The 102,224-nt window shown below is 38.1% G+C and overlaps 1 protein-coding gene and 1 non-coding gene across 2 annotated transcripts; one reads left to right on the top strand and one right to left on the bottom strand.

Annotated features, from left to right (window-relative positions):
- The first annotated feature begins 7,282 nt into the window (after positions 1-7,282).
- Positions 7,283-7,354, top strand: TRNAW-CCA. The gene has a single exon. It is a non-coding gene; the product is annotated as a tRNA-Trp (tRNA).
- Positions 7,355-9,871: 2,517 nt separating this feature from the next.
- LOC111720987 (vitellogenin-1-like) lies at positions 9,872-100,239 on the bottom strand. Its single transcript, XM_031969301.1, has 30 exons — positions 100,093-100,239; positions 79,651-79,902; positions 75,801-75,962; positions 67,796-67,947; positions 65,966-66,116; positions 63,992-64,149; positions 63,740-63,905; positions 62,243-62,371; positions 60,172-60,390; positions 55,404-55,621; positions 54,968-55,071; positions 46,999-47,123; positions 46,807-46,905; positions 46,607-46,726; positions 44,579-44,765; positions 44,403-44,496; positions 44,118-44,303; positions 39,417-39,558; positions 36,875-37,073; positions 35,974-36,116; positions 32,970-33,170; positions 31,185-31,327; positions 30,942-31,080; positions 28,630-28,765; positions 25,436-25,619; positions 23,638-23,735; positions 19,485-19,579; positions 16,399-16,558; positions 13,563-13,718; positions 9,872-11,000 (listed from the first exon to the last, which is right to left on the bottom strand). Exons 1-30 carry the CDS (start codon positions 100,096-100,098, stop codon positions 10,876-10,878), a joined length of 4,449 nt encoding a protein of 1,482 aa, XP_031825161.1. The 5' UTR covers positions 100,099-100,239; the 3' UTR covers positions 9,872-10,875.
- Between the last annotated feature and the right edge of the window lie 1,985 nt (positions 100,240-102,224).

A 102,224-nucleotide genomic window follows, 5' to 3' on the forward strand; every position in this document is an offset into this window, starting at 1 on the left:
CCCTTTCTCCCTCCCCCACCCCCACCCCACCCCACCAAAAAAAAAAACCCTACTTCTTTTCTTAACTTAAAGGCATCTGGGCGGTTAAGTGAATGGAGTGCTGGGTCTGGAGTCAGGAAAACCTGCGTTCAAAGCCAGTCTCAGACACTTACTTGTCTGAGTCACTTAAGCCCTATCTGACTCAGTTTCCTCACCTGTAAAAATGAGCGTAATATAACAGTACCTCCTTCACAGGGTTGTAGTGAGGATCAAATGAGACCCTCTTTCTAAAAGCGCTTAGCCCGGTGCCTGGAACATAGTAAGCACTGTATAAATGCTTATTATTCCTACTTGCCTATTTTGTCATACAGGTGAACAACCCACCTGCTCTTCCTCCCATACAATCGGTTCCCCCTTCTTGTCCTTCTGTCTCTCTCCCATCTTTCCCATCCTTTCTCAAAACTACCCTCAAGCAGCCTCTCCCGTTAGATTGTCCTACCCCTGATTTTTTATTGTGGGCACGCCCATATCTCCTCAGAGCTGCCCAATGATCTTCCTCAAAGGCCTGATAAAGGAACCTTATCACAGGACCCTAGAGGTTTAGCTTTGGTGGGGACCTCAGTGAGACATGCAACTTCTGTCCCCTTCAAGGAAGGGTAATTGAGCACTTCCTCTGGCAGCCCACACCACTCTCAGCCCTGACTCAGCGAGTAATACAAGGCTTTTCCTGACATCAAACTGATTCAGCTGGATCCTGAAGCTTCCTCCTCCAGGTCTGAGGTCAAACTGAACCCTACCAGGACTTTTCAAGTATTTCAGCTTAGGTAACCTGTCTTTAGCCTCCCAACCGCACCCTAAATCTTCTCTTTCTCTCTCTCTCTCGTCTCTGTCTCTGTCTCTGTCTCTCTCTCTCTCTCTCTTTCTCTCTCTCTCTCTTTCTCTCTCTCTCTCTCTCTCTCTCTCTTTCTTTCTCTCTCTCTCTCCCAGGCAGTTGGGTTAAGTGACTTGCCCAGGGTCACACAGCTAGGAAGTGTTTAAGTGTCTGATGGCAGATTTGAATTTAGGTCCTCCTGACTTAGAGCTGGTGCTCTATCTACTGCACCACTTAACTCTCCCCCAAATCTCTTCTCCAAAATAAATGTACCCAATTCATTCAAAAGATTCTCAAATGTCATAGACTCCCTATCTAGATTTCTCTTCTTAGGCCTCTCTCAGGTTATCAGTCTTCTCTTAAACCATGGTGCCCAGAACTGACCACAGTGGATTAGATGAGATCTGCCCAGGGCAGAGGACCAGAAGATAAGGAAGAAAAAGAGGAGAGGGAGAGGAAGAAGGGGGAAGGAAGAGAAGGAAAAATGGAGATGAGGAAGAGGAGAAAAGAGGAAGAGAAGAGCAGGTTGAGAAGGATGAAATCAGGAGACAGTTAATGAGATTTAGGAAGAGACACCATGCTGGGCAGTCCTATGCTGAATCCTTCCCCAGACCAGATACAGTTGATTCCAAAGTTCTGCGTGTGTGTGTGTGTGTGTGTGTGTGTGTGTGTGTGTGTGTGCTGGTTGCAGGATGCAATCCTTGCCTATCATAGTTGGGTGAAGCCAATAATTTTTATGGCACCTTTTCTAGTTCTTTCCTCCCACCAGGAGATGAGTGCTATAATCCCACAAAGAGGCTTCTGAATTCTACAGCTGACTCAGTCCGATGAGAAGATGGCCCCAATACCCAGGATGCCTGTGTGCAAGATGGTGGCTACAGCTCCCAGTGTATCTGCATCTGCTACTTGGTCACGTGCCCGTCACCACAGGCTTTGAGATAGGCAAACATGACAAAATGGCAGGGCTGACACAAATTCGATTTAAGTTAGGCAGAGTTGTGGGGTTGGTATCATTCTCTCTTCCACACTTATTGAAGTCCAGTGGCAGGGTAAAAATCAGGCCAAATGGCAATGGCCTAGGATGAAGTGGATGACTTAATATCTAACCAGACTCTAAGTGTTTCACTACACCCACTTCAGTCACTTCGCAGCCACTGGAACAAATTGTTCTCATTCCTCCATCCTGCTAGGGCAAGTCTTCATATGCTTGGGATGGATTTCTCCCCAATTGACTGTACTACCTAGATGGGATAATCAATAGAGGGAAGGCAGAAGCTTTAAAGTGGGTCAAGAAAAGCTTCCTTCTACTTGAAGATGAAAGATGAGGAGAAAAAATATTCCAGGCAGTGAATATGTCCTGGGTCAGAGGATGGTATGTCTTATCTGAGGAACAATAAGGCAGCTAATGTCAATGGAGTGAAGAATATATGGAAAAGTGAGGTGTAAGAAGGCTGGAAATATAAGGAAGGTTATAAAGGTCATTGAGAATAAAACAGGATTCTCTTGATCCTGGAGGAAATTCAGAGCCATTGGGGCTTGTTGAGTATAGGCACGTAGTCAGACCTGTGTTTTAGGATAATTAATTTGATTCCTTAATAGGGAGATATTTGAGATAGGAACTGCCTCCTTCCCTCAGCAGATACTGAGGGTCACCTCTATTGCAATAGTGCGGATGTTAGGTGATGGTGGCCTGCACCAGGCTGGTGATGGTGTCAGAGGAGAAAAGCAGAAATATATGAGACATATTACAAAGGTAGAAATGACAGTATGTGGTCACTGATTGGATATGAGGAGGGAGGGAGGGAGGGAGAGAGAGAGAGGAGAGAGAGAGAGAAAGAAAAGAGGGAGGAAGACAGAGAGAAAGAAAAAGAGACAGTAACAGACAGACAGAGGCAAAGAGAGAACAGAGACAAAGAGAGACAGAGAGAGAGAGAGACAGAGACAGAGAGACAGAAAGAGAGAGAGATATAGAGAGAGACAGAGACAGAGACAGTAGAGAGAGAAGAAGATAAACCCTTGTTTTTGAGTCTGGTTTGAATGGGAGGATGGGAAGTTAGGAAGAGGAAAAGGTTTTTGGGGAAATATAGGTTTTGGACATACTGAGTTTAAGATGTCTACAGTAGTGATGTCAAAGTGAAACAAAAACTCTACCTACTTATTGACATAGAAAACCACGAATGATCATGAGCTATATTGTCTTGTATTTTTATCTATTTTGTTAAACATTTCCTAGTCATATTTTAATCTGGCTCTCTGGAGATTTAGCTGACTTCATGAGATCTGGTGGCCTCCATTTGATACTTCTGGCCTACAAGGTATGTATCCAATAAGCAGCTGGAGAAACAAGACTGAAGTCAGGGAAAAGGTTAAGGCTAGACGAATGATAAATCATCTGCATAGAGATGATAGTTGAGTCCTTGGAAACTAATGAGATCCTGCGTGAAGTAGAATCTAGGGAGAAAATGGCGGCAGACACAATCTAGGGAAACACACAGAGGATATTGAATTATCTCTTCTAGAGTGAGGTCAGAAAGAAACGCATTTCAGGGCATTTTATAATTTTTAATAACCTGGAATGTGGAGAGGTTATTTCTTAACAGGTTGCAATCTCCATCAATCAATCAACAAGTATGTCTAGCCACTAGGTGGCACTGATTAGTCACTTGCCAAAAACAGAAAGTCCCACATGCGCCCTAATATGGTGTTTGTGGTTACTCTTTCTACTGGGTGCTGCCGTAAGCATGTGAAAATTTGTGGATCTATGCATTAAAAATTAGCTCTGATCTCTAGCTACAGTTGCCACTTCTGACCTGCTGTATTTTCAATGCGCCCTAGTCAGGTAACTTTAACAGAAACGAGTCAGACACCCATGCTGGAACGTTACATATTTTTACTTCTAGCAGCAAGTTGTAAGGGTGATGTATTGGTTGAATTAATCGATCAAATCACCCAGCCCCATTTAAAGCACTTCCTTACATAACAGGTCTCCTTTTACAAAAGAATCCAAGTCCTACTGAACAAAATACATTTTGATTGGTTGAGTTTTCCAGTGCTTCTTCCAAATTGGCTAATGGCCTGAAATCTCATCATCAAGTAGTTTAGCTCAGCCTTGGATACTCGACACCTTTCTACCTCCCTCAGCATCCTCTCCACTCCATTTGGAAGACTGAGGGATGGAACACTAAAGTGTTCTCAAAGCTTTCCTTTATACCGGGCAGTATCTGGAATTTCCAGCCCATTGTCCACTTTCTAGCTGCAGCTGGGCTTGCTTTGAGCTCCATGGAATAAGATGTCCCCGTATTCTCTATTTTCCCTCTCCACCCTGGAACCAGATAGGTATACTTGAAAAATGTCATTTTTTTCCTGCTCCTACTCTCCAAAATGCTCTTGTATGCCAGCTGTGCCCAAAGCAGGAGGTGATGACCTGGGAGCCTTGGTGTCTGGGGTTGGGGGGAGCTTCAGGATGAAGCTGGAATGAGATCAGAGGCCAACTGTGGAAGGCAGAGACTTCACTCTTTGAGAAAGGTAGGAGAATGACAGGGAACTAGGAGGTGACATCAGAGAAAGTAAAGTGGACAATTTTGCAAACCTGGGCATCTGGGAATTATTTGTCCAGCAGAGGACCATGAGAATTAAATGGAATTTTCTGTTCAGTCAAAGAATGGCACTGTGAGAGTCCTAAAGACAAGGATCATAGACTTTGAGAGCTAGAAAGGACCCTCGAGAACCTCAACTCCAAAGGAGAGAAGAATCCAAAAGGCAGAAAGAGCTTTTCTAGTGAATTGGTTGGGTGCATTGCCCCAGTTCCAGGTTAAGTCAGTTATGAAGTAAATAAACAGGATTAAACTATGGGTTGATATTATGCAATACTACAAATATATCTTATCCATTTCTGAATTTCTAAACATCTTCGGTATCATCTGCAGACTTTTGCAACTCCCCACCCCCAAAACTCCCCACCCCCCAAAAAATTCTCATTTAATTTCTCATACTGACCTAGAGAAACCAGAAAGGCAAAAGTTGAGGTGTGGAAGGGATAACTGTATATTCCAAAAAGCAAAGGAATTCAAGCTGCAATGCAAAATGGCACACTTTACAAATTGAGCAGAATCATCACATCATCAATAAAGAAATACAGACATTCCAAAAAAGGAAGGAATCTGGGACATTTCTACTGGGGATGAGGGGTGGAAGGACAACAATCCTGAAGTGGAGCAGAATATTCAGCTTGCAAAAGTGACAAACAGGGTAAAGGACTATAATAAAGGAAAACACAATAAAATGATGTAATATAGCTTTAGGGGAGTCAGCAATGATTTTAAGGTCCCCTGATCTTAGGGGGACTTCTTTTCTGACAATAAATCAGTAATCCTAAATCTTCTGGCTTTGGAGTTTGCCTCAGGGACTTCCTACTCTAACTGACACTCCCAATCCAAGAACAACAATCTGCCTGATTCTGAATAGACCACTCCTCAATTCATTGCTGACAGTCAGATAATTTCTGGCTTCAGGATAGTCCCACTGATCAAACTTCTGAGACAATAGTGATTAATTTGTTGATCAGTGAGAAGCAAATTCTGGAGGCTACCCCTCCCCTCCCCTAGATGGCAGGTAATCCTATACATGTTAAAATATCTGTTAAATCCTATATATGTATACATATCCATAGTTATCTCTGCAAATATTCTATTGAGACACCTTGTGATACCTATGACCCCAAACTTTTAGGGTCCCCTTCCCAACCTCAACAGAAGGCTATTACCCCATATAATCAAAGCTGTTGTTGGGCATGTGTGTCCCTTCCTTCTTCTCCCCCCTCTCCCCCATACCTCTTTTCTTCTGAAGCTGCTAGAATCAAAGAGAGAGCTACAGGATCTTACAACGTATTCATATAGATCAAAGAGGGTGGAGCCAGGAAATTCATACGACATACGGCACAAGAAGAGTGTTAATAACAGAAAAACAAGTCTTCGGTTAGCACAGCTATTTACCCAAGGCCAAAAAAACAGAAAGTTCTTTATCTGATAAGATCAAGAGAACGGACTATACTTGTAAACCTTTTCTGAAGTATGTGTTACATAGACAAATTTTAGGCTACTTTCTCAAAGGAATTGCAAGCATAACCTCTGCTACATTGAAATGAAATTCTGAGGATATATCCCCCACACAAAGATACAAGTATCCTACTATTGATCCTTCAAGGACAGATTTTTTTTTTTTTTTTTTTTAATACTCGATACTCAAATCATTCCATGCTGCAAATACATTTCTAGTCTTCACTTGGCCATTGCAATAACTGAATAGAATTCTGCCAAATAGAGATAATTCTATAATTCTATCTCTTCTCCTATTATCAACAAGGAGATCTAAATAGATGAAATAAAACTCAGATTATGAGAGCTCAGAAATAATAAACATATCCCTAAATAATGTCGACAAATTTGCAAATCTTCCCATTCTCTTATCTTAGATCTAACACTTTTAACAATATCCTACCAAATACAGGCTTGGGGGTAGGGGGTTGGGGGCTGCATATTCTAACGTTTCCAACTTCTTTTAGCTTTCTTTATTTAAAGATCCAATCTACATCTCTCTTTCTCTCTCCACTCTGATCCAAAACTCCACTATCTCTGCCCCCTACATCTCAAAAGTATCTCAAACTGATTTTTCCAAAACTTGATTTCTTCAAACTTTCCTTCACAAATAAGCACTATACCAAAGTGAACGCAAACTGTTAACGTTGATGATTAAAAATGAAAACTCCTAAGAAATCTGGGAGCAATTTCAGCGTATTCTTAAATAAAGTCACACATGTTTATCTCGAAGGAAAACTTCACTATTTTAAGAGATCGTCTGTCTTACTTAGATTCTCTAATGAAATTAACTCAGAAGCCTCCTTATCCTACCTCCAATTTTTTTTCTTTTTTCCTCCCAGAAGCAAAACTTCATTCCAGGGTCCATTTTATCTTGTCGTTTACCGAGACAATTTCACTTTGTTAATTCATTTCCAGTGGTAAACCAAAAATGCTCCCCATAGAGTCACAGGTCGTATTCACTAGAGAATTACCATCGTTAGTATTTTCTATTCTCTGGAGAGTCCTCTAGAATATCTACAGGGAATAAAGAGAATGTGAATGAGAAGGTCCCATTTGCCCCTAAAATCCCGTTGGGATATTTCAGTACTTTGAAATCACATTTCATAAATAATTAATATAGGATAAACGAGTCTTTATAGAGTACTCTAGCAAAAGGATAATCCTATCGTATTGCCCGTCTCTCCTCTTAGCATTCTAGAATTAGAAGCACCAGGACTAGGGGGAAATCCCTGGTCGTTCTTGCGACTTGCGGAAACTTTATCCCTAATTTAAAGTCCTGGCCAGGACACAGTGGGAGTCCCTGTTTAAGAGGGAAGTAAGATCACTGGCCGACGGCGACCTCGTGGCGCAACGGTAGCGCGTCTGACTCCAGATCAGAAGGTTGCGTGTTCAAATCACGTCGGGGTCATAACTTCCTTTTAGAGGAAAAGTAGTGGATTCACACTCCAGTGGAGACTCGTTTTACTTTCTAGGTGTGTGTGACTCTAGGCAAATTTCGTCGTCGCTTTAATCCCATTTTCCTCTGTTTCATATCTGTCAAATCCGGAGAAGGATAAGATATACCCTCTTCTGTGTCTCTCTCCAGAAAATCCCATACGGTCTAGAAGGAAAGGATGGGATCGAGCAACGACGGAGGTCGTCATTAACATCTGCGAATCGTAGCGATGACCGACGAGCCCACGGATTTTAAATATTATGGGCCATCATTTAATTTATGGATTATCAAGATGTCAATGAGAGAATATCCCGAGATGGGGTGAGGAGTGGGGAAGTCAAGGAAGTTGTACTTCAGCCTTTTCATAGTTTTTTTCTCCTTTTCTCAGAATTTAATTAAGCCAGAGCTCCAAGATCAGAAGCAGATTCAATCAGGAGTAATAATAGTAACACCTGAATCCGCAGGTAATTGTCACACGTCAGAATTAGAAGGTATCTAAAAGAGATGGCTAGATAGACGGTCAAAAAACAACCCAAAGGGATAGCTTTAGAAGGGGTGAACTGAGCAGATCCCATATTGGGAGTTAATATACCCAGGGATAATCGATCGGACCCGAACTTGAGGGATCAAAAAATGATTTCTGCTCCAAATTACCAGCCTGGAATCACTACGATGTGAGAAAACCCTTTTAAAAAAACATTATTATTGACCAGAAAAATAAACATTTTAATGTCAATCCTAAACCAGACTTTAAAAAAAAATGTTTTCGATGTATGGTAACAACCGTACACCGACATGATCAGACAGTAACTTGCTAAAGAAAAATGTGCGACCTGCTCTTCTTTCCTCCTTCCCTCTCCCCTCCCCCTCCCCATTAATATTGAAGTTCACGTCAGAGTTGGGTTCTTGTAACTAAATCAAACCTAGGAGAGAGAACACTGACCTCTCAAATAAGAGCTTTCTGTCCGGGTTTTTGTTTTTTGTTGTTTGTTTGTTTGTTTTTAACTAGACCAGCGCCATAGGGATGGTAGACCAGACAGTACAATAATAGTAAACGCCAAACGGACCAGTTTCTTGCTCACTCGCCTGAGGGGAAATAAGGCGCAAGGGGATAGAATTTGAAAAAATACCACCTACCACCTGTTAAGACCTCAGAGTTTCTCAATTTAACCCTTGCTTTTAACTCCCACAACTTACAGTCATCAGGAAATCAGTACAGCTGTCAGCCTGAGCACTCTAGAATTCAACACTTTCTCTAATTAATTATTCAGGTGCAGGAGCCAGACAAAACAACACAGAGAAGCACACAGAACATGATTTTCTGTATCACTACAGTTTTCTAGAACTAGAAGATTTATCCTGTAGTCAAGTTTTTCAAGCTTCAAAGCTTCCCCAGGGAAATTTTACCTAGTGTGTGCTGACAGACTTCTGAACTCAAGGACTCTTTCCAACTTATTACTGTTTTTTTGTGGTCTGCCCCTTTGACGTCAGAATACCCAAGGATTGATTCATAGGTACTGCTGCCAATCATCCTTATAAACACACAGAAAAATTTTGTAACTGGATTTATTACATGATTGGAGCACAGACTCAGAGTTTCTAAGTGACCACTGAGCACCCAGTAAAATTGTAAATAAGATTTATATAGTCTCTTTTGTTCATTCATCTTTGTGTTCAATTCTTTGTAACCCTATTTAGGCTTTTTTGGCAAAGATACTAGAGTGGTTTGCTATTTCCTTCTCCAGTTCATTTTACAAATGAGGAAAGTGAGACACAGTGGCTTTCCCAGGGTACCACATCTAGTAAGTGTCTGAGGCCAGATTTGAGATCAAGAAAAGTCCTGACTCCAGGTAGGGTAACTATGCACTGCACTAACTAGCTGTCCCATATAGTCTCTAGTTTAATAAAAAATTCCAAAAGAGATACAATTGGATTTTATAAATGGCAAAAGGGAAAAGTAAATATTTACATTTCAACAATAAATGGCAAAAATTTAGAGAGAGGAAGATTATTTAGTGTCAAAGATGCATAAAAGGAAAAATTACATCAGTACAAGTTGTAAATTGATCAACAAACACAAAAAGGAATTACCTTAGAACTTATAACTAGCATAATAGCATAAAATTGAGCCAGAAATTTTTTTTTCATTCTAACCAATAAATCATTGGAGGTCTCAGCTAACGTCTATTATATTATAAGGAAAGTTGGCCTGTCATGTGGGTTTTTCTACAAATAGAATGACTATCCTGCAACTAAATAGAAATTTAAAAAAACAAAAATCACGGCACCATCAAATGGATACATTCCCTGTATGATCAGGTGTGAAACCAGGATACCCATTATCACCACTATTATTTAACATTGTATTAGAATTGCTTTTTTGTAAGTTGATTGTTGAGAGAGAGAGAGAGAGAGAGAGAGAGAGAGAGAGAGAGAGAGAGAGAGAGAAAAGAGAGAAAGAGAGAGAAAGCAGAATATATGTGCATACATATATACACACACATATATGAAGAGACAGAGAGAAAGTGACAAAAGTCAGCTTAAATCAGTTCTCAGAGTTCATCAGTTCTCTGTCTGAAAATGGAGAGCATTTTCCATCATGTGTCCTTTGGGATTTTCTTGGATCATTGTCTTGATCAGAGTAACAATCTTTCACAACTGATGGTTGTTACAATATTGCTTTTACTGCTTTAACTAACTTTTTTGGTCCAAGACTGTAATTACTTGTTTGTAAGGAACTCTTGGAATGGGAAGTTTATTTCACTGATACAGATCACTAGTTTACGTAAATTTAGTTTTAGAATGTTGTAACATTGAAAAGTGACTTGTCCATGGTTACACTGGATGTACATGTTAGAGGAAGCATTTGCACTCAGGTCTTCTTGATTCCAGGACAGTTTCCCAGCAGCTCCGATCTCATAATCCCTCCCACCCTCTAACGATTCAACTGTATTACGCTCTAAGATTTGCTCCAAAGTCATTGGTATAAAAAGCACGCTAATTCTCTCATTCTCGACAATTCTATGATCTTTTTCTTTGGTAAATATGAAAGAAAACACATGAGTATAACATTTTTATATACCTAAATAGGAACCATCTTGTACAAGGCATAATTAAAGCTAACTGAGGTTCTATATGCTTTCATCTTTCAACCAGGATCATTTCATGAGAGAAGGATGGGATTATTCATTTGAAGTACGAGGAACAAAAATGTGGACATTCATATGTTAAGGAAAAAAGAGCTTATGCATACATATTTAATAGCAATACAAACAAAGGGTTTTTGTCTTTTATTCCTAAAGAGGACCAGGACATCAGGGAGGTGACCATATAAAAATGACCATATACAATGCATTAGGTTCTATAGAAATACATTAACTTTTATGATTTTTTGAGAATATTTTAAAAATCATTTCCCAAACTTCTCCTATTCCCTTCATAGTCAGGACACCCTTTGAAGATGTTACGGCATCTGTCAGATGAAGTGTAAAGCATCACAGTGGGGGATGATCTCTCATACATGTGCAATTAATATCTGCATCTATGGCTTCCACTTTATCCTCTGTAAAGGCTTGCTTGTTTCTTGTGTTTACCCATTGGGTCAGACTCATTGACAAATCTGTAAGAGAAAAATGAAGTAATTGTGGGTTAATATCCAGAAAAATTTAAATCCTCTCAAAATCCCATTTATGGGGAGCAAGACCAAACTTTTCCACCAGATAGAACAGCATCAATTACATGGGTGTCTCAAGGCTTCTAAGCAGAGCTCAGGTGAGATGACTTTATAGTAAACACAGGCAGATAACGGGGTAATTGACCTTCATTACTCTGCACAAGTAGAACATTGGGGCCATTGTGTTCTATTTGGGATGTCATATTTTAGGAAGGGTTTTGAAAATCTGAGGAACGTCTGGAACCTGGCAAATAAGATGACAAAGGATGATGATAATACCATATGAGGATTGAATGAATTAAATGAATATATTACTCCCGGAAAGTCACATAACCTTGTTTGCTCCAATTTCTTCATCTGTAAAATGAACTGAAGAAGGAAATAGCAAGGGGCAGCTAGGTGGTACAGTGGACAGAGCGCTGATCCTGGAGTCAGAAGGACCTGAGTTCAAATGTGGCTTTAGACATTTGGCATTTACTAGTGACCCTGGACAAATCTCTTAATCCCAATTGTGGAAAAAGAAGAAAATGGCAAACCACTGGATGGAATTTCATACTTTCTGCCATTTGGAGTGTGTGATAACCTCCCATGAGGACCTCAGGAAACTGCCGGTATTTCTGGTCTTAAGAATAAGGCTATATTATAGAACTATACAGCTTTGGTTTTTCGTCCTTTAATCTCTATAAAACCTTTCTTCCCAGCTCCCATTCTCATTACATCTTGTTCTCCATAGAATATGTTTCCTTTATACAATTGTCCTTTCCCTCTCCCGCTGATCCTTCCTTTGTCTGGTAGAGTCCCTTTCTCAAACTTCCATACTGGGATGGGGGTGGATGCCCCTCTTCTTTACATCTTCCTGGATATTCATGATGGTCCTGTTCTTCCCCTGGGGCCCATCTTCCACCACAAGATCCAGACTCTACACTCTCCTGACCATTCTTCAGAGATAACTTCTTCACTGTTACCATTAGTAACTACTCTCCCTCCCAGTTCCTACTTTACTTCAATAACCAACTTTACTTGGATTAATTGTTATTGCTGTTTAGTTGTTTTTAAGTTGTATCTAGTTCTCTTTAACCCTATATAGGGTTTTCCTGGCTAGAGTGGCTTGCCATTTCCTATGTCAACTCCTTTTGTAGATAAGGAAATTGAAGTAAATAGGGTTAAATGGCTTGCCCAGGTTCTCATAGCTAATAAATGTGTGAGATTAGATTTGAATTCACAAAGATGATCCTCCTGACAGGCCCAATACTATCCACTGCATCATCTAACTGCTAGATTAATTGTACTTATGCCTAATCGTTACTATTTTTCCTTCTGTTTGATGGCTTAGTACAGTACTGGGCTAGCATTTCTCTGAGTTGTCATTATCTCTAGGACTGTCTTAAGGGATAAATTTGGTAATAACGCCTAAATGGTATCTCTGGATGATTTCTGGGAGTGAAAACTGTTCCAGAACCATTTCTGCACATCTGGTCATCAGGTTTGCAGAAACCTCACACGGTTACAATCCCAGGAACACTTAATGACTTTGGAGAATCTCAAATAAATTGTCATAAAGACTTTACTTTATAGGAAAGACACTCAGTTCCTCTTGAAAACCCCCTTATTTCTTAATTTAGCAATGCCTTTCTTGTTGATTTTTGAGGATTGTACCCAGAGAAGAACATTTAAAGCCATTATTTCATTTTGAAATATAAATATCTAGATGAAAGTTCTCATCCCCCAACAACTATCACAGCCATTTATTAAACATCTACTCATACTGGGGATAGAAAAATGAAAAAATATATAATCCGAGTCCTGAAAAGACTCATATTATAGTGGAGAGGTTAATATGATACAACCACTTGGAGATTCAATTGCCTCATTTGTGAAAGGAGGAGATGGACTAGATGGCTTCTCCAGCCTTTTATGGTTCAAATCTATGATCCTTTAACCTTAACTTTTAGAATATCAGGATTTGGTTCAATTAGAACCTTCAATTCAATAAAGATAATAGTTTGTATAAATATAATATCTATGGATACAAAACACTTTCACATTTTTCTCTTATTCAGCCATCCCAACAACTTTGAAAAGTATATCATACAAATATTACCCTTATTACCGAAAGGGGAGGCATGGTACTGAAAAAAAAAAAAAAAAAAAAAAGAACCCTGGTCTTGGGTTCTGAGTCTACATTCTGGCTTTGGAACTTTCCTGCTTTCTGCTGCTGGCAAGTCCCTCACTATCCATTTACGGTCTCTCTCCAAGGTACGGTACTGATAGATCCGCTCTTCCTTCTATTGCCCAGGCTGTTCAGAGGAGAGAACAGTACTTTGTAAAAAATTAAAGAACGGTTATATAAGTGCGAATTTTCCATCTTACAGGGGAAGAAAAAAGTCTTAGAGATTCAAAGCAACTTGCATGAATAGAAAAAAGTGTCTTTTAGGTCAGTGCCACTCATGCCAACATTCATTTGATTCTGACTTTTCTCTCCTCAAAGGAGCTAAAGAAAACCCATACCTCTAGGGAAGCAATGAAAGCCAACATCAAGCCTGGTGGTCTCGGCTGATCTGCAGCCTTTCCTACATTTCAGTACTGGCTCAGTAGAGAAACATGTGGATTCTTCTCCTTTCACCACAAGATCCAAGAACTCATACTTCCTTTGTATTTTGCATCCTAAAAGGGAATTTGGAGAGAAGATTTGAGAGACATTTGAAGACAAGTCAGTGGATTGTACAACACGATATTATTCATTGAAGTCTAATATTTGTTGTTGTTCAATTATTTACAGTCTATGTGACTCTTCATGACCCCATTTAGAGTTGTCTTGGCAAAAATACTAAAGTGGCTCAATTTTCTCAAAGTATACAATGGAATAATAATAACATCTGCATCACAGGATTGCTGTGAGGGTTTAGTGAGAGAATATCTACAAAAAGTGCTTAGCACTATTCCTGGCACCATGTAGGTGCAATACAAATGCTTATACCTTTCAATAATAATAATCATAACAATAATCTTAACAATAGCTAAGGCTTATGAAGAATTTTGACTATATCATCTTAAGATGTGTGGGGTGAGGGATACACATAGAAATAAGGTGATAAAACCTAAAAGTTATTGATAAAAAAATTTTTTTTAAAGAAAATGAATCTCTGTCAAAGTTCTCCTCAAAAAAATCATGATATGGAAGTGAATGGTCATGGGTTGGAGCATAACCAAGCATTTTTCTCTCTGTTGTAGACGGTTTACCGAATATTATCTGGTTATAATTTCTTTGCAAGTCAAGTGACAAGGAACCATCTTGGAACTTGTTTGTATCATGTCAGTTCTTTTCAGTGATTAGAAGCCGAATCCCTGATCTCCTTTAAAAACTCAGAGCTAACTTTTTGAGTCTTTAAAATTTTGAATGTTTTTGTCTAAGGGGTGTTTGCAGTACTTAGCTCATTCTCTGAAGAAAGAAGACTGAGCTTCTGTGACTGATGAATGACCAAGTCTGTCTTAATTCAAGTTCCCATTTCCTTGGGTTTGCTTTGGGGATTCATTTTCTTATTTATGTTTTACATAAGGATTTAATTGGGTGAACTGCCACATTACCTTGGAATTTGGGGATTTTGGATTCACTTGGTGACTGGTGGACTGGAATCCAATTACAATATCAAGGTGTCTCAAACACATAATAGCAATACATAAAGAACCTCCTGTGATATTATCAGTAAGTCAAAGTCCTTCTACTGACAGGTTATCACCTGAAATTCTCTTGAAAATGAAGTAAGTAGGGGCAGCTAGATAATCCAGTAGATAGAGCACTGGCCCTGAAGTCAGGAGACCTGAGTTCAAATGTGGCCTTAGACACTTAATGCTTCCTGGCTGTGTGACTTCAGGCAAGTCACTTAATTTCAATTGCCTCAGCAAAGAGAGAGAGAAAATGAAGTAATTAGAAGATAATGCAGAAGAAGTTATCAGAGAAATATAGATGTTATTTGGCAAAAGTAACATAGAGAAGAACAGGATGTGAATGCAGGTCTTTCTGACCACAAGCCCAGTACACTAAGTTGGGCTGCGTAGCAATGCTACATAGCAATAACAAATAATATTTCCACCAAAATCAGCAGAAACAACCTCCATTGGCTCTTGCCAGCCTTCCTCACCCATAACCGGCTCACTCTTGACCCTCCAGGACAAATTTTCCCCTTCTGTTCTCTTTTTCCCCTGCCAATATCCACTTTCCCCCCTTTATAATCTGCTCTCCCATTCTCTTTTACAGTGGAGTCTGCTCTAATGTAAGCTCTTGAGAGCAGGGACTATCTTCTTGCTTGTATTAGCATTCCATGTGTTTAGCATAGTGCTTGGCGCATAGTAAGTACTTAATAAATGGGAGGGGCAGTGGATAGAGCACGTGGCCTTGAATCAGGAAGACCTGGGTTCAGATCTGGCTTCAGACACTATGTGATCCCGGGCAAGTGAGTTAACTCTGTTTGCCTCCGTTTCCTCAATTGTAAAATGAGCTGGAGAAGGAAATGGAAAACTATTCTAGGACCTTTTCCAGGAAAACTCATCATGAAGAGTCATACATGACTGGAAAAACTGAATAACAATATTAAATGCTTAATCTAAGTGTAATTTCCTCATCCCTGAACTATGCTGGTTAATGATCACTTCAAGAGCAACATAAAAATCACATAATTGGGAACACTCAGTGAGAGATGTACATGATAAGAGATACTGAGAGAAAATAAAGGAACTAGTAAGATGAGCTAAAGAGACAGCCAGACATAGGGAGGATTCAGATAATAGAAAGCTTTAAGGGGCTTCCTTGATCTATACATAGACAAAGCCAAAACAAAGATGAAAGCAATAGTGTCAAGATCAAAATGGAAGGAAAGAAAATTGGATATTGAATTGTGCAAAGCATATAGAAAAAGAATATGGGGGAAGGGAAAGCTGCAGTAATTGAAGTGGTTGATAGCTAAGAGCTATGGATATCTTGGGGAAAGAAAAAGAAAGCAAGCCAAGAGTTTCCAAAACCCCACTGATTTTAGAGAAATGGTTAGATCAGAGGTGTCCCTCAAACAAAATTAGAAAAAATGAGAGCTGTTGCTCTTTCTTTCTGCACATCAAAAATATATTCTTTTTTTCTTTTCTTTTTTTAATGCTAAAAAATTCTTTTATGATGTGTTGAAATGGTCTGAGTACCTCTGGAAATTAGGACATTTTCTAAGTACATGAAGATCTGTCATTGCACATATAAAACATGGTGATATCTGCCTGAAAATTCGAATTAATATTCGATGTCATGTTAGTAGTCTTTGTTGTAAGTCTCCTGTGTGTGTAATTAATTTCAGAGTCCACTAACCTTTGTCACAGTTTTCTTTTACCAACAACCATGCATGAAAAAAAGCTGTGCAGTCACGAGCCTGCTTGTGATTGGGCATTTCCATTTCATCGTGAGTCTCCCAATTTGCTTTTCCACAAATTCCACAGGTCTTCCCTCTCATCCAAGAAGAGATGGTAACCTTTAAGGATAGAACAGATTTCATGTATATTCTATTCAATTCAATCAGCATTTAGTGGCCGCCTCTCATGTGTAAGGAACTGCACTAGGAACTAAAGACGTAAAGACAAATAAAAAAGATATCCTGCTCTCAAGGAGATGATATTCTTTTTTTAAGGCAATTGGGGTTAAGTGACTTGCCCAGGGTCACACATCTAGGAAGTGTTAAGTGTTTGAGGTCAGATTTGAATTCAGGTCCGAGGAGATTATATTCTACTGAAGAGATTCAACCTCAATGCTTGAAAGTGAGGACCATATACATAGAGGATGGAAAGAATATTAACAGCTGCTGGGATTGTTAAAAGATTCCAATAGGATGGGGCTCTGGAGGTGAGCCTAGTAGGAAGCTAAGATTCTGTGGGGCAGAGGGGAAGGGAAATACATTCAGGGTGTAGCATACCATTGGGTATGCATTTTGATGTACCTTCTCCTAGCCAAGGGGCCTCCTTCATTGGCTGCTGAGCTAATGAGCCAGGGACTTACAAAAAAGACCACCCTTACCCCAAAGGGCTCTCCTTCCTGCCAGCCAGGAAGGGCTAGGATGAGTCTCTGAGCTTTGGAAGACCACTGAGGGGTTGGGCTTTTTTCTGACCCAGCCAAATGAGTTAATGGCCTCCTAGTTCAACAGCCTGTTTCTAGGCGGGGTTTGCCTTCTCTTTCCTTTGATACTGGGACCTGTAACATCTCCAAAGGCAGCTAGCATCTTCCTTCTCCTCCATTACTGAGCTGTGGGTAATCAGCTTCTAGAACTGGTGTTACAGTGGTCACTCTATCTCCTAACTCCATGTCTCTGTTCCTTCTGACTCCCTTCTCCCATGCCCACCATGGGCTTTCTCATTACCTCTACCACCTGGCTTCTTTGGCTTCCTTCAAGACTCAGATCAAACTCCACCTTTTGCAAGAGGCTCTTCCTACTGCCCCCTCTCCCACTGAATTCTCTCTAGGGTTACTTTTCATTTCTCATATATAAAATGTGTATATGTGTGTGTGTGTGTGTGTGTGTGTGTGTGTGTGTGTGTGTAAATGTTGTGCCAAGATATAGAGATGAGTTGAAAAATATTAATTTTTAATTGGAGAATTTACTAAAGTTGACTTTGGCCACATGGGATCAGTATCCAAATCCCAAGGCCCTGAACAAAAGGATATAGGGCCTTGTATAGGGTCTAAAGAAACCAGCAAACAGGTTAGCCTGCTTCCTTCTCTGACATGTTTGCAACTGTTTGTTAAGGGGATATATCAAAGACAGGAGCAGGGAGACAGAAGTCTTGCATGAGATTTCTGTTCCTAATGTTATGCAGGAGAGAAGGAGATAAGGGTCTTTTAAGGTTTGCAAAAGGGATTCTGGGTCATTTTAAGTTCTCAAACCCAGTTTTCCTGGGGGTTGGGGCTATGGTTATAATATAATATATACAAGCACATGTATACTTCGTGTTTGTGTATTTATACACAATGTATAATTCATGTATGTGTCTATGTATTCATATATATGTGTGTATCTATTTGCATCTCTTTTCCTCACCCATATAGATAGATATCTACGTCTATATCTATATTTTGTTTGTACATAGCTCTTTACACATTGTCTCCCCCATCAGACTGAACTCCTTGAGACCAAACAGTCTTGAATTTGGAGGGTCTTTCTTTGTATTTCCAGCATTTAATGCACTGCCTGATACATGATGTATCCTTAATAAATGCTTGTAGTTTGATGGGAAGCACCAAGAGGAAGGATCATCCCAAGGAGAGAAAAGAGCCCCATGGAGATGACACTCATGTTGGGTAGCTAATGAGCAGACTTGTTGCAAAGTTCTAACAAAGGAGGCTTGGAAAGCCTCTTAACTAATTTGAATCATACTGTGATTTTTTAATTGCTTAATGTTTCCTTTCTGTGTAGAATTTTAAAAAAAGTCTGCTCCATATCTGAGTTGAGTTTGTATTCTGGGGACTTGTTTTTACTTTCTCCTTGTCTGCATCCTCATGGTGAAGGACCCATTAGACTAGAACCCCAAATAAAATTTTCCTTTGGGTGGTGGGATTGAAGTATTGGGAGTCCACTTTCTCCCATAAGGATGCAGGCAACTCCAGAACGATGAACTCAGGCCAAACCAGAAAGGCAAGTGAAGAATGGAGAATTGAGATGGTTACCAGATCTTAGGGCCCCAGTTCTCTGTGCTAGATAAGTATGGAGGGAAATTTGTACAATATCGTGGAGACAGGATACCCAATGCTGATTTCAGCAAAGAGGATATTGTGGCTAGAATATGAATACAAAGAAAGAATTAATGTGAAAAATTTGAAAATGTAAACTGGCCAGAGTATAAAAGGCTTTAAATGCCACCAAAGATGTATGAATAAGGCAGTTATTCGGTCAGAGTTGTATTTTGGCTAAAAAACTTTGAACTTCCCTTTGTAAGGATGGTTGAAGCAATTAGAAATTGGAATTAGGAGGCTATTTGGAACAGTCCATCACAGAGCAGATGAGGGTATGAACAGGGTTGTGGCCTTCTTGAATCAAGAGGAGACTGTTGGAAACATGGGCAGGTTGAATTGATAAGGTGAAGCAACTGATTAAATATGGAGTAAAGGGAACTGAAAGGGTAAAAAATGTCTCTGAAGTTGAAAAGTGGATGAATGGAAGAGTGCTTGTCCCCACCACAGAAAGATGGAAATTTGGAGGAAGAACATTTGGGAAAGATCATGAATCATCTGGAAAATGTTGAGTGTGAGTTGCCTATTGAGTCCAGAAGTCCAGAAGAAAACAGCCATTTGGCAGGTGGTGACAGACGACCAGATTTCAAGAGAGAGAGTTAGATAAGTAGATTAAAATGCATCAATCTATCTACATCATTAGGAGAGAGGATTCCAGTGGTATAATAAACATCCCCTACCTTAAGGATTTTGCCATCGTAAACTAATTCTTCTAATCCAAATTCAGATGCTAATATAATAATGCTTCCATTTTGTTGGTAAATATTTATGTAGTCTGTTAAAAAAAAAAAGAAAAAGAAAAACATTAAGTTTGTGGCTGCTTTGGGGAATTAATGTTAGCAGTCAGTGGGCTTTACTTTTCATAACATGACTTTTAAATGCATTTTATTTATTGATGCATAAACATTTCTACTAGTCATCTATACTCTTGATTTTTCCTCTCCTTCCTATTTTGATTATCTTTTAATGTGGAAATTTCCCAGTAAAATTTTTTGAAGAGGAATTTTTCATGTTTTAGGAAGAAATTATTTAGATTTGCTGTCATAATTTGACATTATAATCAAGTGCTGGCGTCTTACTATGTATCCATTTCTCACTTTTACACAAGTGGTCTTTCAGATCAGGAATTTGCTCCCTCCTTTTTCTTTTCAGAATACCCAACTTTTGAAGAATTTATGGCCAAAGAAGAACTAGAGAACATTATAAAATGCAAAATAGGTAATTTTGATTATTTTAAAAAACTTTTTAAAGGTTTTCTCCAAACAAAACCAATGCACCCAGAATTAGAGGGGAAGTGGAAAGCTGGGGAAAATTTTCATATCTAGTGTTTCTGATAAAGGCCTCATTTCTAAAATATATAAAGAATTGACTCAAATTTATAAGAATACAAACCATTCTCCAAATGATAAATGGTCAAAGGATATGAACAATTTTCAGATGAAGGAATTAAAATTATTTCTAGCCATATGAAAAAAATGCTCTAAATCACTTTTGATTAGAGAAATGCAAATTAAGACTACTCTTAGGTACCACTTCACACCTCTTAGATTGGCTAAGATGACAGAAAAAGAATGATAAATGTTGATGGGGATGTAGGAAAATTAGATCATTAGTACATTGTTGATGGATTTGGAAAATGATCTAACCATTCTAGACAGCATTTGAAACTATGCCCTTTAATCTAGTAGTATCTCTACTGGGTCTGGGTTCCAAAGAGATTATAAAAAAGGGAAAAGAACAAAATGTGCAAAAATGTTTGTAGCAGCACTTTTTGTAATGGCAAGGAACCGGAAACTGGGTGGATACTCATCAGCTGGGTAAGGGCTGAATAAGTTATGGTATATGAAATTTTTTTATTAAGGCCTTTTATTTTCAAAACATATGCATGGATAATTTTTCAGCATTAACCTTTGTAAAACCTTTTGTTTCAATTTTCCCCCTCCTTCCTCCCAGCCCCTCCCCAGATGGCAAGTAATCCAATATGTGTTAAACATGGTAAAATATATATATTAAATCCAATATATGCATACATATTTATACAATTATCATGCTGCACAAGAAAAATCAGATCAAAAAGGAAAAAAAAATGAGAAAGAAAATGAAATGCAAGCAAACAACAACAAAAAAGGTGAAAATGCTATGTTGTGATCCATACTTAGTTCCTTCAGTCCTCTTTCTAGGTGTAAATGGCTCTCTTCATCACAAGATCATTGGAAGTGGCCTGAATTATCTCATTGTTGAAAAAGAGCCATCAGAATTGATCATCATATAATGTTGTTTTTGTCATGTACAATGATCTCTTGGTTCTGCTCATTTCACTCAGCATCAGTTCATGTAAGTCCCTCCAGGCTTCTCTGAAATCCTCCTGCTGATCTTTTCTTATAGAACAATAATATTCCATAACATTCATATGTGATAACTTATTTAGCCATTCTCCAACTCATGTGCATTCACTCAGTTTCCAGTTTCTTGCCACTACAGTAAGGGCTGTCACAAACATCTTTGCACATGGAGGTCCCTTTCCCTCCTTTAAAAGATCTCTTTGGGATATAAGCCCAGTAGAAACACTGCTGGATCAAAGGGTATTCACATTTTGATAGTCCTTTGGGCATAGTTCCAAATTGCTCTCCAAAATGGTTGAATCAGCTCACAACTCCACCAACAATGTATCAGTGTCCCAGTTTTCCCAAATCCCCTCCAACATTCAGCATTATCTTTTTCTGTCATCTCAGCCAATCTGAGAGGTGTGTAGTGGTATCTCAGAGTTGTCTTAATATGCATTTCTCTGATCAATAGTGATTTAGAGCACCTTTTCATATGACTAGAAATGGTTTCAATTTGAAAATTGTCTGTTCATATCCTTTGACCATTTATCATTTGGAGAATGGTTGGCACCCTTATAAATTTGAGTCAATTTTCTATATATTTTAGAAATGAACCCTTTGTCAGAATCTTTGAATTAAAAATGTTTTCCCAGCCTTTTTAATCTTGTCTGCATTAGTTTTGTTTGTCCAAAAACTTTTTAACTTAATATAATCAAAATTATCTATTTTGTGTTCAGTAATGAACTCCACTTCTTTGGACACAAATTCTTTTTTCCTCCACAGATCTGAGAGGTAAACTATCCTTTGTTCTTCTAATTTGGCATATAAATTTAATGAAATATTATGTTCTATAAGAAATAATAAGCAGGCTAATTTCCAAAAAGCCTGGAAAGACTTGCATGAACTGATGCTAAGTGAAATGAGTAGAATCAAGAGAACATCGTAGATAGCAACAACAAAATTATGTGATGATCAACTGTGAGTTGACTCTTTTCAACAATGAGGTGATTCAAGGCAGTTCTAATAGACATATGATGAAAAGAGCCATCCACATCCAGAAAGAACTATCGAGACTGAATATAGATCAAGGCATGGTATTTTCACCTTTTTGTTGCTGTTGCTTGGTTTTTTCCCCACTTGATCTGATTTTTCTTGTGTAGCATGACAAATATGGAAACATGTTTAAAAGAATTGCATAGGTTTAAGCTATATTGGATTGGGGAAGGTAACGAGAGAGGGAGAAAAATTTGGAACACAAGCTTTTGCAAAGGTAAATGTTGAAAACTATCTTTGCATGTATAGGAAAAATATAAAAGCTATTATTAAATTTCTTACAATGATATTTACAAAAAAAAAATCCCTGACTTTTTCCAAAGCCTAACTCCGGTGTCACTTCTTACATGAAAGATTTCCCAATATCTCCAGCTAATTTTGTATCACTTCATGCATTCATTGCATTTTCTTTTTTGTCCATTTGAATATCTATTATATAGGCCCAATAGAATGTGGACTTTTTCCTAGAGAGCAAGGATTATTCATCATTATCTTTGTCTCATGAAAAATCAGCATAGTGCCTTGTACTGACATCTAATAAACGTCTTTTGAAGTTTAAAGAGGGGGCCTTCCTTTGTCCATTTCCCAGATTTAACCTTTGCTTGTATTAAAAAAGAGGGGAAAATCCAATTATTCCTAAGACTGGACTGCCGCAATCTGAGGTGACTAACATAAAAAAAACCATGATTGGACTAACTAAACCAATTACCATCATTTTCAATTCATACTGAGAACTCAACTCTCAGAAGGTTACATATATGTTATGACTAATGCTCAGAAATAAGCCAGGTCTGACATTGATCTGGACAAGATGACTCATTCTAACCAAAATGCCAACGAAATTCTAGAATGCCCATATTCTTTCTCCTTCCGAAGTAAACTTTTTAAATTAAAAAAGTCAGGGGAAAACCATTTATAAAGTCTAAAGAATTCTCATACTTCAAGTGAAAGTTTTCGGCTATTATAGGTCTAATTCACCAAAAGCAGCTATCAGTTCAACGGAAGAAGAAAACACACACTTACTAAGTATTTCCTGTGTGCCAGGAATTATATTAGGCACTTTACAAAATTCTCATTTATTTGTTCCTCACAAGAATCCTGGGAGGGAAAAGTCATTAATATCTCTACTTTACTGTAGAAGAAATTGAGGGAAGCAAAGGTTGTCACAACTAGTAGAGTTCAAGTCTTCCTAACACCAGACACAGTGTGCTATATCCACTAGATGCCTGTGTTAAATATTAGTGCAAAGCAGTAATGTCTTTCAAGATAAGCCTGTGAAGAACCTTTGGCCCATACTGTTAACTCTGTCACTGAAGATTTTAATAAACATTAATAAAATGAAACTAACCTAATGCACATTTTTAAGAGTTAAAATTTGTGGAAGGGTTTTAAAAATTGAGATTACATTAAGCTAAGTAAGTGTTGCCCCTTATAAATAAATCGTTTCATAATGTACCTTCTTTCTCCTCATATACAGCTTCATTTAATAATAGTGGGCTGCCATCCAAAGTTACATTGAGACTTGACGATGAAGATGGATAGATGGCTATTCTCCTTTAAAAGAAAATGAGACAATTTTAAAGATTTCACAAGTTGTGATTTTGTATCCTGCAACTTTGCTAAAATTGTTCATTATTTCCATTAGTTTTTTAGTTGATTCTCTGAGTATACCATCATATCATCTGCTTAGAGTGATAATTTTGTTTCCTCGTTGCTTATTCTAATTCCTTCCATTTCTTTTCCGGCTCTAACATTTGAAGTACAATATCGAATAATATGCAAGTTGTGATTCTGAAAATGTTAAATATGTCCAAGTATATGGTAAACAAACCAAAATGCCCCATTGTTGTGGACTCCTTGGAGTCAACGAATCTAAATTGTAGAGTCTGAACTCTTAGGGAAACCAGTCTTCTTTCATAATCTTCCTGGAGTGCCTTCAGAGAGGAGAGAACAAAATTGGATGCCTCTCATGTCTTGGTTGAATCCCAGAGTCTCAGATCTGAAGGTCTTGCAGTTCAGTTCCTTAGTTCAATTCTCACCTAATAACACTTCTCCAAGATTATATTTGATAAACCTTGGTAAATGTACACCATTTCCAGAGGCAGCCCTACTCCCAACTTGATTTAGCTCTAATAGTCAGAGATCTAGTCAGTCCACCAAGACTAAGTATGCCTTCCTGCCTGTTTCTGCCCATTCTTTCCACAGACTTCCACCCACTGGGACCAAGGAGAAACAGCTGAATCCTTCTACTTCACATTATAATCCACACCCTCCCTATTATATCAGATACCCGAGTAAAATGTAATTGTGTAATGTTTAACAAAATAATTAACACTATAATACAATCTAGATAATGGGGCACAATGAAGAGCTCTGGGCCTGGAGTCAGGGAGAACAGAGCTCAAATGTGGCCTCATGAGCTATGTGATCTTGGGCAAGTCACAGGGCCTCTTTTTGCCTCAGTTTCCTCATCTGTAAAATGGGAATAATAACATAAATACTTTTAACTTTTGTGAGGTTCGAATAAGACAACGTATATAAAGGATTTTACAAACTTTAAAGTGCTCCATGAAAATCAGCTAGTATTGTTATGATTTTTATGTTTGTAATAAAACAATGGATTTAATTTACACATTGTTGTGATCTTCCCACAAGATAATTGTAAAGGGTTTAGCACAGTGCCTGCCACAAAATAAGTACTTTATAAATATTAGCTATTGTTATTATTACAATGTTAATCTGTGGTTTTCTAAGTCAGTATATGGCTAACGGGGATCTCTTTCTATTAGAGTCTGACATTGTTCTATATGATAGCACTTTAACTTCTTAGAGTTTGCTATCATGTCCTATATGAGCCCCCATTTTTCTGGCTAAATATAGGTCATAGAACTAGAGCTCAAAGAGATGTTGGAAGCCATCTAGTCCAGTACACCCATTGACCTCTAGGAGATGAAATGACTTGTCAAAAATCACACAGACGAAGTAGATCTGAGATGGGAGTTGAATCCTCGTTCTCAGACTCCATCTCTAGTTTCTTCAACTAATCCTTGTATGAATTTTAGGCTCATTACCAACTCAGTTACCTTTTGAACTCCCCCAGATCCTTTTCTAATAATATAGCTTCTTTTTGCTACCCTATGTCCAAGAAACATTTAAATAGAGGAGTTAGTGGCAGATTACTGGGTCATTGTATAGAAAGACATGCCCAGGCAGCTCAAATTGTCTTTAATTCAATGTGAATGGAGCAGACTTACCTTTTCCCCAAAAATAGGGAAATCTCTCTTGTGGAATTAGCAAATTCTTTCTTTGTGAGAACTACAAATTTGGGGGCTATGTGGCAATCTTCAGCTACAACAAGCTCATGATCGTGAGGATGCAAACAATTGAACTCTATGCCATCAAATGTTTTCCAGGAAGTTTCAGTGACTTCGCACTGGGCTGCATGTTGATAACAAAGAAATAACAATAAACAATATACAATGAGGTTCAAAATGAACTTGGAGCAGGAATCACTGTATATCAAATCCTGCCTATGATGATCCTTCCTTATTAAACAACCATGGGCAATAGCTCTGTCCCTCTGTTTGCTCATCTGTATAATGAAATTTAAAACGTTTGTAACTTTTGTAAGGTTCAACAAGGACAATAAAGGGTTTTATAAATTTTGAAGCACTCAATGAAAATCAACCAGTAGTATTATGATTGCTATTATTATGATTTTAAAAATGGATTTAATTTGAATATCTAATAATTATAGAACTGGTGTGCCATAGTGGATAGAGCTCTAGTTCTAGAGCCAAAAAGACTAGCTGGCTGACCATGTAAAATCCGGTAACTCTCTGGTACTTTGGCCAGCTTCTAAAGAAGGCTGTAATTTACCAATTATTGCCAATCTGTACCACTGGAAGGAGTTTCCAGGACTGGAATTCCTCATAATTCTGAAACTATGGATTAGATAAGGGCTAGATAAGTAGGAGGAGAAGGAAAAGGAGGGAGAGAAAAGGTAAAATGGAATGATCAGCTGACCTGTCAAGAAGCCCTGGGTTAAAGTACTGGATTTAAACCATTACTGGCTGTACATGTAAATCTGGGTTAATCACTTAAACTCTCAGTGCCTAAGGAAATTCTCTGGCCAGCTGTTAATCAATCAACAAGTATTTTATTAAGTGTCTACTAAATACCAGGTATGGTGCTGGGTGGTAGAGATGCAAAAATGCAAATTTAATATTCATTGCCCTCAAGGAGATTCCTTTCTTTCATGAGATAGAAAATACCTGGGCAAGAAAGAGATAAAGTTTACTAGAATGATTAAATACTGGGTCTAGATGATCACCACAGCTATATCTGTTGTTACTACTATCACTTCCATTATCAGGAATTATCTTCACCATTATCACTACCATTTTCACCAGTCACCACCTCATGATCACCAATCAAAATCACCATTATCATCAATCTATCACCGGCATCATCAGCATCAGTAGTCACCACCTTTATTACCAATAGCCACCATTATCACTCCCATTTTCACCAGTCACCACCTTTTCCCCAATCATGACAACATTCTCACCAATTACCCGAACCATTATTTTCAATCACCAACCACCACTGCTTCTACTCCCATTGTAGTTCGAGTATATTGACTCAAAGCAGATCCCCTAATCAGGCCTTCTCTTCTTGCTGCTCTTTTCCTGGTTCAATAGTACAGAGCATTGCTGGAGGCTATACAAAGACTAAAAATGATTACCCAGAGTCAAGTAAATAAAAATAAAAATGATCACATTTTGAGTATCCACATGGGCCTTCCCTCAAAATGCCATCATACCTTTATTTGCCAGGTGAATGGTAGCAAAGTCAGGGGCAGAAATTGAATATCCTAGGTATCCATTGGTCCATTTAAATTTTTTTAAAAATTAAATTAGAATGCAAATGTAAGATTACATCTTTGTCTGTTTCTGTCATGTATATTACACTTTTTCAATTTCCAATAAATTTGAGATTGTGACAGATGTTGAGAAACATAATTCTATAACTGAATGTCTTCAGTTGCTTTAGTGGAGAATCTGGGTCTTTTTGGCCTGATTTTGATGGCTTTCTTCATCTCAGATGTTCATTTTGAGGAAGCACTCAAGCAGGCACTCACTTTCCCTCCTGTACTCTTGATTCATAGGATTTCTCTCCTTACTCAACCTAGAAAATCCTTTCATCCCTGTCTCCCTGACCACTGGTTCTTTCAGAACCTCCATTTGGAAGAAATGCTCAGGCTTTTATGCTCAGTTTTTCACTCTTCCACTCCTGATCCTCCAGATTTCTTCATATTTTTTCCCTTTCCTCCCTCCCCACATTTTAGCTCCATGTTGTACGATGTCCTTCCCCATTAGAATTTAAGTTCCTGTAAGGAACTGGATTTTAGCTTATATTTTTATTCCTAAAATTTAACAGAACTCCTGGAACAGAGAATCCATTTAATAAATACTTTTTGACTTGAAATCAGATGCTACATCATTTTTTTTTACATTTAATAAATACCTTTGGATTTGAAATCAAGTGATACTTTTTTTTTTTTTTTTTTTACAGTTTTCATTTAGGAAGATTTAGGTTTCCCAATACTCCTTTGACTCTCAATAGCCTACAACTGAGCCATAGCAACAACAGTTTAATTTCTTTTCCTTGTTGTTATTTGTTAATATCATTAACAAATAAAGATATTCCTTTGGGAAAACCTTATTTTGCTATTAAATAATGATAAAGTTTGTCCTCTGCTCAAAATGAAGGGAAGAAATGAGATGATTATTTTAATCATTAAAGCAAAAGAACCATTATATCCCACTTTCCATATCTTTATATTTCAGGCAAAACTGGATATCACAATTAGATCCCCAAAAACCCACTATCGGCAGACACCTAGTAGGCTTCCTTTCTTGTAGGTTTTCATGAAAACCAACATGGACCATAGCTGGAAATTTTATTCACAGGGGCCAAGTGTGACTAAGGATCTGAAAAGTGCTGGGTAATATGGGAGAGGGGATGATCCAACCCTAACCTTTTTGTTGATGAAAGCAGGAGCATCTAAGCCATGCATGAGGGGGAGAAATGATTGCAGGGAGGATTATGATCATGAATCTAAAACTATTAGGAATCTCAGAGGTCTTCTGGTTTAGTCCTCTTTTTTACATTTAAGGAAACCAGAGTTCTGAGAAGTGAAGAGTTAAGGTTGCATAGGTGATGAGCATCAAAGATTGGATTCAAATTCAGATCTTCCCATGGCAGAGCCAGCATATACTTCACTGCATGCTGCTGCTTCCCAAACATACTCCGATAGAAGTTGATCCCCAGAGAGAAAGCCCTCTTTGCCTTACCCTAGTTATGGCTCTCAAACCAAGACAGATTTCAATCAGACAACCCACCCATCAGGCACCACTCACTCCATTTGTTGGCAGTGACTTACCTTCATCCTCTTTCTTTATCCGGAGAGCTATTTCTGAAAAGAAATTCCAAACCGCCTCGGTACTAGTATTGATCATAGGCCATGATTCTATGGGCAAAGCGAATGGAACTGGAAGCGTTGAGTAATAAGTGTTTACCTAAAAAATAATAACAACAAATAAGATTTAGAACATTCTCCAAACTAGTTCAAAAGTGTTCTTCAAAATGACTAAATATTTCTGTGGCTAAGCCATTGGAACTCACACAATAATTTATGGATTGATGCTTGTCCCTCATTTTCAAAGAGAACAAATACTGGCAATGCTTGGAGTTGTATGTGTGTGTTGGACATGAGGAAGGCAGAGCTGCTCAGTGTTGTCAGCCTCACTCTCTCTTCCCTAGTCATCAAAGTCCAGTGGAAGGGCAAAAGTCAGGAGTACTGACCGTCTACTGACAATGGCCTAGGAGACAGTGGATGACCAGTGTCTTTTACAATTGACCAGGCTCTGAGTGCTCCACAATGCCTGCATCAGCCGCTTCCACAGTTATTGGAACAACTGCTCAAGACTTGGGGGAAGTCTTCACATGCTAGAGGGAAACCCTTCCCCTAACTTGCCAACAGGTTTGGCACCCATTGGTTAGCCTCAACCTGGTTTAGCTCATCTGGAGAGATGGTTTTATTGGTGTGTCGCACATGCTACAGCTTCTTGGAGCTATAGGTGAGAACTGGGAGTGAGGTAGAAAAGGGATCAGGAAGCCCTCACACCAAAGGAGCTAATCCTCCCAAACACCCTATGAACCCCAAATTATAGCCAACTTTCAGAAGCTAAAAGTTCCTTGTAGGACGGACTGTGACATTCTGTTTTATCCACTCATATTCTACAAAAGACCCATAGGATTTCTGGTCACTTGTTTAGCTTTGAAAAATAGAAACTGTCAGTGTGTGAATTACCTTTAATATTATCATGGATCTGCATTTAAATTTCTTGGTCATCTAGGGGGCAGAGTAGATAGAGTAGCAGACTTGGAGCCACAAGACTTGAATTCAAATCTCACCTCAGACACTTACTATCAATAAAATCCTAAGCAAGATATGTAACTCTCAGCCTTGTTTTCTCATATATAAAAAATGGGCATATTAATAGCCTCTACTTCACAGGGTTGTTATGAGGATTAAGTGAAGATACATATAGATGAATCTAGATTATATAATGCAATACAAATATTTAGAAGATAAGTATATGCTTCTACTTGTTAGATTACATATTTGTGCATATATATGCAGTCCATACATAAATATCGTGCTTATTTAACATTAAATCTTAGTTATTATTATTCCTATTACTATCTGTGATTGATAGAAAAATGGAGTTGTTACAAAACAGCCAAAACACCAGTTTCCATGATTAAATTCAGGAAGATTGTTCCTAGTAGTTAATAGTCAATACACATTCGTTAAGCACCTACTATGTTCCAGTAGGGCAGCGAGATAGCCTAGTGGATAGAGTGCAGGACCTAAAGAAGAAAGACTCATCTTCCCAAGTTCAAATCCGGCCTCAGACACAAGCTTGTGACCCTAAGCAAGATATTTACCTGTGTTTGCCTCGGTTTCCTCATCTGTAAAATGAGCTGGAGAAGGAAATATCAAACTATTCCAGTATCTTTGCCAAGAAAACCCTAAATGGGGTTATGAAAAGTTGGATGTGACTGAAAATGTTCCAGCCAAGCACTGGAGTATAAAAGAATTCCTGCTCTCAAGAACCTTATACTCTAATGAGAGAGGCAATTTATAAACAAATAGATACAAATAAGCTATACCCTATATAAGTAGGACATGAGAGAGGGAAGGTGCTGGATTTAAGAGGTGCTGGGAAAGGCTTCCTGTAGAAGATGACATTTTAGCTGAGATGTCAAGGAAGCCAGGGAGTCAGGAAGTAGACATAAGGAGACCCAAACTATGTGGTTCCAGAGAACTACAAGGGACTCAGTGGCAGGCTGGAACATAGAACTGAAAAATGCAAGATCCACTGACTGACAGGTTTTTCCCTAAGAAACTTCAGAATCAAATTGATTTTTTTCTACATATGCAGAAACTGGAATATCATTATGACCAAAGGCAAACAGTGCTGTTCACAAACCCATCAAAAATGACAACACTAGTAGCCCTGGAGTTAGGAGGATCAAGTTCAAATTCAGCCTCAGACACTTGACACTTATTAGCTGTGGGATCCTGGGCAAGTCCCTTAATCCTGATTGTCTCATCATCATCATCATCATCGTCATCATCATCACCATCAACATCATCATCATCATCATCACAATGTCATACTCTACCTCTGGAATTTTAATAACTGCATGGATTGTCCGAGAAGACGTTGCCATTGCCTGAAATATGGCTTGGTGAGATGGTTTTTCCCCCTGCGTTTCAGAAAAACCGGATTCCCCAGTTATCTCCGACAAATACTTTAAAATCCTATCAGGAAAGAAAAGGTTTCATGTTATTAGTGATTATATAGATTATTCCTTCCCAAAAAATCCCAAGAAAACAAAGTGTGATAAAATCATGTGGGCACTTACTTTTCAAATATTGTCTGAAGCAACTGTGGGAGGTTTTTCCAGTCTATTTTTATGTAGATGGCTGGTTTCTTGTTTAGCTGATCCACTGTGGCCTGAACTTCTATTTTGTAATTCTTACAATCCATGCCCCATCTTAAACTGCCCTAGGAGAGGAGGAAATATCATTCTCAGTTATGTTGGTAGGAATCTTCTTCATTCTCTATGATGCAGTAGGAGTCCAACCTCTCTGCCCTGGGACACTTCCTAGCTATGTGACCCTGGGCAAGTCACCTAATCTCCATCTGCTTCAGTTTCTTCATCAGTAAAATGAATACAATAATAGCACCCACCTCCCAGGGTTATTGATAGGATCAAAGGAGATAATAACTGTCCTTCATTTTCTAAAAGTCAATGATGTCATGGGCTGATGTCTTGACTTGCTCGGATATGAGATTTAAATGAGGCAGAGTTGCCCAAAGTCATCAACTTGACTGTTTTTTCTGGTCAGTATCTGGCCCGTCTCTTCAGAAGCTTTATTCTCCCAGAACTGAACCTTGTTTTTATCAATTCATCTTGGGGGCCTTTAGTTGCAAAGGGCAAATATTCCGGCCTCTCTGAGCCAAGGTGATCTCTTGTATCCAAAGGGTTTTTTTTTTCTTTCTTTCTATTATATTATTTTTTTTAAAAAGTTGATTGACTAGTGAATCTCTCCTCTCCTTATATTTCCAGCTACTTGTTCCAAGGAATCATAAAATTTTAGGTCACTAACAGAAAAAATGCTGTCACACTTTGAACTGTTCCAATATGAAATAACCGTGTTGAGAAGCAATGGCTTCCCCATTATGGAGATTTTTCAGCAGAAGTTGAATTAAATGATTTTTTAGGGATAATGGAGCTGTGTCAGGCAGAGGATAGCTAAGAGGGCCCCTGAGTAAGGTACCTTCTGAACCCAAGCTTCTAATGATCCCATGTGTGTCATTTGTGGAAGGATACTTCATCATGACAAGCAGCAGGGCATGGTGGCTAAAGGGAAGCTCTTGTAGTCAGGAGGACCCAAATGTGATTTCTGCCTCTGGCTAATTACAAAATTGGTCACAATTTAATTTCCTTGAACTTCATCATCTTTATAAATAATGTATATGAGATATCTTTCAAGTCTTAGTGTGCTATGGATATGCCTAATATGACGATTATTTTGGAGAAATCAGGGAAGATTTGTATGAATAGATGCAAAGTGAAATGAAGAGAACCATGAACATTCTTTATTACCAATGTTGTTTCTTTTCTTTTTTTTTCCTTTTCTTTTTTCTTTTTCTGCTGAGGCAATTGGGGTTAAGTGACTTGCCCAGGATCACACAGCCAGGAAGTGTTAAGTGTCTTGAGACAGGATTTGAACTCGGGTCCTCCTGACTTCAGGGCTGGTGCTCTATCCACTGCACCACCTAGCTGCCCCCAATGTTGTTTTCATAATAGAAATGCTTATCCATGTATTTGTTAGTGCTTATTAGGTTTCACAGAATCCCAGAATTTGAGAGATGGAAGGGCCTTAAGTGGCCATCTGGTCCAAACATACACAGGAAAGGAATCTCCCTTACATGCCCAATGCCCAATGAGTGATCCTGCAGCCTTTACTTGAAGATCTCCAAAGAGGAAGAGCCCAGCACCCATTGAGATTTCCTACTCGGGACCTTAGAAACCACCAGGAGGTCTCAAAATCACCACTTCTCCTCCTCTTTCTGACTCTGAGACTTCATTGTCAGCATCCTTGAGCCCTTGGGAAATCCCAAATCGCTATCATCACCTCACCTTGGTTTTTTGGGGTAGCACAATTGCATCAGCACAGACTTTCCACTTTTCACTGGTCAGCGGAACCATCACTAGCTGCAGGTTGTTTCTGTCAGAATTAACATAGCCGGTGACTTGAAAACCCTGCTTCTTGTTGTCGGTCCGAATTGCTCGGACTATCACTGTCATTATCGGGGGTACTGTGTCTCCAAGGAACGTGGGCTGGGAGAAAAGATAAAAATAATCATTAATCATGGACACATTTTACCTTGTCACCTTCATTACTGGGTACTAGACATTGCATTTCACATACAGAAAGATCAAAACATAGGATACATGTTGCAGTGTAGTGGACAGACACTAAGCCTTGAAATCAGAGCGACCCGAGTTCAAATCAGATCTTACTAACTGTGTGATATTGGACAAGTTATTTAGCATCACTGGGCCTCAGTTTATTCATCTGTAAAATGGAATACCAATCTTCAATACCAATATCAATGGAATACCAATAACAAGGCTTATTGTGATAATCAAAGGAGATAATTTATATGAAATGTTTTGCAATCCTGAGGGCATTTGTGTTAATCCCTCCCTCCACCAGCACCTCCCTCCTTTGATTTGCAATCTCTTCTGATAGGGGAGAAGCTCCTTGAGGATGGACAGCTCCTTTGGTGCTGATCCAGTGGATTCATTCCTCAGTTGATTGTTTTGTTTTGTGGTTTTATCTTTCTTTTGATTTAAAAGCACCAATGAAAAGTAGAGATGAAATCCTAGTTAATCTCCATATGATCATGACTGACCACTCAGCAGTTCCACCCTGGCTTATTTAAACAAACTATCAACCCCACCCCCACCGCACTCCCAAAAGGGGATGTGAAAAAGAGCAAATTCAGGGAATCTCATGTGACTCTGATGGTGCAGTAGGGAGAGGGAAGAAAGTGTTTCTGTGTGTGGGATGAGGTGGGAAAGATCTTGGTTGAAGAAAGGATAGAGAAGGACACACAAAAATAAAATGGATAGTTTTGAAGACAAAATATGAAAAAGCTTTGTCAAGACTATGAAGATAAGAGGAATAGTAGAATGGGAAACTAATTGCATTAAATCTTATTGATAAAAGTTTAATATATAAAACATTCAGAGAATTGATTCAAATATATATTATATGTATCACCAATAGTAATACCTCCAATTGGTAGTTAAATAATACAAATAAAAATTGTCAAAAGAATTGCAATATAATAATTACATGGAAATATTCTCCAGATTATTAATAATAAGAGAATGAGATGACATGTAAATTGCTTTGAAAATTTTAATGTATGGGGCAACTAGATAGTGCAGGGGATAGAGTACCAGCCCTGAAGTCAGGAGGACCTGAGTTCAAATCTGGCTTCAGACACTTAATGCTTCCTAGCTGTGGGACCCTGGGCAAGTCATTTGACCTCAATCACCTCAGAAAAAAAAAAAAAGAAAGGAAGGAAGGAAGGAAAAATTAATGTATTACATAAATGCTGGTTATTAATTTGAACATAGATAAAAGTAAAAATCCAAATGTTCTTATCCACAAGGAACATTGTGCTAACTGGGCCTTGGAATACTACTACCAAATGCTCCATGGAAATCCACTGCTATCTGCAAGAAAACATCCACACTAGAAAAATAAAGTGGGTGAAAAAATGCATTTTCTTCAGATTATTGGATACAATTGAACAGAATCTCATTGAATTAATACATTAATATATCTCTGAAAACCAACATGGGATGCCAGAGAGAGGGTGGCACTTAGAGGGATGCAGAGAGTGCAGGGGAAATAGAGGCTAGGAGAGAATAATGGTTATGGAAGGATAATTATGAGTTTATTATAGAAGAGGGGAAGGAAAAGTGCAGTCAGTCATGACTGGTGCTACCAGCACATGTCCTTAACCGAATGGAGGGATCCTTATGCAAGCAATCTGTGGAAAAGGGTGTTGGGTAGGTGGTTGGTGAAGCTGCCCTGCCCATAGTAGTGCTAAATCTCTGAAAAGAGGGCTTAATAGCCAAAGGATCCTGGGGACTAGTGCTGGGGAACCTTGAGGAAAAATCTCACACCTTAGGAAGTTAGGATGTGGGTCAGGGCCCACATGGCTCTGAGGTCATTCTGATTCTGCTCACTGAGAGAATTGGCAGATGCTACAGCACTGGTCCTAGAGTCAGGAGGACCTGAGTTGAAATCCAGCTCCATTTACTAACTGTGAGACTAGGTAAGTCACTTTATCTTGATTATCTCATCAAAAAAAAAATTTCATGGATGAGACTGCTAAGCCCCTGCCACTTATATTTGAAAGAACAGAAAAAACAAGAAAGATGACAGCCTTTAGAGAAGAGGACTGTTTTGAGGATCAAATGCGGGAGGTGTGTGTGGAAGGTGCTATTTGAATTTCAGTTCAATATTATTATCATCACCCAGATGTCAGGTGGAAAATGTTTCTTAAAGAAAAACAAAAATGATTTGGGCTTTTTGAAATACTCTGGGGTGTGTCTAGACACTTCACTTAGTGCTGGCACTGACAATCTACTTTAAAGAAACAAGCTTTCTGCCAGAAAATTCAGTTTGGGGAAGACGTGAAACATGCCAAAGAGTTAAGGATAAAAGGAATTCTCTGTCCTCCTGACTCGATGGTTGCTTCTGAGAGTGATCGCCATTGAAATTCAGACAGCCAGAGTATATTCTAAAGATATGGGAATGAAGGGTTCACAATTGTCTTAGGAGTTATTTAAGAAAGTTTGGTGGGATTCAGTAACCAATTAAATAGGCAGACTGCTGGAGGAGACTGGGTCAGACTGTGTAAGAGACAATAAAGACTGGACTCTATTCTTGTCCATTCTCATGGTGTCTGTCCTGCTGAGACCCTTCCGGAACACCTCCAGAAAGCCAGCCTGGACATTATACAAGGGAACTTATTTCCTCTTCTTAGAAATTCTGAGAAACCTCAAGCATTTCATTAAGCTCCTTAAATTATCCACAGATCCAAAAAGAAATACGTACCTTGTCTGTTTCCTCCATTACTTTAAATATGTCTCTTTCCTCTGATGATGAGTTCCCTGCTTCAAAATGAACTAACTGCACCACCTTTGCTCGAGCCTCGGGACCTGTCTGGATGGCCACTTGTACTTTCTGAATCGCTGGTTCTGTTGGCACAAAACTTACTGAAATTTATTCTTGTTGGGTTTAGTTTGTTAATGTTAAGATTTGATGAGGACAATGGGCAAAGAGACATGGGTCGTTGACTAAAAGTCCTAAGTCTCAGAATCTCAGAGTTGGAAGAGACCTTAGAAGCTGTCTAGTTTAACCTGTACCTGGATAAGAATGAAAGGAAATATATGACTCAACAGCTAGTGACACAGTGGTTAGAGTTTGGGACTTGGGAGTCAGGAGAATTTGATTTCAAATCCAGCCCCAGCACTTACTAACTATTAGATTGCAAGTCATTTAGCCTCACTCACTGTGTCTCAGTTTCCTCATTTGTAAAATGGGGAATATAATAATAATAGTACTATCCTTGAGGATCAAATGAGATAATATATGTAAAACACTTTTCAAACTTTAAAGAGGCTTTAAAAACACCATTACCATTATCATCTTCATCATCATCTCTTATGACAGTCAATTCTACTTTTGCATGGTTCTGAATTTTAAGAGATTTTCTCTTAACTTTAGCCAAACTCTGCCTCTTTTCAATTTCCACTTATTGTTCTGGGCTCTGCTTCCAGGCCACCTTGTCTTTCATATGACAGTCCTTTAGCCAGTTGAAGATAACAATAATAACTGCCCTCAATCTCTTCTCTCAGCCCCAGTTCTTTGCCCTTTGACCACCATTGAGATATGGTATTATTGAAAAAGGAGCTTTTGCCTTCTTGTTTTTGGGATGAGCTTATACCATGTTTACCTGGTTGAATAGTCACTATAATAAAATACTCCCCGACGACATAGTAGAGGGGAACTGGTTTGATGTATGCAGCTGAAAAGCTTGTGTACAGAAAGCAAAGTCGGAATCCCAAGGTGCTCATATTATAACACACCGTTTTAAAATCAGAGGCAACATCTCTGTCGGAGTTTTCTTCAGAAATATCTAAAGCTGGTGTCACCTGTTGAAGAAGAAGAAATTTTATTTTGGAGCTAGTAAGGATTTAGTATCCTAAACAGAGACCCAATTTTTCCCTGATTCAAAAGATACAAGTCTTGGACAAAGGCAGGAGCATCATCACAAGGAAGCATTTACGGGAGGAGCAGGGCCCTACAGAAGAGGAACAGTTATGGGTTCTAAAAACATAAGCATCTGGTGGTAAGACTTCTGAACTGAAGCGTATTTCCAACAAATGCAACATTCCCAACTAGCTCAGTCTCGTTATAACCATGTCTGATTAAATAAAATATTTTATAGTTGGAGGAGACGAGCTCTTATAGGCTAACTACTACTCAAAGTAAAACCCTCTCTATGAGATCCCTGACAAGTAGTGGCCAAGTCAAATGCCTCCAATAAAAAGGAACTGCTTTTTGAGGTAATTAGATGGTGCAATAGATAAAGTACCAGGTTTGGAGTCAGGAATTCCTGAGTTCCACTCTTGCCTCAGATACTTACTAGCTGTGACGCTGAGAAAGTCACTTAACCATGTTTGCCTCAGTCTCCTCATCTGTAAAATGAGCCAGAGAAGGAAATGGAAACCCCAAATAGGATCACAAAGAGTCAATCTTTTGACTGAACATAGTCTTTTGAGGGAGCCATTCTATTATTGGGCAGCTGGAATTATTGGGATATTATTCTTTATATTCAATTTAAGTGTCCCTTTCTGCAGTTGATACCTCTTGCTCCGAGTTCTGTCATTTGGACCAGTCAGAATGTTTTCTATCACCCACAGGATGCAGAACTGATAAGTGCTGGTAAATGTTTAAAACAAAATCATTGAACTGGTATTTCCTCAGATACACCGAGGTCTGGGAATGGTCTTAATTTAGAAAAGACAAAATCACCCCCTGCATCCCACACCATCACCAGTCATTCTGACTTTTGTTTTCCTACTGGATTTTGATGACTCTGGAGGAAAGAGTTGCCATCTTCCATGTCTGACCATGTCTAAGAAGTGCACCATCCCTGCTTCAGCCACTCTCATGGCCTTTGGATCAAATTATTTTCATCCTCCCATTCTACAGGGAAGGTGGGGAAAAGTCTTCATATGATCGAGGTAGACACCCCCCTGACTCACCTCTTCATGACCACTTACCAGGAAGCTATGGAGGGATTCCTTGTTCAGGTACAAGATGGATTCGGATTCATTGCTAATGAGTTCCCTTCCATCTACAAGAACCCATGGTGTTACTGATGGAGGGCCAGACCTGGATTGCAATCCCATTTCTTGATACATACTGTGTCTATGTGGCTCTAGACCAGTAATCCTCAAACTTTTGTTTTCTGTATCTTTATCCTATTAAAAATTATTGAGGATTTCTCCAAAGCGTTTTTGTTTATCTGGGTTATATTTATAGACATTTACCATATTGGAAATAAAAACTATTTTTGAATTTGTAGACCCTCTAAAAGGATTTCAGAGATCCCCAGGATTCTCTAGACCATACTTTGAGAACCACTGATCTAGACAAATAATTTAATCTTTCAGTACCATCTTCCCTCTTCCCTCAGGCTACTCCCAAAGACTCTCTGCCTTGGGTTGGAATTCTGCCTCAGATGATTATTAACTATGACCCTGGGCAAGTCACTTAACCTCATCACAGTCTCAGTTTCCTAATCTCTAAGATAAGGATAATAATAGTACCTAAACCCTATAGACTTTCCTCATGTAATCTTGTCTTTTTGCCACTTGTTTTCTCTTCTCTGTACATGATCATTCACCTCCTATCTCCATTTCTTTGTATAAGCCATCTTCATTCACTTTCTACTCCTGGTCTTAGAATTCTCTCTTTTCTCCTCCATCTCTTGGGACCCCAAGTTCCTCCAAAACTCAGTTCAATTGCTTATCCTCTTTGAGACCTTTCCCAATTTTCCCAGTTGTTAATGTTCTCCCTCCCACCCCTGTCCCAAATTATGACGTATTTATTTTGAACATTGTTGGTGTTGTCACTCATTTCAATCATGTCCAACTCTGTGACTCCATTTGGTATTTTCTTGAGATGCTGGAGGGGTCATTTCCTTCTCCAACTCATTTTAGAGATGAGGTAACTGAGGTCAACAGGGGACAGGTCATCCAGATGTAGCTCATTCCACTTTGGGATAACTCTTATGATTGGAAAATCAAAATTCAAAAATTTTCAATCATGTTTCCTTAGATCAAGGCTCTCTGCCTCTTTTTGCAGGGTCTATTTGCTTCTGGATGTTCCCTCTAGGTTTTGGGGACTCCTGGACACTGCACATTCTTGATTAAAAAACAAACAAACAAACAAAAATAACTTGGGACTTGTGCCCAATTGTGTGTTACCCTTCTTATCCCTTGGCCTTCTGATCCAGATGTGGAATTGAATAGATCTTGGTACGAGTCATGGAAATAAAATCTGACCACCGGAGTCATTTTAGCATCTGATGGAGCTTTGATATTTCTAGTGACTGCATATGTCTGATACCTACAGGGAGAATGACCTGGATCATTACAATTCTCTGGATAACATCAATTCATTCAGCTATTCAACACGCAAAGGGTGCCTACTATGTGCAAGGCACACAGTATGTCAAACCACACTTTTATGGGGATTTTTCCAGTGCTGTTCCCCACCCACCTGGGGTCACAACTATTGAATATGTCAAATGGTACTAAAAATTAAATCCCAGCACTAAAAGACACTAAAAAACAAACAAAACCCCTCAGGATACAAAAATACCACCAGTCAAATCATACCTAGGAAGGTATGATTGAAGAATATTCTACTATTCCTGTACTGCTGAGTTCTTATGAGGGTTATAATATAAAGGGCAGTAAGGAGATCAGGGAGTATTCTGGGAGGAACTATTGGTGTCCCCATTTGGTGTTTTTTCAGCAAAGATACTGGAGAGATTTGCCATTTCCCTTCTCCAGCTCATTTTTATTGATGAGATGGAGAAATGGAGGCAAAGTCACTTGCCCAGGGTCACATAGGTAAAAGCTGTTTGAAACCAGATTTAAACTCGTGAAGAGGAATCTTACGATTTCTCAGCATATACTTTATCCACTGTATGTATCACCTTCCTGCCCCCTGTTTCTGAGTAGATCTTGTCTCTAAATCTCTTCCTGGAACTGGAAACTTTACAGAAAGTACAATTTCCAGTTTCTAAAGACTTCACAGAAAGTGTGAAGTTTTTCATTTCTATGAGATCTGGGTCACACCTAACGGCTCACAAATACCATCATATTTAAGAGTTTGTCGAATACCGTAACTTTAATTTTCTTTTAAAGTTTCTTAAAAAAAAAAAAAAAAGAGAAAGCAGAAGGGCTAACACTCCATGCAGAGTACAGAGCAGAATGTTCCAGAGAAATCCTAACAAGATGAAGAAACTTAAATACAAAAACAATCATCCTTCATTTCAGATGGTTCATCTAGAAAGAAAAGATTCCACATAACTTTTATTTTGTAAAATCTTTAACTTAAATGAGGCCAGAATGATAGTTATCTAGTCCCCCAGCAGAAAGGGCTCGTATTTGTGGGTGGGTTTCTTGTTTTTTGGATAACTTTATATGCTTGTGGTCTACTTCTCCAAGACTTGTGGTCTAGCTAATGTGAGCCAACAATTGAGTCCTCCCTGTTGAGCTCTGAAAGCAGGCAAAATGTCGTCTCACAGGGGACACATATCAGTGCTTACAGACTTCTAGAGCACAAGAAAAATAGACAGCCATAGCCACCTCTGGTATTTTAACAAGAAAAACCATACAAAAATTGCTTTGGTGTGAAGGAAATTTCACTTTTTATGCTCCTCACACTAGATGGGAAATCACTTTCTATCTAACAGAGACAATGTTTTCCCCAGGAAAGTATGAAATCTGAGTATCCACAATGTTGAATAATAACATTGACATTTAGTATATTCAATACTAATGTGATATATATGTCTGTGTGTTTTAAAAGCAAAGTATATTTCATGGCATCTGCCCACATTTGTACTTTAATTCTAACAGCTTCATTTTCCCAAGGTTTATTTACATAAATCTATTCTCAGCAAATAGAGAACTTTTTAAATGGATGCCTGCTGACAAAAAAAAAAAAAAAAAATGGAGCAGTGAAGACAAAAGCAATGTGTGGAGAGTTTGAAAATGTGCAAGAAGTTTGGTCCTGTTTAATTTTGATGCCTGATTACATTGCAGCATGTTTTCTCTTTTCCATCTGGCATTATATGGGCAGTGAGCAATTTGTGCTGCAAGGGACCTAAGGGAGCAGTGTGTGTTACCTTACGGGGATGTTGGTCTAATGTACTCAGTCTGGCGTATTTTTGCCTGATTAAAATCTGCTAAATTCATTTTTCCATTTCCCTTGTAAGCAACTAGGCAGTGGGTACACCTGCGACTGCAGTCAGAAAACATCGATTCATAGCTAACCTCAGACCCTCCCTAGCTTGGGTGGTCAAGGGCAAGTTACATAACACTCTGTTTACCTCAATTTCCTCAACTATAAAAATGGGCATAATAACAGCACCTACTTCACAGGATTATTGTAGGGGTCAAATATGATGATAATTATAAAGCATTTATTATAGCGTCTGGTATATAGTGGGTGCTTCCTTTCCTTCCTTTCTACCCCCACCTTTCTATCAGCTTCTCTCTCAGGATAGCTCCTCACTTTTCCCTCCCTATTAGGAAGCTCTTGAAAACCCAGACAACTATTTGTGGTTTTGAGAGAGTTTAGCAATCAGTTAAGACAAGTGACTGAAAAGAAGGGCCAGTTGGTTGGGAAGAATTCAAGACTCTTCCAGAAAGTCTCCATTAAGTTAAAAACCATTCAGGCTTCATTTTTGCTCCTAATTCATAAGGATTTTGGAATTGTTTGATCTGACTCTCAATTATTTTTCAGTGTTTTGGTTCTATTTGATCTTCTACAAGTTAGCCCTTGCCGGCGTTGCCAAAATGAAATGGACACTAAAATAGACAATGTGAAATCTACACATATTGTGGTAATAGGGCATTATTAATATGGTCTATCTGATGAAAATCAATGGGTGTTTCCCCAAAAATGGATGTTATGGATATAGTTGTTTCAAGTTCCCTCTCCATTTTCTTGCAATAAGTTTAGGTGGATTTTGATTATTATCTCTAACAGTGTTTATCCATGAATGTTTATGGGTTAAGAAGCATTTATTAAGCATTTATTATAATACCAGGCATTGAATGCACTAAGAACAGAGGATACAAAGAAAGAATCAATTAAGAATACAAGAATCAGTCCTTGGGAGTTTCCATTCTCATCATGACAATAAGCAGAATCATAAAAGATAGATTCAATGTAAATGGGAGAGAATCTCCTAAGAAATGTACCAGCCAGGGAGGAGGGATGGAAAAGACCTTCTATAGAGAGTGGGGTTAAAGGGAAGCAAGGAGTCAGAGTGAGGGGGGAGCTTGCCAGGTGCGGGGCACAGCTGGTGCAATAGCATGGAGATGTGAGAGATGGAGTGTTGAAGGAGCAGCAAGGTAATAAAGTTAAATTGTACAGTGTGTGGAAAGATCCAAATTGTAAAAAGACCAGAATAGTAGGAAGCAACAAGATTGTGAAGGGCTTTGAACTTTTCATATTTAATCTTCAATGTGTTAAGGAGTTACAGAATTTAATTTGGGGAGATGGCAGGCAATTGGAGTTAAGTGACTTGCCTAGAGTCTAAAAGCTAATAAATGTTAAGTATCAGAGACCAGATGAGAATTCAGGTTCTCCTGAATCCAAGGTTGGTGCTCTATATCCAGCACCATCTAACTGCCCCAAGGGGTCAGAATTTATTGAGTATTATGGTAAAATGCTCACTAAAATGGAAGCCTGAGTTGGAATGACCAAGGAGGAGGTGATGTAACAGTACTGATTAGGTAGTGGGGAGATGGCTGTGTAAGTGGAGCCAACTTCATGAAGATAAGAATGACATGATTTAACATGAAACTGGACATCTAGGGTGAGTAAGAATAAAAAAGGTGAAGGGAATGTTGGGATTGTAAGCTTGGGTGACTGGGGAAGTGGTGAGGTCCTCAAGAGGAATATGAAAATTAGTAACAAAAAAGAGTTTTGGGGAAAGACAGTGAGTTCTGTTTTGAGTTTGAATTGCCTTTGAGACATCCAGTTTGAGATTTCTAACTGTCTAAAGGTGATGTGGGATCATAGGTCAGGAAGAATATTAAGGCTGAATATACAGAAGAAGAAATCATCTTTTTTGTGAAAATGCTTGAATTTATGGGAATTGCTGAGATCATTTAAGTGAGATTAAAAAGGGGGAAGAGGGCTCAGAACAGAGACTTGGAGGACATCCCCACTAAATACATTTGATTTTTTGATTGCCTGAGATGTCAATTATAAAGAAGAGGAATTTAAAATGTGACATCGTTGAGATAGAGTCTTCCATATTCAATTCCTTCTCCCAGGGCATTCCCACCCCATTCCAAGAAAAGCTCATCACTGGGGAACTGCATCCCCTTTGGTACTCTTGCCTCTGCCCCTCTGATCGTAAGAGAAAAAACTCCTCTCACAGCCTCCACTTAAGGAGGGCTCAGAAACCAAATCAATCCTTCATTTCCCCCACTTGTACTCCTTGGATTCAACTCCACAGTCATCAAGCCCTTCTTCCCACCTTCCCTTTCCACCTTCTTCTCTTTTTAGCTTCTTTTTGTGTGAGATTTCAATCTCCTTGATAGCAGGAACTGGCTTTTTTTTGGCTTATATTTGTAGCCCTGGCACATCACTCAGAGCCTGGCATGTAATAGATATTTAATAAATGCTTATTATATTTCATAACTCTCTGCAACCTAGAGAACTACCTAGAGAATTGAAAGATCATGTAACTTGCTCGGAGTCATGTAGTATGTGTTAGAAGCTCATGTCATGGACGTGAGCTCTTTTATTACCTCTCATATATCACAGATAGTTGTATATATAATTATATATAGAAAAAATATAAAGAAAAATATACAGTTATACACACATGTACATATATGTATATGTATACCAGTATATAAATATAAACCTACCTTACGTAGGCAGTTTTAGTGTTATGAATAAATGTTGGAAATTCAAATTTGAAAGATTGTGCTTTAAAATTAAGTGAAGAAGTCACATCCAAAGGGAGATCTGCCTGAATTTTCGCATAAACTTCGATGATAGCTTGTAAAAGATTTGTGTTGACTCCCATAACAGCAATAATATATTTTTCAATTCTAAGAAAGAGAATAGGATATTCAGGTCACAATATTGATTATGCCATGCTAAAGACTTCCAAGTTTGTGTCCAGTGAAAGGGGGGAATATGCTATTTACCCCAGGTTTGCTTGTAGATGTGTTTCAATATTCATATTGAATAAGTCCATTAATCTAAAATTTTCAGATGGCTCTGGTGAGATCTGAGATTGAACTGTTATAAAGAAAGAGAAAGCAGTGACTCATTACCAGTTGAGACCCCTATGTACATGTGTAATTTTTTCCTTTGGCCTTACCATCTCCAGAGAGACTCCATACAGATATGAAATAGAAGCTCCTTTCTATGGGTAGCCCAAAGGAAGTTGGCAAGATGGTACGGATTTCTGAGAAAAGTAGTGGTTTTACCCAGCAGTAGTACCCATTTTGAAGACCGTCAAGGATTTTTTTGATTAACTGGAATCTTCCTTCAGATTGTTGAAGCGTCTATAATCATAAAAATGGTCTGTCTAAAATAAGTCAGTCTGGAATAATAAACCCTCATCATGAATCACATCAAGAGGAATCATGGCCAGTGGTTCTAAAAGTCACCATCAATCCCAAATGAAGAGAAGTGATAGACCCAGTGTACATAATGAGACACATTTTTGGACATGGCCATCATGGAAATTTATTTTGCTTGACTATTCATATTTGTCACAGAGGATTTTTTCTTTCAGTGAAGGAGTAGTAGAAGAGAAAATGTAGTTTTCTTCATTGTAAAAAGTTAAATTAAATTTTAAAAAAAGAACTATATGTATTACATTTTGTAACATGAGCCTAGCCTATATTGTTGTTTACAAAAGGATAGAATGCAGATTTATAATCTCATTGACATAAGCAAAGACTTGGTGAGGAAACTTTCTGTCAATGTGATTCATCTCCTTCTCTTCTACTTCTATTCCTCAAAAGCTGCCCAGAGCACTGATAGGGTTAAGTCACATGGTCAAGCCAGTTCTCTAAGATTATACTATCATAGCACATATATAATGTATATCAAATTGCTTACCATTTTAGGAAGAGGGAAGGGGAGGGAAGGACAGAATTTGAAATTTAACATTTTATTGAAATGAATGTTAAGGTCTTCATATATAATTGGAAAAAATTAAATACTATTAAATAAAAAGAATAATATCATAGATGATCCAGATTAAGAACTAGAAGGGACTTTATAAATCATCTATTCCTTTCCCCTTTTATAATAGGAGTTTATTTTATAGAGGACTTTATTTTTTTTCACAGTAAATATATATAATTGATGATTTTGTATAATTTTTTAAAAGCATATTTCTTTCTTCTTTTTAATTTGAAGAAATTTTGTTTTAATGAATAGCACCTATGTTAGGACCAAGATGGTGGTGCCTTTTGCAAAACTCCAGTAATAGATTAGCTGATTATCCACATTGGTAGATAGATTTTGCTTATTCTAGTGAAAAAAGGCCCTTGAACACCCCCTTGGTCTGTTCCTGCTCATCTCTTTCCAAACTCCAACATCTGATTATTCTCACTTCTTTCCACCTTTTTTCCCTCATGAGAGAGCCCTACTAAATGCTGCTAGAGGAAACCACACAACATGGACTTAAATCCATTACATATTTACACCATCATATCTTAACCGGGGTCTTACTGTTGCATGGAAATTCCTTATAGAGCATTTTAAAGTTTATAAAGAACTCTATATATTATTCCACTTCCATTTGTACAACTGAAATTCTATTTACTCATCCAGTTGAAAAGCAATGATTAGGTTGTTATCACTCAATAAACTAACATCTAGATAGTGATACTCTTGATCCTCTCATATTTTATATAAATTTTCCTGTCTATGGCCAACTCCTTACAATATGTTTTGTATCAATGCACACCAACACATGTGAATATACACTCACAAGTCTGCTAAAGAAAACCAATGCCATCTGATGTTGGAGAGAAAAATATTTATATTCCTTGATTTGGGAGAGGCCATGGTACATACAGAGCAATGTTTCTCAAATGTTTTAATCTTAGGATCCCTTTACATTCTTAAAAAAATATTGAGCCCACCCCCAAGAATTTTACTTATGTACTTATATCTATTGGCATTTGCCATATTAGAAACAAAAACATAATTGGTATTATTATGAAAATAATTTTGATTTCATAGACCCTGAAATTATTTCAGAGATCCCCCTAAGAGTCCCCCAAAACACTTTGAAAACCACTGATAGAGAAGATAAGAAAGAGTGCAGTAACCCACTACATCCTGAGATAGCTCATTCTACTTTGTTTGTCAGTCGTAGTATTTATACCTGAATTGCTGTCCAGATAGCTTGTTTATCAAATTCAAGCCAAAAAATCTCTTGTCCGAATAACTTCACATATAGAGAAATAAGTGATTTATCAGAAGGAATTGCCTTCCAGTCTGGAAGCTATGAAATAAGAAGAGGCCAGTAAGAATAGCATTCCTAAAATATGAACCAAACCAAACAAAATGACCCAGGCCTTTTACCATTTTTATGAAATCCTTGATATCTACTCTATATGAGTCACTTCTAGACAGATTTTTTTTCAGGATTGTAGCCAGCATTTCTTCAGTGTGCATTTCAAACTGTAACCAGAAGGGGAAAAACACATTTACCAAAAACTCAAATAATTCAACCTACCTTAAAAATCTAAGATCAAATAGGGATAAATTATTTACCTCCAAGATATCTGCAGTGTTCCCAAGGAAGCTTGACTTCAATGCAAAAATAATCTCAGGGGGTATTGTGCTGCCTGCCTTATTTAATGAATAGTATTTTAAGGCAAATCCAGCCATTAGCAATTCTGGAGAAGAGAATCATACAGTTCAGTTAGGTTCAGTTAGATACCACATGGATCTATCAGCTAATTGCAGAATATGATGGATGGAGCATAAAATGAGAAATGCCAGAAATCCCACACTCACTAAATCTGACACCATTAAGCCATCAGAGGAAGAACAGCCCCCATGTCTGTCCCACTGATGAACAAAGTTACAAACCCTTCATTCACTATCTGTCAGTTTTCATATTTTTCCAGTACTACCACCTAGATTATTTACATGCTGACTGGTAAGTTACATTAATGAAATACCAGGCAATTGGGGGGGAGGGGGAAAGGGAACAAGAGGAGAAAAAGGCAATCAAGACTAAACGACTTCTCTTTTGTTATCAATTTAGGGTAAACTGAGGTATCGGTCATGCAGTAGGATTCCAAAAGCACTGTTGTATCAGAGCCTGAATTGGATTGAGGTAGAGTCACAAAGTCTTGTAAATGAGATGGACATAAAATGCCCACATCTCAGAGACACTTCCATGTTTGGCATTATGCCTTCAGTGAATATATCCTTTGCCTTTCCCTTCTTCATTTGATCTAATGCTTAAAGCCTTCAAATTTTGAAATGAGCTTTGTGGAATCTCTGTCAAGATCCATAGCAGAGTGGGCAGAGTCAAGATGGCAGAGAGAACACCCGCATCTTCCTAAACTCTCATTTTCCTTCAATCTATTTTAACGAAATTCAGCCTTGGGATTAGTGCTTGACTATCAGAACTCAGGAATAGTGGGAGTACAACACATTACCAGCAGAAGATATTCTCGAAATTCGCCAGAAAAGGTCTGTTTTGCTCATGCTCAGACGGAATTCAGTTAGGCACAGGAAGGCAGTGACAACACTGGAAACAGCTCCCACTGAGCAGACCAGAGGTGGGGCAGAATGTGGTCTCTACTGGTAGAAAATTTGCGGGGAGGGAAGGGGGCAGAAGAGGGGGGACCTTCCATAGTGTGATATACTTTGCCCTGGAAGCAAGCCAGTAGATCAGCAGAGAAGATATAAACCCAGGGGGTAAAAACTGTTAACTGCCTTCCCACTGCTGCTGATTTCAACACAACTGCTAATCTCACTGCAACCAACGGGTACTGTCCCACTGCCCCTTCATGGCCACTTCCTGTTGTCTGTAGAGGCAGCTTGGAAATAACCCACTGCCCCTGAGGAGCAGACCGTAGGTTTGTTTGTTTGTTTTCCAAAATAAGCAAAAAAACCAAAGTGGGCTCTAATTATTGATTAAAAATTATTAATTATATAATATAATAATATATATAATTAATTAAAAACTATTGATTAAAAGCTTTTATATGGAAAGAGAGCAAACTTCAAATCCCGAGGAGACTAAAAACAGTTTGTCTCTAGATCCAAAGGTGGATATGATCTGGTCTGCATCACACAAAGCTCGTATAGAAGAAATTTAAAAGGATCTTAAAAGAGAGCTACATGATGTGCCAAATGTTTATGGCAGCCCTGTTTGTAGTGGCCAGAAACTGGAAAATGAATGGCTGCCCATCAATTGGAGAATGGTTGGGTAAATTGTGGTATATGAATGTTATGGAATATTATTGTTCTGTAAGAAATGACCAGGAGGATGAATATACAGAAAGGCTTGGAGAGACTTACAGGAACTGGTACTGAGTGAAATGAGCAGGACCAGGAGATCATTATATACCTCAACAACGATACTGTTTGAGGACATATTCTGATGGAAGTGGATTTCTTTGACAAAAAGACCTAACTCAGTTTCAATTGATCAATGATGGAAAGAAGCAGCTACACCCAAAGAAAGAACACTGGGAAATGAATGTAAACTGTTGGCATTTTTGTTTTTCTTCCTGGGTTATTTCTACCTTCTGAATCCAATTTTCCCTGTGCAACAAGAGAACTGTTCGGTTCTGCACACATATATTGTATCTAGGATATACTGTGACATATTTAACATATATAGGACTGCTTGCTATCTAGGGGAGGGGGTGGAGGGAGAGAGGGGAAAAGTCAGAACAGAAGTGAGTGTAAGGGATAATGTTGTAAAAAAATTACCCTGGCATGGGTTCTGTCAATAAAAAGTTATTATAATTTTTTTAAAAAAGGAGAGAGAGAGAGAGAGAGAGCTACATGAAAAATGGGGAAAGGAAAGGAAAGCTTTGCAAGAAGGTCAGGATAAGGCATTAAAAGATAGAATGGATAAAGAAATCAACTCCCTGAAAAACAAAATTTGCAAATTGGAAAAGATAAACAACTCCCAAGAAAACAGAATTTGTGAATTGGAAAGGTAAACAATTCCAAGGAAAACAGAATTTGTGAATTGGAAAAAGAAAATAATTCTTTTAAAAAAATGGCAAAATGGGAAAAAATTCCATAGAACAAAACAACTCATTTAAAACTCAATTGGAAAAAATACAAAAAGAAATAAAAAATTAAATGAAGAAAATAATTCATTAAAAATCAGACTTGAACAAATGAAAATGAATGACTTGAGGACACACCAAGAATCAGTCAAGCAAAACAAATAAACAAAAAAAAATAGAAAAAAGTTAAATACCTACTTGGGAAACAACAGACCTGGAAAATAGATCTAGGAGAGATAATCTAAGGATTGTTGAACTCCCTGAAAATCATGATGAAAAAAAAAGAGCCTAGACACTATTTTTCAGGAAATCATCAAAGAGAACTGCCCAGATGTTATAGAAACAGAAGGCAAAATAGACATTGAAAGAATTCATCTATCACCTACTGAAAGAGATCCTAAAATCAAAACTCCAAGAAATATTGTGGCTAAATTCCAGAACTATCTGACCAAGGAAAAAATACTACAAGCAGCTAGAAAAAAAAAAAAAATCAAATACGGAGGAGCCACAATAAGGATCACTCACAATCTAGCAGCATCCACATTAAAGGAATGAAGGGCTGGAATCTGATATTCTGAAAGGCAAAAGAACTTGATATGCAGCCAAGAATAATTTATCCAGCCAAAATGAGCATTTTCTTCCAAAGAAGAAGATGGACATAAAATGAAATGTGTGAATTCCATTTATTCCTGACCAAAAAACCAGAGCTAAACAAAAAGTTTGACCTCCAAATATAGGATTCAAGAGAAGCATAAAAAGGTAAAAAGAACTCTTGAGAACTTATTTCTCTTATGGGTATACATAAAGAGTACATATATAATTTGGTTTTATTGTTATAATATAAAAAAGGAACTAGAGGTGGAAAGGAAATTGTACCAGAAAAAGGGAAAAGTGGAGGTAAAAAGAGGGAAACTACATCTCACAAAGAAGCAAAGGAAAACTATTATATCTGAGGGAATGAAGGGAGGAGGGTGAACATAGTATGAATCTTACTCTCATCAGATTTGGTTCAAAGAGAAAATATTAGACATATTTGGTTTACATAGAAACTTCTCCCACCTCATTGAAAAGTGGGAGGGGAAAAGCGAAAAGGGAAGGGATAGTGTAAATAGAAAGGAATACAGAAATAGTAAGAAAAGAGGAGGGACTTCAAGGGGAAGGGAGGGTTTCTAAAGAGGGAGGGCTGCATGAGGCAAGTGGTGTTCATAAGTCTAGAGGGACTTAAGGGAGAAAGGAAAGAGAAAAGCATAATTTGGGGATAATAAGATGGCAGGAAATACAGAGTTAATAGTTTTAATCATAAACATGAATGGTGTAAACTCCCCCATAAAGCAGAGACGGATAGCAGACTGGATTAAAAGCCAGAATCCTACAATATCTGTTTACAGGAAACACACTTGAAGCAGGGTGATACATACAGAAAAAAGGTAAAAGGCTGGAGCAGAATCTACTATGCTTCAGGTGAAGTCAAAAAAGTAGGAGTAGCCATCCTGATCTCAGATCAAGCAAAGCAAAAATTAATCTAATTAAAGTAACTACTGATAGTATAAAATAAAAATTGCCCTGCCAAGGGAAAGTCAGGAACTATATGAGCAAAACTACAAAACACTTTCCACACAAATAAAGTCAGATCTAACCAATTGGAAAAAATATTAAATGCTCTTGGATAGGGCAAGCAAATATAATAAAGATGACACTACCTAAACTAATCTATTTATTTAGTGCTATACCAATCAGACTCCCCCCCAAAAATTTTAATGACCTAGAAAAAATAACAACAAAGTTCACATGGAAAAACAAAAGGTCAAGAATTTCAAGGGAACTAATAAAAAAAAAATCAAATGAAGGTTGGTCTAGCTGTACCTGATCTAAAACTATATTATAAAGCAATAGTCACCAAAACCATTTGGTATTGGCTAAGAAATAGACTAGTTGATCAGTGGAATAGATTAGGTTCACAATTCAAAATAGTCAATAACTATAGCAATCTCATGTTTGACAAACCCAAACACCCCAGCTTTTGGGATAAGAAATCATTATTTGACAAAAATTACTGTGAAAATTGGAAATTAGTATGGCAGAAACTAGGCCTTGACCCATACTTAACACCATACACTAAGATAAGATCAAAATGGGTTCATGATCTAGCCATAAAGAATGAGATTATAAATAAATTATAAGAACATAGGATAGTTTACCTCTCAGACCTGTGGAGGAGGAAAGAATTTGTGACCAAAGAAGAACTAGAAATCATTTTTGATCACAAAATAGAAAATTTCGATTATATTAAGTTAAAAAGCTTTTGTACAAATAAAACTAATCCAGACAGGATTAGAAGGAAAGCAATAAACTGGGAAAACATTTTTACAGCTAAAGGTTCTGATAAAGGCCTCATTTCCAAAATACATAGAGAATTGACTCTAATTTATAAGAAATCAAGCCATTCTCCAATTGATAAATGGTCAAAGATAATTTTAGATGAAGAAATTGAAACTATTTCTAGTCATATGAAAATGTGATCTAAATCATTATTGATCAGAGAAATACAAATTAAGACAACTCTGAGATACTACTACACACCTGTCAGATTGGCTAAGATGACAGGAAAAAATGACGAATGTTGGAGGGGATGTGGGAAAACTGGAACACTGATGCATTGTTGGCGGAGCTGTGAATGAATCCAACCATTCTGGAGAACAATTTGGAACTATACTCAAAAAGTTATCAAACTGTTCATACCCTTTGATCCAACAATGTTACTACGGGGCTTATATCTCAAAGAGATATTAAAGAAGGGAAAGGGACCCACCCGTATGTACAAAAATGTTTGTGACAGTCCTTTTTGTAGTAGCTAGAAACTGGAAACTGATTGGATGCCCATCAATTGGAGATGGCTGAATAAATTGTGTTATATGAATGTTATGGAATATTATTGTTCTATAAGAAATGAGCAGCAGGATGAATGCAGAGAGGCTTGGAGAGACTTACATAAACTGATGTTAAGTGAATGAGCAGAACCAGGAGATCATTACACACTTCAACAACAAGACTATATGAGGATCAATTCTGATGGACATGGCCCTCTTCAACAATGAGAGGATCCAAATCAGTTCCAACTGATCTGTAATGAACAGAACCAGCTATATCCAAAGAAAGAACACTGGGAAATGAGTATGGACCACAACATAACATTTCCACTCTTTGTTATTGTTTGCTTGCATTTTTGTTTTTTCTTCTCAGGTTAATTTTACCTTCTTTCTAAATCTGATCTTTCTCATGCAACAAGATAACTGTATAAATATGTATACATGAATTGTATTTAACATATTTAACATGTTTGAGACTACTGCCATCTAGAGGAGGGGTTGGATGGAAGGAGGGCAAAAGTTGAAACAGAAGTTTTTGCAAGGGTCAGTGTTGAAAAATTACCCATGCATGTGTTTTATATATAAAAAGCTATATTAAAAAAAAAGATTCATAGCAGAGAGCCAGTTTGCTGGTTTGATGTTCTATAATTATACATTCATTCTGCAGCAATAGAATGTGGATAGAAGGTGGCATATGGGAAACTGCACTTCCCAGGATGAATGAATCCACATGAATGTTTCCCCCTAGAACCAATTCCATTGAGTGTCTGGAATGCTGTATGATTCCTCTCCATCCCTGTGGGGCAATGTTTACCTAAAGTTTAAGCAGCTAAAGAGAAGCATGGTTTTGGAAATGCTCATTGAAGTTCTCTAGAAATCCATTTTACAAATGAATTAGTAGAAGGAGTCACACAGAATTTTTTAGGTTAAGACAAGGGAACAGATTGACTAATTTTTTCCCACCCTTTTCCCTGCCATTTCTTCCTCCAGATTCTTCTATAGATGAGGAAACTACTGAAATAAACTTCAGTGATTTACCCGGGATCACTCAGCTAAGTAAGAGTTTGGAGCTGGATTTAAACTTGTGAAAAATGAATCTCTCCGATTCCAGACCCAACTCTATTCACTGTGGCGCCATCTAGTGCCTATGAAGTTAACATAACATGAGAGTACAAGCTTTGGGGCTCCTTAACACTGTTTTGTCCCCTTTTTTCCTTTATTTTTCCTCCCACCTTCATTCACTTCCACACTTGATGGTTTCCAGCTCTGTCAGCCTCTGCTCACTAGCAGAAATTTGTAAAAGCCATTTTCTCTTCCTTTAGAATGAAACACTCTAAAGTTTTCCTTCTGAGAACTGGTGCAGAATCCAATGCATTCTGGCAACAACCATTATGGGGGTAACATACAAGGAATTCTCTAATATTGAACGTAAATCCACCCACGAACAAATGCTTTTACATAGTACTTCAAGGTTAAAATATTACTATTTTTAATCTTTACAACAACCATGGGAGGTAGGCACTATTATTATTCCCATTTTAAAGGTGAGGAAACTGAGGCAGACAGGATTAAGTGACTTGCCCAGAGACACACAGTGTCTAAGGCAAGATTTGAATTGAGGTCTTCCTGATTCCAGACCAAGTGCTCTATCCATTATACTGTCTAGCTCAAAATTTCAGCTCAATTCCTTCTGTCACTCCAGTATCTTTGTCAAGAACACCCCAAATAGGGTCATGAAGAGTTGGGCAAGAACAACAGCAAAGGAACTAAGCTAAACTCTGAGCCTAATGAGACTAAAGTGGTAAAGGGGAGAGATGCCTTTCTCAAGAGTAAGAAGAAATGTTTATATGATTTTTCTTGCTTCAATATCTCTTTGTAAAAGTTAATCTAATGTTAAATAGTTAAATAGAACTGGGTGCTAGTCATTTGACTCCTAAGAATGGGTGACACATGGATGGAAGCTTGAGCTTGAGCCAATGGCAGGGAAGAAACACTCCCTGACCCCCTCAAGCTTACAGAGAACTCGGAGTGGGGTAGCCTGGGAGTGAAGTAATATGAAATTAATACGGCCCTGAAGGAATGGGGTCAGAACCACTGTGCAACACTTTTATACATACATGCTGTGTCCCCTCGTTAGAACAGAAACTCCCTGCATTCAGGGACTATTTCCCATTTGCCACCATAGCAATCCCCAGAGCCAGCACCAAATGGGCACAAAGTAGCCCCCCTTGATAAAGGCTCGCTCAGCAACCCGCCAAATTCTTATGGGCGAGGAAGGATTTCCAGTTGAGTGACTGCACCTAACAATGTTATTATCTTGACGCATTTTAAAACAAAAAGAGCGGCAAAACTAACAGTGGTGGTAACCCTCTACAAGTTACTTAATCACTTGTTAAACCACATTTCCTTTGGAACAACCCTTCAAGAGAAGGTACTAAGAGTTTGATCACATCAGAAGTTTTATGGAGAGCATCCCACAGAGGCGGCGAGAAATTTCTTCCCAAATGAGTCAAATGCAATTTTTAGTGCTTTCCCACTCAACATCCCCAACCCCCGGTCCCCACTTCCACCCCCAGGATAGTTTAATTGGGAGCACAGAGGGGCTCTCACCTGAGAAGCTGTCCCAGCAATAGCTTCTACTGAGTTTAACGTTAAAGTCAGTTTGGTAAGCTGTGGGTTTCAGCATTTTAAGAGCAAGTCTACAGGCCAAAGCCCTGAGGGGGAAAAAACAGGGAAAAATCAAAGATCTATGATTGCTCTTCCATAAAATCTTTTCTCCTTGAAAGATAATTTCACCACAAAGCTCTAGCTGTCTTCTCACTTTGCCTAGTGGAGCCCCCTCCTCTCAAAGACCTGTGCTTTGGGGCACCTTATCCTGCAGCCCTATTCAGCAATACTCTGTCACTAGAACATAATGTTCCTTGAGCAAAGGAACTGTCTCCATTTGCTTCCATTTGTATTCCCTGGACTTATCACACATAGAAAACCCTTAATAAATGTTTGTTGATTTGTAGACTCGATCAACCCATTCGAAGAAATCTCTTACAGTGACCGATGTTCTGGAGCTGAGCTTCTCCCCAAAGCCTTCATTTGGGAGTAAACAAAGCTGGCCACTTGCAAGCTGCGTTCCTTAAGCATGACGTTGGCCATGGTTGCCAAAACAGGGATCCCTGGGATTGTTTCAAATATCACCAGGGAAAGAACAATTTTAACTTGGGGAGGGACATTGGGTGTGAGGAAGGCATAAATGGCAATTTCTTGAACCTGTGAAAAGAGAAAAAATTTATAGAGCCTCTAAGTTTTTAATGTTTCTTTGCTACTCCATTTTTATGGATGGCCTTGCCCCTCTTCTGTGAGCTGGGCTTTTGTTAAAGGCGAAATAACCTTAGCATATGGTTACATCAGAATTGATGGCTCTTCATCTTTCCTGCTGTATGGAGTGGAGGAGAGATAAAGTGAAGAACTTCCAAGAATGTTGAAATTCCTCTTCTGTATTTCAGTTTCTCTAGGTCTCTGTGACCTGCATAAGTATGTTGAGTAGTAGCCAATCTGTACTTAGATTTTAGATATATGTATTTAACCTAAAATGATGACATTTGTTGCTGTTGAAGTTATCAATGTTTAGACAACTAGTTGCCTGATGTATGGTTCCTCCAGGAACCAGGAAATCTGCTGTTTGGGGCACAAATAACATCCAATTAAGGGGGGGGAGGTACCTATCTCTCAATGTTCCCCCAACCCATGATGTAATCCTTTGTAACTAAAACCTATAAAAACTATATATCTTCTCCTAGTTCTTTAGCCCTTCTACAGTGAGCTAGCTCTCTCTTTCCCTCCTCATGGTGGAATTGCTTATTCTCATGAGCATTAATTAAATAAACAAATTTTCTGCTTTTTACTTCCAGAGGTCTCTGAGTAGTCATTTTTGGATAAGATTTTCTGTCCCTCACACTGCTCACATGAAAACATTGCCATGGTTTTTTTCTCCAACAATGGTAGTAAAAGAAATAACTTGAGTGTCTTTAATAAATTGAGAATCTACATATTCAACATAATATAACATTCAACATATTCAACAAATATATATTATATTATATATGACAATCTAACAAATATATGTATGTATAATATATTTATGTTATATTTGTATATATAGTATATATATATAGTTGTTTTCAATGAGAATCAATGACATATATACAAATTATATATTTTTTTTCTAGATTTTTTTTTCAGAGAACCAATGATATCACAAGGTGATATTTTGACTTTCATGGGAATTGGATTTAAATGAAACAGGGCTACACAAATTATCATCAGCATCAGTGTTTCTTTTAGCTGCCTTCATGTCTGTTGGAACAAATTGTCCTTATTCACCCATCCCACCAGGCAAAGTCCATATGTTTGGGTAGACCCCTCACTAACTCACCCATGAATTTAAGACCTGTCAATTACTCTCATCCTGGTTTAGCCCATCTGCCAAGGTGGTTTTCTGGGATGTGGCTGCTGTGATGCTACAGCTTCTTGGAGATGCAGATGAAAATTGGGTCAGTGGTGGACACCAAAAAGTGGATGAGCTGACTTGAAAAGAGCTAGTTCTCCATGAATACCCCATACATCCCATCATATAGAATATGCTATATGTGTATACATGTATACATACATACATACATATGTGTGTACACACACGCACACATACATACACTGAGCCCCCTAGACTCTGGAGCAGTGGTTCTCAAAGTGTGGTGCAGTGAATCCTGGAGGGTCTCTGAAATCCTTTCAGAGGGTCTACAAATTCAAAATTAGTTTTTTTTCTATTTATGATAAATATCTATTATGTAACCCATATAAACAAAAACTCTTTGGACATATTCTCAATAATTGTTAATATCATAAAGATACTGAGAAAAAGAGTTTGAGAACCACTGCATATGGAGGAAACGATAAGGACTGGACCTGCTGTCTCACTCATAGAGAGAATTTCCCAGGTGGGGAAATTCCTTCTGCCAATAAAAGTAGTCACCTTCTCTTGCAGCCCTGCACAGTCTCAGCGATTTGCCTACAGCACAAAGAGTTTAAATGACTTACTTTGAGCCCAGGGTCATCCCTCCAAATAAACAAAGCTCTGGGGAAACTAAAATAATCTCAAGCAAAAACAAATTCACTGCTGGACATACAAAAAGAGATAGCTCCTGCCCTCGAGGAGTTTACCATCTAATGAGAAAGGCTAAATATAAATACAAGCAAACAAGCTATCTATAGGATAAATGTGAAATCATTAATAGAGGGAAGGCACTGGAATTAAGAGGAATTGGGGAAGGCTTCCTATACAATAAAAGATGGATACAGGGGATGAAGGGCTTTAAAAGTTTGTATTGATCTTAGAAGCAGGAGGGCTCTTGGCAAACTTTCCCATTTGACTGTGGAGAACTCCCAGGAAACTTGAACTTCAGTGACTGGGATGTTCCTCTCCTCCTAAGATTAATCAAAGGTGCATTTAAGCTTGAAATCATGAGAAAACGTAAGGTCCTGGCACAATTACTGGGGCATTGTGAACTTTACACAAAATTGAGTCTCTAGAAACTAACAGGTTTCAGAGAGCTAGATCATAAAAAACAGAAAGTGGGTCACAGAACAATGCCTTTCATAATAACATACAGTTTTTAAGCTATAGAAGCAACATGCTTTCTCTTAATAAACAGCTCTGTTGAATTATCAGCAGTCTCATCTCCTTATTTTCAACCGTCCATCTGTTGTGCTGGTCACAACATTTGACTAAAAATCACATTTCTAAGACAGAAACTGACATTGTGAAAGTTGACATTCATTTTTAACCATGCTTTGGTCAACTGACAGCAAGCCTATGTTTTGAAAAGAATATCTGTTATATAGAAAGCTGGGTTTCCATTTTTCTTATTTGGAGGTTGGTTTATTCCTATAAAATGTTTGTTCAAAATGTTCCAAATCGATGTTTCATGTTAGTGAGGGGAGTTTTCTACATAGAAACCCACTTGATAGGTGGCTATAGCCTATATCTGATTAGGCCTTTATTAGCTCTTGTATTCTTTGTGTACATAAATATCAGGTAGAGAAGTGGGGAGTAGAGATTCCCTTGGAACCAAGCTATACAAGATGAAAAAATGCCGGTCTCATGAATTAGAGCCATAAAGCAAATAGTCCACTGGAATTGTGATCTCATCAGGGCAGATGTTGTCTCCAGGTTTGCTGATCACAACCCACTCTTGCCCACCCAACTTTTCATGTCTCTTTGTCCATGTCCTCCCATAAGTCCTCTACAGGGACTCTAATCCAAAGCATTGAGGCTCTTCCTCACTTTATCTAGATGTTGGCAGGACACTAGTGAAACAAACTGGTTGTCTAACTCTTGTTTTCCCTATAAATGCAGCCCATTTCCTTTTTCCATTTTCTATTCCTCTAATAAATGAAGTAAGGCAGTAGAGTAGATAGAGCTGGCCTCTGTGCTGCAAAGCTTGAGGTTCAGCTCCCACCTTTGGCTCATTTAAATCCAATTCACACACACGTCAAGATATCACCCATGATGTCATGGGTCCTCTTCAAAAATGAAGTATGAACAATATCAGACAACAGCTGAATGAGCAATGGATTCCCTGAGGGAAATAGAAGTCACAGAAGCATTCGGCAAAACTAAAGCTGCCTGCGAGCCTTCCTAGAAGAATCTTTGGGTCCCCTTTTGCTTTCTGGCAGTTCCCACCGCCAGATCAGGGGTGCTAGAAGACAACTGATGCTTCCTGTGTCTTATGTTCAAGTGTTCATACGTTCAAGAAGTGTTCATACGTCAAGAAGCTCTCTCATGTGTCCCAGTTCCTCATGGGAGACCCAATGGTTCCAGAAGCAAATTCTATCCATTCAATTGCTCCATGAGAATAATCATATCACCACAACATAGGAAAGGGAAATATTCCTCTGTATTTTGAGAATGAGCAATCCACTACAGAGGGACATCTCATTGTCACATTATGCTGCCTTAAGAGAGAAATCATTTCCAGAAATACAGAGATAACATAGTTGTTGTCCTGCTCAGACTCCATGTGAAGAGGGTCCAGTTTGTCCTACATACACAATTGTCTTAATACTGATTTAATAGATTATCTGGTGGATCCTCAAAGAGCCTGCAAGGAAGGGGCTTCAATAGGATCACACCCATTTTACAGATGAAGAAATGAAGATAGCAAATGTAATGGCCAAGATGAGAACTCAGATTATCCATCTCCAGGTCCAGTACACTTTCACTACAAGATAAACAACACAGCAAAAGAAGAGTTTCCAGCTAATTATTAGGAACTGGTTGTATATAGCCTTGTGGACCCTCTTCTACCTTCCTCTCATTCACTAACAGATCTTAAAGCATTATGAATGCTCCTGTTATTGTGTGCAAGTGGTTCTCCTTTCCTAACAAAAACCATGAATGAGCTCATTTCTTATGATTTAAGACACTCAGACTGCTCAGCCACAAGTGAGAGAGAGATCTTGGCTGTGTAACTTTTTTCATCTATCTTTTTCCCATCCAAGTTCCCAGATCCCCTGAAATTTACTTCAGTCTTGCATGTCTGTGGGTCCCAGGTTAAAAGCCCTGCTCTATCCACTATACCAAGATGCCTCTTTCCTTGCATACAGTAGGCATGAAATAAATGTTTGTTAAATTGAATTGGTATCTCAGGTGATGAAAGATTGCATGTGTATACATATATTTCTAAAGATCGATACAAAGGAGAAACTGATATTCCTCATGGCATCTTACATGATCATTTTTAGAGACATTCCCCTTTGCTTACCTCTTTGGGGTTTCTCTTGCCTATGTTTCTCAGGGAGAGAGCTGCTGCAATCAGAATTTGGATAGGAAGATCAGAAGCACCAGATGAAAACCCAGGCAGGAATTTCTTGATCTGTTTTAGACTGGCTGGATGGCCTGCATTCCCTATGGATTTCAGGGCCAGAATGATTTCCTCTTCATCACCCTTGTATGCTGCCTCAGTTAACAAATCATGAAGGGGCTGGGGAAAGAGAATTAAAAGACCAGAAAGCTGAATAATGGTGCTGTAATCCTATCACTCCAAGAACGAGGTTCTAGATTGGTTAATATCTGCTCCATTTTTCAACTCGAAACCAGGAAGATGAATAGGATGACCAAAAAATAATGGTGGGTTCATTGCAAAGTAAATAATACAATGACAGTTGTAAAATAAAGAAATCTATAATTTCTTTACGGAATTTAAGTGCATGGTTAGAAATTTCTTTTTTGTAGTTGTTAATTTTTTTATTTGTATTTTCAATACCAAATTTCCTCTCTTCCACTACTCCTCCCTCACCCATTAAGAAGGCAAGAAATACATGCTCATTAGACATAAGAAAATTCTATCTTCTTCTGCCAAGGAACTAGAAACAGCTGGCAAGCCATAAAGGAGTAAGAAAAAAAGAAAACTATCTGGAAAATAACAGTTGTCTTCAATGGCTAAGTAGGAACTTGTGTGTCTATGTCAGTGATACAAAGAACATCACTTGTTCAGAATGGGGATGAAAGAGGACTATGAGGGGAGGGAAAGGCTGCTGTTGGGGGGTGAGGTAGAGTGCAATATGGTTAGAACAAGATAAGGGAAGATGAAGGGACAAGATAAGGGAGGGCAAGAGAAATGTCAACGAGGTTTAGCACAGCTAACCATTTGTTTGCTCTCTATTTTAGCTAACTTTTCTTGCTAACTAGTTTGAAGTGTCCTCTAAATTTCATACTCCAAAGCAAAGCCCCAGTTGCCACAACCCAGTTAGAATCTTACTTCATGGAAGTTGGGTGACCCAATGTATGGAGGGAGGCAATCAAAAAAGACCTGAGTTAAAATCCTGCCTGAGATCCATATTGAGTGACCCTGATCCCTTGATCCTTCTGAGACTTAATTTCCTCATCTCTAAAGTGGGGATAATTAACTATGTCATTCTGGACAAATCAGCCTCGACTGTCCTTAGTTTCTTTTTTTGTAAAATGAGGTTAGATTTTATGATGTCCAAGGTCTCTTTTCTTTCTCAATCTATGATCTTAAGACCTAACCTAATGTGACCAATTCATTCAAACAATTAACTAATTCAATGGTTAAATATCAGACCAGATTCTTGAATAGAATGCCAGGCTAAACAAAATGGCTCTCTAGTGACCTCATGAGTATATGCTATATTAAATAAGATCATAATTTCCAAGTGCTTAGCTACTGGCACATAGTAGGTGTTATATAAATGTTGGTGATCATCATCATCATTATTATTATTTAGGAGAATCCTTATAAACATCCCACAACATTCCATTGATAATATGGAAGAAATAACAAAATTTATTCTGACTTAATTGAGGTAGTTTTTATTTCTTATGTTGACAAGGGGAAGAGCTGGACTATCAAAATGCAACAAAGTCTAACACAAATGTTCTCCAGCCAAGCAGAATGTGTTAACCAATTTATTCTCTTTTCTCTGGGTTAAAAAAGATTTTTTTTAAAGGATAAACTGGAATTGGTACAGAGTTGAAAGAAAAATGGGGAGGGAAAAGGAAAATGGCCAGAAGAGGGAACACAAATTTAGGAGACTCATCTAGTTAGCAGGGTACAGAGATGAAATTGTGATGGGCCCTTTCCAGGAATAAATATTGTAAGTTAGGTAAATGCTTTGCATTATCCTATTTAGAGAGAGCAATCATTCCCATGAAGATGTATTTCCAAAGTTTCTTCCTAGTCTACCCAGAGGCCTTTGGGGAAAGGTAGGAACTGGATACCAAGGCACACACAAAAAAGACAAGTTTGGGGTTAGCTCCACAGCTGCATGTGGGGAGCTTAAATGAGACTTTTGAATAGAGTGCTAGACACTTACCTGGAGAGATGATTCTGAGCAGTTCATTGCTAAGTTAGCACAATGCCTATAAACCAAGGACCCATAAGCAAGAAACCCGGTGATGTGGAGAAGATACTGCGGGTTTGACCGGGTGTTTTCCAGGATCAACTAGAAAGAAAATATATCATTTCGGGCAGTGTTGATCCCAATGAAAGGAAACAAAAAACAATCCAACTGTGTGATTTGAATGGAAAAAAGGAGAAGTCTTATTGGTATAATGGAAATCTGATCTTAGGAAATCTAACTTCCTTCCAATCTTTTACTTTGGGATTTTGCATCACTGAATTCTATGTCGTTCTCAGCAGACTATTTCTTGTCAAGAAGTTTTTAAAACAGTTTGATTCTTCTGTATGTGTCATGGGCATTTCAAAATAGGATTGTGGCTTTTATTTCGTTTGGAAGACAGCTTTTCCTAATCTCATTTCCAGGAGATCTAATATTGAAAGTCAAATCCAAGTGGTAAGAAATTTTTCTCATAAGAGGATTGAATTGTAAATTCTTTAGAGGCAGAGACTATGTTTTATTTTTTTTTGGGGGGGGGGAGTATGGTTTGGAGAGAGAGTTGTATAGTTGTATTTTTTCCAGTAAGACTTAGCACAAAAAAAAAAATAAATAAATAAAATTTAAAAATAAATAAATAAAAAGACTTAGCACAGTGCCTGGCATATAGTAAGCTCTTAATGAATATTTATTTATTGACTATTCTATTTTATTCACTATTCTATCACTTTTCACTAAGTGTAAGAGGACAGAGTTCTGGAGTCAGGGAGGCCTGAGTTCAAATCAGACACTTATTAATTACATGACCTTGCACAAATCACTTAAACTACTTGCCTCAGTTTCCTCTTCTGTAAAATGAGATGGAGAAGGAAATTTCAAAGCACTCCAATATCTTTGCCAAGAAAACCCCAAATGGGGTTTCTTTCAGCAAGAGTCAAATTTAACAGCAACATTTCAATAAAATTATGCCTTCCCTTAACTGACTTAAAAGATAAAGATTTAACTTAATTTAAAAGGAGGTGTCAGGCCTGGTCTTAAAGACATCTAGAAGTATTATGAAAGTAACTAATGCAAAGGTGATCTTTATCAGGAGTAAGTGACTATACGAGGGGACATTTTGGTTTTTCTAATTTTTTTTCCAGAAATGGGGCTCAGATCAGCTTATTGAGTCTTAGAGAGAAGGGTAAGAAATTCAAGCACTTTGGGGTCTTATCTGAGAACAGGAGAAATTTTTGAGCTTTTCCCAAACATTTGGAATCTTTCTTTCTTTCTTTCTTTTTTTTGCAAGGCAATTGCAGTTATGTGACTTGCCCAGGGTCACACAGCTAGTAATATTAAGTGTCTGAAGCTAGATTTGAACTCAGGTTCTTCTGACTTTAAGGTTGGTGCTCTCTCCATTGCATCATCTAGCTGCCCCTGGAATCTTTCTAAAGGAAAGGGACATAGAAATGGGACAGAGGAAGATAAAAGCAATACCTTGGCTTCTTCCATAACTTCCTGGGTTGCAGTGCAGAAATGCAGACTCACAAGCACAGCCTGCAAAGTCTCCCAAAGACTGAGTTCCCGCTGTTCAAGTTTAAGCCTTAGAAACTTCACAGATTTTATATTGGCCACAGCAGGAATTACATCTAAAAATAATCTCCTAAAAGAGATCCAAAAGAAAATGTTCAAGTTCTCAATGAAAAATAGAACTTTCTAAAAAATGAAAGAAACTCCTAGTTTTGCTACCTGTGAATACTTTTTCCAGCACATTTCTTCCACACTGACTCCATGATGGTGACATCAGCCACTCGGAAGAGCTGGACTAGTTGAAGAAATTTTGAGGGCACTTCACCAGGACCCAATTTTTTCATGTGGCCCACCAAATTTTCCATTATGTCTACTATCTTCAAAACAAGGAGAACATTCACTGTGATGAGTCATTTCAACTTGATGCAATTAAACATTTACAATAAGCAATGGGTCATCAGTGATTAAGCACCTACTACACTGGGAATACAGAGAAAGGTAAGACTGTTTCTGTTCTCGAGTTGCATACAGATTCATAAGGGAGATAACCATGCAGACACCTCTATATGAACAAGATATGGAGAAAATAAATGAGACATAACTAAGAGAAGGAAAGCTGAATTGAAGAGGATGAGGAAAGGCTTTTAATAGAGAATAGAATTTTAGCTAGGACTTGAAAGAAGGAAGAGAATGAAGAGATGAGGAAAAAGGATTAGGCATGGAAGAAAGTCACTGAAAATGCACGAGTAGGGAGATGGAATGTCTTGGATGAGTAACTACAAGGAGGCTGGTGTCCCTGGATTACAGAATTGGGAATGGGGGAAGGGGATTTAGGGGTATGAAGGCTGGAAAGGTAGGGAAATTCCAGGCTGTAAAAGACTTTAAACACTACAGAAAATTCTCTATTTGATGCTGGAGATGACAGGAACATACTGGAATTTGTTGAATGAGGATGTGATATAGTCTGAACTGTGGGTCATTTAGGATGGACTGCAGTGCAGAGAGACTTGGAGCAGGGTGAGCTACCAGCAACTATTGCAATAGTCTGGGCATAGATGCCCACACGGGGCAGGGGGGAGGATGGGCATTGAATAGGGAAATCAGGGAACCTATGTGAGAAATATTACAAAAATAAACTTGACGGATCTTGGCAACAGATTGGGTATAAGGGATAGAAGGGATTGATGAATCAAAGAGTCTAGGTTATTGTTCTGGGTAACTGAGAGGATAGTGTTATCCATAGTGATACGGAAGTTAAGAGGGAAGAGTTTGAGGAGAAAAACAATTAATTCTGTTTTGGACATATTGAAGGAGAGGAAGAAAGGGGTAGGAAGAGAGAGGAGAGAATGTGTGTGTGAGTGTGTGTGTGTGTGTGTGTGTGAGAGAGAGAGAGAGAGAGAGAGAGAGAGAGAGAGACTTACTGTAGAGAGGAGAGCTATGGGATGATAGGTACTGTGTATAGATGGATCAAATGAGAGTTTTATGAGGAGAGGAGAGACAAGGGCATGTTTGTAAGGTAGCAGGGGAAACAGGGAGTGTATAGGGATGGTAGAAGAGATGAGATGGGATAGAATCATTTGGATACGTAGAAGGGTTTGCCTTGGCAAGGAGAAGAGTCCTCTTCTGTGAAAAAAAGTTTGATAAAGGAATGGAGGAAGATAATAAGCACAAACCATTTGGGTAATGTGAGCTGAGAAGAGAACATCTGTGAACCAAGCACTCAATTCAATGGGGAAATAGGAAAGAAGAAAGAAAGAAAGGAAGGGAGGAAGGGAGGAAGGGAGGAAGGGAGGAAGGGAGGAAGGGAGGAAGGGAGGAAGGAAGGAAGTGAAACAAGATTTGCACAGGCTCACATGGCTAGCACAAGATCAGATTTGAACTCACATCCTCAGGCCCAGCATTCTATCCACTGAACCATGTAGCTCCTTCCCTTTTCTATCTCTAAGATTTACATCAGTGAGCCCTGAGTTCAGAAGAACATCCAGAAAATTCTTATTCAGGGTCCCTCACTAAAAGTCAGTCCTTCTAAATTCTAATCTAAACTAACCCAATCCACTTCACTTCTAAACAAAGCAATGAACATCAATTAAATGTCTACTGTGTGTCCTAAGGCAATGGATCAGATAGTAAGGATAGAAAGACTGGAGGAACCAAGCCACATCCAGAGGACATTGGGCACAAGTTTTTCTTTACCTGTCTCTCTATATTGTGAATTTTGAAGAGGTGAACAGGCATTTGAATCAATTCACTGCCAAAACGGTAAAAGAGGTTACCCCGATTCTGAAATGTAATTACTTGGTTTTCTGAGGAAGCTTTCTGCACATTAATTAGTTCTAGCTTCTTCCTGTAAAGGGTTCCAATGAATAAGAATTTTAAAATTCACCAAGCAAAAAAAAAAGAAAGTTTCAGAATAGCTTGTCGGGAGAGGCAATGCGACAGAGAAGGAAAAGCATGTGGACTCGAATAAAAAGGCTGGTGTTTCCACAGAATTTATATGGGTTATAAGAAAATGTCATTGTTTGACTTTACTCTCAGCTTTGTGAAAACAGTGTCCTGATCTGTACATGTGAAGGAACACAGCTGTAGATGGAAATCAAACTCCATGGGTAAGAAATCCCATTATTGGGATTAGTGGCATCGTGGCTAGAGCTTTGATCTTGGAGTTCCAAAGATCTGAATTCAAATTTTTCCACAAATACTAGCTGTGTGCACTTCAGCAAGTTGCTTATTTACCCTTTCTCTGTCTTCCACATCTATCATATAGAGATAACAATAGCACCTTCCTCATGAAGTTGCTTTGAAGATCAAATAAAATCTCAACATGCTGTGTTTGTCATTTAATAGTTTTTCAATCATGTGCAATAATTTGTGACCTCCCTTTCCCAGTCTCAACAATATCAAATTGATTGATACTGATTGGAATAGAGTGGGGGTCCAAATGAATTATTTCTTTTGGAGTTTCCTTGGTAAAGATAATGGAGCTGTTTGTCATTTCCTTCTCCAGCTCATTTTTACAGATGAAGAAACTGAGGCAAACAGTATTAAGTGATTTGCTTAGTGTCACATAGGTAAGAAGTGTCTGAGACCAGATTTGAACTTGAGTTTTCTCATTTGAGACCCTGTATTCGAGCCACTAGGCCACCTAGCTACTTAACATGCTATTTAAGTGCTGGCTATTATTACTGTTGTTGTTGTTGTTATAATTTTCATTAAGTTAATTAAATTCAACAAGCATTTATTAAGTACCTACTATGTGCTTAGAACTTCCTGAGGTATTCAGCATAGGGATATGGATATGAATAAGGAAAGGAACAGGGTTAGGGACAGAGACTGGGCACTTAGTTGGCACAATGGCTGAATTCTGAGTCAAATCTGGCCTCAGTCTATCCCTGTATTTGAGCCACGTGTATATATGTCATTGAGAACTCACATTGTTTGCTGGATTCTTGGAGACTATAGTCTCATTCAGCCCTGGGACCAAACCATGGATCATTTGGTCCCAGTAAATCTCTCCCTTTCAAGTAAAATATTAAAAACTCTCTAATCTCTATCTTGCCTCAGTTTCTCCGGCATTACATGAATTGCCCTTGTTTCTTACTCTATCTTTTGAAGTGATGATCCTTCTGTCTTTGGATGTAGAAGAAGGTGCCTAGATTGAAACAAGACAATAAGCTCTGGCTCCTGCATTCACAGGGATATGTCTAGTGAAAAGTGAGACAGAAACACAGATAACACAGGATCACCTCCTACCTGGAGCCTTTACATATCCCACAAATGATACTTTTCTCTCATTTTGTTTTACATATATGCATCACTACATGTCATTGGTCCTCTTCCAAAATAAAGGACGAACAAAAACATGCATACTTTACACAACATATAGCAAATATTTACTAAGCTATACTATCATAATGGGAACTCTCATTGATGGAGTGCTATTTTTTTTTTTTTCCAAAGCGGTCATCAAAATAAACCTAAATAAATATTACACAGTGATTTTAAAAAGAATCTAGAACATCATACCGTATTTCAGTCACTGCTCCCCCTCCAGTCAGCTCGTTAAAAGGGGTAAATTGATGCTGTTCCATTATCTCAGCAGAAATAATCAAAGGCTGCCCTTTGGAAATTTTTATCTTGTAACTAGTAGTAGAGGTAGACCGGGAGTTTCTTTTGGGCTGCAACAAGAGGACAATGAGGAAAATGTCAGTGCTGAATTAATTTTTGTTATCTAAACACAATCAGTTGGGCGGATCATATTATTTTTCTGTTTAATCTCTGACATTATACAGAAGTATTCATGACATCATTTTGTGAGAAATAATTCAACTGGACCCCCACTCTATTCCAATCAGTATCGATCAATTTGATACTGTTGAGGTTGGGAAAGGGAGACCCTAAAAGTTTGGGGTCCCAGACCAGTGTCACAAGGTGTCTCAAAAGGATTTGTAGGCTTGAACCCATCTCCTAGTCAAGGGGCAAAGTTTTATTTCAATATTAATTATAACCCATTACAACAAGCGAGGCTGGAATTCTAAGGGAATTTCAGCAGAGAAACAGAAGCAAGGAGATACATTTATCCAGCTTTCAATCACAGACATGCTCATTCTATGGCTCATAGGTAGGAAGGAGTGGTTCTCTGTTATTATTATTATTGTTCTCAGATTATTACTAAGATGACCAGTCAGCAATGAATCAAGGAGTGGTCTTATTCACTGTTGTTTCAGGAGTTTGATCTGTGGGTGTTTCCCGAGGTCAGAAGCTTATTTGACTAAGGAGTGGTCAGACATTGGGTGTGGAGGTTTCCTAAAATCTAGAATCACTGACTTATTGCTAGAACAGAAGCCCCCCTAAAATCAGGGGAACCACAAAATCATATTACATCAATGACTCCAAAGGGATTGTGAGTATAATTTCTGTATTTTAGGCCCCAGAGCTGTGAGCTGCAGATTCCAAATTCACTCAAACACAGGAAGTTAACTAGAGGCCCTCCACCCTTGCTTTCCTTGTCATGGTGATCAAGCCCAGTGTGACAGAGGTGACTCAATTATATGGAAAGTCTTCCAATTTGTTTTTGTACTTTGGGACTATTCCCTCTTGCCCAACATGAGCAGGTGACCATCTTATCGCCACCTTGGGGCCACCTAGCCAGTGGAGATATTCTTTGCTTCACCCAATTTGTGACCCTGCTAACTTAACATTTTCACTTATGCATCATATGTCAACCAATAAGTTTCTGTATTTCACAATGTGTCTTTTACACATTTGGGGATCAAAATTTATAAACACAAACTTTATATATAAATATAACTACAAATCAATGTCCCCCTAGAAGAAGGGGGCATCTCACTGTGAAGATGGGAGGTCCCTTTCATTAGAGGGGACCATGGACCCTTTAATAAAGTACCAGTGGCTCAGTGTTCTACTTCAGTCTCTTTTATTGTAGGGTAGACAATTTTAATCTCCACAATTTCTATTCTTTAATATATGAAAGATGATCCTTTGACTGCTATTCCCCATGATGATGTCTCCTTGGGTCTCAAAGAAGCAACATCCAGGCAACAGTAATCTTTCTGAGTGACTGAAAAAACTTCCTAGTGATTGATATGGATTAATTTTAAATTCATAATGATATAATTAAAATCTTTAATTAAGTTTTAATTAAAATTTAATTATTTTGTGACTTTAATTAGTTGTTTAGTTTATTTAGTTGGTTTCAATTCCTGGATCAGTCAGGAAGACTAATAAGAAAGAACCAATGAGACATCTGCTGGCAGCACAAGGGAGATTGAGGAGTGAGGAAGACCAGAGTTCAAATCTAGTTTGAGACACTTCCAATCTATATGATGCTGAGCAAATCATTTTGTCTTTCTCAGGCTCACTTTGCCTGTCTATAAAGTGAAAATAAGAAGAGCACTTTCAGCCCAGGGCTGTTGTGAGGCTGGAATAAATTAAGTTTATAAAGTACTTTGCAAATCTTAAGACACCAGATAAAGGATAGCTATTGTTATGTGGACAACCTTGGCCAGGAACTAGGAGATCACTAAGTGATAAAGCTCAGAATGAGCCGAGTCTAGTAAGGAAAACTTAGAGCAACAAACCAATGTTTGTTTGGGAGTTTAGCCATATTGATGAAAAGAGAAAAGATCAGTTAAGGGAAAGGATTACTTCTTGAACTGGATGTAACAATGGGAATGAACAATAAACTGAAAGCTTGAGTAGCTTAGCTTTTTTAAATTTTTCTCCTGTTCTTTCAGCCAAAGAGAATAATCTCTAGTTTGGCAAAGAACAGAACAAAAACAGTTAAACCCAAGCTAAATTGAGGGATAACAACGAATACTCAACTGACTCTGCTGAGTCCAGATCATGTGGCTTATGTGAATTATCACCTAACATTTCCAAAGGGCTAGAGACTGATTGCCAAGTCAGTGTCAATGATCTTTGAAAGACTCTGGAGAAGAGGTACTATTGATGTAATGTGATTTTGGGGTCCCCTGACCTTGGGGGGCTTCTGTTCTAATGGATCAGTGGTCCTGGGTCTTCTGGCTTTGTAATCTGAGCATATCCAATCTATCTGATTCTGACCACTCCTTAGCCAGATAGCTTCTGGCTTCAGGAAACTCCCACAGATCAGATTCCTTGGGGAGTCCTGATGACCTATCTTCACTACTGACTGCTGATTTTGTCAGTGATAATCTGATCAATCGAGAACCACTCCTTCCAGAGACCACTTCTTCCTACCTTGAGCCATAGAATTAACATATCTATGATTGAAAGCTGTATAAGTCTATCTCTTTGCTTCACTTTCTTTACTGGATTCCCTTAGAAGTCAGTCCACTTTGTAATAGCGTTTTATTACTTTCTTTCTTTCTTTTTTTTTTTTTTGCTGAGGCAATTAGGGTTAAGTGACTTGCCCAGGGTCACACAGCTAGGAAGTCTTAAGTGTCTGAGGCCAGATTTGAACTCAGGTCCTCCTGACTTCAGGGCTGGTATTCTAACCACTGTGCCGCCTACTGCCTTTGTTATACGACTTTTTTTTTAAGCTGCCAGGCTAATTCAAATTTTATTATAAAATTCAAATTTGGTGTTTATAAAACATGACAATTGTCCTAGAGAATGGTTATGTTTCACTTTACACAAACACTTTTTAACAATACATAATGTGTAGAATTTCCATTACATATTTTACTTTTTTGACTAGTCATTTTTGAGCCAACTAAAACAAAAATATGTTAATGATGCCAAAAGTTGTATCATTCATATGAAGTGTCTTAAATTTGAATTTCAGATGTCTAGAAACTAAAAATAAAATTTCCTAAGTGTTTATAAACAAAACATTTATACATAAATTAATGTAATAACATTACCTTTTCAGAAAACTCTCTAAGATGGCAAAACTATGTGCAATTTATACAATCAACGTGGTCTTTTTATTAACACACTCAAGTTAAATTTTTTGATTTGTCAGAAACTTCAATAATACTCCTTTGTACATAAAGGAATAAATTGTCACACAATGATTCCCCACCAAAAACATTTTTTAAATGTACACATCACACACACACACACACACATCTTTTGCCACATGGTTTTTTGCCAAAACTACACTGCTTGCTGGGAGCCCACATATATTTGTTTTCAGAAGAACAAATATGTTCTAAGCCTTCTGGTTTTACAGTAGATACGTTATCTGGAATGAACAATGGAGGTTTACCCAGAAAAAAACTTTTACTACTTCTTCTTTGGCGTGGCTGAAGGTTCTTCTCATCTTTTTTTACTTTAAATTTATCCTCCTCTTTGATATGTTCTAAACCTAGTCTATCTCTTCCTTTACCTGACTATAAGTTTTCATTGTTGCTGATAACTGCTGTTGCTTATGGATTTGTTTCTGGTTGGAATATTGCAAATGTCTAGGATAGGTTGAAGTCATATAGTAAGATCCTTTAGAACAACCTGGGGGGCCATGCATTTTGTCACTCAAAGAATGAGCCAATAGTTTAGGAGTCTGGACTAAGTTTTGAGCCTGTAACCCTTTTTTCAATGCTGTATGAGTTGGATTTTTCACAGATTTGATATTTGGACCGCTACTTTGTGATTTCATATTTTCATCAACTTGTTTTTTTCTTACTTTAACTGGCTTATGAAATTTTTGCTGAGATTCCTCAGCATTCCTTTTCATACTTTTAACTCCAACTCTAGTTTTGCTACGAATTTCTTGTTTTGCTGAAACAAATTTTTTCTGAGTATTTGTGGCTATGTTTTTCTTGGACTGGATCAGAGAAGGAGTATTCTTGGACTTAACATTCTTACAATCTAATGAAGAAGTATTACTAGATTGACTATTTCTGTCATCTTGAATTTCTGCAATTTCACGAGATACTCTTTTAATATTTTCAGCATGCTGTTGTAGACTTTGGTCAGGAGGATCACAGATACTGTTTTCGAAAACGCTACTTTCTGATTCGTTAGCAGTAACATTTTCACTCTTTAAATCAGTTTCATTAAATTCTATAGAATCTGAGTGTTCATCAGATACTTTAGTATCTGCTCCTTTAAGACTCAAAAGGTTTGTAGTTTCTTAAAGTAAGTTTCTACAACATCCTGCAATTCTGTTTTACGTTCAGCAATCTCATCCACAGAATCGGATTGAACTACATTGTTCTTTTCTATATTGTTTGGAGTTGAACAAGTAGTAACATCAGATGAGGGAGGAACGGTCTCTGCTATCTCCATTTGGTCAACCTCTCTGCAAAACCTTAAGGTTTCCTTTGGTGTATGATCAATACTTCCATTAAAATCCTTTCCTTCAAGATCAATTTCATCTGTTTTACTGGGAAGAGGATTCTTATGTTCATGTTCTTCTTTATCTAAAAGCTTTAAAAAATACTGCACTGCCACTCATGGTCTTCTCTTCTTTTTCTTCAGGGCTACAAGTCCCTGCTAGATGAGAAGCAGTTAGTGACTGGGGTGGTGCAGCTGCTTCTCCCTTGTGACATTTATGTTTAAGGCTTCATCCTTAAGTTCATGACAAGGTGACGCTGCTGAATGACTTGAAGAAACTGTTAACACTTCAGGTACCTCTTCTGTTGCCCCAGTATGTCAACTGCTTCTTCTAACCTCGGCTTTGGCTGTTGTATAACCACCTTCTTCCTTGTTTTGGCACCCGCCCAGCTGTCTGATGCTTGTTTTTTGTGCAGCTGCATTCTTCACAGCTGCTCCCTTTGAATTAGTCAAAGGTGTGGTATTTGAACGCTTGGCTATTGTGTTTTGTCGCAAACTTCATATTTGTTCTCGTGCTGTTAAAGGAGGCGATTTTCTTGGTAAGCTGTTTGGCAAAATAAGTCCTTCCTCAATGGTATCATTACCGCTTTCTTTAACAGCTCCTTCATCCATAACATCAAAATCATGTGGAAAATACTCCAAATCACTAATAATCCAAGAAATGCAAATTAAAGCAACTTTGTAATTCTACTTCACACCTATCAGATTGGCACAAATGATGAAAAAAGATATGACAAATTTTGGAAGGCTGTGGGATAACAAGTATATTCAGGCACTGTTAATGGAGCTGCAAATTATTCCAAACTTTCTTTTTTAAAAAATGGTAAAAATATACGTAAATCAAATATAGGCATATATATTTATACAATTATTTTGCTGCACAAGAAAAATCTGATCAAAAAGGAAGAAAAATGAGAAAGAAAATAAAATTCAAGCAAACAACAACAAAAGAATTGAAAATGCTATGTTGTGATCCACACTCAGTTCCCACAGTCTCTCTCTGGGTGTAGATCTCTTCATCAAAAGATCATTGGAACTGGCCTGAATCATCTCATTATTGAGAAAAGCCACATTCCAGATTTTAAAGACAATTTGAAACTATATCCAGACAGTTATCAAACAAAGAGTACCCTCTATCCCTATTATTTCACTAATAGACCTGGACTAAACCTACCACCAAAAAATTAAAGAAGAAAAGGATCTATTAGTACAAAAATATTTATGGCACCTCTTATTGTGGTAACCAAATTGGAAACAAAGGAAGTGTTTTACCATTGGGAAAGAGCTACAAAAATTGCAGCATATAATTGTAACAGAATATTATTGTGTCGTAAAAGTGGTGAAAGGTGAGTTTCTAAGGAAACTGGAAAAATTCTATGAATTGATGCAGAGCAAAGTAGATCTATTTCCCAAGGTGATTAGGGGAAAAAAAGGAAAAGAACCTATATGTTCTAAAATATTTATAGGATCTCTCTTTGTGGTAATGAAGAACTAGAAATTGAGGGGATGTCCATCAACTGGGAAATGGCTAAGTTGTAGTATATGATTTGGATGGAATACTGCTGCACTGTAAGAAAGAATTTGCAGGTGGGTTTAGAAAAATTTGGAAAGATTTACATAAATTAATGAAGAGTGAAATGAGCAGAACCAAGAGTACAGTAACACCAATATTATTCCAAGAGTAAATGACTAAGTAAATGACTAAGCTATTCTGAGTAATATAAATATTCAAATTAGCTACAAAGGATCTATGTAAGAAGATTCTATCCACTACCAGAGAAAGAATTGATATGTGAAGGAATGTGTTACATGATTTCATACATATTTGTGTGTGTGAAACAGTGACCTTCTCTAGTTGAGAGAGAGAACTTCCAGAACTCAAAATGTGAGAGAAAAAAAAAAAAAGAAGAAGAAATATATTTTTAAAATTTCTTAGTAGGGAAAAAAAGACTTTTTAAAAACTTTTTTTAAAATGACATTCTAAAGACCTAAAAAGAAACTTTTCAAATGGAGTCAAAAGTAGAATGGTTGAAGAGATCAATTACTAGAAAAGGATCTTCCTAAGCAACTTAAATTGAACATGAGTAGTAACAGGGGATGAATATGTGTGTTCTGGTCTTCCAAAAATAATGTCAGAAGAAATTTCCCTAGTAGGGTATAAACTCCTTCACAGCAGGGGCTATTTCACTTTTGTCTTCGTATCTCTTTGAATTCCCATAATTCTTGGTATACAGTGGGCACTTCACAAATGTTTGCTGATTACATGAGGTTGATTGACTATGGCAGTAAAAAGATTGGTCTAATAAAAATAAGTGGCTCCAGTTATGGCAGGATCATGAAAGCCAAAAATTGAATTTATTTGAAGAAATTTATTTAGGTTATAATTGTACAAGAAAAGGAAATACTGTATAATTACTTCTTGATTTGTATTACTATAGGTAGAAAATCTGATGATTCAGTCCCCTAAACCTGTTTTTCCTTTACTAATTCCACTTACTTTCCTATTTGCTGTAACGAAATGTGTAATGGTAGAAGTAACAACTAATTCAGGAAATTATATTTTTAATATAGCCTACCTATTTTAATGGTCTCAAGGTCTTTTATGGAGAATTGGTGAAAAAAAAATACTTACTATGCTGTGGTCAATACTATATATGAACTTGGTCTAGATATTGCCTAAATAAATATATTAGAAAGCATGTAACTCTGAAAAATTTGATTGCCTTAATTGTTGCATATTCTATTTCATATCATGAAGCAAGACTAATTTTTCTAGATCTTGATCTATTCAAGTCAGTTGATATTAATTAGGCTCCAACTATGTACTAGGTGACAACTATTAAACACTAGTCTGGCATTTGAGAACTTTACAGATGAGATAGTATAGAGAAAATGATTTGCAAACTTCAAAATAATATATAAATGTGAACTATTATTATTATTAAATATTATTTTATTGGGAGGATAATGGTTATTTTGTTCTGCATCTGTGATAGGCTATAAAACCAGGATGACTGAATTTCTCATCCCTAGACCATTTCCTTGTAATCAGATAGCAAGACTCTGTGTTACATCTTTCCTATTGGTCATATCTAACTATTTGCCCCTGGTCCTGGGAAGTGGTAAAGATCGATTAGAAACTTAATCATGAATTCATAGAATTAGACTTGAAAGAGACCTTAAAAGAAATATTTCATCCAACTCTGCCCTTTTATACACGAGGAACATGATGGGACAAACTTCCTCTTACCGGTTTGCATTCCTTGCAGTAGACAGCATAAGCAAACCCAGTATTCTTGTTGATACTTTCCTTGCAGTCATTCAAGTCTGTTGACTTAGTAATGTGAATCAAGTTGTATTTTTTGTCTTCTTTAATAAAGTACGTGGTATTACAGAGACCACTCATTCCGATCTGCCAGAATGAGAAAAATGGAAAAGATGGTCAGCTTTAACCAAACATGCAATAAAGATTTAGAATTGGAAGAAACTTTAGAAATCACACAATCACTCGTTCACCCAATAAGCATTTAGTAAGCACCTACTGTGTGCCAAACATTGTGCAAAAGCCTGGGGATACAAAGAAAGACAGAAATGCAGTGCCTTCATTGAAGGAGCTCATATTCTAAAGAGGGAGGAAAATACAAATAATTATGGATATAAGATCTTAACAAATAATAAATGGGAATATCATCTCAGCAAGAAGGCACTAGCATAGGGAAAGAAGGGAGACCAGGAAAGACCCGCAGAAGGCAGGTTGGACTCATTCTTGAAGAATCCAACTGAAGTCACTATACTCATTGTGACAAGTAGGTGGTACCATAGTATACACAACTCTGATTTGGAATCCAAAAGACTCAATTTCAGGAGTTCAAATCCAGACTCAGACACTTAATAACTATGACTCTGGGCAAGTCACTTATTTCTGTTTGCCTCAGTTTCCTCATCTGGAAAAATGATATGGCAAAGCACTCCAGTGTTATGGGCCAGAACTGTGTACTTAAAACAAGGATTCTCACAAAGTGTTAACTCAGTGGAATTGATAAAGACAATGGTTATCCCATTACATTGAATTCCCAATCCCTATATTTATGCACACCTGCATTTTTGATTTCCTTCACAAGCTAATTGTACAATATTTCAGAGTCTGATTCTTTTTGTACAAGAAAATAACGTTTTGGTCATGTATGCTTATTGTGTATCTAATTTATATTTTAATATATTTAACATCTACTGGTCATCCTGCCATCTAGGGGAGGGAGTGCGGGGGGTAAGAGGTGAAAAATTGGAACAAGAGGTTTGGCAATTGTTAATGCTGTAAAGTTACCCATGCATATATCCTGTAAATAAAAGGCTATTAAAAAAAAAAAAAAAAGACATTATCTAGTTCAAAATAAACATGTGACAAATTCTCAAAAAAAAAAAAAAAAAGACAATGGTTATCTAGTTTAGCACAGTGGATAATAGTTCAGTCCATGTACTTAGTACTTAATATAGTTCCACAAGATCCACACCTATGATGATGTAATTATAACAGCCAGCAGGGACTGAGAAAATGGCTGAAGACCGGAGTACAAGCCCTCAGATGAAGAGCCAGATTCATTCACTTCATCTCACACACAACGTGGCCTCCTGCCTCCCCCCACTGAGACCAAGGCCCATCTGAAAGGCTCTCCAGAAAGCCGGCCTGGGCCCAGGCAAGGAAACTGTGAAGGAGATAATAAAGGATTTGGACTTTGACACCTGGCTATTCTTGTGGTGATTCCTGAACTGAAACGAAGGCTGCTCCGAGATCTCCAGAAAACCAACAAGAACACTACACTCCAGTATGTTTCTCAAGAAAACACCATATGGGCTCATGAAGAGTCGAATGTAATGATTGAACTGAAATGAATGAACAAAGTCGAGCATGAATGACTATTCAGTTGTAGTACGGTTTCTTTTCAAGCTTGGGTTAAAACATCCCTGAGGCCACTGAGGTCCTTTTCATCTCTCAAATTCTCAGATTCTGTTGGAGGCAGGATTAGAAGAACAGGGTTCTAAGCTTTAAGCCAATGACTTAATAAATGTATTGCTGCTTTTGTGAAATCAGAAAAGGTCTCTTATTTCAGAAAATTATAAAATAAAAATTATTTTTAAAAATTATAAAATAAAAATAAAATAAAGACTTAGAGCTAGAAATCATCTTAAAAGTCACGAGCCTCAAATCTTTTTTTTCTCTTTTTCAGTTTCATTTTTTATTCTGAACACGTAAAAAAGAGCATTTCAATTTATACAGCTGACCACAAAACAGGAGTTTGTATGAAACACAGAACCCCACTAATCTCAAGATGAAACCAAGCTAATGAATCATCATCCCTTATTATATGCTTTTGTTCAAAAGTATTTAATAAATTCTACAAGCTATTTTAAAAGCTGTCCTGCTTATCTGAACTTCTTTTTTTCTCTTGTGAATTTTTAAAAATGCTTAAAAAATGTTCCCCCATACATACCATAGTCTTTTTTTTTTTTTGTATTATTTCTGCTTCTAATAGATTGGGGAAATTTCCATTTATAATTTATATAATTCATAATTTCTTAAAATATAATCCCCAGGTTTTCCAGAAGCCTAGTAACTCTTAAATTATCTCTCCCTGACTCTGTTTCCTAGATCCATTTTTAAAAGATTGACTACCTAACATTTTCTTCTATGTTTTTCACACTTCTGATTTTATTCTGATATATCTTGCTTTCTCAGGGAATCATTCATTTCAGTTTATCTATTCAAATTTTCAGGGCAGTTAGTGACCCAGTGGAAAAGTGTCTGGAATCCAGAAGAGCTGAGTTCAAATATAGCCATAGATATTACTAGCTGTGTGACCCTAGCCAAATCACTTAATTCTCCTTGCCTCAGTTTCTTCATCTGTAAAATGAGCTGGGGAAGGAAATGACAGATCTCTCCAGTATCTTGGTCAAGAAAATCCCTTTGCCCCTCAAAAACATTTGGTCACAAAGAGTAGTTTTCCAGAAGTCTTATACTCAGATAAGGCTTTGTTTTCTAAATTATTTATTCTCCTTCCAGTTCTTTCCTCTAGGGCTTTTATTTCATTTTTCTCTCATCTTTCATTTCTTCTAGGGTTTCTAGAAGAAAATTTCTGGTTTTCTACCAGAAAACCTACTTTAGAAAATGTACTTTGTTTTTCCTTGGAGTCTCTTTTGGAAGTTGCTATGGAGTTATCCTTACTGGCTTTTGTGCACAGAGTCACACAGTAAATTTCAGAGGTGGAATTTGAGCTCCAGTTTTTTTGACACCAATTCAAGACCTTATCCACTATGTCATGATATTTTTCAATTAAGAAATGGCATAATTTTAATTGCTTCCAAGCAGAAGTATTGATATTATTTAAAAGTAAAAGAATAACACTATGTTAGGAAATCAGTTGGGATTTCAGAGGCTCATTATGTGCTACAACTGTTGCTGACATGGTAGAAAAGGAGATGAAGTGAACTTCTGGCCATTTCCAGGGAAAAGAAGGAACAAGGACCCTTGTTTTTGTAATTAAGTCCCTGATTCATCTTAATGTCTGGCAAAGTCATTAAGATCTGGCGACCTGGTGACAGATAACATTGTTATATTTTCTGGAAATTATAATAGCCTGCATTTACAATAGTGATCTGAGCTGAAAAAGCACTTTGAATGTATCATTTCATTTAATCCTCATGACAACCCAATGATTTCACTGATCAATCCAGTGACCAATATAACTCCAGAGGATCAGTGATGCTAACTATTCCCAGCACAGAAAGGTGCTGGGCTCACGGAGAAAACTAGATCTACATTTTAGAATATGAGGAAGGTCAGACTTGCTTGCTGTTTGTTAACAGACTTGCTGCTGTTAACAGATTATGCATATCTGTTTAAAAGAGTTTTATTTTTCTCAAAATGGGGAGAAGGAGAGAAGACAGGTTTTTCTCAATTGGAAGAAATTTAATTTAAAAATATTTGTCACAAGGACTGGATCTCTGGGAGGGGAGAGGATTAGTGGGAAGTTGCTGCAATATAAAAACCAAAATAAAACACGTAATATACATATATATATATATATATATATATATATACTCACCTCCAGCAAATTGTAGGTAGTCTGTGGCTTTTTGATGGTCACTTCAAATATGTTCATGATACCTTTATAGAGGTTCAAAGCGTCCTCTGACATGGATTGTGGAGCATAAATATCTCCAATGTGGCCATTCTTGTACAGGAACTGGATAGGGTAGCTAAGTTGGGATTCCAGAATCTGTGTGAGCTCTGGGGACTCAATAAATGAATCACTTGGCCATCTACCATTATAGTCAGCCGCAGTAACTGAGTAAATCTGGAAAATAGAGTGAATTTGTAGGATTACTTTTCCTGGGAAGATTTTAGAACATCAGAACATTTGCACAAGGTGTTTGTTCACATTCTATCTCCTTCCTCACTCACCCTTTTTTTAAAAAAAGAATTTATCTTCTTCTCTCATTCAGGATGGAAGTACAGGGGCTGCTTCACTGACTATCTCTCTTTAATCTGTACAGGATCTTTGACCTGTTCTGTTTCAGAGCTGGACTGGTTTGTCTCTCCTTGGGCAAAAGGTAGCATCCCATCCTTTCCCCATTCAACATGCTGAACTTAACATAAATTTAACCTAAGAATTTGGCATCAGAACTCCCCAGATCAGGAAATTCATCAGCCTCAACCTTCCCAGCATTAAGGGTAACAAGCCTAAGTCACTATGCCTGACTTATATTCTACTTCTGCTATTTGGATATTGGTAAAAATGAAAAGGAAGAAAGGGAGGGAAAGGGGAAGGAAGAAAGGGAGGGAAGGAGGAAGGAAAGAAGGAAGGAAAAAGGAAGGAAGGAGTATGGAAGGAAGGAAAGAAGGAGGGAAGGAAGGAGGGAGGGAGGGAAGGAAAGAAGGAGGGAGGGAAGGAGGGAAGGAAGGAGGGAAAGAAGGAAGGAAGGAGGGAAGGAGAGAAAGAAGGAGGGAGGGAGGGAAGAAAAAGAGACAAATATAAAGGGAGTGACAGAGGAAAAAAAGTGAGGGAGAAAGGGAGGAAGGGAGGAAGGGGAGGAAAAGAAGGAGGAAAAGAGAGATGGAGGGAGGAACTTATTAGACAAAAGATGTGATCACCACCCTGTGACCAGCAGAAGATGCTCTAGTTTTAGCCTGAGCATCATCATCACCATAGAAAAGCCAAGTATTTTAGAACCCCACCTGCCAAAACTATTGGCAGGTTTGGACTAGTTCATTAACAACATCCCCCCCAAAAAACAAAACAAAACAAAAAAACAGAAGATTGTCCTGACTTTCTGGGAGGTGGAAAAATCAAAATGGCCTGAATTTTTACCCATCAGTTTCTGAAATTAATTGTCCATTTACTCAAAATGGACCTTAACATCTCACCATCCTGCCTTCTTTATTCTTCCCTCCTGACCTCATTATGCAAAGATGCTTCAAGATTATATGTCCAATATTAGTCATTTTGTATAAGAAGACAATAAAATGTAATGCCAGAGAAACTGAGGCAGGAGAGAGATTAGAGAGTTTTCAATAGTTTATTAATTGGAGAGTATAATTGACTGGACAGGACTCTCGTCTCAAATTATCCAGTCAGACAGAGATAAAGATATACTGGGACCAAGGAATCCATGTTGGTCCCAGGGCTGTCATCTCAAAGAATGAAGCAGCCCCGAATAAGAGCGGCCTCTTCCTTTAAATAACCCTAGAGACAAAGAAGGTAAAAAGGCGCGAAGGCTTCTGTCAGGTTGGGGGGAGACCATAACTCCTAAAAGCCCAGAGACAGGATGTCTGAATACCCAGAGATAAAGAGGGCAGTGAGGTATCTTGGAATATTTTAGAGGGGTATTATAAATTCTTGAGGACAGGGGAGGGTCAGGAGTTCTGCTCTCTTGTTTATCTTGCTAGCAATATATAACCTTAGAGTAAACGGTCCCCAGTCTTAATGGACTAGAGTGGGTTTTTACGACTAAGGAAACACTCTCTCTCCTAAATATTCGAATCTTTGAATATTAGCACCTTCCTCTAGCTACCCAGGGGGTCTTAGCACCCAAAATAAAACTAGAAAAATATAAGGACTCATATAGCAAGAGCAAGTCTCTCCCTGATAACCCCAGAGTTAACAGCTGTACAAAGGCTCCCTTGTTACAAGCATGTCAGGTCCTCTACAATTCTGGAGCACCATCTCAGCCAGAGAATCCAGTTTGAGATGGACAGTTAGGTCTGTGGTCATTTGTGCACTTAACTAGAACAGAGCTCAAGGCAGTTGTTGCCCATTCAGAGGGGCAGCCCTCTCTCTTGGGGAAGGGGAAGGCTTGGAGTAGCTTCACCTGTCCCCGACCAGAGGAACAAACAGGGCTGTAGAAAGGATCAGATATCTGAGCAGATTATGCACAGTTAGACCATCAAGGCAGGCAAACTCCAAACTTTTAGGTGCCTCATGCCAAACTTCAAGGTCCTTTGAAATGCCGAAATAATTAATTGGGGTTACAGGAATGGAAGAACACAAATCAGAGAGACTGCCAGTCCTAAGTCAGGTGTCTGATTTCTAAAACTTTTCAAAAAAAAATAAGGGATTCCGAAGCTAAAGTAACCAAATTGAATCTGAACTAGTGAGATGGGGGTGGGGCTGAAATCCCTAAAGCAAAGTGAATAGGACCTAGGGTTTCCCATTCTTTCAGATATTTTGAAAAAAATATACCAGTTTCCAAATACCAGTTTCCCAAATGTTCTATCTCTTCCTCCCCCTTTTTTTTTCTCACGGAAAAGAATTATCAAATGACCATTCCCCATATAAATCCCAAAAGTGAATCAAAATCCCTATACATAACAGACTAGTACAGTAACAATTCCTAAAAATCCCTCAAACATAACAGCAATAATTAACAAATCCCATCCCAAACCTTAAACACACAGTGATAGATGATCCAGGCAAGGTTTAACAGTCAGTCATCAACCATTCCCAAAGTCCCTCATATCAGTCCAAAGTACAGTAGATGCAGGGTCCAGTCCATGGTCTCACTTTAAAAACTGCTGCTTCAGGCTGTGAAGTGGTAGGAGACTTCTCATTCCATGCAGGGGGTGGGTGTGCCATGCTGACAGTCAAAGCTGATCCAACCTGATCTAGGTTCCAGAAGCAAACCAATATCTGTAATTTGACTAAAATCTAGAGCAAAACCTCAAATCTAACAAATAAAGATTACTTCAGTCTCAGATAGAAAGACTCAGTTCACCAGACTGCTGCAAAATATGAGAAGTGTAATGGGCTGAGGTTTGAGTTGATGCACTGAGGTCCCAAGTACGTGAGGCTAAATAGTAATTGGGCTATACTCTATTAATATACATGATTGGATAAAGAATGGTCCCTGCCCACTCTCTGTGCAAGTCCTGATGTGTTGTATAGGAAATGGTGATTTTGGTGGGTGGAGGCAGAGAGGGAGACAGGAAGAGAAGCTGGGAGAGATTGGGCCTGGGTTCGAGACTCCGAGCTGCTGGTTGTGTGGCTGCTGGTCTAGCTAGCTTCTTGACTCAGCTGCACACATTGCTATTGCCCATTCTCTTCCACCTCCGATCCTTCTTCACTGAGAATAAAGACTGACGATTCTCCCCTAACCTGAATTCCTGACTTCTGCTGATTTAAAAATACGCGATCTTCACAGAGAAGGCCAAAATAAATTGTTTCCTATGTGAAGAAATGAGTTTGCTTTCCAGGCCAGGCAAAGGGCTGCAGTCCTACAAACCCCTGTTAATTGTCCTCTTAACATGTAAAAACCTTAAAGAAACAGAACACAAATATCCAGTAACAGAGAGATGACCAGGCCAAATACTTAGTTGCCCAAGCATTTAGGATACAATGATTACATATAACCAGACTGAAAATAGCAAGATATGACGTAATTGAATTGCATTAACAATTCTATTGACCATTGCTCTGATCACAGAGATCAGTTACAGAAGGAAAAATGCAAGAACATAAGTATAACATAGCATAAGCAGTCAAAATTCAATCTTCAGCACATACAGCATAAAATAGCCTTAACCCAATATTATTCCAATCAACTGTCCCAGTAACTGTAAGAGGGTGGAGCTTTAAAACTCCCAAATAGCATTAACTAATTAACTATAAGCCCAAGAAATTTTTACCTCCAATAACAAATTCCATTAATCAATTTTCAGATAACTCTTAAACAATTATTTATCATAACCTTATAGTAATAACAGAAAGAAATTTTGTCTCAGTAAGTTCATAACTTAGAACAATTATCTTATCTAGGTAGATGTTACATAAGTGAACATTATACATACAAATCATTTTGCCTTTAAAATACCCAATACATAGAAAAATATCCCAAATTGTATTGTCTATAACTGAAACATTTCCAAAAGGAGAAAGAAAAAACTATTATTTTCAGAGGTCCTTTAAATAACCTCAGGACGGCCCAATACAATCAATTTAAACTTATACAAAAGACCTAGTTCCACATAAAAGAATTCAAGAAGTTTCTTTTAACATAGCAATTAAACTTTTAGAAATAATCCTACCAAAGTATGGATCACATTTATGACCATATTCCTCAACCAAGAAAACCTTTTTATCAAAGAAACAAATATTCAGGCAATTAACCTAAAAGTAACATGCTTACTTTAAAGCACAGTTTGCTGCCCACCGTGATCAGATAAGAAAAACGGCAGAAACACATTTAGGGGGAAGAGGGGAGGAGAGAATTCCATATGGCCGCCCTTCCCCCACTCCAGCCCCCTAGAAAAAACTTCCCTCAGGTTCCCCACACAATTTCCTACATGGGGATCCTTTTCAAGATTTAGCCCATCAGTTTCCCAAAATTAGGTTTCTTCCCAAATCCATCCATTTCCAACTTCCTCTTTCTTTCTAGCTACATAAACAACCTCCTTAAAGAATTTACCCAACCTAGTAGCAGAAGGCAGTGGGGGTAGGTGGCTCCCTCCTCCACTTCTTCATCTACTCCCCAAAGTCTTTCTTACACCTTCCTAAAACCATGCACACCTCTAATTTCCCTTACAAATCAGTCCTTCCTAAATCACCTGCATTCCTCTTTCCTTTTTCCTTCGAAAACCTGAATAGCCCAAACCTCCACAAAACCCACACATGTCCAGCAGAGCTGGATTTAAAGTACAACTTATGTTAACAAATAATATATTTCAGAAGATAACAAACTCTGAACCAAACGAATACAGCTTTTTTTTTTTTTTTTTAATAGCCTTTTATTTACAGGATATATACATGGGTAACTTTACAGCATTAACAATTGCCAAACCTCTTGTTCCAATTTTCACCTCACCCCCCCACCCCTCCCTAGATGGCAGGATGACCAGTAGATTTAAATATATTAAAATACAAATTAGATACAAATAAGTATACATGACCAAAACGTTATTTTGCTGTGAAAAAGAATCAGACTCTGAAATATTGTACAATTAGCTTGTGAAGGAAATCAAAAATGCAGGTGGGCATAAATATAGGGATTGGGAATTCAATGTAATGGTTTTTAGTCATCTCCCAGAGTTCTTTTTCTGGTCTATTGGCTGGGTCAAGGGAGATCCGAGGGACTAGCCCTCCTAAAAATTGCTTTGGTGGACTGCTACTGACCCAATGGTAAAGGACTTTCTAAGGAGGCCCCTCTCGGGTGACTGCAGGCGTGAGGGTAACGAAGGACCTCCGCTGACAATTTGGTTTGAAACCAAGGTGTAAAATGGGGCAGAAGCAGTCCAAAGATCTATGTCAGGACGTTAGCTAGGAAATTCAAGAAAAATAGAGCTCTGGGTCTGTCTGTCTGTGTGTGTATGTTTGTCTGCCCTGCATTCTGTTCTGTGTTAAAAGTTAGCGAGCGCACAAGAGATAAGAATCCAGCCTCTGTGTTGCAGGCAGTGGGTTAGGTAAGAAAAGGAGTTTGAAAATCTTTTTTCTCTCTCCCTCTCCCTCTAGCTAACAGCTTCAGCTTTGTGGGGAGAAGGCTTACTAAAGGAAAGAAGATTGAATGGAATATCTAGGTAGATTTCAGGAAATCTCATGAACTAAAGTATGGGTGAATTTTAAAATAATTTTAAATTGGTATGTTGGAAACAAGAAACTGCAGGTATTGGAAGGGAGAGCTAAAAATAGATTATGAGAGGTAAAGTAGCTGAACATGGGCCTCTGACTTTGGACTTGGGAAAACTAAGCGTTTCTAAAAATTGTCCAGGAGAAGAAAGAAAAATCATTAGTAGCAAGTTTGTTTTCATGAAATTAGAACAGAGATTTAAGAAGACTAAACTGGTAATTGTTTGACTGCAACATTTGATTAAGAGTTTGAATTTACTATATTTTAAAGAAATACTTATAATTTTGAAATTGAAATAAAACTGAAATTGGGGAAAATAATTTTACTGTGGCCTTGCACATGTTAGATTTATTCTGGGTAAAAGTTTTAAGAACTGTTTGAATATTGTGGCCTTTACAACTGAAAGAAAAACTTTTTTTTATTTGGTTGGACTTCAAATTGAAATTCAAAAGTATTGTTATTAAAACAAAAATATGCCAGTAGTTTACCTTGGGGAGCTGGTTTGATTCTCCCTTTAAATGGTTAATTGTTTTTTAAAAGTATTGGGTAATTTGAAAACTATATTATGAGTTTTATGGAAATTTGGTTCAAAAATTAATTTTGAATCTTAAAGTTTAAAGTTAAAAAAGGTGATTTAAAGACAAGGGAAAAGAGATTGACTTTATAAAAGCAATTAATAGTTTAAAATGGAGCATCTAGTCAAATCACAGAGGAGAGGCCGTGAGACAGGATGTGGTTTTTGTAGGGGGAGAGGAAAAGCTGAGCTTTATTTTTATTGAAACTGATTTAAAGGGGAAAAAATTGCTCTTCAAGATGTTAATTGATTGAACATTATAAGGTTTTTGTGTTTAAAGAATATAACTTGGAAAAGGTAATACTTTGAAAGGGTTATTTCAAAAAGGTTTAAGATGTTTTAAAAGAACTTTTCAGATAATTTTTATGTAAAAATAGGAAGGGTTTATTTAATTAACTGTATTGATGCCAGTTATTTTAAAAGGGACCCTAAATAGTTTTTGGCCTTCTTGTCCTTTTGGTAATGTTTTAGTTATGGACAATATGTAGTTTTGGGATTTTCTTTGTGTATTGGGTATTTTAAAAGCAAAATGATTGGTATAATTATTAAATTTTTATGAAACATCCACTTGGTATGTAAAAATTGTGGAACATTCTGGGGATAAATTTTATTGTTAAAAGTCTTACAAATTAGATGATCCTCTTTGAGCAGGGAAAAAGAGTGGCCTTTCCAAGTTCCATCAGTTTGTTAAATTATTTAGGAATAAGGGAATGAGAATTTTTCAAGACCAATTGAATTTGTGAAACGGAGGTAAAAACATTTAGTTCATTGCATATGAAAAAAAAAGAAAGAAAGAAAGAAATTAGATCCTGTAAATTATTTGAGGGAAAGAAAGGAAACAGTAAAGATAAGGGATTTTAAAGCCCTTAATTAAAATTTATGTTATGTTACCCAAGAACAGAAAGTGATTCCCTGCAGGGGCACCAAAGAGGAATTCATTTGAGACAAGGGAAACTGGTTTTATGGATAGGAGGGGAAACGGCCGGAGAAGAGGAATCCGTGGGCAAGGGAGATGATGGTGCTAATTTGGCATTCCTACTCCAAGCCTCCACCCTTCCCACCCAGAAGAGAAGCAGGAAATCTAAAGCCTTGACAACCAGGGAGGATAAAGAGGGTGGGCTCCTCCCTGACGGGAGAAAATTTCTGGACCACAAGGTAATGAGAAGTATTCCACATTTCCATCAGGGTAGCCTGAAGTGTCCAAGACCTGTGTGATGGGTGTTGGTTGGTGGCAACCCATTTGGTACACAATAGAGGAAATAGGTCAGCGGGTGTCCTGGTTTTCAGAAGGACAAAAGGGGGCCCAAGACAAGTCCAGAAAGGAGGAAGGCCCCCTTATCAGGCCCTGCCAAAGCATTCGGTGGACTTTACTTGAGCTGCCATTAGTGGGGCGCCTCAAATAATTTTGTTGGTCGTAGTGGACCATCTGATTCATGGATGGAGGCCTCCCCTTGTCTGGGCAAACTGCCTCAGCAGTCATAAAAGTCCTCCCTTGAGCATATCATTCTGAGGTGGGGATGGAGCAGGTAGATTCGGACCAAGGCAACCTGACCAGCCAAGATCCTCCCATCTGTGGCCCAAGCTCTAGAAATATCCTGGGACTTAATACCCTGTGGCATCTGCCCCTCATCAGGTAAAGTGGGAAAGGGATGGAAAGGAAATTAAAATAAACTGACTAATTGGCATTAGAGACACAATTGCCCTGGACCAAGTGCCTCCCCTTGCCTTCTTAAAATTAGGAGCAAAACCCCCGGGGATGTAGGATTACCTTTATGAATTATTGTATGGTCACCCCTTATCCAAAAAGGGGATTCAAAAATTTTCCTTTGGATCCAAATTTGAGACCAAGGATTTGTTTTTTTTAAAGGAATGTTTCTGTCTTTACCATAACATCTGAAAACTTTTACAAACTGAAAGGACTTATTGCCTCAGACCCTCCCTTAGATTCTAAGTGGTATTCCCAGCTTAAAGACTGGAGTCCCTTTTGGAAAAAGGAGGGCAAGCTGGACCCTGAGCTGGGAAGGACCACCCAGATCCTGTTGGACTTCAGAACGGGGACACGGCACCAAGAGAGAGGGTTGGACACATCACATTGAGTCAAAGGTCCTGGATGCCCTCAAGAAGTGGGCAGTAGAGACTGATCCAGGGCATTGAAAGTGCCTGATGAATTGTGCATTAAAATCTTTTTGACTTTGTCTCATCTTGGGGAACTCCTCTTGGGACTTTTCTTGTTTGAAAGTATTTTTTATTGAACTGTATTGGGTTAGGGATTAGGGGTATTATATTAAATCAGGAAGAATGGGATGGAACCAAACCCAAGGGGTTGAGGACTGTGTCTTGTATATGCATGTTGATTTTAATAGATACACCTTTTGTACTTTGGACCCTTGGAGAGCAGGGGATATGAAAATATCTTTCAAACCCTGATCCAAAAATAGCCACTAGTTTTAATTGACTGACTTGTTTGGATATGTAGGGGACCCAACGACCTCCACATAATTTGTCCCTATTTCCAGCCTGATATTGAGTTAATTATTATTGTATTATTATTATTGTTTCATGATGGACAGGATTTTGGTCAGATAGGAGGAACATCAGTGTAGACTGACTAATGCTGTCCCAAGAGGGAAATTATTTAAATCAAAAAAACAGGGCCCTTGGATGGGAGAAAGTAATGTTAAGGATTTTTACCTTGGAGGCCAGAAAAAGATAGATAATGATTGTGGTAAATATAAAAAAAGGGGATAAAACAAGTATTGTTTTTGATGATGGGTCATGATTAAATATACCATCAACATGCAATAGAGGGGGGTTAAGTTTTGAGGGAATTTGGTTAAAACCAACCTTGTCAAACACCTGAGATTTATGGAGATATTTAAGGTTAAATAGTAAAAAGCGGTAATGCTAGTATTATAATGAGATGGAAGTGGGAAAAAGGTAATGGAACTTATTAGAAAAATGTTTGGCAACTTTTTGGAATTAATATAGATTTGATTTTGGGGGAAATGATTTAAATTGAATTGGATGTCTGAAAAGGCAATTTGGAGGTTAAAACTAAAAACCATGAAAGGGGGATTTACCTATGGGGATGTTATATATTTCCCACCTCAAAGGAGTTTTTATCTTTCTGGCATGAGGAAAACCCGGCTTTATGGGACATTTTATTGGATTTTGGCCGATGGATATATACCCTCCCAAGAAATTGGACTGGAGGAAAGTACAATAAGACCCAAGCCCCTTCCAGAAGATAGTGAAAACAATTAGGAATAACAATTGGGATAGATACTTCCTCCGGATCCAAACAGGTGATGGTTTAAATGGATGGGGAATACATGATCCCAGAAAGAATTGGTTCAAAGAGTATGGGCCAGTACCCAAGATTTGGGGTTATAGGACACCAATATATAATTAAATAGGCTAATTAGGTTTCCAAGCAGTTCCTTGGAGATAACAACCAAATCAAAACTGCTCCAAGTTTTGATTTGCTAGCTGATCAAGGTTAAAAACTGGAGAAGCTTTGGTTTTTTACAGCACCTACTCGCCTTAGATTATTTGCTAGCAGAGGAAGGAGGGGTCTGTGGAAAGAAATTTTGTCTAATTGTTGTATGCAAATTGATGAAATGGGCGAGTAGTAAAGGAAATTAAAAAAGGCATTCACAAAATAGTTCATGTGCCTGCCCAAGAGGGAAATCCCTTTTCTAATTAGTTGGTGGTCCTGGTTTGATGGTAGCTGGTGGAAACAACTTTTATGGAAGGGACTAATTCGGAATTAGTGGGATATTAATTTTACCATTATGTTTGCCCCTGGTATAATCACATTAATAACCAGGAATAGTTTAACGGTCCCTTATCGAAATTTTTGAAATCCAGAGGAGCCAAAATGATGATTCTCAAAAAAAAGAGGAAGGAGGGGGGTTAGAAGAAGATGATTCTGATAGTGAATTTGAAAAAAATGTGTAAGTCTGTTAACTGACTTTTGAACAATTTGTGTAAGTTCTTTTCAAATAAGATAAAACAATATAAGAAGGGGGAGCTTTTGTGTGTGTGTATAACTGAAGAACTTCCAACAGCAGCCCATAGTAAAGAAATAAAGCATTTCCAAGCCTATAGTAAAGATAAAGGTAAAGCATTTTGAAAGCATCCTGCCAAATAAAGATCATCTGCTTTATTGCTGCCCAAACCAGGGATGTTTAAACAAATGGTTGCTTGATTGTGGTCCTCCTTTAACCAGGAGTTCTGTTTTGGTAAGAAATAACATCCAAAAAAAGGGGGGGCACCTACCTCTTAAAATGTTTCCTCAAACTCAAGGATGTAATCTAAAAGACCCTATAAAGACTGTCACCATCCCTTCTTTCCCTTCTAATGTACCCTTCCCTCGCGGTGGAACCGCTCATTCCTCCGGAGAATTAATTAAATAAAACAACTTTTCTGCTTTTTACTTTGAGAGGTCCTTGAGTAATCATTTTGAAGGGATTTCCAAATCCCCCAAAGGATCAATTGGCTAACAATCCCTTTATATAATATCCGCTCAATAACTGATGCATTTTCTTTTCCCCAAATGAGGGAAATCATGGCAAGTCCCTTCTTCACCAAAGCATTCGCTAGATAGGAACAGGGGGAGGGGAGAGATTGCCGGAAAGAAAGGAAGAAGTGGGGAGGAGGTGGCAGCCTCCGAGCCGCCGCATCCCCCACCCGATTTCCCACCCTTCCATTGTTTCAACCAGATTTGAGCTGAAATGAATACGCAAACAGAGCGTAACCAGATAGAATTTAGTAAGAAAGTATCCCCTTTACCCCTTTTTTCCCTCGAGTCCAGGCCCCTTTCTTTGTAAGAGAGGTATTTAGAGCCGTTGAAAGGAAATGGACTGTCAGTGTAAATATTAGCTGATTTATCCTTTGCAAAGCGCAGGCCTGGAGTCAATGCTCAATCCTCCGCCTGGGCAGAAGATCCAGGGGAGGAAGGAAGAACCATAGGGAGAGAGGGCTAGTTTACCACCGCCCAGAAAAGGGGTGTCCCCCACAACAAAAACTGTTCCCATCTGTAAAAAAGAATTTCAGGGTTTTCACCGAATGTCAGAAAGGTCAGGCCCTTGGACTGGGACCCTCGGAGCCAAGCAGTCATGCAGGAGTCGGATCAGAACCAGGATCCGGGGACAAGGCAGGGTTCAGGGCGGAGATTTGGAGAAAGTGAGGGAGGATGATCTAAAAAGCAGGGGCCCCGATAGTGGGTAATGGGAGCATTGGAGAGCCAACCTTCGGGGCAGACCTGGAGCAGAGCCTCAACAAGAGGAGGGGCAGAGAAGAGAGAGACTGGCCCAAGGAAAGTTTGTCAGCCCCTTTACCAAAGAGAGTTGCGGCCATGGCCCCTAGACAGGGGGCCAATTCCAGCTGCTACCAAACCCAAGGCTTGGAGAGATATGCAACAGGCCGGACCAATCCCCGGCCCGCCACAAAAGGGGGCCGGGGCCCCGGGGAGGGCTCCTAGACGATCAAAGGCAGATTTTCAGCCAACCCCACAAAGGGAGACCCTGACCGGCCGGGTGGAATAAAGGGGTTTTGCTATCCCAGCAAAAGAGGGAACCCAACCAGGTTATCCATTGTTCCCAAGAATTCCTTTGAACCTGCCCTTTTTAGTAGTGGGGAGTTTTAAACCCGGGTGGCACCTAGTCCAAGTAAGGTCCCTGAGAATTCCCCCTGGGGATCTATCCATTGAAAAGCAAAAGAGGAACAAATTCCATCTTACTTACGAAATTTAAGTACATCAGGGTCAAAAGTTTTAAAATCACAAGCAGATTTTCAAACAGCCAATTCCTTCCCTTAACCATTGTTCTTAAACTTAACAAAGCTCTTTAAACCAGGAAACAGACTAGGGGCTGTTTCCAGACCTCCGCCCCCAGAGAGAAGTTTTGGTTTCACCTTGAATTTTTCTTTTTCCCTTCCAGAATCCAAAGGGTGTCTCTGACATAGGGTACTGCTTTAACAGAAACAGGAGAGGCAGTGGCTGGATTTTTCTGCCCACACCTGAGGAAAATCTGTTTTCAGCTGGAGAGAAGAAGAGGGCAGGGAGGGAGGGGAGAAGGCGAAGGGAAGCTACCAAGACAATAGGGGCGGAGAAGGCCGGGCAAAGCACCCCAGTGCTAGCCGTACCTAGCCCCCCGGGAGAAAGATTTTCAAGCTTCTTGATGTTTTCTAAGCCTAAAACACAGGCTGAAACCCCATCCCCTTACAAGCTTGCTAATTTTTTAACATAGACACACACAATGTAAAACAAACAGAACACACACAGACCACACGGGGAGCCCAATTTACTTTAACACAGTTGCAACTTTGTTCTTAAAAAAAAAACTTTTAATTAAAAATAAAAAGACAAATCACACAGAACATAGAAACAACAGTTTTATTAAACCCAGAAGAAATATTTTTTCCAGGTCCTGGAAAACATCCGGTCTAGAAATTTTTTTAACCCGGCAATATTCTGAGACCAGGTTGCTAGCAACAGCCCAGACAGAACCAGATGGTACCCAAAGAGTACCCAGACAGAACCAGATGGTACCCCAAAGAGTACCCAGTACCCCAAAGGATACCCAGACAGAACCAGATGGTACCCCAAAGAGTACCCAGTACCCCAAAGGATACCCAGACAGAACCAGATGGTACCCCAAAGAGGTACCCTGGGTAAATTTGGTGGACTTAAACCCCCAAATGCCAATGATTCCATTGTCCACTTGTAGGCGGACTGGAGGCTGCTTCCCTTTTCCGGAGGCCTGGAGGTATAGAGGCTGATCTTTTTCCTAAGGAATAATTTAGATCCCTGGAGCCCCTCAGGCCCTAGGTGGAGATCAAAAAATTCTTAATTGCCAATCCATGACTCAGTTTCCCTTTATATCCTTCGGGCTAAATTTAAAGAGGAGAAACTGAGTAGAGAGAGATTAGAGAGTTTTCAATAGTTTATTAATTGGAGAGTATAATTGACTGGACAGGACTCTCGTCTCAAATTATCCAGTCAGACAGAGATAAAGATATACTGGGACCAAGGAATCCATGTTGGTCCCAGGGCTGTCATCTCAAAGAATGAAGCAGCCCCGAATAAGAGCGGCCTCTTCCTTTAAATAACCCTAGAGACAAAGACCTCCCCCCCAAAAAGCGGGAAGGCTTCTGTCAGGTTGGGGGGAGACCATAACTCCTAAAAGCCCAGAGACAGGATGTCTGAATACCCAGAGATAAAGATGTCAGTGAGGTATCTTGGAATATTTTAGAGGGGTATTATAAATTCTTGAGGACAGGGGAGGGTCAGGAGTTCTGCTCTCTTGTTTATCTTGCTAGCAATATATAACCTTAGAGTAAACGGTCCCCAGTCTTAATGGACTAGAGTGGGTTTTTACGACTAAGGGCATTTAACAGAACAGCTAAGGAAACTGAGACAAAGGAAACTAGTTCAGGGGAAACCAAGTCAGAACAGTTAAAGAGAACTGTGGCATAACAAAAAGTATGGGAGAAGATTCTAGGAAGAGGGCAGTGTAGGTTGGTAAATTTCAAGCTCTCCAGATTTTCCCCACAAATAAAGCAAATTTGCACCTCAGGGAACACATAAACTGGTGAAAAATCTAGAAGACTTGGGACAGAAGTAGGGTCCTGTAGGTACAAACTGAGAAGATCTGAAGAAGACCCCAGGGTGGGGATTAAGCCATGTGAAGTGCCAACACCTCCAGGCTAGCTCCACAGAAACAGCCATTGGTCACCCTGGGGCTAGGTGGGTGTGGCTGGAGCCTCAGCAGCAACCACAGAAACTTTCACCTCCTAGACAGTCTTGGTGGGGGAAAACTGAATGAGCCTCACTGATTAGGAACCCAGGCCACCTGTTCTGCAGAGATTCTGCTGGGGTGAGAAGGAATCAGCACACCAGGAGTGCAAGGGCAGTGGGCAGGGACGCTGCTAGCTGTGGGCACTTGCTGGAAGATGGAGCTCTTGGTTTGGCATTCCCACTCAAATGAAGCTTACAGACACTATCTCCCACCCCACAATTAGAGCTGCTTACATTAATACCTCTTATGTAAAAAAAAAATAAAATAAAATAAAAATGAACCGACAAAGAAAAACCCCACCACAGAAACTTATTATAGGAACAGGAACAGAGGAGAGCACTGAAGTAAAAAAAAGTTTCTACTCCAAAAGTTACTACTTTTAAGGCATAGTGACTTAGGCTTGTTACCCTTAATGCCAGGAAGGTTAAGGCTGATGAATTTCCTGAGCTCAGGAGTTCTGAGGCTAAATTCTTAGGTTAAATTTATGTTAAGTTCATAAAAGGCTCCCTGTTTAGAGAGAATTTATAGAAGAACTCAAAAAAGAATTTAAAAATCAAATGAAAGACATTGAGGAAAAAGTAAAAAAAAAAAAAAAAATTTAAATTAAAACCATTCAAGAAAAACAAGATATTTATGAAAAAAAATTTTAACCAACTAGAAAAGGAGATACAGAGTCTCAAAGATGAAAATAACTCTTTGAAAATTATAACTGGATAAGGGGAAGCCAGTGAAGCTATGAAAGACCAAGAAATGACAAAACAGATTCTAAAGAATGAAGAAATAGAACAAAATGTGAAACATCTTATAAGAAAAATAACAGATTTGGAGAACAGATCAAGAAGAAATAATATAAATTTGTGACCAATAAAAGAACCTTGACAATAATGAAAGAAATAATCCTAGAAAATTGTCCTGGAGTGATAAAACATGAGAAGAAAGTAGAAATAGAAAAAAATTCACTGAACACCACCTCAATGAGATACTTTGTGGAAAATACATAGGAATATTACTGCCAAATTTCAAAATTCCCAGATCAAAGAGAAAATTTTGCAAGAAATAATAAAAAAAAATTCAATACGCTGGACTTACAATTAGAATCGTACAGGACTTATCAGTAGCCACAACAAAAGACCACAAGTCTTGGAATTATATGTACTGACAATCAAAAGAATTAGGCCTGCAGGCAAAAATATATCCAGCAAAATTATCTATAACATTAAATGAGAAAAAATGGACATTCAATGAACTTGCAGATTTTCAGGACTTTCTATCAACCAAACCTGAACTTAATGGAAAATTTAACACATAAGAGCCAATAACAAAGATCATTTTCAAGGAACTCAACATGGACAAATTGTTTATGTTTTATTTTTTTTTTTAACATGGAAATTGTATACCATAAAAATCCTCTGGCCTAGGAATATAATAATATTTCTTCCCTTAGACTTTAGGGAAGATATATTAAGTGATCCTGAGATTGTTGTTCTAACAATGTCTATCAATAATTTTAAGTCTACTAGCTTTAGAACAGTCCTATAAACATTACTATCTGTTGGTCAATGATAACCAAATTCTTGAGACCACTCCTTGGTTCTTCCTCTAGTCTACAAAATTAGTAGATCTATAGCATGAAGAACTAGATAAATATTCTTCTTGCTTCTGTTTCTTTGCTAAATTCTCTTGAACTTTAACTCACTTCAACTGACATTACAATTACAGTAAACTTTGCCCCTTGACTTGGATATAGATTTAAGCCTGCAAATTCTTTTGAGACACCTCACTACATTGATCTGTGATCCCCAACCTTTTGGGGTCTCTTCCCTATCTCATTCTCATGAGGTGCTCCCTTTCTGCTGGGCAATTGTGAGTTTCACTGAGGAACTTGTCTTTCTTATGCTCTCCCACTCTTTCATATTTACCATTCCCGGTATTTATTGTCTCTCTTCATTTTGTCTATAACCCATTCCCCTAAGTAAATCTACCTTTTGTCAAAGAGAATGTCATTGTGAATTTGTCACATGACTGAACTCCAACTTTTAGTGTCTACCCTCATCTGATGTCTACATCATCCACATCACCATAGCTGATAGGGATATGTTTTACATGATTGAATATGTATCACCTATATCTGATTACTTATTGTCTCAGGGAGAGGGGAGGGGAAAGAAGGACAGAGAGAGTTTGGAACTCAAAACTTTTTTTTTAAGTACAAAAATTGTTATAACATGTAATTGGGAAAAAATAAAATATTATATATGTTTTTAAAAGAAATCAATATATTTAAGACATTTTAACTAAATTTTAAACATGCCCCTGAAAAGACTAAAAAAAATTGGATATCCCTGACAAAGATATAATTGGAAACAATCACAACTATAAAAACCAAACTGAACATTGTAATCTTACTAAAGGTCAAGTTTAGCTAACCCATAGAGGAGTTGTGAAAATCTGTTGCTTTTCTTGTCAGAAGTAGGAAGCACTGGTGTGGAAAATTACATATACAATCAGGCTAATAAATCATTGGTTAGTTTAGCCAAAATGCAGAGGTGGAGACTAAGAGGAAAGTTCCTCTGACCTTGGAGTGCTATTGTTCTGACAATCTGTCTGTCAATGACTAAAAGTCTTCTGGCCTGGGAATATAATAGTATTTCTTCCCTTAGATTTTAGGGAAGATATATTAGTGCTCCTGAGGCCCTCTGACCTTAGAATGCTATTGTTCTAACAAACTGTCTGTCAACAAACATTACTGATTGACAGATAATCTGCTGGTCAGTGATAACCAAGTTCCTGAGATTGTAGTGAATAGACCACTCCTCAATTTTATCTTTGGGTCATAAAATTAGCATATCAGTGACTGGAAGAACTGAATAAATTTGTCTTCTTTCTCTTGGTTCTTTCTAAATTCTTTTGGAACTTAGCCCACTTCAATTGGCCTTACAATTACTGTTGTGCCACAGTTCCCTTTTAATGTCCTGACCCAGTTTCCCTAATTGTCCTATTCAGTTACTCTGCCTCAGGCTATAATCATTCCCTCTTAGTGTTGGATGGGATAAAGGTCTTTATCCATTTTAGACATCATTAGAATATCAGGAGCCTCTCCAGTACCTCCCTCCATTACGTCATCCTAGGTGCAGCTCCCCATTAGGTTTTTCCCATCCAGGTACCTCCTCCCATTATGTCATCGTTCTTGTTATCCTTTAAAAAATCTTGTATCTGACATTCACTGCTGGATTCTTGGAGACTATAGTCTCATTCAGCCCTGGGACCAAACCATGGATCCATTTGATCCCAGTAAATCTCTCCCTTTTAAATAAATTATTAAATTATTCTCTAATCTCTATCCTGCCTCAGTTTCTCTGGCATTACATTACCATAAACTTTGCCCCTTGATTTGGATATGGCTTCAAACCAGAAAATTCTTTTGACACCTCACAATACTGGTCTGCAACCCCAGCCTTTTGGGATCCCTTCTGAGCCTCAACATTTCCTTTCCTTCCTCCCTCCCTTCCTTTCCTTTCCTTCCTCCCTTCCTCCCTTCCTTCCTCCCTTCCTTCCTTCCTTCCTTCTTTCTTTCTTTTCTTCCTTCCTTCCTTCCTTCTTTCCTTTCTTCCTTCCTTCCTTCTTTCTTTTCTTCCTTCCTTCCTTCCTCTCTTCCTTCCTCCTTTCCCTCCCTCTCTTCTTTCCTTGTGGGGCAGATGCTCGACCCCCTTAACCAAAATGACTACTCAGAGCCATCTTCAGATACAAACAGGAAGCATTTATTCAGTCCTTGCAAGGAGAGGTCCAAACGCCCCAGCTGAGCAGACACAAAGCCTCTCAGCTCCAATCTCCCAGCATGATGTGAGATGTCAGGCCCACAAACAGGAAATCAATTATATAGCAAAAGACTTGGGTTCATTGGATGGACTGAAAAGACAGTAATCATTGACCAGTGAAAGTCTACACGTAACTTCCTGAAGCTTGGACTGAAGGTCTGACCTTTTCTGCCCTACAGCCCTCTGAGAAAAGGGATCACATGCCTTCCTGAAACTTAGGCCTAGGGTCTGACCCACTCCATCTCATAGACTTTTTGAGAAATCTTCACCTGGTCCCATTTACTTCCTTCCTTTCTCCCTCTCTCCCTCCTCTTCTTTCCTCCTTCCTTCCCTCTGTCCATATAAGGTATCATAACCTTACCTACAGATGCTCTTAAAAGCTTTTTTTTGGTCTTTTGTACTCTGAACCTTCCCAAGATATCTTGGGATTTATTGCATCCTGGGAATGTGACTGAAAGTACTGAGTTAGACATTCCCATTTAATCTCTTTTCTGAGTCATTCATAGAGAACTAAGATAGGTCTGGTCTCTGAACTAATGGCCACATCACCCTAAAACAAGGGTTCATGGATCCACAAGGGGTCAATGGATGGATTTCAGGGGAATCTATAAAATTTCAAAAGGGAAAAAACGGTGTCTTTATCTACTAATCACGAACTGAAATGCAGTTTTCTTCCTAGGTTTTACCAGAATGACAGAAAAAGTTAGAATCCCCCCACGTCAAGGAGACAGAACAGAATGTTCCAAGTTCACATTCCTATCACACTCCTCAAACCCTTTTCTATCTCTTTCCTTGCGTGTAAAATTATTAAGCACTTGAGAAGACTGAAATTGGATGGTTACACTTTGCCCTGCTCACAGTCTTATGTGTCGCAAACAGGATTTGAACTCAGTATTTCTACTATATAACTTCTCCTAAAGTATATGTATATGTATATATGTGTGTATGTATGTATATATATATATATATATATATACACACACACTTATTTGTGTATGTATGTGTATATATACACTTATTTGTATTTCTCTATTGCTGAAGCAGTTCTGACACTTCATTAAATTTCAGTGCCCTGAGGCTAAACACTGATTGTATGTCCTAGTTTTGGCTCCACAAGGCAACCAAGGCTTCTCATGGCTTTTAGAACTGAGGCTGAATAATCTTCTAGGCCTGAGAGGACGTTGGGCTTGTACTGAGCTGGCATTCAGGATAAGAGGGATTGAAGTAGAATGGACCATTTTTCCTTTTTCACTTGACATCTGTAAACCACTGTTCTATCCTGGTCTGCTTCTTATGACTCAAAACACTTATACGATTTAATTAATTAAGCTCTCAAATACTTAAATGGATCTGTGATTTCATTGACTTGGCTATTTTTTGCCCTAACAATTCAGATTGCAGCCCATCTTTATTGATTACCATGGCCAAAGAATTCAGCACCATGTGTTCAGTCTACTGGTAATCTGACCCCATTGCTCAGGGCCTCTTTGAAACATTTCCAATATGGTAGAACTTGCCAATCTTTTTTTTTTCTCCAAGAGTTGGGATTTTTTTTTTTTATTTAAAGGAGAGTGGGTTGAATAAAGTTAGGGGTGAGTCTATTACCAGTCACAACAGAGTGTTAAGATTAAGTACTATACATCACCAGAAAATAGTAATATCAGTAATATTAATTATTGATTGAAGATAATTAAATATTAATACCTGTATTTCATGGTAAATCTATTTCTTTGGAGAATTATAAAGAATGACTAACATATATTATCATTTATAATCATATATCTTAAGAAATTATGACCAGAAATTAATTGTGAAATTAGCAAAATTCAACCAATTCTCCTATTCCTTCCTGATTGTTTTCTAGTTATAGAACCAATTTACTAAATAATCTTAAACTTGCAGTGTGTTAGAATATAGAATTGATCTGGTAATGAATAGTTATGTATTTAAAATCACATTCTATTGTCTCCCTGAACACAAAGCAAAAGAAAGAGCTCAAATTCAAAGTTAGCTTGCCTAGAGAAATACCTGTCAAGCACATGAAATAGAATTTAGGGGACCATGTTATTGTTATTATTTATTTAACAACAGCAACAACAATGACAATGATAAGGCTAGTTACATTCTGTATGAATAAGCAAAACACAAGATAAAAATTTGAATATTTCTCCAAACCTTGAAAAATGTCTTCCTTCCAGCAAGGTAATATCAACTTCCCAGTTGGATCTGTTTTCTTACCTTCATAACTGGAAATGTGACTGTTGAACAACTGATTTCAACTTCGCTTTTCAGGTTTAGCCCAGCTAGTCCCAATCCCTTTTCAGGCAGTCCACTTAAGAGGATGCTGTTATATTCATATATATACTTTTTGCCCTCTTGGAAGTTGAGTTCTGAAAAAAAGAAAATACAGTTCTCTAACTACAACTGGAGTAACAGCTTTAAAGAATGGACCTTCTATTGTTCCTGATCAGAAAGAGATGCATTTATTAAGCGCTTTCTGTGTACCAAGCACCATGAAGGTACTTAATTGTAAAAACAGGGCTCATCTTCAACATTCCATGCATCTTGTCATTGTATTTCCATTCAAATATTCAAATTTGATAAACACCTTTTATTTAATTTGGGTGGCTGGGTGCTTAGGTGGCACCATAGTGCACCAAGCAATGGGCCTGCAGTCAGGAACTCATCTTCCTGAGTTCAGATCTGGCCTCAGACACTAGCTGTGTGATTCTGGGCAAGTCCCTTAACTTTTTCATTTGTTAAATGAGCTGGAGAAGGAAATGACAAACCACTCTACTATCTTTGCCAAGAAAACCCGAAATGGGATCACAAAGAGACAGATATGACTCAACAACTACTGTATTACGATTTAGAAGGTAGCTGTAATTACAACTGAGACAGAAATAATACTCACCATAATTAACTTGTTGGTTCCTCGAAAGCCCTGAAAGACAGGAAATACTGCAATTAAATGAAAATAAAAGGAATCCTTTATTTGTAAGGACATATTAGGGAATAACTTATTAAGTATAATGTACATGCCATGCCAATTTCAGCTTCTTAGAGAAATTCTATATTCTATCCTAATGATCAATTTAAAAGATCCTCTCAAATTAAATTCTTATCCCCTGACATTTTTCTTAGAATCATATTAAGCCTCCATTGATAATGCTGAAGCTTATGTTGAGAGTGAATCTAGCTTATATTTTATCCCTCCAAAAGTTCATATGGCAGCTACTTAAGCTGGATGACCAGACTTACCAGGAAGAACAAAAAGAAGGAACAGAACCAAATTCCTCATGGTGAAGGTACAGTTATTGGGAAGTTTGTCACTGTCCCAAGCTGTCTTTTAAATAGACCTTCTGTCACATGGCTATTTTGGAACATAAACGTGATGAATAAGCGCATTTTTAGGGCCAGTATCGATCTTGTAAGAAACAGACCTCTCTCAGGACCATTGGGAAAGCAGGTGTTTGCTATTATCTCAAATGATATGGTATTTGTAAACTGCTTTGAAAACTTTAAAGTGTTATGTAAATATTAGCTCTTATTATGTATTATTAATTTGAGTGTTATTTATTTTCTTGAATGAAATATTTGGTCATTTGGTGGTGTAACTATGGAAGGAATTATCAATAATAGAGATTTTTTATAAAATAATTCCTCATTTATCCTATATTGATATCTAGTATTTTTTTCAAAAAGCATTGTTTATAATACTCAAAACTTTACCAAATGGCTATAGAAATCAAGGAAGCTATAATTTATTTAATTTTCAGATTAACGTCTAGCTGAGGGTTAGAGGAGTCAGAAGACCTCTGCTATATGACTTTGAACAAGTGAGTCAATTCTTATTCTGAGTCTCAGATTCTGAATCTAATAATACCAGTTCTTTCTAACTTTTATAGGATGGTTATTTGAGAACCAGTTGAGATAATTGATATGAAAAGGCTTTCTATAAAATATCATGCAAATATAATATGTTAACACCATAGAAAATTACCATTACTTTGGTCATGGTGTTTTCATAGGGTAATCTGGTTGTATGTGCATATTATATACATGCAATATATACATCTACATGTCTGTGTGCTTCAGTACTTCAAGGATTTATAATTAGATAATGGATAGAGTATGAACTGTGATCCAGCTGGACTTTCAGGGACTTTTCCTTCCTTATCTTAGCTTCCACTTCAGCAAAATGGGAATGATAATTGCTGTAGCCCTCACCTCCTAAGGTTGTCTTGAGGCTTTAATGAGGTACTGACTGTAAACCATTTTATGAACCTTACAGAGTAATGCAAATGTCAATTGTTAATGATAAGGATGTTGAAGATGAGTATAAGCCCTCCCGCATGGGTAGCCCCTTC

The sequence above is a fragment of the Sarcophilus harrisii genome, chromosome 4 (genome assembly GCF_902635505.1).
Source record: "Sarcophilus harrisii chromosome 4, mSarHar1.11, whole genome shotgun sequence".
Classification (NCBI taxonomy): Eukaryota; Metazoa; Chordata; class Mammalia; order Dasyuromorphia; family Dasyuridae; genus Sarcophilus; species Sarcophilus harrisii.

Bases quoted from the DNA above. Each gene is read 5' to 3' on its own strand.
- LOC111720987 (XM_031969301.1), bottom strand. The intron at 46,906-46,998 runs GTAAATAATTTA...TTCTGGTTACAG, and splicing joins ACACTGCAGATATCTTGGAG to TTTGAAATGCACACTGAAGA. The intron at 39,559-44,117 runs GTAGGTTTATAT...TTCTCCCTGTAG, and splicing joins ACTAAAACTGCCTACGTAAG to GTATCAGACATATGCAGTCA.